This window comes from Anguilla rostrata, chromosome 17 (genome assembly GCF_018555375.3).
Source record: "Anguilla rostrata isolate EN2019 chromosome 17, ASM1855537v3, whole genome shotgun sequence".
NCBI lineage: Eukaryota > Metazoa > Chordata > Actinopteri > Anguilliformes > Anguillidae > Anguilla > Anguilla rostrata.
Window position 1 is genome coordinate 22,527,111 of NC_057949.1, and position 109,408 is coordinate 22,636,518.

The window sequence follows — 109,408 nt, forward strand, 5'->3', positions numbered from 1 at the left end:
AATAGTCGGAAAGTAACTTCTACCTCTTCGTATTACTTCGTATTACTAGCTTTGCCCAGGTACTCAAATGTGTGACTCGCACACTCAGCAGATCATTCATTATTCAAAGGAGCACAAATATTCATGCATCCATCCTTTATCTACACCCGCTTATTTCTGGTCAGGTCGCGGGAGGTGCCGGAGCCTATCCCAGCATGCATTGGGAGAGAGGCAGGAATACACCCCGGACAGTTAAGAATATTTATTGATTGTTTAATTTAATAAAACAAATAAAAACTCTAAATGTAAGAGGCTATGGTTGTCCAAAATAATACATACACTGCTACATGTTAAATAAATGATCGATTCAACCAAGCATATTTTTTGAGCTTTACTTTTTGGAGTGAAGCTAGTCCATGCCTAACATTTATAGAAAGATTTAAAATGTAGTTATTAATGCTTTATCACAAATCTATTGCCATGATACATCATATAGTGGCATACATTTTTTCACCATAGGTGGTGTTTTGGAATCTACTTAATCTATTTTTGGGCAGTGGTTGTTCCCACCTTTCTGTATTTAATGGAGTTGAGATTGATGGATTTGAGTGGAAGGTGCATCTCCAGGCTTCATACAGGGATACCACTTCCCTCTATTTCTGCCTCTGCCCCCTCCCCCGTCCCTCCTATAGTTCTCCACAGGTTGGAGGTCAAAACGTTGGGAGCATCCTCATCATTCATCTGAATAAGGAACATCTGAGTACACAAGACGCAGAAAACAGGTAGCCCCAGATTAGCCGCTGTGCTCACATCCACCATTTTAACATTATTTAACACAGAGGTTAGACATCACTAAACAGCCGTCTGTGACTTTTTAACTTTTTTGTGACATTGTTTTTTTTGTTTACTTGCTTTCGCTAGCAGGTACGTTAGGTTTTTTTTTCGCAGACTGAAGGAGCGGAGCGTGTGAAACAGAAGGGAGAAAGCGTGACTCAGGGTTAAAATGAGAAGGCCCGTTCCCCGGGTTCGAGCTGAGGGGAACTCCACGGGGGGGGGGCGGTCTTGCGCACCTGCGGCGGGGAGCACACCTGCTGCTTTCATTAGTCAGCACGGCGCAGCTGCGCGCGGAATCGGAGGGCAGAGCGATGACAGAGGGCCGCGGCTAATCCCGCTAATTAAAGGGGCCCGCTCCGCTCCCGCGGAGACGAGCGTGCGAGCGCGGCGCGGCCCGGCACTCCAGAGCCAGCCACCGTCAGCTGCCCCCCCCCCCCCCACCCAGGGCTCCTCCCCCCTCGCTGGCACAGAAGCCCCAAAAAAAAAAGCCGATGCTTTGAACCGGCTACCACTCTGCAGAGGGCGTGGACAAGAGTGAGAACGAGTACTATCACCTGCAAATGACATCAAGAGGTCCTGCCTCCCCCCCCACCCCCCTCAAAAAAAATAATAAATTGAGGTAGCAAGGACTTGATCATTAACCCCAGCTGGGGGTGGAGGGGTTGGGGGGATTGATGACCTGGCAGGGGCACACGCACATCAGGTGAGTGAGGCCATAAGACACGCCCCCCCCACATTCCCCCTCCCCAGCCCTGGTGTTAAAAGCATCAGGCTGAGGTCCTCCTGCACTCGGGGGGGGCCTTGGGCGAGGGGCGTGTGCGAACTCCGCTCTCCAGGTGCAATAACAAAGGCCGATGATGTCATGCGTTCCCGAGCCACCAGCCCAACGCTGTTTTACATTTACCCAGGGTCCCGTGCGCCTGGTGGCACGCCAATTACTTTAAATGCCTTTTATTACTGCAGGAAAAATGCAATCGTCAAACCTATTTCCGTGGGAAATGCCCAGTAAGAAGAAGTCTAGACCACAGCACGGGCCTCGAATTGATTTTCCAGGAGAACGTATTTGTGTAACATAGCCTTTACTTACAGTGTCTGCGGTTTAAAGGAACGGATGGGTGTGGACAACCGGCGCGAGCTAGAAAAACAAAATTAAAAATTCAGAATTAAGCACATCAATGTGCATTTGCATCCATACCGATCAATAAAACATAACAGAGAATAAATAAAAAAGTTACTTCGTTCGCTGGCCCCTCCAAATTCCCTTGGGTCTCTTCAGAGTCAATCGGCAGGCCTCCCAAGCTATTTTTTTTATCGTCTCTCTCTGTGTAGATTTGGGTTTATACAGGATATTCCTGTTTATCTTGAAGGGTTTTTATCACCCCTGGCAACCCACAGGCTGACCTCACACTCCCAACTGACATCATTACACATGGCCAGCCCTGTGTCCTGATAACCTTTGACCCCTTACAGCTGTCAATCACAGCTGAGATCAAATCATGTCTTCCAGACTGGTAGAGAGCCAGCTTATAGCAGTGGAGTGTTTGAACCCTGGTTTATATCTGGCTGGTAGTGACTGATAAGTCTGAGAAAGGGAAAGATGGACCATTTAAAGAATCTGAGTGGGTGTGAGTGAGAAAGAGAGAGAGGGGGAGGGAATTACTCATCTGTTTATTGCAGTTTTTATAAGCAGAAATTCTCCTCGAATTTATATGTTACCGTGCGTGAAATTTCCGCTCACAAAATCATCATATTTTTCGCAAGTAGCCCTCTCGGTTTTTGATTTGTTTCAGCAAAGTTTCAGCCCAAAACATACGCTACCTTATCCCCGCCACAATATTGCTAACATATGTCACCGTTTTCCTCCTTAACAGCTTTTCACTGCAGCCGCTCGGAACTTGGCGCTCGCTTCAAAACACGCGCCTCATCCCCTCCCCCCCACCCCCCCCCCACCCCACAGGGCTGTTCATACGCACAGTTTAGCTGTCAGGGCACAGTTGGCAGATGGATTCATGAAACTTTTTTTTTTTTACCACAGCAGCAGCTGTCCGCCTGTAGTGGAAATAATGTGAAAGCAGGTTTTCCCAGAATGCTGTTCTCAGCAGGTCTGTGCGCAGGTTCCTTTCCCTGCTTAGGCAGCGCCGTGTAACGCTTCGAGCCACAAACATCTGGAAGGCAGAACTTTATCTTGACCATTAAAGCACGGGGCTATTCGATACAACCTCCGTGTGCTTTGTCTCGACCCAATAAGAGATACATCCGAGTAAGCTCATTCACGCAAAAGCATATTAGTAGACCCTTACGAAGTACATACTTTTAGTTTTTTATTATTAACCTTTATTTAACCAGGTAAGTCTCATTGAAATTAAAACATCTTTTTCAAGAGAGACCTGGACAAAAAGGCAGCGTAAATCAGAGTTACAGCAATATTTGAAACATAGACAAAAAGCCAAATGTTCTGTCACACAGCAACAACTAGTAAAAGCAAATAAAACCAGAGAAATTATCCAAAATTATAAATTATACAAGTTCGCTTATTTCAACAACAAACAATTGGGGAAAAACCCAATGATTATTCCCAGATCCAGTACTCAGTGTTCAGTGTTCAGAGTTCAGTACTCAGTGCAAAATGCCACTCAAGTCAGTTATTCACAGCTTTGCATGGAGCAATAGTCTTTTCCACATAGACTTCTGAAGCAAGATGGGGCACAGTCCAAAAAATATATATATATATATATTTATATTTGAACTGAGGCACTCCTATTGGCCAGTGGGATCCCTCTCACCCAGCACAGTGGTGACAAATTGAGGACTCTGCAGTCTGTGTATGATGACTAGTACAACAGCACAGCAGTGTACAGGACTGGAAGACAGTCAAACTATGACTAAGTCGCAGTGATGTCTGTCTGACCAGCTTTCTCCGACGCCACCTCTCTTACACATCCAGATCCTTCACATCCTGGCGCTTCTCTGTGTGATTCTGTTTGATTTCTGTACCGTGCAGATCTCAAACCAAACCTCACTGCCAGTTTGAATCCACAGAATCATGCAGCTAAAGCATCTTTAGGAAAGGTTTGCAGGTAAGATTCTGTTCTGAGTTCATGTCTACACTTGTAGGACAAACGTCACTGAGCAATCCATTCAGAAACCAAGAAACCCACTCATCAGAGCGAAACAGACTGATGCACACTGATGTAAACGGACAGACTGATTCTGACTGTTACATACTGATAGACAGATCTAACCTTACAAAGCCTACAATATGCCTGAACTTTGATGCAGACTGGTGCAGACTGACGTAGCTTGACACAGGGCGATTCAGATAGTTGCAGGTGTACTTACAGAAGTAAGAAGGAGTAATGTGCTACTAGCAGAAAAGTCCCCATCTGCTTTAACTCAGATGTCATCCCTTGCTACGTACTAGTGTGTGTGTGTGTATGTGTGCAGGCATGCATGCGTGTGTTGTGTGTGTGTGCCTGTGTGTGTGTGTATGTGTGTGTGTGTGTGTGTGCAGGCATGCATGCGTGTGTTGTGTGCGTGTGTATGTGTGTGTGTGAGTGTAGGTGTGTGTGTGTGTGTGTGTGCAGGCATGCATGCGTGTGTTGTGTGTGTGTGCCTGTGTGCGTGTGTATGTGTGTGTGTGTGTGTGTAGGTGTGTGTGAGTGTAGGTGTGTGTGTGTGTGTGTGTGTGTGTGTGTGTGAGTGTAGGTGTGTGTGTGTGTGTGTGTGTGCGTGCGTGAGTGTATGTGTGTGTGTGTGTGTGTGTGTGTGTGTGTGTGTGTGTGTGTGTGTGTGTGTGTGTGTGTGAGTGTAGGTGTGTGTGTGTGTGTGTGTGCTTATAATCCATGCCTGGAGGCAGTCAGTTTGGTAATTAGGGTGAAACACCTTTCGCTCAAACACGAGCAGAGAGGCGGAGCACATCTGGCGTCAATCCATTTTAATTACCTGTTATAATTCCTGCTTTCCTGAGCGGGACGTGCTAAGACAGGCTTCCCTTCACTGCGTTCTCATCACTGTGGAAAGACCAGGGCTGCCAGCTGGACCGCTACAGTGGAGCTACAGTGCCACCATTAGGTTCAGGGGGGAATTACATCTCTTGGGACCTGGCCACTAAAATGGGTCTTTCGATAAACTCAATCTGCCATTACTTTGCTCGCAAAACCAACAGGTGTTAGTCTAAACAGAACACTTTGTTGAAACCAACAAGTAGATTTTCAGACTTTTAAAAAATGTATTCATAAAGTTGTAATAAGTTTTTTTAATAAGTGTTTTCGTAAGCAAGCTTGCACCGAAAGTAAACTTGCAACTAAACAGGCTTCTGCTCCTCAGAAAAAATGTTAATGACCAAATGTTCACAGTGATATCAATGAATGAATTTATGAATCATTGCATTTATATAGCACTTCCCCGAACGCTCAAAGTGCTTTACAGTGATGAGTGGGAACTCACCACCATATGAGTAATGACATCAGCAAAAAATACATCTGGAAAAATACACAATTTACTTTGTTTTCACTCTGCAGATAAAATCTTTGGTCATGGATTATGTATTTTTGGAATGTCGATTAGGAAGCTAATGTTATAATGTGCTGCACTGTAGACATTTTTGGTTTTGTGGCTATTTTGCAAGTAACCGGCCACAAACTGACTCATTTGTGCTCTTGGTGATCCTGAAACCTTCATACAGTGCATTAAAGGCGGTTTAATGTCGAGAAAATGTTCTTTAAACGCACACAAAGCACGATTACATTTTCCACTGTCTCACTGTCATTTTCTGTAGGGTTCATTTTCAGATTTCACATAACGATAATAATGAATTCATACACCTGGCGCACAGGACGGACAGAACCGATTGCCCCCTGAAAGTTGAGTGACGCAAAGGCCCTCCTGGAGAAGAAAGGGTCACGCCCTTATAAAGAAAGCGACCGCGAGTCTATGAGCCGGAATGGGCTCCCGGCGGCGACAGAACTCTGCTAACACTGGAGAGAAGCGGGGAGCCCCCATGCCAGGGCAGCGCGGTCTGGTACGCCGAACTCGGGAGCGTTACCTCAGGACGCGCCGGGAGGTTCTAGAAGGTGAGGTGTGCGGCTCCAGGAGGACCAGTGAATGGAGAATCCTTCTGGCGGGGGCGGGACGCGTCGCGCATAGTTGTCACAGGGGAGGTGTCAAAGCTAAGGCCGGGGGGGGGGGGGCCGGGGGGTGGTGGTGGGTGGGGTGGGGCTGAGAGATGTCTGCAGGTTCAGGGAGTGGGGGACCGTGGCAGGGGGGCGCGGGACTCAGACAGAGGGGATCCACACCACTGCTTCTGAGCCTCAGGAGACAGCGCTACACCCAGACGGTGTTGCTCTTGTGCTCCTACCCTTAAAATCTGAACTTAGGCGCAACTTTTTATTTTTTTTCAGGCCCTGTGGTTCTTCTCTGCTGTTCGTTTGATACAGTTTAATGCTCAGAAGGGTGGTTTTATTTGAATCGTTGAATCTGATGAACTGAAATCTCCTTTGCAGTAGTGTCGGCAGTAACTCCACTGGGGTCAGGCACAGGGTTTTAAACAACGACCTCGCCGCACATTCGCCAGCCAGCCTCGCCGTGACCTTGAGCTCGGCCTGAAGGTCAAACAGCAGGCGTTGGCAGCGAGAGCAACTGGAGAGCGAGGAACGGGGCGGCCCAGGATCTTACCGTCAAACTGATAAGTGCACCAAGCGGGAGTCGCCCCGCAGCAGAGGAGAAAATCAGCCGTTTCCAAGTGAGTCTGATGTCAGGCGCTGCAGGTCTTGGATACAGGCGATGCGAAGGCCTCAGCCAATTTTTGGCCTGAACTCTGCAATGAAAACAGGACAAAATTTAGACGCTTTTCTTCTTTTCTAAAACAGCACTGACTCATTTAGTTATTGCACTGCAATTATGCTTGCTAAACTACCTAATAATTACAAAGGGTGACTGATCTTAATGATTAATGAATGTTAGCTCATACACCCGGAGTGCGAACAAAATTATCCTTTGGCTAAGATTAACAAGCCTGACTTAGAGTGGGTCAAACAGAAAAACAAATTCCCTCAACACTCAATAAAGTATTTATATAGTCCAAAATCAATCCCTCAAAATCTTGCAACACCTACAGCATGCCAATCAAAAGCATAAAGCATTTTAAATTACGCTTCAGGCAAAATCTCTCTCATTTAGAAAACCAGGATACTCTACCTCCAGGTCATTCAATAACTGCACTTTTGGCAGAAAAACTTCCTGCATTGTCCGGTTTTACGTTACGAAGGAGGGTTCCCTCTCAGGATTGGCCTGAGAAGCAAACAGGGAGAGGTGGGGGGACAAAAACCCAACTCTGTCCTCCAGTGATATCATTCGTCTTTGTCAGGCAACAAACCCCCATTAGTCATATGCCAAAATATGAAAAAATTAAAACACTGTCAATATGTGGCATATCAGTTTAATAATTAATGTTGTTTGTTTTAATAATCCTGATCACATTGACAGTTTCAATTTCAGGTTTCATTGTTAGGCTATTATTTGGCACCATGCCCAAGATTCCCTGGGACTTTTTATTGCAGAAGGTCTTAAGTTCAAGTAAGCACTAGGCCAAAATGACAAAAGTAACAGAAAAAAGCAACAAAAAAATACAAAAAATAAAAAATACAACAAAAAAAAACAAAGTGTACCATTAAGCCACTGACCATGCAAGGCTCTCAGCTATGACAAGCTTTTCTTCCAGTTTTATGCACACACATTTTGGATTTTGGCAAGATCTGGAGATTGCTTTTCCATTTTAGTCACGGAGTTTGCTCCTGCCAATGTTTCGGATAATGACTGTTGACTGCGATGACTGGCTACAATAACAATATTGCAACATACAGTTTTTTTTTTTTCATATCAGTGGCACACATTCGAATGCAGAAAGAATTCAAAGACAGTCCTATCGTTTACTGCTGCATGCATCCCATGACTCCATATTCAAGCCTTTCAAGACGTGTGCTGCGTGTATGAAGAGGACTTGAGTTGTAAAAATAAAAGGTTAGTTCCCTAAAGTTCCGCAACTGTTTTGTGTTCATTGCCATCCTTTAAGGCCGTTTAAAACAAACATGTCTGTTTCAGAAGCCGAGAAAACAGCCTGGAAACATTGCGCATAATGGCTGACCCCCTCAGACACCCCCCCCCCCCACTCCCCCACCCCCCCACCCCCCCACTACCCCACAGAGGAAAAGCAGACGTCCCAGTACATGGTGCTGACACAGCCACTGTCACGCCTTACTTACGTTTACAGCGTTTTTAACTATTTATGACCAGGCACTCTCCATCCATCTCAGGGGCCTAGGCATCCCATGAGCCACTGCAAAGGGAACTTCTTCCCACCCTCCAAAAAAGCAGCCCGCTGGTGTTTTGTGGGTGCCCCCATAGGCGCTCCATGGGGAGAAGAGACGTGATCTCGCAGGAAGTGAAGCACTGGAGTGGGGTTAACTGGGTATTAGTTACGCAGCAAAAACCTGAAGTCCAGTGAAATATGTAAATGACGCTCTTGCCACTTTTGTGCGGGTCGAGCATTTGGATTCTCCATAAAGGAGCACATGAATTGTGCATTTGTTATAAATAGCAGAGGTCTTCCAGCAGGGCCGCTCCAGCTAGTTCCACCCAAGCTTTTTTTTTTTACTATATAAATTTATACCCGAGCATTTACAATAAACAGTAAATTTATATCCCGAGCATTTTTAAAAAAGGCACAAAATATCATGAGTATAGCATACACGCACAGTCTTAAGAACATACAAACTCAATATACTATAGAGTTGATATGATATAAAGCATTTGTGATCAGTACACACACGGCCCTGTAAAACGTTTGACTAGAGGTGTTGTTCTGTGGTTGGAGATTTGCAGCAGAGGAATGATAACATCTCACTCCAAAAACGATTTCGGAAGGCTGTAAGTATATCATATAAAAAGGACAGAAAACCGATCAAATGTACCACATTTGGTGGAAACTGTGTGTCCCCCAGATGAGGATTTTACGGAGAAGAATGGTTTCAATTAAACTCTTTGTGTTTTCTACTGGTGACAGCTCACTCATGCATCCACACATTCCCCATTATCTGAGGGGTCTGGGAGTCCGCATGTTCACTAAACAGAGCAGGAGGAGAGCGGCCGGAGGTGTTCCCCAGGTCACCCCCTGTGACCAGGCAGCCACAGTCAGCCATTTCTCCTTTTTCTTTTCTCTTCTCTCTCTTTTTATTGACAGTGTTACGCTCTGTCTCTCCTCTTCCAACCGAGCGCTCTTTTAATGATTCCCACCTGCATCGTGGTTTATGGGGGCAGTCGTTGTCATGAGGTCGAAGGTCACTGGGGGACCGTACTGGAGCCAGTGTTGAAAGCGGGGCACGGTAGATTACACCCAGTGACAGGAGCAGCGCACGTGGAGCATGGCGGAGGTGCAGCGTGAGGCTGTGCTGCAGTGGGCTGCATCGGTGTATCGCAAAGCACACCTTTGGGACAAAGTGCTTGGACAGGGAACCTGGTGGGGCAACATTAGGTAAGATTCCTGCCTCTCTCTCAGGTCGTTAGGGAGATAGTGGGGGGGGGGGGGGGTGTGGGTTCAGGCTATGCCTGGACTGTCAATGTAGTGCTTATAAAGGTGTTGCTGCTACTGCTATTACAGTACAAGTTTATGCTAAGGAATGAGATAATAATTTCCAAGGAGAGGATCAGACACACATACACACAACACATATACATGCATACATCCACTCACGTAAACATATCCCTAAAAACACATGCACATATACCTACAAACACACACACACACACAGACACACACACACACATAAACACACACAAACACTCTCATCCATCCGCCGTTCTGGGACAGGGGCCAGCAGATATGCCTGAGCAGCGCAGCAGCCACTCTTACAGAAGCAGAGGCCCGCTTTAACAGACACGCCGGAGCGCCAGGTGTGGACACGCTCCCCCTCTCTCCCCCGCGCAAGGACGTCTGCTAACGGAGGGGCTAGCGGGAGCGCTATCAGCGCCGCGTCGGAAGATACGGTCGTCTGCGTCCCGCCTCCACACCGCACGCCAGCCTTGACTCCCCAGTGGAGCCCGGGCTTGTTGTTCTAATGACTCCAGTCCACCGGTGAGTGAGCTTCCCTAATGGCCACGTCCATGGGGTTCCCACAGGGATACGACGGAGTGAAAAACTGCAGTCAAGGTCTCATGTCACTGGAGAGAATCCCTCTGAGTTTATCTACTACGTCCAGTGAATGCGAAGTACATAATCGCATAAAAACCCATCTGTTTTCTTCACTGTTATGGTAACATTAATGTCCTAAACAGTAGATTTCTGCTGCTACGGTACAGTTTGAGCTGCTGTACTACGGGCCAAAAACCTTGCGCTGCCGTCTTCGAATTTTAGAGCGCACCAACCAACTCTCAGAAATCACGTCAACGAGACACACACGCACGCAAATACACACAGACACAAACGCCAGAGAATTCATTCTCAACCGTTTCGACGCGATGACTCTGGCATTCTCTCGCGCTCAAGCCACCAGACGCCCTTCCGAAGGCGGAGCGGCGGGGCGGCGGGGCGGCGGAGCGGCGGGGCGGCTGGGGGCACGCTGCGTTTAGAGTGCGCCTAAGCGGGAGGCGTTTCCGTGCGAGGTTAGGGCCTCGTGACGGACGCAACGCAACGTCGGCAGAGTTGTGTTTATTTTATCTGCCCGAGTCCTCTGGGGAGGACTAGGGGAATTTGGCCTTCAGCATCGACGGCGGGAGAGAAACGGCCGTCTCAGCCGCGGGGGATTACGAGAGGCGACCGCTGCTCGCCGTCGGAGGGGGAGACGCAGAGCAGACTCCCGTGACACGCGCTGACTTATTCTGTCCTCGGCGAAAGCCAGTTTGGGCTCAGGCATGAGTGGGCGTGTGATATACGATATCTGTGCGTTCTGAAGGCTTTATGTTTGGCATTTCATGGGCCGTGTACGCAAATCATTCTTATGGCAGTACTCGTGATAAGCCAAATGGGCTGTGTGTGTGTTTTTTGGGGGGCGGGGGGGGAGGGGGGGTTGGTTGGGCATAGGCCTGCTATTTCATAGCCAGCAGGGCTAAGACTTCATTTCCCAGAGTGCTCTCCACCCGCCTGCATCGCACTGAGGCGGTTTCCTCAGAGCCAGGGCCTCCTCTGAGTGACAGATGGCAGATGGATCTACTCCGGCCCGAAGCGTGTTACACACCTCCTCCTCCGCAGGTTCTGCCTGTCCTCTCTGTCTGCTTACCTGCGATTTGCACCTGACCGACTGAAACGGACGGCCGTGTCAGGGGGGGATGGAACCGTTTGCTAAAGCCATCACGGCGAGAGACGAGTCAGCAGTGCGTAGGACCATCCCCGAGTTTAAAGGGGAATAAGATTAGATTTCGTTTTCATTCCGTTTCACTCCTGATTTATTGCCTGTGGTTTTTTTTTTTTTAAGGTCCATATAGAATTTGATTTACGGAATTCGGGGGCGCCGGTGGGCCCGTGGGGTCCGACTTTACTTTAGATTACTGGCATTTAGCAGAGGCTAATTCAGAGAGACAAAGCGTGAGAGCACAAGTGCAAAGATCAGGGACTGAAGCGCAGCAATTCCCCAGAAGGGAGGCCTAAGAGGGACCGGCAGAGATACCGCCCCCATCCATCAGTCGCACCCCCTCACAGCATTTCTTTCTCGTAGACTCTCTTTCCTGCATTTTTTTCTTTCTGTCTCTTTCCCTGCTTTCTGGGTTGTCGTCTTGGCGCGTACCTTGACGGGTGCTGGTTGGGACACCGTGCAGCAAGGCTGAGCATGAGCGTCACATGGTTTTCTTCTCCCCTGGAGCTGACCGCTGACTGTAATAACACACGCGTGATCATAAATTATAAACAGCAAAAAAAAAAAAAGAATTGCCAAGGAGCCTCTCAGACAAGGCATGTCAGTTACTTTGTGTTCTGTCGGATATTTCTGGCCATGATTGATGTTTTGGCTTGAGTATGTGTGTATGCTTTTTTTACTGCACTGTGCCGTGAAAAAAATATTTGTCCCCTTCCTGATTTCCTCTATTATGGCATATTTGTTACACTGAATGGTTTCGGATCTTTAGACAAAATGTAATATTAGACAAAGAGAAACTGAGTAAGCACAAAACACTAAATTATTGTATCATTTATTTCATAAAAAAAGTTACCAAACATCCATATCACCAACGTGAAAAAGTCATTGTCCCCACTGTATGTACATGTTGCATTTTCGAACAATATATGTGTGTTGTGTGTGTGTGTGTGTGTACATGTGCATGCGTGAGTGCATGCGTGTGCATGCGTGTGTGTGTGTGTATGAGATCCATTCAACGCATTTTATGTATTTTTAAAAAAGCACGTAGTGCTACAGGTACCCTAGTCTCAACTGAGCATTACGGGATTGCATGGAGCCTACTCCCCTCACCTGATTGACGGGGGGGGGGGGGGGGCACCCAGACAGGCGGCAGGGTGACCTCTCCCCCTGGCCCGGCCGGAGGCCTCCTTCCCCGGGACGGTGCGCATATTTATTTGAAGGGGCTCAGAGACAGGCCTGGTGACAGGTGCGAGTCGATTCTGGCTCCCCGCCGCGGCCCCTAATCCATCAGCGCTTTCCCCAGCCTTCCGAGCGCAAGTTTGTTATTTCAGGAGCCAAATTCGGCGGGACAGAGAAAGGAGCCAGACCTCTCTCCCGCATGGGGGGGCCGAATGGGGAGTTGGGGGGGGGGGCAGGGGGGTTTGGGAAATAAACGTCAGAGGTGAGGCACTGACATCTCCGGATCCCTGCCGCTTTTCAGCGCTTTCAGAAGGCCTGTGACTCTGCACTTCCTCTTTGATGCTTTTTCTCTTTTTTTTAAATCGTTATTTTAGCATACAGATGAATTTCACCCCCGTCTACTTTCACACTGGCACTTATTCTGAAACCTTTTCTTTGTTCAGTTTCTTTCATTTTTCCTCTGCCCATAATCATGTGGACTTTTTTTTTTCTCCTTCATGTCACCCAGTGTGAATGTAGGAAATAATTGCGTGGTTCAGAATTAGTCAGAGAAAAGCGTGTGCTTCCCGTAACACCAGAAGCTGCCGTAGATAATACGAAGGGAAGGTGGGGACTGCCCAGGCAGCAGCGTGGCCTTGCTGATAGCACTGAAGCACCTGCATCTTATCGGCTTCTGACTGCACGGGGGCCGGCACTACACTAAGTCTGAAGGCGAGGGGCCCGGGGCCCCCAATCAGGTGGGGTGAATTAGCCATGGGATACAAGGATACGAAGAGAAGCAAGCAAGCACTCCTTCCTGCAGGGAATAATATTTTACACTTCCTGATTTACCAGATGCTCTTATATAGACAGACATGCAGAATGGGTCACACAACAAGGCTATATGAGCACTGTCCTCACTTCCCCAACACTGGTATAGCAACTTTGTGTGGTCACTGTGTTTGAAATGTTTTAATGCGATATGGGAAGATAGCACATTACTTCACTCTACCTTAAACCGCCCATGGTCTAAATCTGTGACTGATTTAGGCTAGTTGCACACCTGCTGGTGATTACAATTAACATGTCTGAAGCAGGTGTGTGAGGAGCAGGAGGGAGGCCATTTTGTAAGAAGGGGCTGAAGATTCTTCTAGGAAAAACATGAAAGTTCCGTTTTGTAATTTTGTAAAATAACTGCCCGTTGGTACAAACACTTCACATCTCAGATGATTTTGCATTATTCCACATAGCAAACTAGTGGCCAGCTTTGTCACAGCTGTTAATAATAAACATACTGTTGCACACAGGGGTCACAGTAGGGTGGGCAAATCAGCAAAAAGTCAGCAGTCACAGTTTAAGAGACACAGAAGTAGGAAAACTTACATATGGTGAGGCACGGTTATCTGGTTGACATAAGGCTCTCTTCACCGAGAGACAGGGTCATGCTGAACCAGGTATAGGCGCACATCAAGGAAGCTGTCAGTACAAGGGGGGCCCTCATGGACACATGTCTGGTGGAGGCAAACAGACGTTTCTCAACAGGATTTTAAAAAATGTACAATCAAATCAATTCACTACACAACAAACTTCACCAGCTGGAATATTTTTAGTTCTTATGTAAGGGTACTGCCTTCATGTGCTTTCAGTGGGCTGTATCCAGAGAATACATTATTTCTACCCCCCCCTCCCCCCCACAAGCATGTGCCCTTCATGCGTGAAAGGGAGTAAGGGCTTGGGGGTGGGTCACCTTAGTGTTATCTGTGGCCCTGAGCATGCACTAGTATATATGGGTGCGAGGCATTGAGGATATGAGGTGAGGGTTTAGGATGATAAAAAAGTGATCCTCCCCTGTCCCTCAGCGAGTACTGTGGGACACCCCCGAGGCCCAGCCAGAGCTCAGAAGCTGCACCCCCCCCCATCTGCATTTCCTGTGATTACTTAAAGAACACACGCACACACACACACACGCACACACACAAATAATCTGCACAGCGAGCTGAAGGACCCAGCCGTCCACCGTTCATAATGCCGCCATTAGAGGCCGTTGGGCAGGTTGCCCGGGCGACCGGCTGCGGTGATAGCCAAGCCAGCAATCCGACAGCTCCAGAATGCCGATGCTCAGCTGTGCTGCTCGCCCGCCCCCCACCCTCCTGTCCTTTATTTGTTTCTGTTTTGTATCTTTTTTTTTCTTCTTCTTTCTGAAAACAAGTCTGGGAGAGGGGTGTCATGGGTAATGAACAAGTTTGGCAATCGACTGTGGCCCATTCAGGACTTGTGCCCAGAAATGTTTTAGAAGAAGTCTTTTCAAGGTCCTTCTTTGAGGGGGTAATCAAATGCTGTTCTGTTTCACCGTGTCAGATGTTGAGAACTCTGCGAGAGAACTTTTCACTAACAGAGTCAACAGCGCTATTTTGTAGGTTGACAGGACTGGTCATTTGTTTAGTGATGAAAGCCATATAGTAAGTGCAGAGGTCTCTATGATCTTGACATTTAATATTATTAATTGTTAATAGTACTTCTAATTGTTATTCAAAGATCTGCTCCAAGCAAGTATGTGACGAATAACTTGTGGGGGAAAAAAGAAACATAACTGCACATACCCTTGCAACAAAAACATATTATTGCTTAAAATAAAATATATGCACATTCATTCTCCTGACAACAAAGATGTGAGACCAAAAAGCAACACCGATACCAATATATTTTGTTATGTTATTATGTTATGTTATTGTCATGTTATTGTTACGTTGCAACAGCAGTGTAAGCATGAGCTGAAAGAAGAATTGTGCTCTCATTCTCAGTGTCAAAATCTGCGCAAGGACCAATCCTGGGGTGTTTGTCCCTGTAATTGTAATTTCCTAAAACAGCTTGTCTGTCAGATCAAAATTTATACAAGTACTGTATGTGCTCATGAAACCACTTATAAAATGTATAACATTTAAGGATGGAACAGCCCTTATGCACTTCAGGATATTGATCCCTGGAGACCAACAGGAAACCTTTTCAGAATTATTCAAGGCATTTCAATGGGGGTAATTAATACAGTAATTAATACAAAGATGGAGTGAACACTGCCTAACAGTACATAAAATATGAAGGTATGCAAGTCGTAGCTAACAATTTAAACACAAACACACACACCTGCACACACATAATATATTTTTTGAGAGAAAAGTGCATTTTGTCATCACGTGACCTGTGTTATGGATTTAATTCCACTTAAAGCAGCCCATTACTCCACCAATGAGAACAGCTCGTCAGCGTGCACTATATTAACCTCTCATAAGGGGAGTTACTAGCAGTGACAGACGAATGGACTGCTTTTTGAAAACATGGCTTTTTCTTCAGCTTATTTATAAATGGACCTATTTTATTTTATTTTTTTCTAACACACCACAGTAAAGCTAGATCCAAAAGACTGTTCTGTACTGAGATTATGATTTGCCAGGAAAGTACTGGGTCCTTCGAAAATAAAAACATACATGTTTAACTTTACGTTTAATTTTAAAAATTGGGGTCGGAACATGGATGTGCTGTCAGCTGAGAACAGTAATAGCGGAATGATTAGGCCCGAGGGAAAGTGTAAACTCAAGCCTTCAAACGGTCACCATTGACTTGAGCATCACTACGCCTGGATCGACAGGCCCATGACAAACTTAGCCAGCGACAACAAGCCAATGCGTCACATAGTTAAAGTAAAGAAACTGGTCTGTGCCCTTCTCTCCAGTACGTGTATATATGTATGGCCCACGGAAAAGACAAAATGGAACCTACTGTCCAGCACAATCGACTCGGTGCCCAGTAGAACAAAAGCACCATGGTGCATCAAAAAAAATAAATAAATAAATAAAATAAATCAATAAAAATTGGGTTTTATTTTATTCATCTCCCAGACGGAGAAGCCATGAGCTTATCCCTCAGGTGTGAGCGGCACCCTTAGATGTGTTCTGCTTGTTAGGTGTTTGGAGGCGGGCTGCCATTGGCCGAGGGCAGCTGATGTCATGGGGCAGGGGAGGGAAGAGGAGCAGGAAGTGGACACTGTTTGTCTCTGCAGAGGGGGACCACCCTGCCCTGTAATACTGTTTGTACTCATAAGAATTTGGGGAACAGAGCAGAAGAGAGAGAAGGGAGAGTGAAGGAGAGAGAAAGAAAGACAAACCCAGTCCAGCAAAGCTTCAAATTCCAGACAAGTTCATTTATAAAAAAAAAAAAAGTACTTTCTGGAAACTGGCATCAGCCTGTTGTTGAAGCACTGACATTCGAAACTGCGTGAGCGGTTTTACGGTTAGCAGGCAGATATGCACGGCTGACTGACGGTCAGCTGGAAAACAGAAAGTCAGCCTTCAGTCTGAGGCAATGAGCTCAGACCAAAACGCGGTAACAATCATAACAACCGAAATAACTTCAACCTGCACTGATAAGCCAGCGTAAAGAAAAACAGATCGACGGCCGTTCCTTCGAGCGCTCCGCAGAGAACGGGAGCGGACAGAACGCAGAGACGGACGCCGCGAGCGACAGGCTCCCCCCGGGTTCGTCAGAGCGGTCCGGCGTAAACGACACCGCGGGAACCGCGTCCCTGGCGCAGAGGCCGGCCTGGCGAGGAGGCGCGGGCGCCAGTACTGCGTGCGATGGGCGGAGCCCCGCCCCCTCGCGCCCGCAGCCAGGGCCCGTCACCCTGCCGCTGGCACCCGCCCGGGCCGTCCGCGCCGGTCCATCTGGCAGAACTCGGCCCCGGCTCTCCCCGCGGTAATTACCAGTGTAATTAGCCGCAGGAAAAATGTAATAACTCTCACCCGTATTGAAAGGAACCGCCACTTTATCCCAATTTTATTTTTTGGGGGGTGGGGTGTGGGGGGGGTGAGACGAAAGTATCGTTCAGCCGTGCGAAAATATGAAGTAGCGTCTGGCCTTTCCAAACGGTGCAAAGGTGAAGTGGCAACTTCAGGAGGGAGAAAAAAAAAAAAAAAAAAGACATTTTGTTCTCCACCAAATCCTACGTCAGAGATTCGAAATGATTCCCGTCTGCACAAATCACCACAAGTGTTTTGACGGTTGTGAGAAGAATGAAACGTGTTGAAAGTTTATTTTCTTTGGAGTTGGGCTCAGTCGACTCTTTTCTGCGTTACTACACCATTATTTATTTGCCGAGCAGACACCCATTCCCTGCGAGACTTACCCAACCTACCGTTTATATGCTATCCTACTAAACTGTGGGGCTCTTGCTGAAACAAATCAGGTTAACCCCCTCTAACGGCTAGACTTCTGACAGGATTTCCACACCCGGACTACACCTTGACCTTGTGCGATCATCTTATTTTGGCTCTCTGGTCTTAGCGTCTCTTGGTTATTTTTACACCCAAAGGCAGAACCCCAAGGCTCCAGAAGAGGGAGATGGGGGTCAGGTCAATAACTCCCCTTGTCTCAACTCAAATAAAAAATTAAATGCCCAAAAAAAAAAGAAAACACTGCTAAAATAGTCAACCATCAAATAGAGATTGCCATTCAAACAGGCATAGACAGACTTAAAAGCAGATCACCAAACCCCAGCAACGATCAGATTTGAATTGTGGATTGAGACTGCGTTACAAAAATGAATTATGTCCTTAGGATTGATGCTGTAATGTTTCACTGTATGCTGCTGAGTAGAGAGCCTAAAGTTGTATGGCTTTGCACCATATTCTCCTTTAAGACATTAAAACATTTACCCCCCTCTGCTTAAAACCACAAGTTAATTGAATTTGCAGGGAAATATAAGCACTTGGCCCGGGTTTGCCCAGGGCTGGCCTTGTTTCAGCTGGGAGTTTCAAATTCACTGATTAACATTTATAACTGTCAAGTTTTTCTTTCACATTCTTAACGCGGACACTCAATCGGAGGAAAAAATATGCACAGAAGAGTCGCTACATCGAGCAGGGGGCTTAATGGATGTGTTGCTTATTTTCCTCCAGGACCCCAGTGCATGCTGGGAATTCTACGGGGAACAGGAGCCCTGTTCTCCTTCTCCACCCCGCTACTGTACTTGAGCAGCAGAATCCATATCTACGGAATTAAAGTTTGAGGATAAATATTATTCAGTGCAATCTGAGAGGGTGTCGAGGTGTTTGGGCTGGGGGCGAGGGGGCGAGGGGGCCGAGGGGACGGGGCCCGGAACCCGAGCGCGTTTCCGGGCTCCCTGCAGCGGCCATCTCCGTGGACATCCATGGGAAACCCGGAGGGGTCAAGGGTCACGGAGCGCAGCGCCGCCCACCGCCACGGCACCAAGCAGCGTTGCGAGAGGTCCGCCTCTGGAACCCCCCGCAACCCCCCCCCTTCGGGACCGCGCAGAGTGGACCGGCCCGTCTCTCCGACACCACGGGTCAAGAGAGTCGCGCCTTCCCCTCTCGGCCCGGAGCGAGAAACCGTCTCGGATGTCTCTCCTCGCCCTTTCAATAGCGGCTCTGTCTCCGAGGAGCGCAGCAGCTCCGTAGGTCCATAGGATGTGATGTTGTTACCGCACGCTTACTGCCCCCTCTGTTTCGCAGTTAAAAAACCACACCCGGCTACGTGTCACACTGAAACCCTTCCCCTTCTGCGGTTAATCTCTATCATCTGGGAGGCAAGAAAAACATCATTCATAACGCTGGTTCTGAGAAACGCCACTGGTCGTATCCGTTTGGAAATGACTGGCCGTCCGGTGGATGAAACGGTGCGGGTTTCAGTCTTAAGGTCCCATTGGCGCAGTCAGCCTGCGTCAATCAAAGCTCCAGTCCGTCCATTTGTCTACCATTACCAGGCACACATCACAAGGCATTGCACATGTCTTCACCTCTGTGTGTGTGTGTGTGCGCGTGACTGTCTCAAAAAATTCTAATTAGAGCTACAGATATGAGTAAAGTCCCTCACTTTTAGTTTTATTATTTAAAAAAATAATAATAGTCTTTAGTTATTACAATTATATCGTACCAATTTATAATAATCTAAATTTTATCATCACAGTAGTTCTGGGCTTAAAAATGGTTCAAATTCGCTATGTGTACATACTTCATCAATATTTTATATCTGCAGCACACAGAATTGAGCTGAACAGAGTTAGAGAGAGAAAGAGAATGTGACAGAGAGACAATGGAGAGATGGAGAAGGGCAGACTGACTCTTAATTGTATTATATAAGCCCTTACACGTACCCGTCTGCCAGGGAAGCGTCTGCTCTTCTCTTTCTTTCGAGGCTCCGCTTGTAAAATGAACAGTAGCATCGTGCCTGGCACTGAACCTTTAATGAAAGCGAAATTGGATAGTCTTATTTTTCACAGGCACCGATCTGTTTAAAAAATCCATCACAAAACCTCAATGGAAAAATATATCCATTCGGACTTCATGGTCAGATTCATTTCCCAGGAGAACGGGATGCAATGATGCTTTCCTCCATTTCAATCTGAAGGGAAATGATTCAGTTAAAAATAGAAATTTTTACCTAATGATGTAAAAACACCAAAGCAAGAATTTTGACTGGATCCACATAATACATGATAGATAGACAGATGTGTATTTCTAAAAGTATGCCTTTGTGGACAACTCAGTAGCAATATAATACATTTAAAACAAAAAGATATATATGAATATTTGAGTATTTCAATAATTAGTACACAGTGTGACTTATGATCATAACTGTATATTGGATATCAGTACAACTAAACAGCGAATATGACAGCCAGATGTGATTGCAGTGTAGGTTCACTGTGCAGAGTTTATCAGCTCAAAGTCTGAAGCAGTGAGGAGCTGTTTGAAGGAGTGACAGAAGAAGCTGCAGTAATCTGCAGTGAATCTGGCTGTCAGCAAAGGATGAGCCCTGTCCTGGAGCGTTCATATTCCATAGTTTAGTTCAGTATCTGTGGGCAAGATCGCGGGCTAAAGTGGGCAAGATCTCGGGCTAAAGTGGGCAAGATCTCGAGCTAAAGTGGGAAAGATCTCGAGCTAAAGTGGGCAAGATCTCGGGCTAAAGTGGGCAAGATCTCGGGCTAAAGTGGGCAAGATCTCGGTTAAAGTGGGAAGATCTCGAGCTAAAGTGGGAAGATCTGGCTAAAGTGGGAAGATCTCGAGCTAAACTGGGAAGATCTCGGGCTAAAGTGGGAAGATCTCGGCTAAAGTGGGCAAGATCTCGGGCTAAAGTTGGCAAGATCTCGGCTAAAGTGGCAAGTCGGCTAAGTGGGAAGATCTCGGCTAAAGTGGGCAATATCTCGAGCTAAAGTGGGAAAGATCTCGAGCTAAAGTGGGCAAGATCTCGGGCTAAAGTGGGCAAGATCTCGGGCTAAAGTGGGCAAGATCTCGGGCTAAAGTGGGCAAGATCTCGGGCTAAAGTGGGCAAGATCTCGGGCTAAAGTGGGCAAGATCTCGGGCTAAAGTGGGCAAGATCTCGGGCTAAAGTGGGCAAGATCTCGGGCTAAAGTGGGCAAGATCTCGGGCTAAAGTGGTTCTGGTCTGAATGCACCGCGGTGGGTTTTCAAGAATGTGAGCAAATGAAATACTGGGACGACAAATGATGGTGGGCTTAAAAAATAGCGCCAGGCCACCGGAACCTGCCGCTTCGGACCGCAAGACCGCCACGGCGTGGCGAGCCCTGATGGTGTCCAGACTGCGCTCCTCTAGGGGGTCCCGGCGCCCCGCGTGTGGCCCGCATTCCTGCAGCCCGCATTCCTTTAAGACCTGAAATCCACCAGAACCAAAGAGCTAATCCCTCACAGAGGGGCTGCTGGGGGACGGGAGGCAGGGAATTAGGAGCAGCTGTGGACTGATACGGACCAGCAGACAGAGCGCAAAGGGGTGCAGCGTGTGGGGGAGAGGGGTGCAGTGTGTGAAGCAGAGGAGTGCAGCGTGTGGGGGATAGGGGTGCAGTGTGTGGGGGGAGGGGTGCAGTGTGTGGGGCAGGGGGTGCAGTGTGTGGGGCAGGGGGCTGCAACGTGTGGGGGATAGGGATGCGGTGTGTGGGGGAGAGGGGTGCAGTGTGTGGTGCTGGGGGCTGGAATGTTTGGGTGCAGCACAGGGGGTGGGGGACAGAAGACGGAACTCAGGTGGGGAGGGCGCGGGTGGGCAGGGAGAATGAAAGATTGGAAATTGGCGTAGAATCTGATTTATGTACAGTACAGACTAACGGATATGCGCTACTACATATACATGGCATTACACATACCACAACATGTGAACTTATCATATATGCCAGTACTAAACGCCCTTAAAATGCCTTCATCCTACACTGCGTTTTTGCATTTGCCACAATTAGAAAAGTGTTTCTCAACCCGCTTTTCCAGTTTTTACCCTGATTGGCTCTGGCTCTGGCTTTTCAGATTTTTCTCTCGGGAAAAAAGCACCACACACTGCACACACTGGCAAAGGCTTCCTCAGTTTTTCTGCAAACAAACCCCATACAGTGACATCTGCCAGGCGAGGTCCTTGCCTGTAGTCGCAAACTATGCCCCTCTAAAAAATGAAAAAAATAAGTCCATTCCCAGATCAGATCAACATACGCACATAGTTTTTATGCTGCAACATAAGCTATTGCAATAGGAAGCAACACAACACAAAAGAGAGAAAGCAATGTAAGAAAACTCAAAGAAGATGCACCAGTACAGTATCATTTTAAACTGCGGATGCAAACACACATTCCTCAACATTTAACTGGTTCATTCTCTTCCCTTTTCTTACTCTGATGGATGACCTGTTAAGTATCTCTTCTCTGTCATCTGTTCTGGGAGTGCAAAACATTTTTTTCCAGCACAATAAGAAAAATATAATAATAAAAAATGAAAAACAACTCCGCCTTGTACCACACGCATCGTCTCCTTTTTCCTCTCTGCCTCTCTCTCTTTCCTTTCTCTCTCTCTCTCTCTCTCTCACTACAGTGCACCATCCCATTTCTTCCCTCAAGCCAGAATGTAATAGCCCCGCCGCCCCAAACAGAATATAATAAAAAGATTAATGTGCGACAGGCGGAATATTTAAAAATAATCTGGAAAGCAGCGCTGGACCCAGCGGCTGTCTCATCCCAGAGTGGACCCGCAGCGAAAGCGCTTCTCATTCCATAAACGTAAGACCCGCTACCCGACACCAGAGCCCTGTGGCACCCTCCTCTCGTTGTTATTTGGGAAATGCTAGACATAGTTTGGGGCTTTTCAAACAGCCTATCGTCTTACCATAGCAAGCCAATCCAATATGCTTTATTGTTATTATGCTGGAGTGGCGGGGAGAGGCCATTCTGTCCGGCCGCAGACAGCCGCGGCACTGCAACCCAATCGCTCCCAATGAAGTCCGGCGGATCGGCCGCCATCGCCCTCGCGCCCGGTCTGGGGTCGGCCGCACGGCGTTCCCCGGGCGACACCGACGTGCGTGGCACGGGTGACGCCCCCGCGCTGTGAAATCGTTGAACAGGGGATATCTTCAGGGGTTGAGGCTGTGCTGAACAAGCACTCTTTTAATTTTTTATTAGAAGTAATTTTTTTTTATCTCCGACTTTGTTCTTTGCGCCCGGTTTGGAAGGCCCAGAAGCGCTAATCTAATTTTGGAAACATCCGATAATCCAACAGGCCCCCACCTCGTGGAAAAATCCCAATTTTTAGATCTAGACTGATAATGCACCTGTATAGCCTGACCTTTGCTTACCATGGCGTAGTTTTCAATAATGTCAGTGCTGTGTTTGACTCATTCTACATCTTTGCAGTTTTTAATCTTTGCCATATTATGTGCAGTGAGATCTTACCTCCTCCTCATCTCCATCTCCTTCTGGGTCCTCTGTCCTGAGTAGAGGCTCTTCAGCGCCTGGGGTGGATATCTGTTTCTTCAGCCGAAGGAACCTGAAAAAGATGGTAAGGAGGTGCACGTGTGTGTAAATATTAGGATTAAGGTGACATATTACCACTAAACCCTACAACGCTGCTACCGATGCCAGCCAATTCAATAGTTTCTAGAAGCTCTTCACACACTAGTAAATTCTTAAACCTTTATGCCACGGTCCAAACTTCGTCAAGGGCAATTTGTTTTAGTCCCCCAGATAAACCGTGGATCTTGGTCTTTGCTAAACGTAGTTAATAACGACTCCAGCTTGGTTTAGTGAAAGGCAGGGGCTGCGATTTGAAACCGTGTTATATAATCCCACCCATGTCTTCTTCGTGAACTCGCTCTTAGGATGAGTTTAAACGGTGAAACGGACGGTGAAAGGGCACTAACTCAGGCCTTTAATACAAGGCAATATAGAACATTTTATTACGTAAAATCATACAAAAACAGAAATGAAAGATAAAGCCATAAAGACCTACAAGCATTCTGAAAGGAAATCCAATTTACATTACAGCAATCAAAGAGATCTGGCCTTTTCCCCCCTCACCACTTTTCCGAGATTCACGCGGGGGGGGGGGGGGATATGCAATCACTTTAAGGGAGAAAAGAGAGAAGAATCAGGCGCAGAAGGATGGCCTCTGGCGCGGTTCCACTTTGGGCCGTGATTGTGCTTCCTCCCGGCGCGTCTAACAGAACCGCAGCGCGGGAGCCTCTGCTTTTAATCCCTCCCAGGTGTCCGACGGGCGACCCCAGGCGTTGAGAGCGGGGGGCGAGGGGGGGCCAGGGGGGGCTGGAGACGCCCGCCGACGCCGCGCCGCTCCCTAATTAAAAACGCGCTGATTCAATAATAAAGCAATAGCGACGACACCCCGGTGGATTCATTTTATAAAAATATCCCGAGCGGTTTGTGGGCTGTTCGCTCTCCCGGGAGGCACAGGAGCCTGGTTGGGCGGTGTTACCTCTCCACAGATATCACCGCTGTAGGTGTACCCACTTCAAACCCCCGTAATCGGCAACATCTTAACTCGTACTCGGCGAGAGCCGGGACAGCTCCGCACCCCGCGGCCACCGAAACCTAACCCTCTCGTGGTCCAAAAGGGGAGGAGGGAGGGAGGGAGGCCTCTGCTGTTTGTTACCCTTAAGGTGGTGGGATTTAGCACCAAAGGCGTTTGTTTAGTTTCTTTTTCATGCAAAAGCCAAGGTCAGAGGGAACGTAAAAAGACGCGCCTCAATTATGCCTCGCTGGAATAGGCCTTTTCTGAAATGGCATCTTCCCTTTCGTCCACCCATCGCTATTTCATTGATCTGAAGCGACGGCTGACTAATAAGGTTAGGTTTCCTCCATTTTGCTTTCTGCTATCCAAGCTCTACAGACCAGGTGTAGAACAGTGAGTTCTACAGTCCACAGTCGGTGGCTTTGGTCCTACCTGCTAAATGTTCTGCCCCCAAAAACTTCACGTGTGAACTTCTTTCTGCAACCCCTTGACCCTACACCAATTAAACACGAGTATGCAAGTGTATACTTGCGTTCGATTCGTGGAGTGCAACATTTTCTCGAGTGATGTTTACAAACAGTAGCGGTGCTAGAGTTCCAATCATGTGTTTAGCAGAGAACTTTGTGGGGGGACCAGGTGGAGACTGCAATCGTGGGCCCGGGGTGGGGGACACCCATGACACAGGGTTCACAAGTGAAGCATGAGAAGGAAGACAACATAATAAATTGGACGGCATCTTGCTTCACGGACCTTTGAAAGCTGTACAATACATCGTGATGTGCCACTTCATATTCATGAATAGGCAATATTATACATCATAATTTTCTTACATATATATATGTCGACCTTCTATTTGTTGTGTTGAGAGGTGGACCAAGGCTTGACCTCTGACCCCACTGCAGTGTCATCACATTTGGTTTTCAACCAGCACAGATGACAGGGAATGGCATAGCCATGACACTGGGAAACTAGTTGTTTCCATTTTAATTCAGTCACTTTGAAAAGGCTGAAGAGAAAGATTAAAGAAAAAAAAACATCCAGAGAAATATAAACAGACCTGACTTTATCACCCATGAAGGGTTTCAAAATAAGATAAAACATATTCTATTCTATTCATTTCAAATACAGTTGGCAAAGAATAGAAAGCTGCTAGTTTTTAAATCATCTTAGTTTTGAAACCATCCAAAACATGCATTTGCTATGTTCATTTAGCTCATCCACTGTTAATGTACTAGCTGTCTGTTATTCTTCACCATTATTTCACACACAAAGCTATTGACGACATATACGCACCTCTTGAGTCCTCTTGGCACACATCTTCTGCACTGGTGTTAGGGAATCCCGCCATCTGCTGGATGCTCAACAGAGCTGCAGCTACAACTCACTAAGAAAGTCCAAAAACTACGAATTTCTGGAAACCGCTCACAGGATTTAACGTTAAACGTGAGTGTAGCATACCTGTTGTTGCTATTGCTGTAGTTATTTTCCATCAGCAGCAGAGAAGTATATAGAAATTATGAAGCTTTATAAAAAATTTAAAAAAGGATTTTTTTTTTTTTTTTTTTTTAACAGTGATAAATGCTTCACAGACCCTGAGAGGCTGTGACTGACTTTGGAGAATTCCTTTTTGCCATCTAGTTGCAACACAAAGGTATTGCTTTTTATGGAGGAAGAGCCCCTCACATGAAAGATGGGAACTGTCATATCTAGGTCTGCTGAGACTCAGCAATAATATTCAAATGATCCTCAATCCTGGTCAGACGATAATATCAAAGTAGAATGCCAATCCAAGGTTAGAATTTTGAGTTACTGTGTGAATGGCCAGCACAGGAGTAAGCTAAACCTGAGCTACAAGATTACGTTCCATCTCCTGAGACAACACTTTTCATTTTATCTCCAGAAGGCTACCAGAAAAAACAAAAAACAAAACGGGATTCTCTGGAGCCTCAGAGAGTGAAAATCCCCCACTGTCGTTCTGATGGGCTGAGCTGCCAGTGATGTAATCTCCCTCAGGACCAGCAGGCCTGGGTCCCGCGCTGATCTGATCTGATCTGATCTCCACGCATGGCGCCAGCCTGGGATCATGCGCTATCGTAGCTATCGTTCTATAAAGGCGAGGTCATGCGCAGTCAGAGAGCCGAGGCAAACCCGCAGCGGCTTCGGCGCGAGACAGACGCAGACCCCTGTGGCTGAAACACACACAACTACCGAGGTCAGACCTCGTAGCCAATCGGAGTACTCCAACGAACCAACGTTATTCTGGAAGCGCACACCGCCACTTGTGATGGGTCAGAAATTCCTGGAGGGTTATGGGGCATTCATACTGGTCAAGAGCCCACGCTCAAGGCCCAGTTAACCGCTGGCAGTCCACCCAGAGACCAGCCTCCAGCCTAGTTTACGTTTGGAAGGGACCCTGCACTTATTCGATGCTGTTATGTTAAATAAAACCGCAGGCAGGAGGAAATTGAATTACAGTAATGCCCCGGCTATATCCTTATCGACTCCATCTATGGGAGATTCAAAACACATTGTGATCCAAACAGCGCCAGACCCACAATACAAAGTAACCCTAAGGAATTCCTGGTATTTTCTGTTTGCTTATTCATGACTTACTACCTCTTCAGGGCTCTGATGATGTCATGGCAACACACAGGAGGAGTTTCTCTCATAACCGGGCCTGGCCAAGTAAAGGCACATAGGCTTTGTCAACCTTTTGGTGCACATTTTCTGTTCTGTTAAAAAAAAAAAAACACTCATCTAAATGAGCAGCAGCAGATGGCAAACAGTTCTTAAGTCAATATTCTGTGAGTATGGATCTATGAGGCAAGAGTTTACTGTACTGTATTTAGCAAAGATATTCATATTTTTCTGTCATTGCTAAATTCAGTAATGTGTGCAAGTAGCGTTAATGCCCGCTGAATGTTCATTGATGTTCTTGTTTTTCATGGTGTGGTACTTGCCTTCACCAACGTAATTGAATTCACAGCAGTACCACTCATGTCCACTGGGGGCCAAAGTTCAGTCTCAGCCTGGGTCAAACTTCTGTTGTCTCCATGCTGTTAATGGTTGCCATCTGAACTGAAGAAGCAGTATGCTTTATCATTAGTCAATTTATAGCACATTGCTAATCCCCAAAATATCAGCTGGATTCCACTGAAGACCGAACACATCACACAAATGACTTCAGAAAGGAAAAACACCAAGGAGCAGAGATGTTTGAGTGCCTCTTCATATTTTATTAAACATAGTAAATCATATTTCTGGAGTGCATATATGGCATGATTAAGACTACTGTCCTATGTATGAGTTTAAAGTGAAAATGGTTGGGAAGGACAGTTGGGAAGGTTTTTTTACAGAAACCTTGGAATGAATGTCCCTTTAAGGCAAAAGGTCAATTGCTCAAATAACAGATGAACAAAATTAAAAGACAGAGACAAAGATGAGAACAAATATCAGGGATAAACTTAAACGAAACAAAAGCGTTTCAAGGCAGTACCAAGCAAAGTAACATTTGATGAGCATGTCACAATTTTTCTTTCGTCTCTGCCCCAGTGAAAATGGGACTCCCTGAGTAGAATAGCATTCTCACAATAACACTTTCCAAATTATTAGTTTCCAAGTATTCCAGACAAATACTTTTAAGTGCAAACAAAAGCCTATAGCATTGAAGGGATATAATGTTCACAATAAATGATGGCAAAAAAAATTTGACTGTGATAATAAGATTGTCTCTGCGTTCAAAAAATTATTGCATCCCGCTTTCGTGACAGGCCAGAAATCAGGAGGCGAAATACATTCGGTAAAAGTTCACTTTTAGAAAGCCATAATTAACAGAAATATTGCACTTCATTATGTACCCGTCTCGCAGCACATCCAAGCACGATTTGTATAAAACCCGCAGGCAAAGGTACACAGCCGTGTGTATCACAGTTCACGCTCATGAGAATTACATATGTAAGGATATACATGTGTTCGCTGTATGAGATGTGAAACACAAGACAGATTGCGATACTACAGTAAAAAGTACAGGCGCAGTAAAAGTGGTTAAGAAAAGCTTTAACAATGGCAGGGAGTGGGGGCGGGCGTGGCCGTGGGCCACGTCATCGCCGTCCGCGGTTCTGTCGAAACGCGGCGATGAGCTTCCACGCCTCCACAAATTTCGACAGGCAGATCTCGTCAGGGAGGAGCTCCACGTCCGGGGGGACGTCGACATCCTTGCGCTCAATGTACGACACCAGCGTTTCTTTCAGTCTGAAAACAAGAAAACAGAGGGTTTTCCTTAACTCCTCTAAATTCTACTGTGGGTCCACCTATGAGAGCAATCATCCCCAGAGAAGTGATTGGATAAAATTCATTTTAAATTATGAATTATATGGTTTTAACATCTTTCAAAAACAACATATGCATACACTGTAGTGTGATGCATGTAAGATGCATTTTTTAGATGCGAAACACCTCATGGACCTGGCTTCTATCTGCCTGCGTCTATCTGACCCTCTTTCATTCTCTCACTCTCTCACTTTCACATTTAACAGGCTGAGGATTCTCCACAAATGGGAGCTATTAGCTTAAGAGCGGTGCTTCACATCAATGACACTGTCGCTCTATGAATATATGCATTTTGTGATAGCTGGAAGGTAAACTACAGACACAATTTCAAGGAAGAGCCTTTTTTTGTTCTTCAGGCAGCAGCATTGTCATGGTGGACTTGAACCCGTGACCCTTGCGGTCATGTGATCTCACCCCCAGGAGGCCCTGTACATTTCCAGGGCTTGGGCATCCTTCAGGTGCAGCAGCAGGAACTCGTGCATCTCCAGCAGACAGGTGTCCACACTGCCCTTAGAGAGGAACGCCATCAGCAAGCCCCTCTCCTCCTCACTCAGAGGCTTCTTATACTCCGCCATGACGCCCACAAAAGGGTCCTGTGAGGAGGCGGGAGGAGACAGGAAACACACGACAAGGAAGCAGGAGCGGGCGGAGAGAGGGAGTGAAAAACAAGAGCGAGAGAGATAGGATGAGTTTGTGTTCAGCCTTTTGTCATGCACATAAAAATGCAATACTAACTTTTACTCCGAACACACACGCATCCACGCACGCACACACACACACAAAATCTAAATCCACACAATTAAGGCGAGTGCAGCTTTTCTTACCCTCTTGAGACGCAGCATGTTCTCTGATTTAAGGGACGCCAGGAGCTGCCACACGGCTGCACAGTGCTTCAGACTGCACCTGCTCAGGGCCTGCAGAGCACAGTCAGCATGCACAACACAGTCAGGGATCAGAGCACAACACAGTCAGGGATCAGAGCGTACAGCACAGTCAGGGATCAGAGAGCACGGCACAGTCAGGAAACAGAGCACATGGACAGTCAGGATCAGAGAACACTCGGGTCAGAGCACTGGTAGTCAGTGAGTCAACACATAATAGTGACAAGCACATGCACAGTCAGGGATCGAGAGCACGCACAGTCAGCATCAGACGTACACACATCGTGGATCAGGCAATGAAGGTGAGCAGAGCCTGGCACGTCAGTGAGAGAGACATGGACAGTCAGGGATCAGAGCACATGGCACAGTCAGCGATCAGAGCGTACGGCACAGTCAGGGATCAGAGCACATGGCACAGTCAGTGAGCAGAGCACATGGCACAGTCAGTGAGCAGAGCACATGGCACAGTCAGGGATCAGAGAGCACGGCACAGTCAGCGATCAGAGCGTACAGCACAGTCAGGGATCAGAGCATACGGCACAGTCAGCGATCAGAGCGTACGGCACAGTCAGGGATCAGAGCACATGGCACAGTCAGTGAGCAGCAAATATCTCTCGGTAAGTGCAGCTGTTGAGTGCGTGTGAAGTGCCAAATATAAATGTGGAAACTACATCCGAGTGCAGTGTGTTGGGTCTGATGGGAGATGTAGTGTGCACAATGTGTGGGAGCTAACAGGAAATAAGGGGTGTAAGAGTGGGGGGTGATGGGAGATGTAGTGTGAACACTTTGTGAGAGCTAACAGAAGACATGAAGTGTAGGTGTGGGAGCTCATGGGAGATGTAGAGTGAATAGTGTGGGACCTACGGGGGTGCAGTGGGTGGGGGCTCACCTTTAGGATGTGGGGGGCTGTCCGGTCCCCCATCTGTAGAATGTCTCTGAGGTAGCAGACGAGCTGCATGTCAGGGTTTTCACCCGTCATCGCAAGGAAACCCAGAGCTACCTCCACCACCTCCAGAGCCTCACACACATCACTGTACGCTGCCAGCTCCCCTGCCAATGCTGCCAGGGTCAGAGCGGGCAGGGCTTCCTGTGGGCACAGCCAATCACTCAGCCAATCAATCAAGGAATCAGTGTGTTCATCAATCAATGAGATTATCAACCACAGCAAGCCAATCAATTGATCGATCGATCAATCAATCAACTAACCAACCAATACAGGCAGTCAATCAATGAACTTTCTGCCAAATATGGATTCATTCAACAGGGGAGTGGACATTTAACCAGAAGTTTGTAGGTTCAAATCCCATGCAAGGTGCTTCCATTATACGTGCTGAAACATAAACTATATGTATGTAAGCCAATAAAACATTTGCTGTGAAAACTTCCAAGTTCAATAATGCAACTTCCTCCCTACAACAATTGAGAAATTAAAACTTCAGGATTGGGATCAAACACAATTATCAGCTGCCATTTGCAGGTGTGACTTACTTGTCCAACCTTGTCTTTCACATCCTTGAAAATGTTTACATAGTTCCGGTCGTGTCTGTTCACCAGTGTTGGAATTCCCTGGGAGGAATGAGACAATGAGAAACTGCATTTCAGTAGTTAACCATTTGGGCACATACCGCACAGTTCCTGTCTGGGTTATTCACGGGTTATGAAGGCAATAGGGCAAAGGCGAACGGGAATTATGATTAAGGTTAAGGTCTGGTTAATTTAGGGTTGGGATGCGGTTTAGATTTATTCCTGAGTGAGGAGCTATGGTTAGGGAGTTTGGGGTTAGATTTTGGGTTAGAGGTTATGGCTATGTGAGGAGTTGGGATTAGGCTGTGGGGAGTTTGGGCTAAAGTCAGGTTTTGGGAGATGGTTTAGGGTTTAGGGCAGGGATATTCAAATTCAGTTCAAGATTTTCCAAGAGATCCCACCCACTTGGTGTCCCAGGTCTAAATCAGTCCCTGATTGGAGGGGAAGAATGAAAACCAGCAGCTCTACTGGCCTTGATGGCCAGATCTGAGTATCCCTGGTTTAGGGTTTACCGACAGGACTAGTGTGGTTAGGCTAACATGCACCAGACGGCGTGTTGCGTGAGCTCCAGCTCTGGGCTGCAGGCCGACCCCCAGTGCCCCCGCCCCCCCGCCTCCCCCCGTCCCGTCCCGTCCCGTCCCGCTACTCACCACCAGGCTAATGAGAGGCTTGCCCTGCAGGAAGCGGGTGACCACCTGCTGCTGGATTTTGGGGAGGTCGTATTCGGAGATGGTCTCCTGGCCGCGCTCCACGCTGTACTGGCAGTGGGACAGCACCAGGGGGAGCAGGTCGCGCTCCGGCTCGTAGCGGATCACGTGCAGGTCGCTCAGGTCCGCGGGGCTCACCGTGTAGCTACGGGAGGATCCCACAGTGAGACCACGCCCTCCCCACAACCCCCCCTTTCCCTCTCAGCAAGCAAGCTACGCAGGGCCAGTGAGACCCCGTACCTTCCATTTACCTGCGGTACCAGTTCAATAAAAATTTCAGTCAAATCCTCCCTACAATCAAAAACTCATAGGAAAAGCAGAGCGGGACATCTTAGGATAATACCACCAAAAACAGCCTCAGTATCCCTAAAACTGAATGCTGTTCCAGGATCAGCTCTTTCAACCGCAATACAAACTAAAAACATTTTTCTTAGTGTTGATGCCGATCTAAGATCAGTTTCTACGGGAATCGTTTATAAAAAAATTTTAAAAGACAGCTTCTCAAGTTGATTGCCAAACACCTCTAAACAAGCACTTTGAAGCACCTCTTGAATATCTTTGTTATTTGAACACAAAGTTCGTTTAAACATGTTCTCTTATAAGTGTGAGGACTTTATATGATTTTTTTGTTTGTTTGTGAACCCCGTCCATCTTTTTCTGTCAGTAACCTCAGTGGCGCCCCCACCTGGTCTCCTCCCCGGTGTGCTTGTCCACCGCGTGCACCTGCTCGTTGTGCAGGGCGATGAGGTAGCTGACCAGGGCGGTGGCGCACAGGCCCTGCCCCTGGCGCCGCGGCAACAGCACCTGCAGGTCGCTGCTGTGACCCAAATCCGTCTGGCAGAGCTCGGCAGGGATCTTCAGCTCTCCTGCAGGCACACGCGCACACGTACCCTTTATACAGCATACTGTACGTGTTTATCACAACTGTAGCAATAAGGAAAGGTCTACTTCATAGGTTACACTACATTTATTTGGTAGACAATTTTATCCGAAGCAACGTACAATAAGTGCATACCGGAGGCCATCGGAACAACTACAAAACACAGGTCCAATAAGGTATAGTATTCAACGGTTATTCATAACCATGAACGCATTGAGTCCAGTTCACACAGCAAGCATAGGGCTAGGTCAGAAAGTTATGGTCAGTCAAACCAGGAGGCATGACAAAGAGCTACAACATCAAGGTAACGATACAAGTGCAATATAAGCGCTGGATGGAGGTGCAAGCGGAGGTACAATGTCTATGACTACAGCAATGGTGTGGCCCGGACTTGTAGTTCTACCCTGCTGAAGTGGCTGGGTAAGCATCTCTGTACCAGGGCATTGTGGGTACACAGGGGGGAAAGCAACCGCTTCCTGCGTGCTTCGGTGTTCTTACCTTTGGTGGCCAGCGACTGTCTGAGCTGATTCCAGGTCTTCAGGAATATTTTGATCCGTGTCTCGTACCAGGTTTTGAGAGAGGCTGCTCGTAGACAGACAGCGGACGGTCAACCTTTGAGTCACCTTCCCAAACTTGCAAAATATCTTATTTTATCCTATTTGTACAGCTGATTTTTTATTTATCCCAGTCTGCAATAACAAAGTGTATTTGTCTTTCTGTCTTCTGAAATTCATGAAGTATCCATTAACTTATCTATGTCAAGTTTTCACGCATAATGTCACATTTAAGCCATCTACCAGTCCACCAATCTTGGCCATCTTGATAAATACATAAAGGAATGCACATGTGTATTTTTTAAAGGGATCTGTGTGAACAGTGACATCTACCTGCTGTCAGGCCCTGGATGAATTCATGTATGGTGCTGCAGGTGACGTCCGGGGCGTTCTGGAACTTCTTCACCAGTTCCCTCTGCAGTGCCAGAATCTCCGGGAGGAACCGGACCAGACTCAGCTCTGGCTCCTGCGGCCGGCGACAGAGGTCAGAGGTCAGAGGTCAGAGCGCGTGCGGCGGGCTGGAACAGAAAGCGGGCCTCGTCTCGGGGGCTCACCTTGTGCAGGAACCTCCAGAGCACCGGGAGGGCGTCCCGCCCATCGTTCTGCTCCACCACGTGTGCCAGCGCCCGCAGGGACACCCTCTCCCTGCAGCTCCACACCGCCCCGCTGTGGATCGGGCTGTCCCGGGGCAGGGTGGCCAGGGTGAGCCGCGGGTCCCCGAACACCAGCCTCATCACGGGGCTGGAGGACACGCGCGAGTCCGTCCTGATCAGGTCGTTCGCCTCCTTCAGCTGCCGCTCCAGGGTCTGCGGGGCGCCCCGGGAGGGGGTGGGGGGGGCGGGGGAAGAAAGAGAGGGGTGAGGGCAGGGGGGGAGAAAGAGAGGGGTCAGGGGGAGGGGCAAGGAGAGAGGGAAAGAGGGAGGGGTGGGGCACAGGGAGGAAAATGGCAAGAGAGATAGGGGGTGGATCAGAAATTTGCCCAATTTTAATAAAGCAGCCCCTGGGGGGTGTTAGTGTATGTTCAGGAGCCTGACGTCTGGTTTAAAGTCACTAATGTTGCCGGTGTGCTGAACCAGTGCCAAGACTCAAGAGCCATGAGAAACGGACTCGGGGACGAAGGAGAATGCTTCCGCTGTACGACTGCCAGTCGTGAAGGCGCAGCGGCGGCCCCGCCCCGCCCCGCCCCGCCCTCACCTTAAGCTGAGGGACGATGATGTCAGACGCAACGCCCGTCTCCCAGGCGTTCCTCGCCTCTTTGGTGGAGAGAACGTCGTCGTGGGAAACAGGCCCTGGGAAGCAGAGTGAAACACAGCATTCATTTAGCATTTAGCATGTTCTATACATCCAGTTTCCAGAAAGACTTTATGCCTGACTGCTGATCTAACCATTACAAAATCCTTTGTTAGAGGCCTGGAGTGAAAACCTACAGGACAGGAGGACTCCAGGAACAGGGTTTGTGCAGCCCTGCTTAATGCATTGTGGGAAACGGAGTCCCGCCTGTCTCTTACACTGTGTGGGTGGGTTAGCGTCCAGCAGGCTGAGGACCGTCAGGTGGGCCATGCTGACCGTGTCGTCAGAGCCCTTCCCCAGCACACGGCCCAGCTGCTCCATGTCCTTCAGCAGGTGACCAATCAGGAAGGAGCCTGGATCAGCCACCGGGGGCTTGATTATCTGGGCTATAACCTGAGAAAGAGAGAGAGGGAGAGAGAGGGAAAGAAAGAGAGAAGATAAAAGGATTGAGGTCAGACGCACAGAAACTACTGCATGGACAAGGCTACTGTAGCCACTATAGCCACTACAATAATAAATTCCTTTATTTATATAGCACTTTTCATTAAACACAGAAGTGCTTCACAGAAAGAAATGATTAAGAGTGAGGGTTGTGGGCGGGGCCCGGGTAGGGAGGGCGTGTACCTGAGGGTGCTCAGAAGCTCCAATAAGCATGCTCAAGTGCGTGAGCAGCCTGACCAGCGTGAAGGGGGCGGGGGACATGCTCTTGGTGTCCAGCATGTCTGGCATGTCTCTCCTGCCTGGGTCCCCCAAGATGTGACCGCTCTGGGTGCGGTCCCCCCTGTTTTCGAGAGACACGCGCCCACATCGTCACACCAGCCGGGGACAGACAGGCGCTCGGAACAAACGGCAGCAATGACATACTTCACAAGCTAAAGGGAAGACCTGCTGTTCAGGGTTAAATCAAACAAAAATGGGGTTCCCCTTCCCCATGATATACGGTTCTTTAAAATGGGGTTCCCCGATGTATACGGTTCTTTAGCCACATAAAGAATGTGGTTTGGAGCCCTTACTTCTTATATTCAATGCCCTGGTGTAGATTTACTGTAGCACCCTTGAGAAAGCGGACTTACTGGACATTAACCGGATTAAAACCCTGAAGAGGCTGATGGTTACTTCCCCCTACTGGCAAATTACAGTCCAGGCACCGTCTGACCTCCATAGGCCGGCCACACTGCGGAGGGAGGGAGAGGGAGAGAGTGAGGGAGGGAGAGGGGAGCGGGGGGTTAGAGGGGGATAGAGGGGGTAACATATAGAGAGGGATAGAATAAGAATGATGTACAAGTAACTTGTTAAGACTTAACTGCACGTCAAGTCTTTTTTCTTTGTCCCTGCCCCATGTTCTTTGTTGCCTTTATTTCCATATGCTTTCATTTTCTGATTTTATTTTATATTTTTATAGCTTATAACTTGAACTTGACAGGGAGAGTAAAACACGGCGGAGACAGGTAAGATATGGAAGAAAGGGCCAGGGATTAGTCTCATGCAGAAAGTAGGGATACGAAAATCATCATCATCACAAATGAAACCACTCACCTCTCCAACAGTGCAGGGGTGACCGTTCGGACAATCTGCAGAGAAAAGAACGCACACGAACCAATGAGAACACAGGCCCGGCCACTGTCATCACATGAACAACAAATCACTGCATTACTATGCAGATTTTCCACCAATGTCATGATTGAAATGACCCTGTCGTAAGAATGCAGCCCTCCCACGAGCAGACTGAACAGCACTTACAGTACCACATGAGGGGTCCCAAGGCCGCGCGAGCCACAGCAAGCATGTCCTCGGGCATTGTGGGTAGGAAGGCCGCCTGCAGGGCAAAGTGCACGTACACTGTGACCCACAACAGGAAACTCGCAGGTTTATGGGAGTAGCAAACAAAAAACCTGTACAGGGCTGGAGGGGTTCAAAGGGGAACCTGCATGCTGACATGACACCAGGCTCATGTACCTGCATGCTGATGGGGGGCAAGGCTAAGGTTCATGCCTGTGGGTCAGGGGGAGAGGGTGAGAAGGGGAATGGTGATTTATCGTGTAGGGGTCTGTGGGTCAGGGGGAGAGGGAGAGAAGGGGACTGGATTTATAGAGCCCGAACAATATATCGGTTTGGCCGATATATCGGCCATTGTTTGACTTTTTTGACAACATCGGGATCGGCAGTTATGCAGCGGATGTGTCCCGATTTTTAAATAAGTATAATAAACAAAAAAAAACATTGATTATTTATCTGTACTTGTCTGTTCGAACGTTGTAATTGCTATTTAGACTGGACAGTGATAGTAGCTAACGGCGATAACTAGGCTACATTGCAGAGCCACCAACAATTTCAGAGACTTTTCTCCACTTTGAATGAGAGGTCAGACCCCGCAAGGCATTTTGGGATTGCCGGCGGCGCGGCGGGAGGCGGCGAGGCCACAGTGGAGATGGCAAAAATTCAATTTTGACCCCCTCACCGCGTCGCGGTAACCAATCTGATTTGATCTAATGATCCGTCAAGTAAATTGTCCCTATTTTTTTCTAAATTTAGTTCCACATTCTATCGTTCCACAATGGAGGACCTAACTCATAATTTCCGTATCGGGTTTCCCAACTTAATAAAATCTCCTACAGAGACATTGATTAGAGGAACGCAGCGTGGAGAAAAGTCTCTGAAATTGTTGGTGGCTCTGCAATGTAGCCTAGTTATCGCCGTTAGCTACTATCACTGTCCAGTCTGAATAAACATTTTTTGCAGTAACGTAGCGCTGAAAAATGTTAATAAGCTGCCTAGCTAGGCTAACTAATGTGTAGCTATAGTGAGTAACAACAAACAATAACAAACAAACAAAATCTTCCTAATGTATTAGTTGCTGGTTGTTCGTTTCTACCAGCCACCTAGCTAGCTAATCAGATACAACTTAGAAGGAATTATCTGGCTAATTGGTCAGACAATGTTTTTGTTGTTGGTTGTTACTCACTAGCTAGACATTAAACAGCCTATCTAGGGAGCTGACTAACATCTTTCAGATCTAGGTTACTGCAAAATTATTTTTATTCAGACAGGACAATGAATATGAAACACGATATTAAGCCAGGTCAACATTTAACGAACACAACTGTCTGTCAAAAATAGGTGACACGCCCACAAACAGCCGACTGTGGGGACGCGGCGCGGCGACAGGCGGCCGTCGCCGCGTATAGTGTGGCTTCACCGTAAGACGTTTGTCACTCGTGCCTCATCCAATATTCTCCACTGCAAGACTTGTCTGCACAGATTCGATTGGCGCAATAAAGGTATGTATATTTAGTGAAAGTTTTTAATTAAATGCGTTTATACGACCACTATGTTTATCAATCCTCATTATCAAGCGAGCGAGCTAGCTAACATATTTGGTTCACTTTAGCAAGCTAGCTGGCTAGCAAGCCTTTATGGAGTGGCAGTGAGCACATAAGCAGCGTAGGATCTACATTTCCAATGGACATAGCTGTATTCTCAAATAAATAACCAGCCAAAATAAAATGGTGACTGAATGCATCGCACATTTGTTTTTTTAAATCTGAGATAATGATATTAGCTACTATATGATGCTGTGTCATCTAGTCACGCGTCATCGTAGCAAGCTAACCAGACAGTAAAAACGCCGATAAAACACTTCTAACGTGGATAATGTTAAGCCATGTTATCTAGCTTTGTGGTGATAACATGAGAGAAGGATTGCTGTTGGAGAAGTGAATCAACCAACAGTTAGCGCGGGTAACTTGCACGAAAGCGCATTGTAGTTTTTTTCACCACCGAATTCTTATAGACAAGCCTCACGTTACGTATTTCATCCAGTCAATTTAGTTTCATCTAATGTTAGGCTACACTTGATTCACTCATTAGCTCCACTAGATAAAATCTTACTCTTTGAGATCATGTAGTAGGAATAAAATAAGAAAATATAATTCATTTACTGAGAATAGATACTAAGAAATAATAATAACACATTAATAACAACAACGACAATAATAATATTCATAAAAATAAGTTTGAAACTGGAAAACTGATTTTTTTAAATTAATTTTTTAATAGATGGCTGGAAAAGAAAGGAGTAAAAGCAACGTGTGGAGTTATTTTGAATTCACACCACTTGGAGATGGTGTTAATATATATTTACATTTTTTATCTATCAAAAAGTTCTTTGTGTGTTTATTTTTATTTATTTGTTTGCTTATAAGTTAAATGTTCTCAAATATAGAAACTTTGATAAAATATAAGTTTTTCAAATTGATTTGAAAATGTTGCACTTTTTGACAAAATATCGGTCAAAACATCGGTAATCGGTGGGCTAGGACTCTCCAAAATCGGGATCAGCATCAGACCCAACAATCTGGCATCAGTCAAGCTCTAGTGATTTATCGTGTAGGGGTCTGTGGGTCAGGTGGACAGGGTGAGAAGGGGAATGGTGATTTATCGTGTAGGGGTCTGTGGGTCAGGGGGAGAGGGAGAGAAGGAGAGTAGTGATGTACTGTGCGGGGGCCTGTAAGTTTGGGGACAGGGGGTCAGGTGAAGGCCTACCTGCATGCGGGCGGGGGACAGGGCCAGCAGCCTGAGGGGGGCCAGGCACCCGTGGTTCACAGTCATCAGCACAGCCGCCAGGTGGACGGTCAGCTCGACCAGGCCGTGCACCACCCCCGGCCGGTCGGCCCCGACCGTCAGCGCGCCCAGCTGGTTGTGCACCAGGGCCAGGGCGAAGGCCTGTGCCTCCGGCCTCACCAGCACCCGGGAGCCATGGATGAAACCCTTCAGGGCATGGAGCAACTGTGGGGAGGAGGAACAGGAAGTGACTCAGCTTCTTTCACAAATAAGCCTGGCCAGAGACAGAAGGGTGGCAGTGCAGCGTAGTGGTCAGGGAACTGGGCTAGTAACCCAAAGGTTGCGGGTTTGATTCCCAGCTGTAATGCTGCCAATTGTACCCTTGAGCAACGGACTTAACCTGAAATGCTTCAGTAAAATAGTTATAAATTTGGTAGTATTTTTTTTAATGTAGCCAGTTTAAGTAGCTCAGGATAAGATCATCTCGTAAATGGCAAAATGTACTGTAATGCAATGTAGTAGGGCACAAGGAGACTTCAAAGGAACCACTTTGCAGCATGCAGGGTTGCCGTGGAGACAGCAGTACCTCCTGTTTTGGGTGGAGGCTGTGGTTGGCTGTTCTGTAGAGCGTGGTAACTTCCCTGAAGAGGGCCAGGAGCAGGAGTACCGTCTTCTTAGCCGGCGTACCTCCGCACCTCTACACACACACAAAAGCACAGCGAATTTTACAACGCTACGATAAAGCTGCTGGGATTCACAAGCAGTCTCCCGCAGGGGGTGTGAGGTGAGAGAGCTGAGAAGGAGGGCACAGGTACCTCACACGCCTCCTCTATCCCTTCCGTTCCGCCTTTCATCGTTGCCTTGGCGACAGCTTCGCGTATGGTCCGATAGTCCTCCCCCCACACAAGGAAGTGGTCCATCTGCCCCCCTTCCTGATTCTGACACAGGGCGAGGAGAGGGAACCTTTATCTCATACTTCAGAGAGCTCTGAAGGAGCCCTTAGCATTCCTGCCATGTTTAACTGCCATACACTTTCAAGTGTGAGCCAAGCGTTACTGCCTGTTCACAGAAGTGCTGATGGGAGATGTAGTTCACTGGTAGCTCGCACAAGAACGGCACAACCTACAGTGCTGCCTACTGAATGGACAGCTTTCAAAGGGGCGAATAGAACAGCCCCCCCCCATGACCTCCAGCCCGCCACTTGATTCCACGTGATGTGGATCTGGGGTAGGGGCGGAGACCGTGCTCACCTGCAGGAGCTCCTCGGGAAACAGCCATCTGAGCTCGGCCGTCGCCTGGAGCTTCTGGACAAACTCCATGCCCTGCTGGCTGCACACCTTGCGGATCAGGTAGACCCGGTACCAGCCGTTCCCGCTCCGCACGCACAGGTCCGCCACGCAGCCCAGGAATCCCGAGACCGCGTCCCGAGCGCCCTCGCACGGCCCTGAACGCCACACGCCACAGAGACGCACACGCACACGCACACACACACACACTAGTCAGGTAACGGACATAAACGGGGGAGGAAGAGGAGGAACTTGTACAGAAACCTCTCCCAAAAATAAGATAAAGAAAAATTAACATAGCTATCTATTAACGAGCGCGACTCTGTCGCACTCTATGGTAAGTGTCATTAAAGAGCTTTGAAATCAAGCCGCAGCGTTTAAAACACACTGGAGATAGCAGCCTTTGTACAGCCGTTTACAAATACACATATCATTTCCCTGGGTTGTTTTATGAATCCTTTGTATTTGTCGGACACGGGCGCAATTTGGCATCACGGCTGCATTACCCACCCCTGGCCATACCGTAACGGAGAGGTTGCCATGGTCACCTGGGTTTGTCTGCTGGTCCGCCATCAGGTGCGCGGCCATGTCCAGGCACAGCCGAACCCGGGCTACCTCCTGCAGATGCTCTATGGTGGTCGCGCGCGCCCTGACGCCCCGCCGGCGCAGGAAGTGCTTCAGGAAGTTCCTCTCGTCCTGCAGGCAGGCCGTCCTCTCTGCGGCTGTGCGGCACTGCGTCCACTCCAACATGGAGTCCTGAGCACGGGGGGGCGAGACGGGAGCGCGCTCACTCTGCGGTTGCCCTGACAACGCTGCGCAGGCCTGCGTCTGCTGCGCAGTCAATGCACGACCGCGTTTGCTCTGCAGCACTGAGCGCAACCGCCCCGCGACGCTCGCCTGCGCGGATGCAGCTGCGCTGCCGCTACTAAGTCACGTTTACGCGATTCCACAAACAAAAGTGTTCAAACAGCGCAGAACACGGCCTACCTGCAGACAGTTTATGTACAGGGAGTAAAGTTCACTTTTGTCCCCTTCATCCAGGATATTGCTCCGTTCAACATCAGACAGGTGCTGCTGCAGGTAGTCTTTGACCTCAGCAAAGCTTGAAGATACAAGAAGAAACCAGATTTCTTTCAGAGAAACAGCCAGTATAGGAGAAAACATGAGACCAAAGGCCTAAAAAAAAAAGCACACTCTCAATTAGCTATGTAAACATTCAGTTTGTGCACTTTCAGAAGCATTAAAGACCTGACCACAACTTTAACCTTCTTTCTGCCTTCTTTCTGAAAAAGGGAAGACACTCACCTGTACTTCAGTAGGAGTTTCAGAATGACGGAGCGGACCACGGGATTTTTGTCCACCGAGTCGTCAAACGGAGACAGAGCTTTGGTGAACACCGGAGTGCGAGCTAGAGCAGGAGAAAACCAGAGTGAGCAAACACACCTGGAACGGCACACGCATAAGCTAAAACACCGGCAAACATACACACATGCGAGCCCTGCCAGAGTGGCAGTCTCACTACAGCATGCACGTGTCCCAGCACATACATGCACACATGCATGCACGCATGCACACGCACACATGCCTGCATGTACCTGCACACATGCATGCACGCACACACAGACATACAAAATTCATACCGTTTTCTAAGTGAGAATAAAGAGAGGCAGTCTGCAATAGTGGCTTAGGAACTAGACTCCGGGACTAAAACAAGTTAAAAAAAATAAGCAGGTTTAAAAAAAAAAAAAGACAACTTAATTTAATCTTTATTTTATCAGGCAGTTATCGGAATCTCGTTTACTGGCAGGTTTCAGCACTCACCTGCAACTTAGGCATTTATATTCCGTAAAAAAGGATGAGCTGTTTACCCAAATAAGAACGCAGATAAAACCCAAGAAAGCATAAGCAGCAAAGGGCCTGGGTGGATGGGAGGGGAAGAGATTTGGGAGAGGGTCACCTCTGATGGTGCGTACGGCCTCCACGGCCACCATGAGGTAGGACAGCAGGTGCTGGATGACCTCACTGGAGGGCGGGGCGTTGTCCTTGAAGCACACGGTGGAGACCATGTCGATGAAGAAGGCGTTGCACCGTTTCCTGAACTGGGAGTACATGACGATGCGGAGCCTGTCGGAGCGCGGAGAGAAAGAGCAGGAGAGACGCGGTAAAGAGAGAGACGCTGTAAAGCGTGCGAGAGAAAGCCATGGCGCATTCATCAACGGGACTTCCACAAAACCCCAGAGCCGATTCACGCGTTTCTGACCTCAGCCTGTCATGGTGAAGGCATTCACTTAAACAATGACATCGCATTAGTAGATTGTACTTTATTACAATTCACACTTTTTAATTCCCTGAAGGTTCTTTTCTCCTCCCCCAAGTGTGAATATTCAGTCGTAACGCTGGGGCTGTCGTGTACAGTGACGTCCACTGGAGGGCGCAGCTGAGGCCTACCGTATGTCCTCAGACGTGGCCAGGTTGAAGTCATCGGGGACCTCCTGTTTGCAGAGAGGGCAGTACATCTGACCCGGGATCAGCCACTGTCTGATGCAGGCCAGGCAGTATATGTGGTGACAGGGAAGGCTGAGGGGCTCATGGGGGTCCCCCATGCACACGGGACAGGGCTGACGTCCAAACCTGGATTAACACACGCACGCACAAATGTTCAGGGTCACATACGTACCTACATTCATTCAGCAGACGCTGTTATCTGGACAGAATTACAATGTTGAAAAACATAAATCCATTCACTGGATTTATACGAGTAAAGGAGCCAGTCCTGGCTAGAAATACTTCCGGACCAGCGAGGATGCTAAGCAAATCCTGAATGTGTATGAACACACACATGGACATGTGCACACGTGTAGACAAAGTAAGTAGTGTATTTCATCCACCCGTGGCTATGAAGACACCAAAGCTCCTTACTTGAATATCCTGTCGTTTGCTCCATCCATGCAGGCCTTGAGGATCCCGATGACTGCCAGGAAGGGCGGCTCCATTTTCAGGTCCGAGTTCGTCCCCAGAACCTTAGGAACATTCAGAGGAAGAAGACATTTTCTCCGTTCAGTTTTTCAAGCGGAAAAAAAAACCACTACTCCAGCGGTCCCCGTGAAGGAAACTGTGCATCTCAGTTAAGAGGAGAGGGCTGAATACGATGGATCACGGATTCAAACGGCCTCGAAAAATCCACTTTGACTTCAGACGAGAATTCGACTGCAAGAATGGACCGCAAGGACGTTGGGATAAAATAAAAACTAAGAATAATGTAACATTTAGTGTGTCAAAGTCCGTATCATTCCTTCAGGGTCCGCTTCCCTGCGTGAACAGGTGAGCTCACCTGCCCCAATACCCGAGTGCGCTCCAGCAGCAGTGGGCGGAGCTTCTCCTCCACGCCCTCGATGCCCACCAGCATGTGCTCCACAAACAGGGACAGGGAGAAGATTCTGCTCCACCCCCGTCTGTAGGAGAACCATGAACAATGAGAGAGAGAGAGAAAGCGAGAGAGAGGTCACCTCATCATTCCCACATACACACAGCAGTATAAACGGACCGTATGTAAAGAATGTTAGCTGTGCAAGTTGCTCAGGATAAGAGTGCCTAAAATGTGGCTACAATACAAATGCAAGCATCTTCCAGTGACTCATATCTGTGGGAGCTGAACCCGGAGAGATAAGAAGTGGCGACTGACATCGTCTGCTGATGTCAAATCAGCCGCTGAGAACATACGTTTATCCGCCATCTCAAGTCATGTCTTGAATCGATAGCAGAGGTAGCAGTAATGCGCGCTGATAGTTACAATTCGGCATCCTAAATTCGGGGGCAATAAGGGGAAACATCACAAATTACAAAGCCATATGGAGTGAGACCTGTTCTCCTTATGCTCTTATGTTTTCAGAAGTCACCAGTGTCTGTTTTTACACTACATTACAGGCATTTAACAGAAGCTCTTATCCAGAGTGACTTGCATGACTTTTTGCATTTTTTCATTTGTACAGATGGACACGCACTGAAGCAGTTAAGCAGTTTATGTACCTTGCTCAAGGGTACAACTGCAGTGTCCTACCTGAGAATCGATCCTGAAAACTTTCGGCATTTAATGAACAGAATCTGACTACAGAATGGTGAAATGGAGTTTGACTGGGGCAAGCCGCAGGAGGTGCTGTTCCTCACCGGACGGTGCGCGCCTGTTCTCGGCTCCTCTCCCCGTAGCGGCTGCAGATCTCCTCTGAGCAGGCCAGCTCGACGGGCCCCTGCAGCCTCTTCACCTGCCGCAGCCAGGCCAGCCGCTCCCTGTCTGAGTCCAGCCCCCTGGGCTCCAACAGCTCCACGCAGGCCAGAGCCGCAAACACGTCCAACACCTGGAGACAGTACTGTGTTACACCTGCACCTGGGGACCAGGACTCTGTGAAAACTGCACCTGGAGACAGTACTGTGTTACACCTGCACCTGGAGACAGTACTCGGTTACACCTGCACCTGGAGACATAACTCTGAATACTGCACCTGGAGACAGTACTCGGTTACACCTGCACCTGGAGACAGTACTCTGAATACTGCACCTGGAGACAGTACTGTGTTACACCTGCACCTGGAGACCAGTACTGTGTTACACCTGCACCTGGAGACAGTACTCTGTGAAAACTGCACCTGGAGCCAGTACTCTGTGAAAACTGCACCTGGAGCCAGTACTCTGTTACACCTGCACCTGGGGACCAGTACTCTCTTACACCTGCACCTGGAGCCAGTACTGTGTTACACCTGCACCTGGAGCCAGTACTGTGTTACACCTGCACCTGGAGACCAGTACTGTGTTACACCTGCACCTGGAGACAGTACTCTGTTACAACTGCACCTGGAGACCAGTACTCTGTTACAACTGCACCTGGGAGGAGCCAGCACATTTGCACTTGGGGATGCATATTTTACCTGTTTAAAGCAAAAGCTACCCGCCTCATTGAGAAGCAATTCCAACCCTGCTCACCATTTCAGGACCTTCCCTGGAGCCCTCAATACGCTGGAGGTGCAGAGCCACCTTGGGCTCCATGGCAACCATCCTGGACAGGTTCTGCAGACGGTTCTTAAACTCCTGGTGTGCGGCATGGACCCAGGGCAATGAGATGACCTCATCCTCCTCCACATCCTCACGGATCCTCAATTCATTGACGCAGCAGGTCAAGGCAGTACACAGAAGCTGATGGGGGCAAACAGCACATCACTACTATTAGTTTTATTTTTTAAGAATACATAATAAACACAGGTGGGAGTTGATTTAATAGAAAACAATCTAATGTATTTCATCAAAACTGTTGTTCTGGTTACAATCCCTATCCTACATTTTTATCACATAATATCAGTGAATAGATAGCGTTTAATTTCAAAAACAGCAAGCCTGTACCTGGAGTTCCTCCTCTGAGGTGACTTTCATCGTCATGCACACGAAATCCTGAAGGTAGCGCTGGAAGAACTCTCTCTGCGTCTCCTCTGCTGCCTCTGCAATGTACCGGCCCAGCGGAGTGTTCCGGAAGAAGTCCTCAAACTGCCTCACTGTGTGGCCTTCCGTGAGAGAGCAGCAGTGTTAAAAACTCACGCCCAAACACTGCGCTACGCTAGGCTAGGCTAGGCTACAATGACAATTTTCCTTTTCTCCATTTATTCAAGCACAAGTCTTTACTGGTCTTTGGCTTTTTCCTCTTTCAAATAATAAGAATGGACAGGGAAAGCAGCACACGAGCAACAGCTACAGTGCCCTCTAAGAGTATGGAAACAATAATTTTACACAGCTGAAAATGACTCAACACAAAAACAGCTGTTTCTGTTAAATGGTAGAACACACGCACACGTGAATACCACGATTAAAAAAGATGATTGTAAGTTTGTCTCATATTCATCTTTTGATCTCAAATACAAAACTGTACAGCATATTGTATAGCAAAAAAGAACAAATTTCACTCTAACATCTCCATACTGGAGGGCACTTTATATATAATATGTAACGATATATTATCATATATGAATGTATTACTGTATGCTATATAATACATATAATAATACGTTATTATTTTATTATATCATATATACTATATAACACATATGATAATGATCAAATTATTTTTCAATGAAATTATACTTTAGCCCAAAGGAATTGTATAAAATGACCAAATTCCCGTCACCTTCATGGTGCTGAGCGTGAACCCGGAGCTCCTCCAGGTAGTCTCGCACCCTCCAGCTGAAAGGCAGGCTGCAGCCGGCTCCCAGCTGCGGCGTGATGTAGCTCTGCACCAGGATGGTCTTCGACTCGGAGCTGTGCGCAACATTTTACCACTCCGTGTGAGGGAGTCTTTCTATGTTTACAACTAAAAATTTTTTTTTTTAAATCCCACCAAAATGCCCCTCAGACAGAAACGCACTCGAGAAAAACAAGAAAGTGAAGGTTTCGTTTTAAACAAAGAATTGCCCTTGGTGCATGTCAATAAAATAACATTTCGGGAAAAAAAAAGCACGGCTTTATAATGCATGTTCCTTTGGTTTTGTACAAGAAACCTTGGGACAAAGTAGATCCCAACCCAAAAATATAAACATCCAGACAAGTGCCTGAACAGCTTCCTTTACGAGAGCAGCCAATCAGAGCCCTCCCCTGAACCCCCTTCACACTTACTTGCGGTCCACTGCTGCAAAGGGAACTTCCAGAAGCTTCTCGTCCCTGAAGATGTCCAGCCAAAGCTTCCTTACCGGCTCCCCAGAGTTGTGGTCCAGGAGCAGGTCCAGGTTGCAGTCGCGGTCGGCGACGGCAACGAGCTGAGCCAGGAGGGGAGTGACAACGGCCTGAACACGCTTCCACAGGGCGTGTCTGCAAGAACACAAACACGACATGGTTGAGCACCTTCCACTGGTGGATGCTGGCTACGTGCGTCAATGGTAGGAGCCATAGAAAAATGACTGGACAGGTACGCCTAGTCCTGTACATTTCAGCACAGGTGCAGCGAAAAGAACCTCCCCGACTCACCTGAAGGTTCCGCCCTCCTGCAGGGCGTCGACATTGGACGCCTCGTTGATCACCCAATTCTTGGACGAGAAGCTTTTGCCATCGTAGGACACCAGCAGGGTGTGGAGGCGCCTCTTCAAAGCTGTCAGAAATGCAGCTGCACACATTGAAAACAAAGTAAAAAGACAGTCGCATTAAAGGTCTCCAGATTACCAACTCAAGACATTCCCAGGCAAATGAAACAAAATGAAAGCTAAGTAGAGATAGCCTTGTTAAAGGCCTTCAGATTCCCAATTCAAAACATTCCCAGGCAAATTAAAAAACAATCATCTTTCTTTTTTCTGTGATCATGAGATGTGTTTTTCTCGGTCACATGAAAACTGGAAGGTCTTGCTGCTGAGTGGACGTCACATGAACACCCGACAGATAGAAGTAGTTTTTTCTTTATTCTCAGAGCACATTTTACATGGACCGGGAAGTTTGGATGTTTACTACCACATCAGGTAGGATCAAAGAAAAAGATGACAGAAAGCCTATACACCACATAGCCTGGATGTTTTTTTCTTTTGTTTTTTTTGCTTGAATATGTTTTATAGTAGCATTTGCAGGTTACACGTTATGGTTTTTCATGTTCACTATCCAAATTTTTGAACGCTATTCAATATTTCATACCAGTTCCGTGTTCATGGTCCGAATAGAAATTGCGAAATTTATTACTGCATTTGGATTTATCCTTTCAGTATACTTCATTTCAGTTCACTTCTTGTCAAATTTGCATTGGAATAACAAATACCATCAAATACCGTGATACTATCAATAATACAAAAAACATCACATGATATGATATTTTGGCCATATTGCCCTGCCCTACATAAAAGCAATCGTTTAAGTACAGTGGCGGGGGTACAGTACCTTTCAGCTCCTCGCTGTCGGCCAATAGCGTCAGAAGGATCTCCACCCTCCTGGTGCTGCGGGCTCCACCCTCACCCTGGTCTTTGAGCATGCGCACTGCGCTCTGCACACAGCTCCGCACCAGTGCTGTGGTGTCTAGCACCGCCTCCCAGCCGTCCTGCAGGGGAAGAGCATGAGGCATGGGAAAGCAATGTTTCACGCTAGAGAAAGGAAGACTGACATGGCTTGCAACTGGAGCTATGAGAAGGAGAACCAACTTGATATATGACGCAATACATTACTTTACATTACAATCGCTTAGCAGCCGCTCTTATCCAGAGTGACGTACAGACATGGAGAACATCAGTGTAACTCTCAGGAATACAAATATGCGTACTGACAGTAATAACTAAGAAATCAGTCAATAACAACTGTAGTATTATCAAGATATTGGGTTCCCCTAAATGCTGATTAGACCTCACAATTAATATCACTATTTGAGCCACAAAATCTCACAGTACAGAAATGCCATGCAGACTTTCTATGCAGAATCTCGGACTGAAGCAAAACATGAGAAATGTAATAGAGAAAACAGTAAATGCATCAGGGACTCACTGTGGGTTCTGAACATTCCATTTCCTGCTCTCCTGTTGCTGTGTACATGTCCTCCACTTCCATTGCTGTGAAAAAAATACATTAAAAAACTATTTTAGTATCAATACATCACATCAAGAAGACGGTGGTAATATTCATAAACTATTCAAAATTCTAAATTTATAAACCACAACACTGAAGTGGTCTTGTAAAGGTAGCAGTTCACCAACCAGTGACATTTGGCATTGTTAGCATAAAACAATGGAATAACACCTGTCATTAAGAGTGCAAAAAAGTCAGTATGAATTTTTTTTTTAACATTTACCATCATGTTCCTCCACCTTGTCCTCAAAGAGCTGGCTTATAGTTAAACCTCTCAAGGCTTTGATGTCCGAGATGATGTCCTTGGACCTTCGGAGGTCATCAATGTGGACCGACTTCCAGGGGCCTATACTCATTAAGGGGAGCGTGTTGAAGAGGCTTGGTTTAGAACACCAATTTCTATGGCATTGCAGGGTCTACACATTCAAAAGGAAATCACTGTGCTTGTAAATGATCTACAGTGAACACTGGCACAAAATGGCAGTCCTATATCACCCAAATGGGTGTTATACACTCCTGGTGGCTGCAGTTTAGGCACAATCCAATGGTACAATGCTCTCAGCTGCTGAAGAAGTACAAGTTATGTACATGCAAGCAATCATTACTATCATTGTTGCTAGGTAAAGGAGAGATACATGCTTAATTATTTGTCCCTCAGGAAATGTGGAAAAATTTGAGTGTCACATCTAACCTCCATGAAATCCAACATAAGAAGTCCCTCCCTCCATTCTTGGAAGCTTGGTGATAAAGTACACAAACACTTTCCCTCTCATTTCTTCATCTCTTGATTTGCTGATTTCATTCATTGCAGAGTACCTGAAATGTATGTGAATTATGAAAGACAGCCAAGTTTACTTAACACTTCAGTCACACAGCAGATGCTCTAATCCAGAGGGATTTATACACCGTGCCTTCTTTTCACATGAAATCTCTTTAAACAGATGCATATTTCACTGAAGCAATTCAGGTTAAGTACCTTGTTCAAGGCACTGCCTCACCTGGGTACTGATTGTACAGCCGCAGAGTACCCTAAGCATTATGCTACATGGCTCATATCAGTTTTATATTGAAATATAGCAAAATACTAAAAGTTATGAGCCAAGACGACACTTACTTTGCCGAAGCAATGAGGTTTGCACTCTGGGAGCCTTCGTTGAAATCTGTTTGAATAATGAGTATTCTGAATCCAGATGTGGAGTCTAGGAAATGTCTAAAAATACGGGTAAAATTCAAATATCTCCATTAATCTTCGCCAGGACACAGAAGATCAATTAGCTTCAGTCTATAGAAGGTTCAAAAGAACCAAAAATGACATCACAAACATGGGAAACAGTGTGATCTGTAACAGACCTTATCTTTTTGAGGAAGGAGTGCTCGGTGTCAAACTGTTGCAGGGAGAGTAGCTCAATGTTAGAAGCGGCGTCCTGGAGAAGCCCAATATCTGATGCTGTCATGAGCCTTGAGAATGTTGTCACCTGAAAAAAAAAAAACATTAAAACAAAAATAAAAAGAAAATAAAACAAAAATGATTTCAAAATGAATTTGCAAAAAAACAGTAGCAACATAATATAAAACTGCCGGTTTGGCATTCATGCTAATAATTTGAAACATGGACTTCAAAACTGTGACAAAGGTATGCCTGAGATATGCCTGCACAATGGCAATTCAATTGGATTCATGGATCTGCTTTATTCTTCAAAGGCAGAAGTTCTGTTACCTCAGTGAAAGAAGCATGGCACCACTCCTCTTGCTGGGTGTGAGAGATGATGAAGTCAGCCAGAGAGCTGTGCTTTTGCTGTTCAAAGTACACGTGAGCCAGCTGCTCAGTCTCCCCGCTGGGGAGGGCAGTGGAGTCAAGACGCACCACCGAATCTGGAGTGGCGCAGCCCAACAGGATCAGCTTAGCCTCATCCAGGATGTGTCTATGGTAATCAGACATCTCTGACTCTTCCTTCAGCTTCTCAGTCACCTGCAGGACCACTGAAGCACAGGTGTCAGAGTGGTAGCCAATGAAGACATCGACTGGTAGGTACTTAGGCAAGCGTGCAACCATGGAGTGTTGGCCACGAAGGGTCACAAACAGTCCCACCCACTTCTCTAGTTCTAGGACAAGTCCTTTTTGATCACTCTTGAGGACAGTGTTGATGTCTAGGTAGTGTTTCTCCAGTCGGTTGATGAGTGGGATGGGGAACTGCTTGTAGACCACTTCTTTCTCCTCGATGACAATGAGTCTGAAGTCCTTGTGCACCCTGCACTTCACACGATGGGTTCCCAGTCCTAAGTCCACATACTTCTGGCCACCCAGACAGACATAGTACTGGTTGAGGGCATCATAGAGGCTTTCGTAAAGGTTCTGCAGGTTCAGAAGCACAATGGTCTGGCCAGTCTCCATGCAGATCTTAACCCGGTTGATGTTGCGGCAGATCTGGGTGTACTCCTGATCCTTGGGGAAGCTGGAGCCAAAGATGATCTCAGGCTGGTGCTGGTCAGAGAAAAACGTCTGCTGAAGAATCTGGAGAGCGGCATAGTTTTTTGTCAGAACCAGCAGGTACCGGCACTCGTCATCCTGGCCGATGGCTGAGATGTTCTGTCTCACAAGCTCAATGGCGCTGATGCTCTCCATGTTTGGGCTAATATCCAGTCGGGTGATGAAGACGCGGACTGCATCCACATTATCCTTGCCACTGAAGTTCCTCAGCACTGCTTCCACTAAGCGCTCTGGGCTGGGCTCATGGGTAGAGACTTTGGCAATGGCAAACACCATCTTTATCAGGCTGTAGTAATCCCGTAAGCCAAAAAAACCTTTACCCTGTTTCCGGCAGACGTTCAGATATGCCCGGGCAAAAGGCTGGAAGTAGCTTCGAACTTTCTCCAAGACCATCTTGTCAGAGGAACATATGCCCTTTGCACTTTCAATTAGCTCCTTTAAATCTGGGTCACCACGGGACACAAAAATGCCCCTATTCATCTTAGCCGGGTCTAAGGCCCAGTTGGAGATGCCAATGAACCCAACTTTCTTGTGTGGCAGTGGTTCATCATCAATGCAGCCTTCCTCCAGCAAGGGGTGAAGAGTTTTGAGAGGCATTTTGGGGGAGTCTTCTGCCAGGCCAATCTCATCCAGCACCACCACAGAGATATACTCCCTCAAATTTTTGCCCTCCTGGAAACGGGCACACTGTTTGAAGGTGTTGATGATTCCTTCCGGAGTAGAGTGGGGGCTGCACTGGAAGGAGACCAGGTGAATTTGCTTCAGTTTTTTGTACAGCTCCGAGTGTGCAGCCTGGCCCTGCATGGCATCTGCTACAAGTGTCTTAGACAGGGATTTTGAACTCCCAGGTTTCCCCACTAAGAAAAGGGGGATTCGTAACTCAATACAGATTACCATCATGAACACATTCTCTTTCAATGCATTGTTCCTAGCAATAGTTTCCCCAAGGGGAAAGCCACTCAGAAGGAGGTCCTGCATGAGCGAAATTTCCTGTGCAACTTTCTGGGGCGTGTTCGTTTCAGGGAGGAGCTTACAGATTTTCTTCCGGTAGCTGTCCTTATCTTCCAAACAGGCATGGTAGCAAACTCCCACAGCCATCACAAGGGACCACTCAACAGGATTGCGACTCTCAGTCAATCTTTGCAGTCTCCCACTTCTTTCTGGGTTTTCTATCTCATCCAGAAACATCCTAAGCTCTGTGAGCAGCATCTTATGGTTTTTGTAGAACCAAACAAAAGCTTGCATGCAGCGTTCCACATCTCTCAGACTGACAAAACTACATTCATCCTTCCTCGTCCTCATGTATTTCTGCGAGGTAGACAAGACGTTGGTAATCATCTCAATGTACTGCGTGCTGATTGAATTAGTGTCCACCACCCTCTGGACTATCTGTTGGATGTACATTTTTTCTGTGCAGTCATTGAGCTGGCCAAAGTCCCACACCAGCGGGATCATACTTGGGGGCAGGGCCTGGACTCTGTACACCAGTTGGCGAAGGGGGATAGATCCCAGCTTGTCGTCGGTCTCTTCGGCTCTAACTCTGTATCCCAATCCAGCAGATTCCAACCTTTGGATCATCTCATCCGAGTGCTTCCTATATGGATTGCAAGCAGCAATGATCTGCAGTCCAGTGTTCTGAGTAAGGGGTTGTCCTTTCACAGTGCCATCACAGAGGACCTCCTTGATGCTGCTGACAGCCTCTGTGGTGTTGGCCTCGTCAAAAAAGAGGATGGAGTTGAAGTTATATTTCTGCTTGTTGAACAAGGCTATGTTATCTGCCTCCCTCACTTTGGCATAGATCATGTCTGAGGTGGTCCCACCGTGGACTTTGACAAGTTTCATGTTTTCTGTGGGGACCCCGCTCCTCCGCAGTTCGCATAGGTACTTAACGAGTCTGGTCTTCCCACAGCCTGTCTCTCCCATGATGATGACAGGGATGCCACATCGGAAGCGCATGTGGATCGCCAGCATCTTAAGGATGTTGTCAGTGGTGAGCTCATAGGTTTCGTCTGGATCCATAGGCCACTGGATGCCAAGAACATTGCAGAGGCGTTCGATCTTCTCGCCTCTTTGGAGCTGATCAAAGTCAATGTTGAAGGGGACCCTCTGCAACTTCAGTCCCTCATACAGCTCCCGGCTCATGACATTTGGTTTGATCACAGTCTTCCTTACGGGGTCGATGGCATCAACGCTGTTCTGCCCATTCACCTTCAAGTGGAAGCCAATAAAAGTCATGGATATATGGTCATCGTTGAAGAAAATGTACGGGTGTGGCTCAGATTCCCACCGCTTTCTGATACGGAAGGGGGCCAGGTCAGCTTCAGTGGCCCCAGCTAGGTCCACCAGTTGCCTCCCTGGGCTCTGGTCAGAGATGCTGAGGGAGGGTGTGGCAAAATCCTTAGCCATCAGAATCATGAAGTCCACCACAAAGTTCTTGAAACCACCCAGGGTGTCCCCAACAAAATCCATTTGGCAGAAAACAGACGTCTCACAGTCTCGCAGCTGCAGGTTCAGGAACCATGCAAAATTCCTCAGCTCAGCCCATGAAGGATCCACGATGCCACAGTACACAAAAAGCATCTGCAGGCACTGTACGTGAGTCCCCTCGACACCGTTGTACCTGAATTCGTCCAGACTGATGCCATTGTGGAACCTTGTTAAATACTGATAGGGTCTTTGGAAGGCTTCACTTCGGAACTCTTGGTCATCCATAAGTGGGTCTTCATCCTTCATGGAAGGGTCATCTCGCATTTGCATTTCCAATTCCAGGACCTCTTTCGGGGGACGACAAAAGACTTTTGGAAAGACATCTAGGAAGGCAAACTGTGCATGTGAAAGCTGTAAGGAGGCACAAATAAAAATCAAAATTAATTCTCAAGCAAAATTTGGAAAAATAAATTTTATGTGTGCACAAAAAGGTACTGTTGCCAAGTGCCATGGAAACTTACAGTTCCTTTGCCAGTTCTGGAGACATCTCCCATGAACTGCAAGATCTCAATGACATACAAATGGGTGTTGCTGCATTTCCACATGCGACCTTCGGAATCCATCAGGTAGCGCAACACCAACAATTTGAATAGAAATTCATACAGGCCTTTCCGCACCTGCAATAGTTAGCACACAAAGCAATCAGAGCTCATTAACTGTAACATTAAGTAAAAAGTAAATACAGTATACTGAACTTAGAAATTTTATATGGTTAAAAAAAGGTTAAATGTATTTTATGCATTTTGCTATTCAAGAATTGCAAATTATCCTGAAAGAAAGAGTGAACCCAACTTCACGGACGATGTCAGTTGGGCATTATACCACTCAAAGATGTCATTACAGTGAATGAAGTAAGAGAAATCCTTGTGATAAAAATACATATACATATACATATATATATATACACACACACACATATACAGACATACATACATATATATGTATATATAAATACATGTACACAAGCACATGCATACATATATATATATATATATATATATATATATATATATATATATATATATATATATATATATATATATATATACAATAAACTTACATATAAACTATAAAAAAGTTCATATGCAAGTTGTGTGCATTGTATTGCATAGAATTTGCCTCTAAGATAAATCTGTTCTGTTTGCCTGTTTTCCAAAAAATTAAACCAATTTCTAAGCATGCTTGATTGTGCACGTATAAACCACAAAAACCACACATCCCGTTTAAGACAGCTGTATTTTAAAACAAGTTTTCTCTTAAAAGCTAAATCATACCAGGCAATTTTATAATGCTTACAGAGGATGTGATGTCAAAATGGAAGATTGTGAGTTCCTTCTTCTGGAGGCTACTGATCAAGGACTGCAGCACAACGTTTTCATCAACACTTGGCTCAATCAAACGAATGCATTTCAGCAGAGAGGGTGTCTTGGTGGTTTCCCTAAGTTCCTCGTACAGCCTCTGAATGTAAAGAGATTTACCTGAAAAGCACAGCATGACAGATATCAGCAAGGGCTTCATTTGCACATTTTACACCATGATCCACACCACTGCTGTAATTCAAAAGCCATCAAGTTAAAGTGGAATTTTGTGAGCCTTTATATAAGCTCCAGACCATGCAAACTATTTATGATGGCCGCCAAGAGGTCACAGACAAGCGTTCTCCTGATCTCTCAAAAGATGTGTAGGAAACAGACAGTGTTAAAAGCAACAGCAATACATAAAGAAATGATGACTATGTGCCATTAATATTGGTTGTATTAATGTAAGGAAATAGAGTGCAGATGTAAAAATCCAACTACTGAAATATGGCCTAATTTTCACATTAATAACTGAGCTAATGAGTTACACTGTACTGTCCAAAGAAAGAAACTTGATATGGCACATGATAGCATTTCCAATTTTATATTATTTTAACACTATTATATACGGGTACAACCACCCCCTTGGGCAGTTAATGTCAGACTGGATGCCACTGACCCACTCCTGCTCTTTTGGATGTCACAACCCTGACAAACTTCCTGTCTCGGAACACAGCAGCGGCACTGGGCAGTTCTGAAGGGACGGTATAGTGCCTGGACAGGTATCCCTGGATTTTCTCCAGGGACTCCAGGGGGACCATGTGCAGCCGGTACTGGCTGAAGGCAGAGGGGATATAGGCGTGTTCCCGGTCGGCGCTGCAGATGATCACCAGCCTGTAGGGCCTAGAGCACTGCTTCTCTAGCCTCTGGAAGAGCTGCTCCACCCTGTAGCTGGCCTCGTAGGCCAGGTCCTCCGCATACAGGAGGGTGTAGATCTTCTCGCCTCTGCAGCCAGCAGTCAGGCACCGCCTGAGGAACAGCTCCACCTGTTCGTAGGGGGTGGCGGCGGTGCACAGGAGCACCTCATCGTAGGTGGGCAGTGGCTCATGCCCGCTGTTCATGTAGACGCTGATGCACGACTTCAAGACTTCAGCCCGTGGGCAGATGACAAGGTTTGGTTGCCCACAAACCAGACCATTTGGAAGGGTCCGGAAGACGCAATTCTCCTTCCTCTCAGCTAACATTAATACCTCATCCTCATCATCATCATCATCTTCCTCTTGCTTAGCCAGTATTTCCAACAGCCTCCCCAAGGTACTGACATCCAGGGAGCCTGGGAGGAAGCTCTGCATGTCCCTCATATAGGCGTTCCACACAACATCCAGCTTTCGTGAGCCACTGGCCCGCTCCACAAGACTCGGCAGGTCAGCAGCCTCCTCTTCAAATGTGGGAGCCGCTTCCATGCTGTTAGTCTTCTCCACAAAGGTCTGAAAGTCTATGTCTTTGTTCTGCTCTGGAGCCATGGTGAGGAGCTCATACTGAAGCTCATGCCACGTTTGCCTCAGATCATGGACTCCACATTTAGGCTTGATGAAGGACAGCATCATTAGGGCCTGGCCATCCAGCTTCCCCACTTTCTTCTGGGTCAGTCTGTCACACAGGTAGACGATCTGCTCTGCAGTGAAGTAGTTGAGGTAGTAGTGCTGGGATCTCTGCTGGTCCACAAAGGCCTTCCAGAATTCCAAGCACCGTTCCATCTTCCTGCACAGTTCAAGCAGATGTTCCAGCATGTCGCCCTCCAACATGATCTCACCCACCGCAGTGTTCAGATTGAAGTCCATGATGATGCCCGCCATGCCATCTCCATTGACTGCACTGCAATTGATGTTGGCCTCCCAGTGACGGAACAGTGGGTTCCCGGCAGTGTACAGGTCGACAAAGGCCACAGTGAGTCTCTGGATGCCGGCAAAGACCTGAGAAGCACAAAAAACTTCACAGTTGGCTTATGACATAGAAGCTTAAACCTGCAACTACAGCTGAAGCAGTCTGATTGTAGTTTACCTCCACGAAGTGCTCCACCTCACCCTGGCCCTGCTCCCCTTTCCCAGACATCAGCATCAACTTGTTCTGTAATTCTCGCAGCTCCTCCAGCGAGTAGCAGCGCATCTCCTGCCCGTCCTCGTGCTCCTCTGGAATCGTCAGCTTCAGGGCTGTATCCAGACTCAACTAGAACATGCAACCAATGCTTGGTTTCAAATGAGAGCATCTATGCATAAGCAAAGAAACTAAATCCAAATAAAAAATAAGCCTTGTTTGGAATCATAACAGAGGGTTTACACCCCTTCATTTAGGTAAAGACAGACAGACTAACCTTCTTCTGGTTTTGCGCACTGATGATGTAGATGCCCTTCTTGTTGATGGCAGAAGCTAAGGAAAGTGAGGACAGCTCCACCGAGCCATGGCTTTCTTTCACGGTTTTCAACCACTCCAGGTGGCGAGCAGTGTCTCGCTGAAATGGAGAGGATAACCTTGGACTCAGCTGGACCTTTTACTTTGAGCATGGACACTGAATATTCCAACAAATATGTATATTCCATTCTTTCTGTCTCCTTCTTGAAGTGATAAAATGATAAAGCTCATCTTACCAGCTTCTTCGGGAGGTTGTGATCATTGTCGAGTGCTTTCCACAACTTCTTCAGTGTCTCCTTGAAGACATCAAACCCAGAGTTGGGCTTAAGCTCGTACAGCATGGGGGAGTAGCCCAGAACAGCGTCATGAAAACAGGCCACGCGGTCCACATCCAGATCATTCTCTCCAGCCGAGATGGACGCCAGGTCCACAAATACCTTCAGCTCATTGATATCTGCGGTTAAGACATGAAAACCATGTAGACTCACCTACATCAACTCCAAATAAACCCAGGTTCTGTACATGAAGGCAAATGATAAGCTTAGGCGGACTTAAGAACCTGTTGTCATTGTGAAATGTTATGTTCTTCTGTTGTAGTGGGTGACTGAGTGAAGGAGCTTAAGCTTCACCAGTAAACCTGCTTTAATATATAGCCAGCTGTATCAATGATACGTATTTGCATCTGAAAAATACACAAGTGTCTGTAGATAATGGTGTCCGGTCAGCAAAGCAAAGTAGGCTACATAATAAAAATACATAATTATGACATGTTCATCTACCCTCGCCTCACCTTCCAGGGCCTCTTTGACCCACATGACAAAGTTTTTTCTCTCGCCGAGCTCTTGCAAGCACAGGAGACGTTGTTCAGTGATTTCCACCATGTCCCTCTTGGCCTGAATCAAGTTATTATCAATGCGGTCCAGGCTCTCTTTTTTAAAGTTCACATCAGCCTGAAGATTAAAAAAAGCACAAAACCCAGACCTTGAACAGATGTCTATTTGATATAATACTGCATGATTACACAATAATAACATAGGATTTTCATAAGCAAAATCATAGGCCAGAAAACATTTAAAAGAATCCTAAAAGCATACACATTATATGCAGCCTATTAAAAACTATCAAGGGGCCTGTAATGGAAGCTTTGTAATGGTTTTTTCTTCATATATCTTTTCCTACCTGATGCATTTCTGAATTTACAAAAAAGATTGCAAATGCCCCCTGAAGGAGGAACACATTTTCTGCGACAAAGCCATAATTATAACACAAGCTTAAATATGAGATATCATTTTTGATTTGATATAGACATGATATAATTTATCTAAAATCATAATTGTAATAAGCAAACATCCGTAATGTTCACGTAATGCATTTTGTGACCCATCTCAACCCAGTAGTGGGTCCCGGCCCGCAGTTTGGCAACCAGTGTGTCGCAATGTCCCTGAAAGGGACTGTACTGTTTACTGTAATATACTATGGACATAGCGTCCAAAGGTTTTCACCACTTACAACTTCAAGCAGCATGTCCAGGACCTTGAAGTCCCCCTGAAGGCACAGTGTGTCTTTGACCTTTTTGATGACCAGGGCTGACTCCACAGCCAGGTGGACCTCGTGGTACTGCTCGATCTGTCCCACCCTTCTCTGGATCCAGTTTCGTTCCTCCGACCGGTCTGTCCGGCACATGATCTCCAGCTCATTCCTCAGTTCTTCGTACTTGCCTTTATAAGCCTTGAAGATGACATCCACCTCCCCCAGTTTGAGAGCCCCACTTTTCAGGTCAGAGTAGATCTTCTGATATTTATGGTACGACGGCTGATAAATATCACTGTATATCACTGGGAGCGTGGCCACCAGTTGTAATTCTCGCTCTTCCTCTGCATCAATGAAATCCTCATTGTAGTCATCTTCATCGTCATCTTCACCGTCGTTGTGGGGGTTTCTCCTAGAGAGTTCTTTTGCCTGATTCTCCCAACACATGCAAAAAATGAAGCTGTCCTTCAACACGCACAGGACTTTCGCCATCTCTTCTGTGTTCTGGTCGAGGTTGAAGAAGGTGACCACGCTGGTCATGTCAGACAAGAGAGTGTCAAACTTCTGAACGTCCATGAACTGGTCAAGAGTCATCACCTCAATGTTAATTTTCAGCTTTTCCTCAAGATTGCCCATGGAGACTGCATTGAAAAGGAGGTACACACAGATGGGGGACATGTGTTAAGAGTGACAGACACCATGCTCTTTGAGCTTCTAACCAATACACATACACATGCAAAAAACCATGCATACACTGTCCAGTGATGTGTTACTGACGCAGAAACACACACAGAAACTAGTGAGGTGTATATGGGCTCTCTCACTCTCAGTCACTCTATCACTCACTCAATCACTATCACTCACACGCTTACTGTATCACTCACTCACCTGCGATGTGCTCCTGCAGTTTGTGGGACATGGTGATCAGACTCTCCACCAGCTTCCTCTCATGATACACTGCCTCCACCTCTTCCCTTCTCCACTGCAGCAGCCTCCTCATGGCAGAGCTGTCCTTGCACTTCTCATTGTCCGACAGGCAGTCTGGAAAATGCACGTTCCACATTCTCATCCATTTTCACCAACACATAGGCAAGTCATCATCAAATCACAAAACAATGACCTAATCAAAAACCAATTAATTTCCAACAACTATAGAGAGAATCCTGTTTATTTTAACCTCTAATGAGTACAGCGTTTGTCCTTGTTTTAGCAACATGCTCCACAAAGCAAATACTTTGGTGCACCCGAACAATTTAGTCAACACAAAATTATATAAAGTATATAGAAGCCTTCATTTGCCTGGTGAGATTACAGTCATGCATGGAGCAAAGGTACTTCCACAACAGGAATTCAACCCAGTAGCTACCTATCTTCAGCAGCTCAATGAAGGTTGTTTGGTTTTTTAGGATTTGATTCAGCAGCTTGATCTCTATGGCTCCCGTGAACACTTTGTGGGAGATGGAAGTGAATGCTGAGCTGGCCACAGCCATTCGCTCACTGGCCTCGTCACTGAGCTTGTCCGTCAGCTTTTCATCCACACCTAGCAAGAGAACCAAGCGAAAAAAACAAGAAAAGACGAGAACCAATCCATGAAGGAACATCATGACAAGCATGGACCACAGTCTTGATCATCCCTCTCTCTCCACCTCAACTGAGTTTCACCCCTTCATTGTACATCGCTAGTCAACAGACAGCAATGATTTCGAATTCTTTTTCAACAAATCTTTTTAATAAGACTTTCAACTACTGGGCATGTATTCTCTAATGCTACACTACAATATCAAATTCCAAAACCAAAAAATGAATTCCAAGAACGTTAAAATAAGGTTCTGCAACAAATCTAATACATCAATAATTAAAATTGCATGCAAACTCTCAGTCACATGACAGGAGAGAGCGGGAGAGTACCATGCAGTTTAAAGATGTCCCTGGCAGCGGTCCAGTTGAGCATGTGCTGAAGGATCACTTCCTCTCCCTCGAGGTAATGCCCCCTAGCATCTCTGGGCCAGGACTTCTCGATGATGGCAGATATCAGCTTTCCAAACTTCCAGTTTATCTTGATTTTCTCAAAAAGCTTTGCCTCTGCTTTGGCCTGTACAAAAAACATAAATGAAAATAGTTAAACAAAAAGCATATTTTCATGTCCAGTACATGTGCTGTACATTTGGTTGGGCAAGGACTGGCAAATGAAGTCATGATACGTGTGAAAAAGTCTAGTCAAGCCAGCTAGGGCTGGGCGATCTGTCAAAAAATGATATCACAATGTTGCCACTTGAAAAAACTGTGATAGGCAAATACACCGCCTCTCCCACTCCCACCTCCATTGAAGCTGCCTACACCCCTTTGGTACTTAAAAGTGCACTACAAAATCTTTTTGACCAAATAAGTCAGTGCATTAAAAAATGAATATTAATATATATTCATTAAATATATTTTGAATCATGGATACTCACATGAGACAAAGACAAATTATTTAACAGGCTTAGAAGGAGCTATTTTAGTCTACATAGTGTGGGTCACCTCATATGCAGAAATTCACCATCGGGGAAAATCAGATATATTTTTCACTTATGGTTTGGTTGTTCACTAATTAAGAACTGTACACTATGCCACCACTGGCTGTTTTGGAAAGCAACCATTTTGTGAACGTTCACAAACAGGCAGAAATAGTCTAATTTCACTTACAATTAATGGCTTATTATTCATAAGAAACAAGCAGACATATATGAAACATCTGACACAATGATATCTTGACAGAATGTGTTGGCAGACCATGTATTTTTCTTGTATCTGTGTTTAGTTAGATGCCTTGTAGAATAGTGAAACTAGTACTCAAGGACGGGAGCTTCTTCCATCCTAACCCAGGAAGGAAAGACAATAGCTTGATTGCTGTTCTTGTTCCTCAAGAACATGGGGGCCCCTGCGGTCTGGTACTTAATACAGACCATATTAGTGGCAAATGTCTGTGGCCAGCAGCCACAAAGCAAAGCTGTTCTCCTTAAGTTTGCAAATAAATACTGAGAGTAACAGGTAGCCTAAATGTAAAACAGGTAAAACTATATATTTCCAGGATCATAAACTACTTGACCACAAGTGTGATATGCAAAACTACTAGAGATCTAGGAAGCAACATGTAAGCAGTGTATCCTGGTGTCCCTTAGTGTCTCCAAATCTATTCAAAATGTCTAAATTGTACATTGATGTAAATCATAAGATAATCATATATTTCACTACAAATCAACCGTTTTGACTCACGGAACTCACTTGTGCATGCTTTTCAAGAGGGAATTATCTTTTCAACAGTATAGGGGGATGGATATCTAGGGGTCCAAAAACCTATCCAAAAAAACGGTGGCACTTGAAAAGTCCGTATTTGGCATAGTTTTCATGTATTGTCTACTAACAAAGCTAGAACACAGCATTGGCTGTTTCCACTCATAATTTGGTTGCAGGAGCACTGAATATCTATCTGACTTTCTACCTCAGGACACTGGCATCCTGGCCACTAGGGGGCTTGCTTGAAGGGGTTAGCCTAAACTACTTCAGTGAAAAGGTTTAAGTTCACCTGTCAAGCCCCACATAGAAGCATCCACCTCTAACTCATGTCTGCGTGACCCCGACTTGGTGTGATAAGAAGGGCCGGCTGACATCACAGGAGCATGTGATTGGCTGTGTTTTACAGAATCGATGACAAAGGTTTGCGAAGAGCATTGCAGCTTGAGCATGGGTGACCATTCACAAATCAGGGAAAACAGCAGGCAAAAGCACACTAAAAGTTCAGATTGCAGGATACCTGGCAAATGGAATTGACTGCCTGGAGGGCACACTTCTCAATGCTGTTTGCAACATGGGGATACGAGTCACCAATCTGTTCAATACTGGAACAGTAGATCTCAATTTGGTCCAGTGGAGACTCCTGAAATGAAACAATTTTGGTTGTAAGAAATTGAACATAGCACACTATGTGACTTGTTATACAGCCAAACCCTGTTCCTGGAGATCTACCTTCCTTGGTTTTCATTTAAATCCTATTTCAGCACACCAGATTCTACTAATTAGCAGCACAAGGAGATCTCTAGCTGTTGAATGAGGAGTGTTTGTTAGAATCCGAGTGAAAACCTACAGGATGGTAGATCTCCAGAAACAGTGCCGGGCAGCCCGGTTATACAGTATAGTTACAGGAAAGGAAAGTTAAATTAAAAAATTCTCCTCTCACCTTTTCAAATTTTCCTTCAAAATCTGTTGTAAACAATTGTCTCCATTCCTTTGTGAAATCCTCATTTTTAAAACTGAGAGAAATGACGTTGTTCCACATCTAATAATCACAAAAGTGTCAGTGTCAAAGCATAGTTAAAAATATTAATAACTTACACATTACACAGGGGTCTGGTCACATGTCATTTGAAATCATTTAAAAACATGTGTAATCCTTATATTAATACTCTCAAAGGAAACATCACAAGTAATAAAAATTCAAATCAGGTAAATGTTTGTGCTCTTGACAGCAACACACGATTAAGGTTCAAATTAGAGGGTAGAATGGCAACACCCCAGTTCCTAAACCACGATTCCACACTGCCACATCTGCGGCCCCATCATTAGTCAAAGAATCGGTGCCCTTCCTATTTGCCCTCACCTCGATTTCGGACGTGAGGCTGATCTGCACGTAACCGGTGGTCAGCCTGTTCCGGAAGGTTTGACTGACCCATCTCCTCATGATGTTCATGGCCCCTCCGAGCAGCTCTCTGTCCTTCGCTTTCATCTTGGCTCCGCCGACATCCGTCGACTCCTGAAATGTGCAGCCACAGTCTGGTTAGTGATGTCACTCGGAGCAGAAGCAGCAGCCAAATGAAGAATCGGAATGTGTTTTTAAAAAATGGGTTTTTGCCTATAAAGCAAATGAGAAATTGGAAATGTAATCAATTTATTATTTGTTCATTTTTTATGTTTACCCTTTTTCACAAGTTTTGCTTTATAGTCGTATTTGTACATTTATTTGGGACTGTGTGTGTGTGCGCGCTTCTTTTTTTTTTTTTTTACATACCTGAGGTTGGCAGGACAGAAAAAATTCTAAAACCAAGGCAACCATGTTCACACACGCCACAGGGATCTCGGTAAAGTTCTGCGTGTAACCTGAAGATTTGACTCCTCTGCAGATTTTGTCCAATAGTTCTATTGCTGTCGTCAGGCAAGCTCTTCCATAGTCCTCACTTTGCAAACTGCAGTTAAGGCCATTGTAAATACAGTTAAAGAGTTGACCGTTACAAGAGAATGCCTTTCAGGTGTCACTGACAAAAACAGTATGGAACTGTAAATATACATAAAGGCCCCAAAACAGGGGGGAAATGTAGCTTCCATTTCCTGAAACTTTTTTTTAACTGATGCATTTACTGGTACATTTGTTTTGTAACAGAAAAATGTTTTATAGAGTTCATTAAAAAGTTACCTGTATTGTTGTTCTACAAGGGATTTCTGAATATGTGCAAGTACATCAGACACATGCTGTGGGACCAAAATAAAACACAGATTACTGTCAAAGTACGACATGTTGCATCATAAGCACAAGTCTTTGGGTCAGAATATTCTTTGTGTGGATATTCATCTTGTGAAACACTAAGAACCTGCAACACACGGTCCCCTGCATTAAGCGTATGGATTCAGTCAAATTCAGTATTCAGGGGTTTGGATGGAACAAAAGCTCAAACCATCTCCAGGACCAGAGCTGCATAATACTACACTAAAAAAAGAAAGTAGCCAAAATGAGATAGCACCTCAGACTAATGGATACCAAACAAGAATACTCTGGTGCACTTAATTTAGATAGGCTCTAATTTTTCAGGGTCAATGCACCAGACAAGTAAACCAATGAGTAGAGAATGGTGGTCCTTACAGTGCAACTGGAGTAAGACACCTCTGCTGGGGCCTTCAGATAAAAGGCTTGGAGGATGTCCAGCAAGCCAATCTGGGCAATACAGCAGCAATCAACCAATTCCTCCAGAGTCATCAGCAACATCCACGATCGAGCCAGCAGCGCGTCCGCCTCAAGCAGGTGCTTGTGGGTTCTAATCATATTTATTATGGCCCTGAGAAGAAAAAGACAAACTCTTGACGTGTGCGTAAATTAATCATTCTTTACCTGTCAAAGCCTGAACCAGGACACTATGCATAATGTATGATAATGTAAGAAAGAGAGCGTACCTCCTATCTTGGCTGGACTTGTATGCAGTACTGCCGAATTTCAATCCCTCAAGCCCTGCCCAGGACAGTTCATATTTTGTGCTGATGGTGCGCAAGACAGGTTCAAAGGGCACGGACGACCCCCTCAGAAAGTGAAGCAGAGGAACGGCCAGGATCCAGTGTGGCATGCCCTCCGTATTTACCTGACCAACAAGCGCCAGCACCATCTCAGGAAGTCTGGTGACAAAGCCCCCCACATTAGTGAGTGGTTGAGTGGTTCCCCCCCATGACAACACATCACAATGGTTTCTTACACCAGAAATAGTACAGTATGCAATAATAGGGAAGACTATAAAAACATTGGTACATTCCATCAGAAGAGTTCTTATAGTTCTTAATATTTTTCACTGCTCATATTTCACTTCTCAAAGTAAACTTGCACACATGCACAATGTAGCTATTATTGTACCACACCTTTACACATTTAAACTGGGGAATATTTTCCTGTGAACAACATTTAAATTAGCTTCGCTCAATGATCAAATCAATCAACATTACAGAATTTGGAAAACACTTTTTAAAATAAAATATTGATCTAAATCTGCCAATCAACCATCAGGTTGCAGCAAAAAAAATAAAAAAACATCAAAAAGGAATTAACCCATTATACCTACTTCTATGCAAAACAAAAAACCAGAAGCAATGCACCTACTTCTTTATATGTGAAAACGATACAACAAAATCTGCCCAGTAACTGATGAAGTCATCTTTGGGCAGTTCTGGCAGGCAGAGTTCAACGCAGAGCCGGGACAGTTCTCCGTTATCCAGCCTGATATTGTACGTGCTCCAAATGTACAGCACAATCACGGCGGCATACAATGGGTCCTTGATGAAGATGTTCCTCCCGCTGCTGTCCTTACCCAACTGGGGAGTCACGCTCTCCAGCACCACCTGCTTTAGCAGGAGGTTCACCTTCAAGGAGGAAATAGAAACGGGATCTCACATTGCACCTTTTCTAAACTGCTGTACGGAATCATGCTACGACGGTCACACAGAATCTTCCCAACTGCAGACATTTCTATTGTTTCTAAAGTTATTTTTCAATTCTCAGCCTATACAAAACATTGCTAGGTCTACAATTTTCATAAAAGTGTGGGCATACATTCCATTGTCGTACACATACTTCCCCATGTGCACTATTCATACAAATGCAACACCAGCCCGTTGCCCTCCCACATTTCGAAATAACTCAATTACGGTATTTTTATGGGTTTTTTAAATTATATTTTAATGATTTTATGCTTCCATTATTAGGGCTTGTAATGGATGTACTCTGTAAGTATTCCGAACTTGCATTTTGGTTAACTGCTACACAAATGCTATAGTCATGCTGCATCGATACTCACTGGGCTGGGAAAGGTGTTAAACAGGTCTGGCACTGTTGCTCACATTAATCAGGTGAAAGCATGTTATACCCTTACGTCATACAGGATAATAATCTGCTAAACAAATGTAATGCAATGTATTGCACTCCAACATATACTACTCATATACATCCCCAATTCAACTACCTTAATGATTCTCGCTGGCTCCATCTCTGTTGATACGTGGAACAAAATGGCTACCACTTACTACTGTTGTGGGGGGTGTGACCACATTTCTACCAATTATTGTAATGCATTTTGAGGCAATGAAAGCCAACATATAAATGGATTCTACCATTATATTTTTCATATTACTCATAACTAGAAGTTCAATTCTTGAACTTGAAAAGCACTTTGTTTACTTACCTCTTTTTCACCATAATCTAAGGAGTACCACTTTTTGTGGGTTTCCTCATACACAAATGGGTTTGCGTAAATCTGGTGGAACTGCTTAAGCTGAGTGAGGAAACTCTTCAGGTTAATTTCACTCCAGGTACTAAGAAGGTCAAAAATTGTTTCGAGCATGATTCTTCCTGCGATTTCACGACCGTGAATAATTTTTTTCTTTTGATCAGGCCAAAAAAATTCTAAACCCCTTGAAATTAAATTTTTGGAGGGCTCTACACAAATTATGTCATCATATTGGTGCCATTCTCCTGAAAAATAAATAGATTAATAAATTAATAAATATTTTAATTCTTATACATTTACAGGACAGAAAATGGTATGAATTCATTCTACAACTCAACAAGCCATATGTGTACGTGTTTATCAGTGCATATTTTATGCATGATTGTTTACATTTAATGTTGAAGAGGAGATTCATTCATATAAAAATGAGAATTATACCTTCCTCATTGAGCAAATGCGGCTTGACAAAGAGACATCTGTTGGTCGTGTTCTTCGCGTCCACTTTATAGATGTATTCATACTCATACTTTTCTTTCTTCTGTTTATACACAACATATTTGTAAGGTATGGAAACAGAAGTTGCTTCATTTTTGGTTGTCATCAGTTTTCCTTCTACAAAAAAGCCATGGTCTCCCAGATCCCTGGAAATACACACATATGGAACAGTCAGTTATTAATACCCCATGTCTACATTGAACCACATGGCACTCCTAATCTTTTAGGTAAGGCCACTGATAAGTCACACTGCTTGTTAAGAGACTGCCATCAGGAGACACCAAATAAACTGATAAATGGATTTACATACTGCCAGCATAGTGAGTTGTGTGTCAAGATTCAAAATCCCATTCGCTGCACTGCGGTTACAATGAGGACTGATCACCAGCGAACAAGGTTATTCAGCAACATCAATTAATACATGATTGCCACAAAAAAATTCATTAGGGCACCTCTGGTCACATTTACATAACTTCCTGTTGAACACTAGGCCATGTCCCAACTACAGACAGTAAAGAGTGTTGACTAGAAAGTGATGCAAAAATGACCATAATAACAACCCTGATTTTGTATCACAGTGGGCCAATTGTACAATATCACCTTTACCTTTGTTCTGATTTCACGTTCAATATTAATCAGAATCAGAATCACTTTATTTGCCAAGTTTGAAAATGCACAGAAATTTCTCTTGGTGATACTCGTCTTCGTGGCATCAAGAACAAACCAACATAGTACATTTAGTGACATAGTACATAGAGACACACAGACACACATGGTGCAGGGAAAGAAAGTCATGGCCACTATTCTTTTATATATAAAGAGAAAAAGTACCGAGACACTGTTAGTTCAACAGCGTTTTTTTCCCAGTTGCCGATCCTGTTTCCAGCCCGCAAAAAAATCCTGTCATTGTCCGGTTTGAACTTAAAGTCCTTGGACAACACAGCGTGGAAGTAGATGGTGAGCCTGTCACTGGCCGGGATCTGTTGATTGGCTGGAGGTATTCTGGAACATAAATCCACAATAAAATCGGTCACCATTTTAAAAAATTACCTGATACAGAGAGAGCAAGTGGGACAAAAATCACTATGAAAAGGTCCTCAGGCTTAAGGAAGAAGCTCCGAAGAAGCTCATTTTTAGAAGATCCTAAAAATGTCTGAAACAAATGTTGGCTGAAAAATAAAAATACATCACTTCATAATAATAATAATAATTATTATTATTATTATGTTATTTGTAGTTATGTTTGTAAAAAGTTGGGGACTACCTTTTGGGAGGTGGGGCATCCTTCATGTCAGTATCAGTCTCTTTTCCCTGGGAGGGGTCTTCTTTGGAGCTGGAAGACTTTTTTTGCAGCTGCTCCTGCTCCACCTTTGGGTCGGTCCCGCTGGACGTCCGGCTCGAGGCCTGTCCTTTGGACTGCTGAGGTAAGGCACAGAATTAAACCTGGGATTTCATCCCAAATTACACATTCAATCAATTAGCAGAGATCCTAATTTTGTGGAACTTAATCATACTATTTTAAAAAAATTATCCATTTACAATATTAGACACCTATTGAAGTGCCTCAGATTAGGTGCTTTGCTCGTGAATGTATTTTAAATAGAAACTGAAATATACACTAAATAGCGGAAGTGGTGAAGGAACGCACATAGTTTTACAGACTCCAAAATAATGTTTTTCGGACTCCAAAATGTTTTAACCTTTCCTCTGTGCTAACAGTTTTGCATAGGAGGAGGAGACTGCTTTCCGCCTGTAGTGTGGCTCTCTATACGGATTGCTATCTATCTTGGTAGATGCAGACGTGCCTCTGGCATGTGTAGCCTGAATAGATACAATTGTGTATCTTGCTACGGCACTAGTGTACAGGCGAGTACCTACAATATGCAGATATCCTGAGTTCTATGCGTATGTTAAGACCTTAAAACTGCTAGGTGTGCAGTGGTAAGAGTCAAAGTGGAATGGCAGGTTAAAGTGAATGCAATTTATTGTACAGTGTGTTAATAGTGGAAATATACAACAAGGCAAAAGTGTGCGTGTAGTTAAAGGGCATATGATGCATAGGAGACCATGAGTCTCCCTGAACCATTACACTTTTCCCTTCATATATGCAAAGATAAGAGGCATGACAAATCATGACAAAACAGTACATGATTGATCCTGCTTGTGCTGTCTCTGTAAGCATACCACACCGGGTTAACCTTCGCACCCGGCTGGGTGCTGACCCATAGGTATTAAGACCTTTAGTCAGCACCCCACCACCACAGACACCAACTTGTACCACATGACATCAGCTTTCCAACAATACAAAACATGATTACATTGTATTACGGAGAACCTAAGGTTTACATAATGCTGATCCAGTGAAATGTTTTGCAACTGAGAATTCCTCAGATCAAAGCACCCAGAGATGCAGGGGCTGGATGCCCTTTTCATTTGACTGTCGTGCAGGTAAATTACTCAAAATGTAGACTGCGCTGTAACGACAGCCTCGTCATTATTCTCTACATGTGGATTGGAGCTCTGGATTCAGAAGCTGCTGCGTTACCTGTGGCTTCTTCTGCGAACCAAAGACCATGGTCTGGTCGCTCGCAGGCCCTGGCTTAGTGTCTCGGTTCTGCTGGTCCTGCTGTGTTTTCTGTTTGATTTGACTGGTCACGTTGGCGTTCTGGTCCACACTGGTGTTCTGGTCGGCACAGGCCCGTCGCGTGTTCACTGCATCATTCTTGCCTTTGTTGTTCTTGCTGTCAGTCCGCTGCCTGACGCCTCCCGGGGACTGAGTTCCAGGGGGGTTAGCGGGATCCCGCTCTGACTGAGATGGGGGGGCAGGAGAGGCGGTCAGAGCCTCGTTGCACGGGGGCTGTTCTGGTTTGGTGGGCTGCTGAAAGGCAGGCTGGCTCTCCTCGGGGGAGGCCTCTTGAGTGGCAGGACCTATTGGCGCAGGGGGGTGTGCCTGACAGGCACCAGTCTCGTCCAATGGGCAGCCTGTACAGGGCTCACCTGGGGTTTTACCCTGGTCCTGCAATGAATCAGGTGCCTCATACATGTCGCTAATCGAACTCTCACCATCAGACGCCTCCCCTCCCTGCTCCTTTTTCCCCTTCCTGTCAATCAGTGACATGTCAGAGAGGTCAGAGGTCATTTGATCAACCTCTAAAGATTTAGGGCCTTTGTTCTCATTTTCCTTTTTCTTCTTTTTTTCCTGCAAAACAAGAATGTATAAGTGTTAATGAAACACAGAGTCACACAAATCAGATTCCCTCTGACAGGCATAGGAGTATGTCACCCTTCCATCGGTGCATTCCCTTAAAACCTGGGTTCTCAAATGGTACTGATCCAGGGACCCCCACGAGGGTTAAAAACATCCAGGGAACCCCCATCATGAGTTCAAGCAAGTGTCGTTTAAAAAAAAATAAAAATAAATTATATTTTCCTAAAACTATATATCATGGATACTCTAATCCGGACCTCAAACCCAAATCCACCCCAGGTTTTCTTTCCCCCCAGGTAATTAATTGAGCAATTAGTGCTACAGATTGGCCAGACTGTATTCACACCTGACTCCCAGGTAAAGTGAGGGTGGAAAACCAGCAGTTCTTAAATCTTGAGGGCCGTGATTTTAGTAGCCAGGCTATATAAGGTCACTGCATAGCACACCTTGCCAGGAACCCCCTACAGCACTTATAAGGACCCCCAGGGGTCCACAGACCCCCTGTGGAAAACCAAGGATTTAACTGGTAAGAAATAAATTACAAGTTCAAAATCAAGAACGCAATATGGTGCCTGTATTAAAATCCAGAACCTGTTTCATTGGGTTTCCCTTGGTCTCCTCATTGGGTCACTTTTCAGATGTTTTGAACCCAGAGATGCTGGAGTTGGATGGTATTTTTTTTTTATTTGACTGCTGTGCCGGTAAATTACTCAAAATGAAGACATTACATTACATTTATTTGGCAGACGCTTTTATCCAAAGCGACGTACAAAAGTGCATTTCATGGTCATAGACAACTGCTAAACACAGGTTCAGTAAGGTACAATACTGTGCCATAACGGCAAACCCATCGTTACTTCCGTCATTATACTTAACGCCTCTGGATTCAGAAGCTGCTGCATTACCTGTGTCTTTATCTGCGGACCAAAGACCATGGTCTGGTCGCCCGCAGGGTCTGGCTTAGTGTCTCGGCTCTGCTGGGCCTGCTGTGTTTTCTGTTTGATTTGATTGGTCATGTTGGCATTCTGGTCCACACTGGTGTTCTGGTCCACATCGGTATTCTGGTCGGCACAGGCCCGTTGCACATTCAGGGCTTCCTTCTTGCCTTCTTTGTCTTCACTGACGGTCTGCTGCCGGACTTCTCCCAAGGTCAGATTTCCAGGGGGGGTAGCGGGATCCCCCTCTGACTGAGTGGCAGGACCTATTGGCGCAGGGCAGTGTGCCTGACGGGCGGCAGTCTCATCCAATGGGCAGCCGGTACAGGGCTCCTCCAGGGTATTACCCTGGTCCTGCAGTGAATCAAGCGTCTCATCCATGTCACTAATCGAACTCTCGCTGTCGGACGCCTCCCTTCCCTGCTCCTTTATTCCCTTCATGTCAATAAGCGACATGTCAGAGAGGTCAGAGGTCATTTGATCAGACTTGGAAGGCGCAGGGCCTTTGTTCTCTTTGGTTGACTTTTTCTTTTTCTTCTTCTTTTTCTGCAAAGCAAGAATTGTACAAGTGAGAATGAAACAGTCGCACACATCAGGTTGCATTTGACAGTCATTTTCTGATCCAGGGCCCCCGACCCAGGCTCAAAGACATCCAGGGGACCCCAATCATGAGGTGAAAAGGGTTACATTTTTTAAAATAATTTTAAAAAAATTTTAAGTTTAAAATATTTTCCCAAACATATATATCACAGCTGTCAACGTCCAGTCCTGGAGGGCCGCAGTGTTCGTGGATTTTCCAGGTGTTCACAACACCAGTGGTGCATTTAAGTCGATCGGCTAAGGAATTCACACACCTTTTTCTCATGACCTAATTAGCAGCTGTTTGAAAGGAAACCACAAAAATCTACAGACATTGTAGCCCCCTTGGGATTCAGTTTGACACCCCTCGTATATATAATCAATGCATATCAGGTCTGGCTAGGGATCCCCTACAGTACTTTCCAAGGACACCCAGCTGTCTGCAGACGCCCTGTTAAAAATCCATGATTTAAATGATACATAATAAATTAAAGCTGAAAATCAATATACTGTGCATTTAAATCCAGAACCTTTTTCTTTGGGTTTCCCTTGGTCTCCTCATTGGGTTGCTTTGCCGATGCATTTGTTGTCTCGGTGACCATCGATGCCATCCTCTGCTCCTCCACAGGAACAGAGGGTTTCTGTTGAGGCTGGCCTGCAGTCAGTAGATCTAGTCAACACCTGTCAATCACTTTATCATCTCTATCCCCTTTCCCTGCTGAGTCCAACTAACTTTTTTATCGCAGTCACTTTTCCCAAATAGCATGATCCATACTTTAAAAACATACCAAAAACATTTCAGTAATATTTATTGTGGCTTAAAGGGACAGTTTGCTTTCTGGGTTTTAAAAAATATTGTTTCAGTTGTAGTGGAGGAATGGCATCGCTGTACAAGCTGTGGAGTGACTTTGTGTGTTTTTTTTTATTTAGACTGAATGATGCCACTGCAAGACAGAAGCGTCTGTAATTGAAACATCCTTTATTACACATAAATACGGTTTGGGCCACTTAAAAACAAACACTAAAATTGAAATAATATTACCACAACAAAGTGAACTATGGTTTTAAAATAATATTCTTGGTAACCGTAATTAGTGCAGGAAAGAGAATTTTATTAACTGGGAGCACAGAGCAATTTTGCCAACTCTACAAACTCATTTTGCCTTACGAGGCTTAATTAAGCGTAATTTCACTTTAGAAACTAGCTCATTTCTATTACTGATTACTTGTATTCAAGCCTTGTGTCTACTGTATACACATTTTACATATCGTAAATGTTAACACGAAGACCATCACGTCACTTACCTGAGAGCTGGACGAACCTGAAGCCGCATTGGCTACAGAATTTGGCATTTTTCTCCGCCGAAGCGTGCTGACATTCTGGACATTTCATCTCGTAGAGTCACCACCAATAGCAGTTTCTGATGCTGAAAGAAAGCAGGTACTGCGATTTCCAAGAAAGCGACTTCGCCCGTACGGAGTCACGAAGTTAACTTTCAGTTTCATTTCTGCCAAAGCGGTGGGTTGCGACTGAAATCTGACAAGAACTAGCTAAAAACGAAATTGCTAGCTAGACCAAGCAGCGACACTAGATAATTGTTACTAGCAAGCCAATACAAGTATAAACTAATTTCCAAACCTATTACATGTCGTTTCATGAGAGAATTCCCATGACAAAATAAAGTAAGAAAGGAGCGCATTTCACACATACTTTATGCAACTATAGCACGTTACAGCGTTGTATAAATGTATAACGCCGTCAGAATACTCCTGAAACTAGCAATGTGAAGTACAGCCAGTAGCCTAGCTACAACTGCAGGTGAGCTTCGACATAACATAGACAGCGGGAGTACTTACAGAACAGTCGCCTATCTTTTTTTATAATACTGTAGCAAGGTAGTTAGTGATAACCAATACCATGCAATGCAAAATCAGGTGTTGATCGATTCATGCAGTTGCTGTCACGCCTATTGACAAGCTGAAAGTAAGCAAAGTCCATCCATATACTTCCCTTCTAGAGTTAAGCGCCAGCGCCAATGTCTTCTACAGATCACTTTCAGGGATGTGACGTAATAGCCAATAGAACAATGGCTGCTGAAAAAATACCCAATCGCGGCAAAGCACTCACCAACGCATGACGCCAAGAAAAGGTTCTTTTAGAGCAGTACTTCCTGCTTTGAACCGCTAATATAAAATGTACATCAGGCATGATAAACAAGCTTTAGTTGATCTTAAACAGAGACACTGGTTTGACAACATTGCAAACTAATGTTCAGCTAGCTGTGATGCTCTTCAGATATCTAGCTAGGTATGTAGTTATCTGAATATCATCTGAATTAAAATATTTCCAAACTGCGCGATGGTATTGGCTTGCATGTCAAATTAGCAAATTAATCAGACATCGGCTAAAGTAAGTAGTTAACAAACTCTAAGAAATTTGCAGGCAAACGCACTGTAGTTAGAAAACTAAACTGCAAGCAGACATTGAGGCCTCGTATTGAAAACAAATTAAGACATGCATGAAGATGGGAAGTAGGGTAGTGTTCATTACATTACGACGGCAGATGTTATGATTGCTGCTATAAGCTTATAGTTACGCTTTGTCTCAATAAGATTCGCTGCCAGTGATAAGCGTTGGGTTGGTGATCTAAACTGAGCAGCTACTATGTCAGTGAGAGGTCGTGCAATGACAGAATCAGCTATTATTGCAGTAATCCTTAGCTAAACATCCCAGGTAAACACAAGTTAGCGATTGCAAGTCTGAAATCCCCAGTGAAATAAACATTTGGCAAAATTGCCTGTACCTTACAAAATATCCAGATCTCCCTTTTCGTTCACAAAAATGATATTTGTGGCAAAATTGTAGGGCTGCCTGTCATCTCCGTTTACACGGGTCGCAGCTAGAAGAGGCAGAAGTTTCTATTCCAAAGAGAATGGGCGTCAACAATTCGATCACGTTGTTTTCTCTTTCTAATCGCCATTTGCCCACTCCCGGGAGTTTCCCTGGTCGACTTTTCAAGCAAAGGTCGACCAGCTTGCAGGGGATTCCCGACGGCACACTGTCCTTAACTGTTAAATCTATTATAAATTGAATATTCTAACCCGGAAAAGAACGCAAAACATTCTAAATTCAATTTTTATTTATAAAATTGATTTATATTTGGTTTACATTCAAAAACTTCCATTTCCCTAAAAGAGTAAGTAGCCTATATGCGCAAATCAAAACTGAAGAAACTCAATCTAGTTGACACCCCTGCTACCCTTGAAACAGGTGAAATACTAGGTCTGCAAAAGTTAAATTGGGGTACGTTTAGGGCATAAGGTTTAAGTTCCTGGGAATTTCCCGATGGTCACGACGAATGGATGTCCAGATTCCCATCCCTGCTACCCTTGAAACAGGTGAAATACTAGGTCTGCAAAAGTTAAATTGGGGTACGTTTAGGGCATATGGTTTAAGTTCCTGGGAATTTCCCGATGGTCACGACGAATGGATGTCCAAATTCCCACAATAATATTGACTGTCACTGTGACTCAGCACACACAATTTGATTTGATCCTCCTACGGCGATGCCAGGCTCACCACATTGCTTTTCAATATCGAGTATTTAGAAAGGTTCTTCTCAGCAGTTCCTATGTTGTGAACCGTTGTAGAAGTGACAGTTACACAACTCGTTAGAGAACAGACAGTATTTATCAATAGGGAGAATTCACGCTATGGATAGGCTAAATAGCTTTCTGGATTTTGCCATCACACATGTTAGGAGGAACATCATCCAGGAAGACTCCGTGAATGACAGGAACCAAGAACACCAGTTTAATGACAGACCACTGCCATTGAATAAACACCATGAACAGTTTATGGAACAGTATGCACATATGTTGACAAGCAATAACAGCTCTGGGTGAAAAGTACTATCCTGTCTTGGATTTTTTTATTTATTTAACCTTTATTTAACCAGGAAAAACCCCCATTGAGATCAAAATTTCTTTTGCAAAGGGGACCTGAGCAACAAATACACTATATGGCTAAAAGTATTGTATGTGGACACCTGACATCCAACATCTCATCCAGAATTATGGGGATTAATATGGAGTTGTCTGGAGTAGAATGTGATTCCAAACCACGAACAACAGCCCCAGACCAAGGGGTGTCCACATACTTTAGGTCATATGGTGTATATTTACACATACACACACACACACACACACACATTATCTCAATTTTCCAATAATAGATGGCCCCTTTATTTAATTGCCTAATCTTGCCCTCCTCTCTGCCTGTGCTGAGGTGTAGTGAGAAGTCTTGTGCATTTGGCTACCATGGATCACCTAGGGTGGGTGCTACACATTGGTGGCTGAGGTAAGCTTCCCTTCTTCACTTTAAAGCACTTTCACATTATATGATAAAAAGGTTCTATATAAAATTGCATCCACTCAAGGGAGTGGTCACCACTATATAGAACCACTCTATGGCTTGGCCTACTTTAGAGTGTTTCTGCTTGCAGTTTTTTTTTCATTCTCAATTTTTTATCCTCTCCAAACTTGAAATGTCCAGTTGCACACATAGGTCCATCTCATCATTGCAACTTCCTTTCTCAATTTGGGAGAGTGCAGACAAGCACGACTTGTCCTCTGGAGTTCCCCTGCCTTCCTCCACCCTTGATTTCACCCAATATTCCACCAGTAGAGCTGCGCGGTTCTCGCATCCACCACCGGAGGTCGCTGATGCACCATGTTTGGTTGAGATGGTGAAAGTTTACGAGAACATCTCAACGCAATCTTCCCCAGACACATTATTTCTCTTCCTGTAACTTCATGTGCATCAGTTTTTGAGGAAACATTACATTTTATTAAATATATGGTTAAATATCATCAAGGAAGTTCAAAATTGACAGGACTACTGAGGGCAAAATAATCCAGGTGAGGAGGTGGCCTGCTGATACATTGTTCAAGTTTCTCCAGGGTGAGTCATGAGTGGTGTATGCTGGAGTTCACAGAGAGCTTTTTCCTTGTAAAACTGAACAGATGGATTGCTCCGGAAACAGCTACACCTCCGACAATGCCATACTGCATCTCCCAGAAGCTCGCCAGGAAGGTCACCAGGAAAGACACCAGGTCCACTCCTATGGACAGTCAGGGATGGGTGGGGGGGGAGTGTGAGAGGTGACACTGAGATGAAAAATCAGTTAACTTGTTCACTCTTTTACTTTGATATCACTCTATCTCTTTTGTCACAAGTCGGCGGGCATGGTTCCATTTCCAAAACAGGACGCAAGTCAACAAATCCAAGTACCACACAGCCAGCACAATGCTGGGGCTGGGTTTCAGCCTGTCACAACCTGAGATCCATAGGGGAGAGCTGACATACCGTAGTAACAGCAAGTATGCAATATAATACCTCACATAGCTGGCTTGTTGGGCACACTCACCTCCAACCTCCCAGATCTCCTGGTACCCTCGGAGGTCAGCCATGGGAGCCACAGAGGAGATGATGACCGCAGCTAGAGCGGCCTTAGGGACGTAGCAAAAGAGTGGCATGAGGAAGACCAGAGAGAGCAGCACGATCAGGCCTGCGGAGAAGGGGGGGGGGGGGTGCCCAGTGCAAGTCTTCAGATTAGATACATGGCTGACGTATTTTTGAAGCCATAAAAATGTATTATGGGGTTAATGGTTGAAAATTGCTGTTGAAAAGCGCTGACTCACCTGTCACCACGCCCCCTAGTGGTGTGCACACCCCAGTTTGCGAGTTCACGGCGCTCCTGCCAAGACACAGTCATACATATTTGTTGTTGTTGTCCGGCATCTTAATTATAAACAATTGCAGTTGTAAAACAATCATATAGTAGAACGCATTACGAGCACAGTCCGTTTTACATCTTCATTCCATGCAGATGCATGCAAGATGAAGAAGAATATGTTTTTGCGTATAATGACAGCGCACAAGTATACAGGTGAAACCTGAGGATTCCGTACCTTCCAAAGCTCCCAGTGACGGGATACGCAGAGACGAAGGACCCCAGGATGTTGGTGAGGCCTGTGGTGATTAGCATTGCAAAGTAAATATCACTCACTGGCTCACCTATCTTTCTGCGGCTATGCCTGTAACATTGTTATCGAAAAAGGAGGTCTGAAAGAAACATGGTGGCTAAAGAGGGTCGGGGTGGCCATGGCGCAGTCTGTAGAGGTGGGGCCTTCGGTCCGCATCGGAAGGTGGGCAAGGTTTCCGTTCTCCCCACCAGAGCGGTAAGCTCACTCCACCACCAGAGGGCCCGAACAGACAGGAGACGTGCCTGGGAAGTGGACTCATGCAGCAGGGGAGGGGCCAAGGGCCGAACCAGACGATACACGGCCAATCAGCACAGTGTACCTGCTTAGTACTGACCGATTGCAAAGACCTCCTGGTTGGTGTCGATTTGGTAGTTGTTCTGGCTGGCTGGATAGTTAAAGAGGAAAAGAAAATGGGTGTCTATATTCATGGAGCTACAGAGGTGATGTTTCGGCAAGGGAAATTACAAACAGCAATCTCTTTTATTTATTTATTTATTTATTTTGAATCTTAGCTGTTATTCATCGGCCTGATGATAAGGCTTACCGAAGGCCTTGGCTATTGCGATGCTCTCCAGTAATCCCATGAAAGGGATGACAACCAGTCCTCCTCCCAGATCCTTTCAGAGGGAGAGAAAGAGACAAGAGCAGACAGATTAGCACAAAGCTTAGAAAACCAGGCAGCTATGTCAGTATAGCAGCGGCAAGCTAAATTTGGTTGAAATGAAAGCGCCTGTTTACAATGTAATATTGTGCGTTACATTGTGCTGCTTCAGGGTCTCCACATTTATCTGAACAGCAGTTATGTACAGTAGGGGCGTGAAAAGTGGTGTGTGCGCACCTGTGCGATCTCACTGAAGGTGATCACCTCTCCGTCGGATGTGATCTCGGAGAAGGACGGAGCTCTGAGCGGGGGGAGGCCCTGGGAGGTCGAACCCATAATGGTGAACATTCCATTCCCGGATTCCTCGCACGCATATGCCACGGCAGTGGCGCCAATCACTACGAGGGCACAGCGCGCTACAACAACACATGCGCAGATGCAGTCAGGGTTACACAGCGCGCTACAACAACACATGCGCAGATGCAGTCAGGGTTACACAGCGCGCTACAACAACACATGCGCAGATGCAGTCAGGGTTACACAGCGCGCTACAACAACACATGCGCAGATGCAGTCAGGGTTACACAGCGCGCTACAACAACACATGCGCAGATGCAGTCAGGGTTACACAGCGCACTACAACAACACATGCGCAGATGCAGTCAGGGTTACACAGCGCGCTGCAACAACACATGCGCAGATGCAGTCAGGGTTACACAGCGCGCTACAACAACACATGCGCAGATGCAGTTAGGGTTACACAGCGTGCTGCAAGAACATGTGCGAATGCAGTCAAGTTTACGCAGCATGCTACAAGAACCTGCGCAAATGCAGTCAAGCATGCTATAAGAATGCTTTTTTCTGGAGATTTTGGAGGTCTTGAGGTGTGCAACTTGGTGTATCACTGTATCTTTTACTATCTCTAGCTCTAGTCATTTTGTTACTATGTTAAATACATTTGTTGGTTTGGCTAAAGGCAACTGTAATCATTACAGTCAGCATACAGGTCAAAGTTCACAGAAAGGTGATTATATAATTGTGTGTTCCTGATCTAACTGGTTTTGTCCAAACCACATACTTGTATACTGTATACTGGTATACACTATATTCTCCAGTATGCTTGGCAGTACATACTACTAAGCAGACAAGCACACGGTATGCAGGTATACATTTGAACTCCGAATAATTAATTGGTTAATAGCTGGTAATCAAACAAATTCCCTAAATTCCCCACATTCCCTAAATGTTGTTTTGCTGTTTCTATTTATAAAACCTCCAACTGTTAAGTCTCCTTAGACAAGAAACTCCTACGTGGAATGTATGGAGTGTGATTGGCAGCCAACTTTATAAAGGACAGCCAATCAAGTGAGTGGAGAGAGGAACCTGTGTACCTGTGGCAAGGCCTCGCAGCAAGATGCGGGCGTGACTCTGGGTGGTCAGGTCCCCTGCACCTTGCCCGTAATTCTTCATCCTCATCAGCATCGTCAGCAAGCTGAGGCAGAGCAGGCCCAAGGTCACATCCCCCAACCTGACAGAGTGAACGAGGGGGAGAGACAGACCTCAGATAATGGGCTCCAATCGCTTATTTTATCCATCCTCGCCTCCTCGGTCCTCGCTTGACCCGGAAATTGATCGAGGTCCACCATCTTTAAGGACATTCCAATCCACTAAATGCTCCTTGGTGGAGCAAGGAGTGAGGAGGCTCCCAGAGGATGCTTCATCATGGAAACATTAGTGCATCCTTTGCATAAGTACTTTTTTCGGAACGTGTGATGCATAAATGATCGACCTGTGGCTCCACCTCTCCCCGTCTGGTACATCTGTAATTGACGTGGCCTGAAAGGACATTCCATTTGCCTAATACACGTTTCCTCGATTCCTCCATTTTCGCATCCTTTCCTTGCGTCCTCTGCTGGGTGGAGCCGAGAAGCGAGGAAAGGACGTGAGGAAAGAATGCGAGGAGTGAAAATAAGTGACTGGAATGAGCCTGTTAAGTTCACCCTGCTCTTCCTTTCTGAAGCTGCTCCTCTTCCCCCTTTGTACTGTGTCCATACAAGGCACACAAGGAGGAAAGGGGGAATATCAAAGGCAAAATGAAGCTCACCTGGATTCAGGTATCCTGCGAAGGCTGTCGTAGAGCTGCAGGACGAACTGGTGAGGAATATCCTGAAGACCCAGAATGTTCTACAGAAAAAAGAGAAATGTGAATAATAATAATAAATGTGAAATGGACACTGATGGGTGGCTTTTATTTGGTAGACCCGCCATTAGTAAACTTAACAGGATGGGTCTGTGAAACAGTTCTGTAGCAGCATATCTACATATTCCAATTCTGCACAACTCTTCAGGTCTTAAGAATAATAATAATCATCATCATCATTAGCAGTGACATAAGTATCATCATGATCATCAGCAGCCTCATAGTAAAGTTTAGCTATATGGCAACTTTTCAGGATGTAAAATTTCATATTTCTAAAGAGGACTCACTGCCTGCCTTGGCCTTTGACATTTGACCCCCAGAGAAATGCCGCCGGTCTCACCTTCAGTTGCCCAACGCTGATGGTGAAGGCAGCAGCGCAGGTGAAGCCCCTAATCACCGGGTGGGATATGAGATCCAGCAGGAAGCCTGCAGAGAAGGGCATGGAGACAGAGCTCAGAGCCTGGGAGCAGCAGCAGGAACACTAGTGATATAATTCACCACTTTGTAGGACTAAGATAGGGTAAGATCATTGCTACAAATGAAAATAGAGCAAATGGAGAAAATGTTACCGTGCTAACGTGAGCTAGCATCTTGCCTCTGAACGTCATGGCCAAAAAAAAACAGTCAAATGAAGTTTTTCACACTTCATCATTTCGCCTTTTTTCAACTGTGATAAAATGATAATAACTTTATTAGTATAACCCTGCCCAGGATAAGCGAGTATAGATAATGGATGGATGGGTGGATTTATTAGCATAGCACTTTTCAAGCATAAAGCACAAAGTGCTGGCCCAGTCACAAATGACTCACCCAGCTTCAGAAGGGCAATAGCCACCTGGATGACCCCACACAGGAAGGTCAGGAGCACGGCGTAGATGGGATCGTGGTGCACGTGAGAGGCACAGAGGAGGGACATGATGCCCGTCGGGCCAAGAGCCAAATCCTTCGCCGTTCCGAAGATGCAGTACACAAACCCCCCCATGAACGCCGAGTACAGGCCATACTATGGAGGAGGTTGGGGGGGGGGGAGAGAGAGAGAAGTGGGTGCTGTCAGGTGGCTCATCCTATTAAAACACTGTTACTGAATGCACCCCATCGAGAAGTAAGAGAACAATCAAAACAAATTCCACATTCGTAGAGGAACCAGATGACCACAGGTGTACAAGTTGCTTATTTTATTATTAAGCAGAGAGCATGAGTTTAGAGAGCAACTGATTCTCTGTATACCTGTCCTTGTCAGTTTGGCTGGTAAATATGATAAATTAAATTCAATACAAATTACAAATAAAGGTGTTTTGGATGACTGTGTTTAGGTTACTAATGACATTTTCACGTAATAAAGCAGCGCAATAAAACACGTTGCCTTCCTGGCGCATGTATATTACATCATCATATCTGTCCTTCATATCAGCCGTTAACTTCGCTTAATCAGCTAATACCAGTAAGTTTGTTTAACTCACGTGTTTGCTTTACAAACATGTTTAACGGTTTGTTAAACAAATTATAACTGTAAACCATGCCTTTGTCAGAGAAATGAACTGAATCACATGACAAACGATATATCCTTGTATATAAGTTAAAATGTCCGGGTATTAAAGAGTGTTAAACTTCAACAGAATGAGAAAGTGCAGGTGGAAGCTAGTTGTTTGTAAATAATCACTGTGTCATTAGCGTTTCTTCATACAGATAGGGACGTATTATGATTGGTATCAAACTGCAAATCATTGTTTTGTCAAGGCCAAATTCAGCCAAACAGTACATTCATACTAATCTGTCGGCAAATTGTGTTTTGAGTCACTTTTTCTTATTTATAATGATAGAAATGTACCATTTCCTAGGATGTCACACATTTTTAATTATCATACAATGTATGTTTTTATTAAAGCTTTTCAAAGAGTAAGTGCCTTAAACATACATCAGCTGTGCCACACTTAATCAAATCTGCAGTGTTCACCTCTCAAACACAGTTCTGTAAAACACTTCAGTGCACAAATATTTTCAGTGCAGAAAACATTTCTGCATTTTAAAGAAGTGATCATATTTAATCTTCTCAGGCTGGGATGTCGGACTCTGATCCTGGAGGGCCACACTGTCCGCTGCCATTTTTTACTTCTTTTTAAAATCAACAGCCATTCAGGACGTACGAACTAAGCGTGTGAATCATTTATCAACATATTTGTTACAACTTAAAAGAATCACTAGTGTAGAAACACACTGAAAACCAGCAGTCACTAGGCAACATGCTGCATAAAATTCCATATAGGGTGGTCACACACTCACCTGCACAGGTAGGCCAGCTACTTCAGCGTACGCCAAGGCCATGGGCACTGTGGTCAGACCCACTGTTGCCCCAGCGATCAGGTCCATCTGGAGCCAGGTCAGTCTGTACCTGGGCAGCCACCCCAAGACTGGCAGACGAGCCTTGAGTCTAGCATTGGAGCAGCTCTCCATTACCTGGTACCTGTCCAGCCAGGGGTCCTCTACCTGAAGCTCTATCCTGCCTCGCGTGCCGGACTTAGCCTACCCACAGACGCAAATGGAATATAAGGAAGTAATATGCATTTCATCGACAAAGAGAAAAATGTCGGCGGATAAACTCGGACGAGAATAAAGAAATGAAGTTTCTTTTGTGTTTTAAGAGGACAAGCTCGCTCTTTCAAAGCGCTTCAGCGGTAAGCAATTCTATTCCCATTTAACTGGTAACTATTCAAAGTCAAGCCGAGGAATGGGAGTTTTCGTTTTTCACGCAGACTGAAGTCTAAAGGTCACGTACATGACGTGCATAAATATGTATACATACACTACACATCAGAACCAACATTAGGCTATGACACGCAGTCGATTCACCTCCAGACTGAATTGTTAAATATCATAGGCTATATGATAGCTAAAATGATTATATTACATTCTGAATAATAGCCTATATGCTTATATATGAATTTATATATAACCCAAACGAAACTGAAAAAATATAGACTATTAAAGGACACCTAAAGTTAATCTATGACTAAACTTTAAAAAACAAATGGTAGCTTACCATTTTATCCAAATCCGAAATCAAAAGCTCGTTCTGTCAATTGGAAGTTTAAAAAAACGCTGAAGTTGACACTCATTGATTTTATCTACGCAGTGTCAAAGCCTTTGGTATCGTCTTGCAAGCCTTTATGAAAAAGTATTCTTATTTTCGCCGGAGAAAGCTCTGGAGGTTGTAGAACAGCTGGAAATCCACCTGTCTCTTTCGGTTGTCATCCTGGTGGGAAACCGAGCATTTTGATAAACCGGAAAAACTGGTTGTCAAGGGTATTTACCGGTTTGGCAACCGGAGTGCCGCCAACCTGACAAATACATACAGTATATAAATGAATAAACACACACGCACACACCCACATACGCGCGCGCGCGCGCACGCACATATTTAACGCCACTCACCCCTTGTATATGGATGCAATAACTTGTAATAAAGAAACATTAAGTTAGCACATTAAGTTTAAATTAAATAGTGTATTGAACATTGGTTTATAGGCTACATAAAAAAATTTAAATATATATATATATATATATATAAACACAGGGCTGTGTACATTCATTGTAACGTCATTTGCTTGATAACGCCTTCTGCGTGGATATTTCTTTTTGAACTGGCCCGCGCTCCACATTGCTTCCATTATTACGTTCATCGTCACGTTATTTGTGTGGTGACGCCTTCTGTACTGATACTTTCGGTTATCAACTGAAGTTTTGTTGCAAGAGCTAGAAAGCACTCCCGTACACAAGCCGTCCATTTGTGATGAAACATACCCACCACACGGTGGTGCTGTACGGCAGAAAAACAGCTAGACTTATTCGCATTCCTACGTGTGCAGTGCCAAAACACTGACGGATGCTTGAAGTTCACTCCAAGTGAAGTGCTTTACCTCTATGGTAAAATGTTCATGGAAAATTGTAAGGTAGGCTATCCCATCTGCATTGTGTTGAAAGGTTAACTTCACGCAGGCATACGACCTCAGTTATCCTGTGAGCTGCTCTAGGCGTTTTTAAAACTTTTCACTTCAAAATGCTTTTCTTTAGAGAAGAAACGCTTAAAGAAGGACACTGCAATAGAACCAAGAAATTGATTTTTAAAAAGTCAATTTGAATCAACGCAAGTTAATGAGGCAAAGTCTGTATGTCAGTTAGGAACAGAGGAAAACAGGAAATAAATCTGCAAGAAGCATAAAAACAATATCACAATCAACATCATATAGGGTAAGCTAAAAAAAATTAAGATTATGTTACTAAATGTGATGACCTGTTTTACATTCAATCACAGGCCTACAACTCACGTCTGATTGGTTAATTTCATTTGATGGTCAAATGCCTACATGTCAATATTTCTCATTTAGTTTCAAGAACTGCTTCATCATGCATTGAGATTATCTTAGACACATTTGTATTGTTGCTTTGTTTACCTACTACATAAGAAATATTGCCTACATGTCAATATTTCTCATTTAGTTTCAAGAACTGCTTCATCATGCATTTAGATTATCTTAGACACATTTGTATTGTTGCTTTGTTTACCTACTACATATGCCATATGTTTCATTATATGTCTATGTGCACCAATAACAAACCAAAGACATCCACAAAATTCATACAATTTTCTGTGATTCATTCTCATGACAACCTTCACCACGACCACCTTGTTCCCCAAAGCTTCCATTAAATATGCTATTTTACTTGAATTGATAAAATGCAATAAATAAATAAATACATCAGTTGTTTCTTGATTTGGGTCAACTCCAAAATTTAAAATGTGCAATTCAGCAAACTTTTATTAAAGGGTATTTTTATACATTTTGGTTTCACCATTTAGAAATTACAGCAATTTTGATACATAGCCCCCATTTTGGTGCACCATGTTTGGGACAAATGGCTTCACAGGTGATTTTGATTAGTCAGGTGTGTTCAATTGCATCCTTAGTGCAAGAAAATAAAAGTTTTCAGTATCTAGTCTTTATTCTAGGGTTTTGATTGCCTTTGGAATCTGTTATTGGTATTTGTCAACACAAGGACCAGAGTTGTGCCAATTAAAGTCAAAGAAGCCATTATGAGGCTGAGAAATAAGAAAAAAAACTGTCATAGATAGATAGGTCAAAACTTATCCTTACCAAAATTAACTGTTTGAAATATGATTAAGAAGAAAGAGAGCACTGGTGAGCTCAGTAATCTAAGGCTAAGAAAGACCTCTACAGTTGATGAGCAAAGGATTCTCACCATAATGGGAAGAAAAAAAACCCAAACACCTGTCTGACAGATCAGAAACACTCTTCAGGAGGCTGGGATGGATATGTCATTGCCAACTGTCTGCAAAAGACTTCACAAACAGAATTAGAGATGCTACTATGCAAGATGCAAACCACAAGTTATCCATGAAAACAGGATGGCCAGGTTACAATTTTCTAAGAAGTACCTAAAAGAACCTTCAAAGTTCTGTAAAAAGGTCTTGTGGATAGATGAGACCAATATTCTCTTGTATCAGGCTGATGGCAAGAGTAAAGTGTGGAGGCCAAAAGGAAGTTCCCAAGATGCAAAGCAGCCCCCCTCCTCATCTGTGAAACATAGTGGCGGGGGTGTTATGGTTTAGGCATCAATGGTAGTGGCTCACATGTCGTCACTGATGATGTAACTGTTCATTGCAGCATCAGAATGAATTTTGAAGTGTACAGAAGCATCTTATCTGCTCAAGTTCAATCAAGGGCCACCAAACTCATTAGATGGTGCTTCAAGACAATTCTCCTAGACATACTGCTAAAGCAACACGGGGCCAAAAAACGGGAAAATTTGTGACTGTGTCAAGTCAATCAGCCAATCTGAATCCAACTGAACATGTGTTTCATATGCTGAAGAAAAAACTTAAGGCAACTAGACCTGAAACAAGTAGGAGCAAAGGATGGCTACAGCACAGGCCTGGCAGAGCATCACCAGAGTAAATACTTAGCACCTTTTCTATATAGTAAAACCAGTGAATAAAATGCCTTTAAATAAAAGCTGAGAGTGTGCACTTTAACCATATGTAATTTTTTTTTTTTTTACAAATCTAAAATTGTGGAGTACAGAACTAAATCAAGAAAAAATATTCTTTGTATATTCGTCTTCATCCAAACATTATGGAGCTCACTGTATTAACAAATTAACTGAAGAACATGAATAATTCAAGCAGCTAAATGGCTCATTTTAATTGTTTAGACTGACCTTTTGTAACATGTGCCTGCAGGAACAGGTAATATTTGGATGTGCAGCTTGCCCTTGGTGAAATATATTACGCATTCAGTAGATCAATATTGAAACGGCGTCGAGCTTTGACACAAAAGTACCTTGAGACTGACACAAATGCGCGAGGGAAATTAATAATCACTAAGTGTTCTGCCGCAGGAGGTAACCGTGTTCGTTTTTCGTTTAGAAATTCTAGGCAATACACAAATATTAAATTGACAAGTTTTGAAACACAAAAAGGAGAGAGAATTCTTATCATATGAGAATTAAATATGTCCCCGTGGAGTTTCCATGTCACACGAGGTCCACGCGATGTTGGTTTTAAAATGATAATCGTCTTTCAGGTGATATTTAATTTCAATGTGAAGTCGGGGAGACGATTTAAATATACACTGTTTATATTCCAATGATGTTTAAAGTTGGTCTTTTTAATAAAATCGAACAAAAAACAGTATTTGTTTTTGCCATAAATTCTCCTTATTCCCGATGCTATTGCTGGCTGAAGTTTGGATCCAGTAATTTTGGAAGTTCTATTGCGTTGCGGATTAGGCGATGTGTCCTGGTTATACCCGACTAGCCGTTTTAAACGTGAGTAAACCATTGTCTGACATTTGAGAGATGCGCGTTTAAGACTATGAATAAAAATAGCAATAATAAAGTAAAAAAGAGTGTTAGAATTTGCATTATCACATCACCTTTCGCCATTACCCTCCCCAACTGGCATATCGCGTAAACCGATCAATCACATTTGAATTTTCCCTAGGGCATATGAATCACCAACTCTGATGAAGTTGACGAATGCGATTGCGATTATGAGGTCCCTATATAAGCAGCGACATTTTGAAACACTGAGTGTAGAGTTAGCTGTTCAGATTTTGAAAGCACAGAGAACTCCGACCTCAAAGCAACAATGCTCGCCATCGAGAAGATTCATGTCAAATTCGCCTTAGTGTCCATAGCTATGTCGGTGTTCGTTTTGTGTAACCCCACGGAAGCATGGTACAAGCAAGCCACTGGCCCAAGCTACTATTCAGTGGGCAGAGCTTCGGGTTTGCTTTCAGGAATGCGGAGATCACCTTACGTCAGGAGGTCCGAGTCCGAGTCCGTGCTTGAAAGCGGAGAATCTTCAGAAAACAATGCGGTTTCCGAATTGGGCGACCGAAAGAACCCATTCCTGAAAAACCTGGTAAGTAGAGTTTTTACACTTACAATTGGTTGGTTACTCTTTGGAGTAGAAAATGTATCAGCGTTTGTATAGGTTATGCATCCAAGGAACATATTAATTACCGCTTTGGACATCTTAAAAGTAACAGTAAATATGAGCTGACAGTAGGCCTATAGTTGTACACATTGGGTTTATATTAAATGAAATGTCGTTTTCTGAAACTGTAGGACAGTGGACCGAAGTCAACTGCTAACTGAAGCGCGCGTAAAGAACAGCAACAAGAAATGCATTTATCGTGCAGAGGGCGCACGGTCTCAATCATAGAAGTTATAATATACGCATACTGGACGAGCATTTGCTATATCGTAAAAGACATGTGCATTCTTAACACTGCATAAGATCGAAAAGAGATTAGTTTATTCGAACACGATCAACAGCCTGTTTACCTACTACGGTAGGCTATCCATTGACCTGTAAACAGAACACTTTCACATATTGAAACGTCTGAAGGGTTACATGATGTATTCCAAATGAAGTAATTTGAGATTACGATAAACCCATTTAATTCCTGTTCAAATGTAAGAGCTGTAATTTTTGTTACAAAAACATCATAACTAATGATTGTTTTTCGATCATTTTTGTTCTTCTGCAGGCAGTGTGCGTCAAAGACATCTCGCCAAACCTGCACAGCTGCGAACTCGTCCAGGACGGCACGAGCGTGTTTCAGTGTAAAGCGGACGTGTTCCTCTCTCTCGACTCACAGAACTGTCTCAACGCCTGAACAGAGTCCCTATTCCTTCTCAGTCAAAGCACATCGTCTCTAACCCGAGAGAGTTCTAGCGACGAGAAGAGCGCATTGGACCGACGACACTGAATGTCTCTCATTTTACAACATAAAAGTAGCCTTCGGTATGTGTCAGAAATGTTCGTTCTGTTTTACCATAGTACCCAACTACCATGAATAATTGCCCTTCTGCTCTTAAATGGGCAGCAGATGTATATCATAACTATAAATTATTTGTTGCTGTGCTGAACTCCTTAAAACGGGTTGTTTTATTGAAATTAAAACTACGCAACTGTTCACTTTGTGTACATTTGTATCTATGATGAATTCAAGTGCAACATTAAAGAAATATTTCATGGACTCAATCCACGAGCCTTAAAAACAATCACTCGTCTTGGTTCTGATTAAAAGATTTTCCAGCATTTTCTGGAACAAATATCATATATCTTGTGTCAAAAACAGAATTAGCCTATTCCTATGCACAGACTTATTTCCAGAAACGTTTTTGCAAATGTGTTCATCCATTCATTTACAACACATACGGTAGCCTACCTATTGGCATTGTGATTTATATAGTTTGTTTGATGCAACTAAGAAATTGTTGTCTGTCTATACAAACCCATTTCAGACTTTAAAAAAAAATCTCAACAACAGCCTATGTAGCCTGCTGTTGGATTGAAAAAATGCGTTGTAAAAATTAAAATATAGCCTATAGGGGGTTATCTAAGCACAAACTGAAAGGGTGCCAAAACTTGCATGTAACGTGTTCATCTTAGTTCATTATTTTGAATCAGAAATAAATGCAAATAAAAAGTACTCATTCAGTACAATCTACTGAAAGATAAAACACGTTTTAACTTTGTACAACCTAGAGGTCCGGTCAGCTTCAGTTAACTTTGAGATTCACTGTAACATACATTTTTATACGGGGTGCCAAACATTTGCATATAACTATAATATACATACATATGATTTTTACAGAGTATTTATTAAATGTGCAATTTTTAGTTCTAAATTTTATTCTGAATAAATAATAGAAAAAGAATAGTGCACAAAAGAGAGCTTATACTGAATTGCCAACTGGATGACTGCTCCTCTTTCTCTCATATATCAACACACTCTGTCACCCAAACCATCTTATTAGATAACATAACGTAACAGCATAACAGAACGTAGCATAACACGACAAAGCATTACATGACTTAAAATTATTAGATAAGTCATTTTCTAATAGGAAACATCAAGTTACATTACCCTCTGTTACGAAATAACATAAAAATTGTGTCAAATTTGTAAATTAAAAGTAGCAACACTGCACTCAGTTGCTTCACACACAAAAAAATAACGATACGATTTTATGTTGTAGGAAGTTTAGTCTATACACTATGCCTGTACGTCACACCATCTTCATGTTTTTTTTTATTTTTATAGAGTTTGCAGTTTTATTCAGTAATCAACAGGTTAATGGGCATGCATAAAAACCCCCAAAAAGTGTGCTATTTCATAAGACAGATAAAAGAAAAACAATACAGCACAATAGAAAAGTACCATATTGATGACATTCTCTCAAATTTGCATGTGAGTGATACAGAAGGGACAGATTCAGTGAAACATCCACTGCAAACTGTGGCACCCTGGGGGGCTGAGGAGAATGTGTGTGACCAGTTGTAGAATTAAGAGATTTAAAAAAAATGTTTTAAAAAATCAATGCATGATTTTGCTTTAGTTATACTGCGCTGCACTCCCATATCTGTTTCACACCGTGACCAGTGACCCATCCCTTCCCTTACTTACGCCTTTCTGGCGTTTTCTGTCATCCATCTCTGCTGTCACTTGACATTCTCCTCAGACACCAGCGGCACTCTGACACCTCGTCAACCCCATTACGTGAAGGAAAAACAGAATGATCAGTGGGAAAAACAGCATGTTCACACCCTTACCTCTCAGTGAGCAAGACATTAAGCACCATAAACCATCACCCCCTCCCCCCCAATGCTCTTACCACCACCCAAAAGATAAAACTCTATTCTGTCCAGGGGGTATTGGCATCAAACAAGTCATACCATTTTTGGACAGGTAATCCCAAAGGTAATCACAAATTGCTTGATACATAAACAGCTACAGTGCTGTATAATTGATGAGAAAATAGACACTCCAAAGAAATTCTAACACAATTACACAATAATCACCATACAAAAAGACAGGTAGAATAACAACAATGCAATTACAGGTACAGTACTGACACAAATCATGGAAACACTGCATTTATAAACAGATTTTGAATGTTAGCGCAATATTTTGCAACAATTTCACTTTTTCCCATGGCGCGCAGGAACTGCCGCCGTGGGCTCTGTATGGCAAATTGTGGTCACTTGGTCACTCACTCACTCACTCACTCACTCACGGACAACCTGTTGGACGCATGCACAGGTGGTGCTTTCTTTAGTAGGGCACATGCGCAGGCGCATCTCCCAAAATCACCACTTCAAACGGCATGACATTTTTAAGCACAGCTTTATCGCCTAACGTTACTTTCGCTAATCCTAACATGTTAGTGTTTCGCCTGCTTTAGTTAACCTACTTAGCGCGTACTACCGATACAGATGTATGGACACACGGAGGACAACAAATAACGTTACAGAGGAGAGGACGTGCCATAGCTAGCTAGCTGTGGGTCTGCACGGTTTCGTGCTTGTTTGTATACTAAATGCAATATGTAATAATGCAACATCAACATAAAACAAAAATTGAGAAATAATTTGTGATAAGTAATAATCATTACGACTTCCTGTATGTATTTGTTCATACCTACATAATTCAGCAGTCTAATGTATCTTACTGTTGGAATTTTTATAATCAGCATGACCATGTATTACTTTGCCCAGGATTTTTCTACATAAAATGATGATATTCATGCAAAGAGAACCTTTTTTATTTGTATACCTTATTTCAAATTACTGATGATCACATAATGTTGTTACCACTTGTGGTCAAGGAAACAACTGTTTTGAACACATTTCTACAGAGGAAAATGGCTCTGAGAAACAACAACAGAAGAAAAAGCATGCACAAAAGTTTTATAAGAGTACTAAACTTTTTCTTCCCCCAGGTATGACTCGTTTCTATGTATTATTAAGTTTTCTCTACAAGCTGCTGGGGAGAAATTCTTTTTTTTTTTAAATTTTATTCTTACTTTATCATTTTGATTCTCACAAAGTAGACAGTGCGAGAATATACAGGAAGTGAATAGAGCATCTCCGCTCACCCTCGGCATAAAAATGTAATCTTTGTGGCATTGCATTCAAAACATCATAAGCGGACATGTTGACTCCCCCAGACAATAAAGGAGGTAGAGTTTTACGGGGCCTCAATCCCCTGCCCCCCAAATCCCCCACCCCCCATCATCCACCACCCACCACAAGGGACTGGCAGAAAACAGGATAGGTTCATAACATAGCGGAGAAAGATGACAACCTACCAGACCTCGTTCTAAGGTATACAAAATGCTGTACTGAAGAGGCGGTGTGCCAGTTCCAGATAGCATTCCAGCATGACCGAAGACGTCATGATTCCCAAAGATACACAGGCTTGCAGAACCACCTGTCACATGTGCTCTGATCCGTAGCCTGTTAGCAGTCCAAAAATCAACATATTTTTGGCTGGACCGCAACAGCGGGGCCAGCCGCACAAACGCGAATGTCTGTGACTTTGGGGTGATGAGTGATGAAGTTACACCATTGGTCGGCCGAGTTATGAAGTTACACCACTGGTCGGCCGGATGAAGTGTGCTAGGTCCAGCCATATGCTATGTTTTGACCTTGAGTATAGACCCAAGCTTGTATATATACAGGACATACGGTGGTTTCCATACCGACTTTTGAAGTCTGTTGGTTCAAAAATGACTTGGAATAATATCCTTAACAGAGGAGATTAAGGGAGCCGACAATAATAATAATAACAATAATAATAATAATAACAATAATAATAATAATAACAATAATAATAATAATAATGATGATGACGATGACGATGACAGAAGAGCGTGCGCACGATGCTGAGTATTCCGCCACAGAGCCGCGGATAAGCAGGCGTCGAAGTTAATCACAGGCCAGATACCTGAGCGCCTGAGGCCATCACACAAGCGGGGTGCGGAAATGAGCCCGGCGTCTTTATTACCGGCTCCATTCGGAGGTGTCGCCAGCGCGTCTCGCGAGCCCGCCGTCCCCGCGAGGGCCAATTTTCCGCCGAGCCTCCCATTTGCTCAAATCTAATCGCGCATTTGCTCGGCCGCCATCTCGCATTTGTAAAAAAGAGGGCTCGTCTGGGCCGTGTCCGCGTGGTGCTGGGCACGCATACGATTTAAACGGAGAGGGCTTACTCCCCCCCCCCCCAAAAAGAAAGTAAAAGAAATCATTAACATGAAAGACCTGAGGCTGTTTATTCACTGGCAAAGTACTTTACTTTCGGACATTTCTTCCAGTTGTATTGAGAGTAGCCTATAATTTTATAAAGCAGTTACGTGGGGGCATTGTACTGAAGTGTGGTTAATGCACTGGATCTTCATTCGAAACATTTTTACAGTTTTTACAGTTAAATTTCTCCTGACTTGGTCAGGGAAGAAGTAGGCCTACAACGCAAAATTGTAAGTCCTCGTGCATAAAGCAGCGTGATCTCCAGTTATATAATTACAAGCGTTGCACTGATAGACACACACATCTGACAGAACTCAGATGTAATGGGTTCATAAAGTTTGGCATTCTCATGGGTACAACAAGCATCCAGGGAATCCAATTAATAATCTGTCCAAATTCAGTCTGCTGCTCGTCGAGGTGGTTCTCTGGCATCTTGGCTTCAGGGAGCTAAGACATACTATGGATTGAACAACAGGGACATACCCCGTAGCCCTCAAAATTCAATACTGTAACGATTGAAGCATTTATTTTCATCAGAGGAGAGGAGTAATCAGCCTTTCCCCACTAATAAGCTCTGGAAAACTTAACTTCCTCTGTGGCTTTAAAGGCATCATTTCACTGCCCACTGCAGCTAAGGGGCCAGTCACCTCAGGGCTAAAACTCAACAATGAGAAAGCAATGAGAACAAGGGGGCCAATCCTATAGCAAAGGCTTCTGGGAATTCAAATAATGAGGAAGGAGGCAAAAGACCCAATAAATCCATTAAATTTGAAGGCTGCCTGTTCTACATCAATATTCTTCATAGTCATACAATCACAACAGAAACATTAATTTTATATGGGTCAAGTATCTAATTGAAGTGTTTACTTGTGTTTGGTTTTGATATTCTGGTAAAACCCCATTTGTTTGACACGGGTCTTTGGGTGTTTTTTATTAGTCTCCTAATATATAATTTGACTCTTTTACACTTCTTACCACAGGTAAAAATTATATTTGTATGATTATATTACTTTGTGTAAGTTTTTTAACTATTGTGTATTACTGTGCATTGCACTTTATGTTTCTAAACTTGGTTTCCTGGTGAAAATAAAAAAAATAAAAATAAAAAAATAAAGTCTTGAACGTGTACTGTCAACTTCCAGGACAAAATTAATTAATGAGCTTTAACCACATCTAATAATAGCAGGCCAGCAATTAAGTGCAACAACCTTTTCAAAGGTTTCCTTTCAAAGGGGCTCTGAACCAGGCAAATTACCCATGAGGCCATTCAGTTAAACAGCCTTATGTGTCCTATTAAGCGTCAACTCTCAAGCCTAAAATCACAGTACACAAATTCCACTCTGTTTAACTAACCACGTCGGGTCATTTCCATCAAGCATTGGTCATTTTTTAAAAGGCATTGTTGATCAATTAATGATCTGTAGAAGCATGACCAATATGGCAAACATACTCAGGCTACTCTGAAAAGAATTTTTAAAATCCAGGAATTTGCGGACGGTGGTGGATGACGCACATCGCCTCATAAAGGTCCAAGCCAAACCAATTAAACAGGTTCCTTGTGTGCTTTTTCAAGCTCAGAAAGAGCAGCTGGGATATTGCCCTCCACATAAGTCAGTTTCCAACTGCATTTTAATTAAAAGTGACAGAAGTCATTAGAATGAGTCCTTGTAACAAGTTTGATTTTCACTTGCAGCAATACAAATGGGTGACATCATTATCCATGCAATACAAATGGGTGACATCATTATCCAAGCAGGACGATGTCATGCTGATGTGGGCCTCTGGTGAGCAGGCGATTCTGTAACTTTGCATGCCACTTTGAGGAGATAATGCTTCAGTAGGATACTGTCCCAAATGGCTGCCTGCCACCTCCCAGCCATACACCCGTGATTGGAGGCTGATTTCTACAAGAGAAAGGAGCTTATTTAAACCTCAAAACATCAATTTTGATCAATGACTCGCTTCAAAAAAAAAAAAACATCCCAAGTGACCTGCTGTATCCATTGTGAGGTAATTTGACTAATCGGAGAGAATTTAAAGGCCCATGATGTCACTGCCAGATCAGTGTCATTCCTAAAACCAAAGACAAATTTGGTTTGTTTTTATTTATTTGTACCTCATATGGATTGTGGCAGGAGCAGAATCTCCACTGCATGTGTTCCTCCGCATGCACTTACAACCAGCTGCTGCTTCTTTTCATTCCTCAGTCCGCCAGCGAATCGCATCAGGAAATGACACCTCACGCGCAGCCAAAACAGGCAGATCTGCACGCCGCAGATAGAACCAAGGAGTCATGGGTAAAGTGAAATTAAGCAGAGACAATCCTGCTGATCTTTACCCCTCCCTCCCTCGCTGGGGGACAGTAAAGGCACACAGTAAAATGTCCAGTGTCAATTCAACTCTAACAGAGTACACATGAGTCTGTCAGGGACCATGTATACGCTGTAAGAGTTAATCTAACACTGAATATTTTACTGTGCAGCCTTGAGGCACTCTGACAATCAGGTGTGGCATGGGAGATGGAGAGAAAGGAATGCATCGATTCACTTGCATAGAGACTATGCTGTGGCTTACTGTCATCTCTCCACTGTGAGTCTTTGTGACATGGCCAGGCTAATAACTGTGGGCCACTGTCCTTATATCGGCGTGGCATCTCACTTCTAGGAAGTCATCTGTAGTTCTGTGGCCACTGAACTGAACCCAGAAACAGTGTACGAAATAAAAAAGGTTATAAAATATAAACTTGCAATTAATTACTCCAACTCAAAGCAGTGAAGTGGTTGCACGGAAGACCCTCTTTGATTAAAGTTCAATTTTTGAGAAACATAATTGTCAGTAGTTAGTGTTTGGGCTATTCGAAGTACAGTTATTCATTTTTTACAAAGCAGAAGTACTCACAATTCTTCATTGATACAATCAGACCCTTCGCCAGCACTTACTTTCTCTAAAGGGCCATTGAAGTATGTTACTTGCACTTCAGTTGTTTTACCCAGCCATTTAAACAGTTTTTATGTCAATTTTTAGGCCAGCGGTTGCACTGGAGTGTGAGAATATTGCCACACTTTGCCTCCGAGCACATATACATTAACGAGCACACACTGATGAAGAGCTACAAAACCTTTTCTCCTCCCATAGATCACTGTTCTGGGGGAAGGAGGTGCAGAGGTGTGAATATCAAGCCCTCTTGTCCGATTTTTTTTGTCTCGTGATGTAGAACAGTCACACAAAATGTTTTTTTTTTTCCTTCCCTCATGAAGACAATGCACTTCAGAAAAGAAATTTAATGCATTCTTATTTTCAGGTAAGGAACCTTACTACGGTGTGAAAGATGAAAATGATCAGTGGAGTCCTTCTCAATACTCCCCATCCAGCTCTCTAAAATAGGAAATGTTCCATTCCCCCTTATAAAAAATTTAATTTTGGCCTAATATCTGGAAATATTCCTTTGAGATGGGGAATACATGCAGCTCTCTGGCATTCTCCAGGGCCTGTTGACACAGATACACAACTATCAAGACAATGTAAAAATAATGTGCCCTCCTTCCATGTCAGTGTTTACCAGCAAGTGGTAAAAAAAGCACAAAAAACAGTGTTTCATACTGAACAGGGACACCATGCCTGAAGGTCGGGACACTTAAACGGTAAGCACCACATAACGCCATCCCCCCAAAGATATTAGACCAATTCTTTTTAATCTAGAGATTTTTCATTACACTAAACTGAAATTATTGTCTGTATGGCTACAAAGTTGACAAATTGATCACGCATTACAGAAACACCTGAAGTCATGCTGGAAAATTACTTCTGTGATGCGTGACATAATCGGTGGAAGACAAACAGGTCTGTCATTATACCTTTAGGTTGAGAAGATAACAGAAATTGACGGCATTTGGTCGAAAAAAAGATGACAGAAACAGACAGCATTGAAATATTTGATTCTGAATCAAAGGACATTATCAGTGGCTCCGAGAACTCTGCCTCCCATGTGTCTGCAGAAGACATAATTGCTGATCCTGATAGACTACTGCAATACAGCTGTTCAGGTTTGAGCCAGAGGTGATCGGAGTTGGAGGATTCCTCCCAAAGTCAACAACCAGAGAACACTTTTTGGGAAATTTGCTTTTTAGCTATCTTCCCCAGATTCATACAGGAAGACTACAGGAAGGATGCTAACTATATGTGTCCCTGTGTGTCCAATACAAGGAAATTAAACAACACGGGGTGTATACCAACAGCTCTATCAATGGCTGCAGATCGGCAACACTAGAGAATTAGCTCCTACCTTAGGATCTTCTCTAATCCACCTCTAGCGAGTAAATTAGCCTAGCATCATATGTCGATTAACTTTGTTTTCCATTAGAATTATTGCAATAACTTATTTGCATAAAACTGTAGTGATACAGGCTAATTCTTTAACCCAAAAAGGGCTAGCCATAGCTAACGTTACAGTATCTCACTTCCTCACTCACAAAATATTACATAGGAAGTCATTCCAAATATTGTTGAAAAGGAAGACGGGGGGAAAAGGATAAGTGATGTTACAAAATCTTACCGCAGGTTGTGATTTCTGGATGATTAGAAACAGATTAGGATAGGATGATAGCTTTTGGTCTGAGGTGTGTGTGTATAGGCGTACGTGTGTGTGTGTGTGTGTATGAGAGATGCCCTGTAAAAGTGAAAGCCCATTACAGTCAAAACAGAATAACAGAACAGTGATTTCAAGCAGGAAGGGCATTTTGAAGCTTTAAAGCATTGAAATAGTTATTACCACATCACAGAGCCAATAATTCAACCTATACACCCTTTTTTTTGATTTAACAGGTACTCAAGTGCCAAAAAATTACTTCTCGAGATGAGCCAGTAAGTAAACATATTTCCCATGTAGCTATACAGGCACTTGAGAGGCCAGAAAAGCTTTTGTGCGTACAGTGGTTTCAATTTGCAAATCGATACGCTTGTGATGCAACATGCGGTCACGGTGATGGTCTTTGTCCTTTCTCCCCCTCTTTTTGTTTTTCATCCTGATGCAAACTGCCTGTGGGCTGTGTTGCATGATGCACAACACTCCACTCAAGCACCCAGTTGAAATTTGATTTCTATTTGCATGTATTTCGTGCACTGTATGCATTTCATTTATCCTTTCCCCAGTTTTATACAGGCAAACATTAATTTGCACTTGACGTTCAAATTTCCTTCCGGGGAACAAGTATTTGGGGTGGAGGACGAAGTATGCCCACTAGTATTTTCATAATGACTCTTTTGAAAAGAAATGAAAAAATAATACATATGAGTCTATGCATATGAAAAGTCTGCTTAAGAGATGGCAAACAAGGACGTTCAAAATGGTATGTGTAGGGAGGGGTAGCCATTGGAAGAAAGATTGTGATCCCTCATGGCGATTTGTTTGAAAATGACTGAAGACATGGAGTGACAGAAATGTGTGGGCCATGAGCATGCTGGTGCGGGGGGAAGGGGGGTGTCATCATGAATCCTGAAGGGGAGGGCGGTGAGGTAAGAGGGGGCATTAGAGGATGCAGGCAGTACTCTGACGACCGCAACTCCAGGTGAAAAGAAGTGATCAATATTTCATGATTCATTTGCCAGTTCACAGCCTTTCCTGTTTTGTGGGGGTGTTATGATTTCACGATTCCCTAAGCCCCCCCCCCCCCCCGCCAAAATTGGAATCTTGACCTGAGCTGAGGTTTCTATCTGAGATATTCATATTTTACACCCTCTGTCTCCAGCAGTGAGGATCAACCTTAGACCTCTCTCCACCCTAAGAGCCACAGCCACGGATGTGAAAAACAAGATTCACAGTGCACAACACAGCTGGTAAACTACAGCATGAGGACACCAGCAGCAGCAAAAGCTTTGGGGGGCAGATCTCGGGGATGCTTGTCTGCCCTACCCCAGATTGCCAGCGACTAACTAATATTCCAGTCAGATGCATCTTTTAAACTCATTACATGAAAAAAGCCTTATTTACTTAAGCCTTATAACAAATACAATTTTTGTATTATAAATATTCTAAGGTGCAACGGGTTAGTATTTAAAAGACTCTTTTTTCATTTATTGTGTCCTCAGTTACTTCATCTTTTGATTACACCAAATAATTCTACAATGACTTTTAATTGAAGTCTATTAACAGGGATTTTATATGCATAGTCTTATACTGGCAGTGTTAAGCCATATAATTAATCTAATTTAAATGATCCGATTAGTGGCCTGCTTTCAGGGCATCTTGGGTGGAGGGGTGATTTGGTATTCAAATCTTTGTGTTTATTGGATATGCCAGGAATTAATAATAGTGCGAAGTTATCTGTAAAAGGAACATTACATGCCTTTAGCCTATAATTTACCCAAAAAAAAAAAAAAGGATTTATGTTAGTCCTTGGGGCAGCCACGGGACGAGGGGTGGCTGCTCACCAGGGGTGTTACACGAACATGAAGTGGTCTGTGAGGTGATGTTCCCTCTTAGGAAAAACTTCAGTCTCAGCTGCGACAGAACAGAACAGAGCTCACCTGCACTCTGCCTGTTCCAGCAGTGCGATGGGCGCCATCAACCCGCCATAACACCGCGAAAACCGCCGAGCACTTCGGGGAGGCGTGTGTCGCGCTCGCTTCGGGGAGACGCAGGCACTGGACGTCGCAGGGACAGAAAAGTCCTACAGCTGTACTTCGGGAATTCTGAATCGGGACGTGAAGACACACCAGTGAGTAAAAGTTTCACCGTAGATATCTGCACATGATGCCCTTCACTGAATCTTTAAACGTGAAGGTGAAAAAGCTACGTCTCTCTGCTCAGCTGACTGTATGTTAGTAGCATTAACCGTTTTTCCCCTCTGATATCTAAATGTAGGCCACGGACCAAGTTTAAAAACAGGAGGAAGGAGAGCGTAGAGACAATTGCAATGAGGCGCCTGTGGCAATCGGTCAGCCATCATTCGGATAAAAACAACTGAAAATCAGGGTGAAAGAGATTTTATGAAGAAAAACAAGACGGGGGAAAGCAGTCACAGCAAATAAGCAAGTAAATGGTTTCTCCTGATCTGTTTTTCTTCTCCACTTTTATTGTTTTTACCCTTGAAATGCAATCATGGATTTTCACAATTCCCACATTTCATTCACAATTATATGAGGCATTTTTTAATCTTTCCATCTTCAAGTAGCCATTACTATTTAAATTACTTGATGGCCTTCGCGAGTCAAAAATTCTAGAAAATTGCCCTGTCCTGTAGAATTATGTTAAATTATCAGAACTGCATGTAACCCCATCAACCCATTATCCCCAACACACACACACTGTGGTTACATATGGAATAAAATAACTTATCATACAGAATGTTATGATAATGTGAGACCCCCCCCCCCTTCAGAGGCAACATTATAGGAAGCTTAGACAACATCCGAGTTCCATCTGCCACTCTCTCCCAATAAGAAGAGAACAGGTTTTCCGAATCGCTCCTACCCAACGAAACTAGGAAAAGGTGTTCCTGAATTCGCTCCTCGCCACAGAGTAAAAACAAAATTATAAACAAAAACATCAAAAGACTGTCAGCGTGAATCGAAGCATTGCATATGAGGTGACACTGAACAGCGATTACGATAAAATACATTCCCGTTCCAACAGCCACCCCTTCTGCCACACGATATGCTAGGCCAAGATCGCCTGTGTTTACGGTGCAAAAATGAACCATAGTTGGATGACAGACTGATGGTAAAAACTTTTGTTGCACTTGGTTGGTGGAGCACGCAGAGGCTCCAAACTGTCCAAATGTCTACAGGCCCGTCACGAATGGAGAGGTGAACCACAAACTGTCAACAAAAATCTGAGCCTGTGTCGATACCTCTGCCACAGAAGGGATTTTGGCACTTCCCCATTACAGTGCTAAGCGCTAGATTATCGGCAGACTGCTGCTCCTTATCAGCAGATTTACCTCAGCGTTAGCGACAGCCGCGCTGAGCTAGCGACTGGCTGTCTGCGTGAAGATTGGCTGGGCGATTGGGCATACTTTTCCTACTTGAATATCAGGGTGAGCTGGGACATGAGCGCTTACCAGAGCACCAAGTGATTGATTCTGAACACGGTTTAACTGTATGCCAGGTGACAGATGTCGACACTTGCTAATAGTACCAGAAAACTAAGCGAACTTGATTTGTATGTTTTTCTGTTTGTGTGCATGTGTGCGTTCAAGTTTTTGCATGTGTGCCTGTGTGCATGCGTATGCATGTGTATGAGTGAGTGTGTGTGTGTGTGTGTGTGTTGTGTGAGTGTGTGTGTGTGTGTGCGTGTATGTTTGTGTGCATATGCATGCACATATTCCTCAGGAGGATTATTCGAACTGGGTTACAGGGAGAGTTATGAGGTGAGTGACAGGAGACGTATTTAGACCAATGTTGGGGACACTGATGTGTCACTGCACTCAAGGGGCAGATTATTTGTCTGAAACATGAATATTCATTCACAGATCTTCCACAGGGGCACCGACAGAAGGATTTCACTCAAAGAGCAGGCCGCAATGGAATAACTGCGTCATCTTACTTTAAAATAAACCCACTCCAAAACCCCTCCCACCGCGCCACAGGGACTGTGGCAGAATTCACTCTGATGGGGGTACGAACCTTATTACTTTCTAAAAAAACAGAGGAGCTCTAGAAGTCAACAGTTGTACAGCTTCCTTATGCCAAACTGCTGAAGTGATGCAGCATTGGGCTAAGTCAATGCTCATGCTGCAAACTGGCAGGCACCTAACCGCAAGTTGGCACTGCTCGATACCAGACTCAATACCAGATACCTTTGGGACGACCCCTGCACTAGGACAGTGCCTTAACAGCACGCGCCACCCAGCAGCCCCTCTTTTTAACCAAACAATTGCACCTATTCATTGGAACCCACTGTTGGGGGGGGGGCGCTTTGTTTTAGGGTTGGGATGTGGGGATGACTGCGTTTTGTATGTTTTTACTATTTTTGTATTTTGTACTTTGCTTTTTAATGTCCTTTCTATTTTACTGTTCAATGTACTTTCTATTTTACTGTCTTACATACCTGCCAGGGACTACGGATGGAAATGAGCGAATTGCTATAACCCGGTACATTACATCTTTCCTTGTTTTATAGAAGGTTAATGTTCTTTGTACACTGTCTCTGTTTAAATAAACTAAATAAATAAATAAATAAAATAAAAAATGATAAGACCCACAGCTAAACTGTCCTAGTCCTGTGATGTGATCCAATGTCACTTCCAGCAGTTTTGAGGAGAGGGACATATTCAGCAGAGGGGGCCGTAACTAAGAGAGGTTGGGTTTGAATTTAACCTGCCGAGATGTCCGTTGATGAAGAGGAGGAACCCGGAGCCTGCTAAGTGTCCAGCGCTGCCCGCCCCAGCGGTAATCTGACGTGGCGTAGCGACGTTGCGCCCTCGGGGAGAGCGGGAGTTATTGACTCTCGATGATGAGGCTCTGTCTGCCTTTTATCCGGTCCTGACAAGCTGTTAAACATCGGCACCCAACCCCCACTGCTGGTCAGCAGATAAGACATTGACAAGCACCTCTCCCCCCCACATCCACCCCTGTTTTTGATCACCTATCATGCACTCCACCTATCTCATTCACTCATTCTCTCACTCCCCCCTGTCCACTACTTTTTAATATTTGTAAATCAAGAGTGCGGAATACAGTTCAATCCTTCCCCAAAGCTCCTTTAAATAAAATGTATTTGTGACTTTGTAAATGATGGACGTACCCATAACAACGGATGTTGGTGAAAAGTAGCGGTCAAATATAAGAAAAGTGAGATGGCCGACGTGTATGTACCATTTACCATATTTCAGCATTTTTTAACTGAATGATTAATCGAAATACTAATAAAACACAAATAAACATTTGCTTTATGATCAGAGCCAGCTCTAGGATTTTGGCGGCCCTAGACAATAATTTTTTTAGGGTGCATACTCAGCATGTGAATTGTGAAGAAGACATTGGGGGAACTGGGAGGGGGGGGGGTGGTGGTTGTTGGAACTGATTGTGAAATTCAGGGGGGTGGCGGGGGCGGCAGAAGCATAGAGCGTATATGCCATCAGTAGGCTCTGATTCGCATATTTTTAGGTGTACTAAAAAAGGGACTCCTTGCATCAAGATGGCCCCTGCTGTGAAGATACAGGTTTAATTGGGGATTCTGCATCACGAGGCTCCCTGTACACACATCCCCTCTAATTGGTGTTGCTCCACCCACCCACATCTCAGACCCCTACCTCACCAGCCTGAGTGGGATCAAGGGCACAGTGTAGACTCCATTCAGTTCATTATTTTAACTAGAGAATCCCCACCCCCACCCACTAAACATCCACTTCGGTACTGAGTGTACACGCAAAGGCACAAGTATACGGACACACAGACACATACTTTTCCCTGCTCTCTCTCTCTCTCTCATTGTCACTCTCACAGTAATTGCAGAATCACATTTCTCAGCAAGAACTCTTGAACTCTAACAGCTACATTTTTTGTGCATCATTAACACATTTAGTTCCTGCTGTTGTAAATGTTGTAGAAGTTCTTAGAGATATTGGGGGACTGAGCGGCAAGGGCTTGCTGCTTGGATACGTGAAGCACTCCTGTCCAACGCTGCCACCTAGTGTTGTTGATCATTTGAAATACCAATCGGAGAGTTCTCCCACCCAAAAATTAACCTGGACACACCGGTCCAAACTGTCCATGTGGGTAGTACTGAAACTGTATTTTGAATCTGAACAGGCTACACTGAGTCTAATAAATACTGATCAGTTAGGTTGGTTCAGATAAAATTCATTTTCTGATAAATTATGTTTTTTTTATATTAAATAAAAAGGTTCTTAAAGGAGCCAGCTCTTTGTTGTGGACATTATTCAGTGTCTCATGTAATTCCACACAAGGCCCTGACTAAGTCCTGGACAGTAGGCACACCAACTTGCGTTACATAATGAACTGACATTTACCGTTTCTCAGTGTGAGGAACACACAGCATGCTCATTTTAAATGATCAAAGGTTTGTCTTCCAACAGTGAGCTTTCCATCTCATATGCATCATATGACCTTAAATAAACTGAAATATTTTCAAGGAATCGTGCGAGGAGGCCATCTTTAATTAACACGGACACTAAACTATTCTTAATACCAAAGTGGGTTTGTCTGTACCCTTGCAGCTGGCAATACGCAAGAATGCTGTCCAAGTGGGATCCGACTGATTTTGCTGCAACACCAAAACATGGACCTCTTTGACCACTTCACTGGAAACTGCAAGGTGTGTAGCACTGTTTACATACCGTATTTACATTTAATGAATATTATCCTTAAATGTAAATTAATGAGTAGACCTAGAGAATGGTTATTGCGGATAAATGTCCGTTCTTTTTGGAAGTTATAGGGAAAGTACCCATTTAATTAACATAGGTAAACTCATTACAAATAAATGCGATTATTATGCAGGAATTCCACTTAATTTATCTTGGCAATCTTTATGCACCTGGGGGTCACAGGGGAAAAGGTCAGAGACCCCACTGAAAATGACAGACTCCTTACAGATTTAGTACTGGACATTCAAGATGTTTACTTACCACAGGGTTCCGTTCTCGATTCATTGCTGTTCAACTCATTTACCCTAGAAAGCAGAATTGTTACTGGTAGAGGGCACGTGCACGTTGTTTGTCATACAATATAGTCTCTTTGTGTCTCTTAATCTCTAAGTAAACGGGGAAAAAACAAAACAAAAAAGCAAATAATGTTTCTTTCCTACCGACTCTCCAATGTTCACTGGGAGTGGCTAAATAATAACATGTTGATATTGCTCCCTCTAGTGGTCATGACAGCAAAAGTGACCAAAGCCTGACTGTTGGAGTTGACTATCGAAAAGAGTCGCTTTCCAGCAGAGCACCAGTGTTCAAGACCAACAGCTGTGGGTTTTGAGGATCCTCAAATATGATCAATAAAACATACTCCATTAGCAAGTCAATGGTTTGTGGCACATGCTGGCAGCATAAAGTTTTAATGTAATTCGCTGCTGGCTACAAGATGGAGAGACCCATATCTATTGAATGTTTCTTCGGCTTTCTCATTCAAATTACACGTCCCACAAAAACACTAAATGTCAGATTAATGGTGACCTTCCGTAACAGTTCTAAAAAACAATATCAAAAATGATTTGTCAATGAAACATGCATAGGTTCCATACCTGTGTTGAAAGAGCGCCATGGTGAAACGATGACACCTTGTGGTTGGTCTCAAAGTGCACTCATGATCATCATGAGATGGCGCCAGCCTTGTACTGCTGACAGTGGATGAAACTTTAAGGATTAATTAAGGAATTTGGGGTGGGGGTGCCAGCAATGGTGCTCCTCGCCCATTTTCAGTGTAAGTCCGAAATTAATTGAGGAGGTACATTTGGTAATTGCAAATTAAGTAGATAAGTGTTTGAAGGGCAAGTACTACATTTAAATAAATTAGTTTCACACCACTTATTCCTCATGATAGGTTGTTGGCTGCCAGGCTACCTTGTTCAACATATTTTCTTTGTGGTGAATTCCAAATGTTTTTTTAATTTTTTTTTTTTAAGTAGTCCATCATTTAATTGGGGGCCAAAAATGATTTATTCTGCCACGGACAATGTGAGCGCTGAACTTGGATGGCACGCAGTATTACCGGCATAAAAGAACTGCTATCAAAATAGAAACAAAAATTATTTTCTTTGAGCACCCTCCTGTGGACATATGCAGTACTGCAGAATAAATACTACATTGGACTGAGATTTTAACATTAATTTCCAATGCCTTAAAATCCCAATATCAGGTAAGTCTCTGGTTTAAACGGTGACCCGAGGACAAAAGCCACTTTTTATGGTAAAACGTTTGATGTCATTTGATGTGCACGAGGTTGCTGACAACTTGTCTACCCCCAAGAAACAGATCATCATTCCCTCTGCTGTGTAATAGCATGTCATTCTGGCTGGGGGAACAATTGCGAGTATCGTCATGAACGTAAACTAGCTCACTTACTGAAATGTCTGTGAGGATTCTAATGCTGATGTAACAATCACAACTGTAAATTGAAAGCAATGGAGTTCTAGAACACTGACTTTTTTAAAAACATTCCAAAGAACCTTAAGGGTTAAATGCATTTTTCTGCATTGTACTAAACCGTAGTGCTCCCTGACCAGGGGCTCTATGAACAGACGGTCAGCTTTACCTCCTGACCCAGCCGTGGAAACATTCAATCAATCAATAAACCGACCAATCAGCCCATCAGATTCAACCAGGCCCTTTTATCTTGTCCAAATAAACACTGTGCTTGGGTCAGTTTAGCAGCACACGAAACACCTTTCCCCCAGCCCCCAGCAGCCAACCCCCCAACCCCTTACCCATGGCACTGTCAGCCTGACTTGCAAACTGTGGCATGATAAGAATCAACAGCAGAGGTTGCAGTCCTGATGAATACGTTTGGGCCGTCCAAATAGGAGGGAAAAGCACTGAAGAAAATCGTGCAATTTCTCCAAATTCTAATTGTGGAAAGAGGAAGTTAAATGAGGAAGCATTAGTGAAAGCAACCGACTCTAACTGTGAGACTCCACGGCGAGCATGCGGCCTTATCAAAAAGGAATTGTGTATACCGTACACTCCCCTCACATTCGCGATGGCTCAGCTCATTCCACCTGGCCTACAAATCAGTTGAACCGAGACAGAAAAAAAAGACCTATTAGAAAACAGGACATATTAATCACAGCACACCTTGGCTGCGTACAGTGTGTTCAAGGTCATAATTAATGGCAAGAGGACAGCGCAGCATCTGCAACTCCAGCAATAAAAGGTGCCCACACAGTATCCTTGGACTCAAAGAATATTGCAGAAAAAAAATAAAATTAAGTTCAGAAAGTTTTTTACTCTGGTTGTATGTTTGTGAACTTTTCGGGTTGGGTTTGAAAAAACGAAACAGTGGCAGGAAGGAATTCACAAGAAGTTGTTAGGTTATTATGAAGTCACACATGGCTTTAGGGGCACAGATATTGAAATTCTCAGCTCTCATCGACTAATGGTTTTGCTCCCAAACCCCCCTTTTTATTCCAGGGATCCAGCCAAACCAAACGGATAATTGTTTGACCTCGGCAAAGCAAGTTTCCTTGTGAATCATCATCACGTCTAATCCATTATGACCTTTTCAGAAGGATCTTCGGAGATGATTAAGGAGTAGCAGCGAAGGTGTAATTTTTTCTCTGTCAGTGTGCCACTAACTGAAATTTATCTCGCGATTCGTCCGTACAAATCTACACTTTAAGCAGCACTATCCTATGAGGAGTCGTGCTGGGAATGCAAGACTCCCTCGCTCCTCTCACAGGTGGATCTAACCTGTTCAGTCAGTCACCAGATGGTACGCACCAATCAAAAGACAATTTCACAATCGGTGGCCGAAAAGACAAATCCATTATTTGTAGCATATAACAGCACTGTCTGTTTTTCTGGGCCAGCGAAGCCTCATCCTTCAATTCCACCACTAGTAACAAGCCAGGGAAATGAGTTACTTGTGTGGTCACCGACTGTTGCTTTGATAATGCATGACGTATGTGTGTGTGTGTGTGTGTATGTGCAGTACTGTGCAAAAGCCAGAGGCCGCCCTTTCTTATATTTTCTCTCGAGTAAAAACAGCCATTAAGCGCAAGTTATTTATTTTTCAGCATCAGAAAATAATGCAGTAGACATATATTTGAGATAAAATAACCTGCACCTTCCACAACTGTGTACATGATCAAATCTTTCAGTATTTACTGTGTCCACCCTTGGCCTTCATTACAGGATCCATTCTTAATGGGAAACTTGCTTTGTGATTTTCAAAGAAACCCGCAGGAATATTTTTCCATGCTTCACGTGAACGCCTCAAAAGTTCAATCTTTGGAGTTGGCTGCATTCTCAGCTCCTCGCGATCTAAGTACCTCAACAGCCGATTTGACTGGAAATTGAATGAACAAAAGGGTGCTCCTCTGACTTTTGCACAGAACGGCATGTATGTGCCTGCATGCATGCATGTGCACATGATATGGGCATAAATATAAATGATTGACATATTTATTGATTTATTGATTGATTGATTGATTGATTGGAGACAGGAGGAACCAAGAGCAATCAAACATTTACCAGCAGAAACGGTGCTAACGTGCGTTGGCTGACTGAGGCCCGGGTCACATAAATTGTGCTGCGGATTCGGGGCTGAAGGAACTGGGGCACGCACCTGCTGCAGAAGTGGGTAAAAATGACAAACACCCCAGACTGCCCGGTAAATCAGCTCAAAGAGGGGCCGCGCCAATTCCTCAGGTTTTTTGGGCCAGCGCATAGCGGGAGAGCAGGGAGAGCACGGGGACAGGGACTGGGGGGGAGGGGGAGGGGTTTCCTCTCCAGGCTACTGCATACGGGAGGTCCAGGAATTCAAACAAAGCAAAGAAAGCGAGCTTCTTTCAGCGCAGGATGATGCTGTGTTTGCGTACGAGTGCGCATCCGCAGGCATGTAAATGCGCACACAGGCAAGCGTGCGTGTGCCTGAATCCGGGGGGAGGGGGGCTTCAGTTTGTATGCGATCTGTATTTTTAGAGCTCTTGACACGGATTGATGCTTGCCATCTGAAAGGTCTGTTGCGCGATTGCTCCTGCTCCTGGAAATCACACACAGGGCCTCAGAAACCATCACTGTCACAAAGAGCCACAGCTGGCATCTATGAGGTCTGAATTTGGGTCAGTGTCCCCCACATCCCCCACCCCACCCCCCCGTTTCCAGGAGACATGCAGGTGGAGAGATGAAAATGTCTTTTTTTTT

At 44.7% G+C, this 109,408-nt stretch overlaps 3 protein-coding genes across 9 annotated transcripts; 1 reads left to right on the forward strand and 2 right to left on the reverse strand.

Annotated features, from left to right (window-relative positions):
* Nucleotides 1-27,323: 27,323 nt before the first annotated feature.
* Nucleotides 27,324-75,042, reverse strand: LOC135243519 (E3 ubiquitin-protein ligase rnf213-alpha-like). 7 transcript variants are annotated; one of them, XM_064315406.1, is made up of 68 exons: nt 74,927-75,042; nt 73,428-73,549; nt 72,653-72,777; nt 71,514-72,089; nt 69,946-70,599; nt 68,665-68,819; nt 68,232-68,402; nt 67,344-67,546; nt 66,861-67,150; nt 65,783-66,042; nt 65,092-65,307; nt 64,784-64,976; nt 64,340-64,395; nt 63,938-64,112; nt 63,530-63,682; nt 63,110-63,208; nt 62,687-62,809; nt 60,802-60,985; nt 60,260-60,433; nt 59,782-59,934; nt 58,873-59,534; nt 58,154-58,313; nt 57,600-57,817; nt 57,326-57,463; nt 57,016-57,180; nt 55,634-56,927; nt 54,953-55,134; nt 54,118-54,273; nt 50,399-54,007; nt 50,032-50,156; nt 49,796-49,891; nt 49,373-49,497; nt 48,905-49,027; nt 48,601-48,665; nt 48,007-48,163; nt 47,116-47,251; nt 46,768-46,959; nt 46,283-46,413; nt 45,508-45,665; nt 45,094-45,303; nt 44,284-44,471; nt 43,451-43,571; nt 43,039-43,139; nt 42,568-42,750; nt 42,077-42,243; nt 41,425-41,527; nt 41,107-41,221; nt 40,668-40,875; nt 40,084-40,277; nt 39,649-39,771; nt 39,420-39,530; nt 38,816-39,058; nt 36,014-36,089; nt 35,810-35,844; nt 35,347-35,447; nt 34,898-35,054; nt 34,492-34,666; nt 34,178-34,272; nt 33,538-33,789; nt 33,317-33,449; nt 32,928-33,011; nt 32,235-32,415; nt 31,493-31,694; nt 30,807-30,884; nt 30,208-30,405; nt 29,262-29,351; nt 28,852-29,030; nt 27,324-28,359 (listed from the first exon to the last, which is right to left on the reverse strand). In XM_064315406.1, exons 2-68 carry the CDS (start codon nt 73,513-73,515, stop codon nt 28,209-28,211), a joined length of 16,194 nt encoding a protein of 5,397 aa, XP_064171476.1. In that variant the 5' UTR covers nt 73,516-73,549; nt 74,927-75,042; the 3' UTR covers nt 27,324-28,208. The 7 variants fall into 7 exon arrangements, with proteins under 7 accessions (XP_064171476.1, XP_064171477.1, XP_064171475.1 ...); XM_064315407.1 differs by lacking the exon at nt 74,927-75,042 and adding an exon at nt 73,980-74,123 and having other exon boundaries at nt 68,665-68,816; XM_064315405.1 differs by lacking the exon at nt 74,927-75,042 and adding an exon at nt 73,980-74,123.
* A 990-nt stretch (nt 75,043-76,032) lies between these two features.
* Nucleotides 76,033-87,639, reverse strand: LOC135243520 (sodium-independent sulfate anion transporter-like). Its single transcript, XM_064315413.1, has 13 exons — nt 84,009-87,639; nt 83,252-83,491; nt 81,782-81,974; nt 81,312-81,397; nt 80,876-80,955; nt 80,163-80,299; nt 79,009-79,187; nt 78,715-78,787; nt 78,505-78,555; nt 78,096-78,156; nt 77,826-77,881; nt 77,552-77,692; nt 76,033-77,245 (listed from the first exon to the last, which is right to left on the reverse strand). Exons 1-13 carry the CDS (start codon nt 84,009-84,011, stop codon nt 77,091-77,093), a joined length of 1,455 nt encoding a protein of 484 aa, XP_064171483.1. The 5' UTR covers nt 84,012-87,639; the 3' UTR covers nt 76,033-77,090.
* Nucleotides 87,640-87,820: 181 nt separating this feature from the next.
* LOC135243521 (neuropeptide B-like) lies at nt 87,821-89,966 on the forward strand. The gene is made up of 2 exons (XM_064315414.1): nt 87,821-88,412; nt 89,044-89,966. Exons 1-2 carry the CDS (start codon nt 88,137-88,139, stop codon nt 89,170-89,172), a joined length of 405 nt encoding a protein of 134 aa, XP_064171484.1. The 5' UTR covers nt 87,821-88,136; the 3' UTR covers nt 89,173-89,966.
* Nucleotides 89,967-109,408: the final 19,442 nt, after the last annotated feature.

Excerpts from the sequence above, each read along its gene's own strand:
- LOC135243519 (XM_064315406.1), bottom strand. The coding sequence starts at position 73,515 with ATGAAATGTCCAGAATGTCAGCACGCTTCGGCGGAGAAAAATGCCAAA. Across the intron at positions 46,960-47,115 it reads CAGGAGGGCGGAACCTTCAG|ACACGCCCTGTGGAAGCGTG; the intron begins GTGAGTCGGGGA and ends GTGTTCTTGCAG. Across the intron at positions 40,876-41,106 it reads TGTACATAAACTGTCTGCAG|GACTCCATGTTGGAGTGGAC; the intron begins GTAGGCCGTGTT and ends CCCCGTGCTCAG.
- LOC135243521 (XM_064315414.1), top strand. The coding sequence starts at position 88,137 with ATGCTCGCCATCGAGAAGATTCATGTCAAATTCGCCTTAGTGTCCATA. Across the intron at positions 88,413-89,043 it reads ACCCATTCCTGAAAAACCTG|GCAGTGTGCGTCAAAGACAT; the intron begins GTAAGTAGAGTT and ends GTTCTTCTGCAG.
- LOC135243520 (XM_064315413.1), bottom strand. Across the intron at positions 81,398-81,781 it reads TATTGCCCTTCTGAAGCTGG|GCTTCCTGCTGGATCTCATA; the intron begins GTGAGTCATTTG and ends CCTTCTCTGCAG. Across the intron at positions 77,882-78,095 it reads GTCACTGGGAGCTTTGGAAG|GAGCGCCGTGAACTCGCAAA; the intron begins GTACGGAATCCT and ends GTGTCTTGGCAG.